Raw genomic sequence first — 143,197 nt, 5'->3', positions numbered from 1 at the left:
ATATAAACATGAAGTTCCAATGAAAATCAGGAAGTGATAGGAACTTCCACCGACAGGCTATTGATGACAGAAAAGTTGCAGAAAATTCCAACTATGACCTTCAGTGACTACGGAACCACTAGTCTACACTATTTAACTGTTGTACACATTCTAATATTTTTCATGATGACATTTGTAGAGTAAGATATGAGTGAAACCACATTCCTTCTCTCACAGTGTTGTTTAAACAGTCTACCTTTCGATAGGCCTACACCATGAATGAAAATAATCTTGAATGGGGCTGTATTCAGCCAAATCACTATAGAAACCTCAAAGTTCCACACGGTGCAGGAAGTCTGTTTGTTTCCATGCCTACTGTTCATGTGAGCCTTAACTACCATAGAACTGAAATGGGGCAGATCTAGAATGGTCATTCTCATTAATTGAATGCAGTGTTCTGTGTGGAAGTTTATAATTCAGTATGTTTTTCAGTGCAAGAATGTAGTTGGCTGACATTTTGGTAGGTCTGTGTTAAATCAAGTGGAATTTGTAGCCATGTCTGTTTTACCTATTTCTAGCCTCACTCTTCTCTCTCACCCCTCTCATTTCTGGCCTCTTTCCAGACCTGCTAAAGACCTGCCAGAAGCACCCCTGGGAGATAGAACTTCTGTAAGTATAACGTTTTAAAAACTTTCTATTTAAAGGATAGTTCACCTCAGTGGTGCCAATCTTTCCCATTCATTTGAATCCTGAGACATTTAGGCCACATTTGAGGCCTGACAAACTTTGGCTTTGGAGAATGAACTATCCCTTTAACTGGAAGCCACATAGGCCGTCCTATGAGAGTAAGGGAGGGGTGTGGAGATTGCACAGTGCTGTCAACCAAAACGCTGTTTCGCAGCCTGACCAGAGACGGAAGAGAGACATCCCACTCCCAAATTGTTTCTGGTTCATATACAGTCAATGAACTAAGCAGACCCAGCTGCTGCCGTATTGGTGTCTATGGAGAGCCACCCCTTAAGCAGACTGGACTGTGACCATTTTTTTCAATGGTAAAGCCTGAGTAATACATCTTCTTTTATCCACAATCTTTGGCCTGACATGAAGTCTGGTAGGGACTGACAAAACTGGACTGTGCACTGACACAGAAAGCCCAAGCTTGGGGATTGTGACCTTATGACAGTTTTCTTTCCTTGTGTATGGATGTTGTGCACTGTCGTCTCAAGCGTCTTCCACTCCACAGACAGACTGGATGTGAAATGCCTACTTTGGTATTTTTTGTATTTTATTAGGATCCCCAATAGCTGTTGCAAAAGCAGCAGCTACTCTTCCTTTAGCAAGCTGGGTTCAATTGTAGTGTGCTCAGTCGGAGTGGGGAGTTATCAATTAAATGTTTTTGGTAGTAGACCGGTTTTCTGAACAGTAGGTAGCTTCGCTTCTTATTTCGATAAGTCTGGTTGCAGCTTTCGACAAACAGCCCTGTAGATAATGTAGCCTGCAGTAGATCTACATTTTCTTAGTTGTCAATGCTGCAGAAGTGGTTGCTCCTTTCACCATTTCTATGGCAGGTTCAGAGAAATCAGGAGTTCTCCTTCTCTTGGCCATGCCGTCAGAGGTGGGACTAGAGGTTCACCACTAGTGGGTGGATAAAAACCGTTTAGCTCCGTTCCCAACCCTCAAGCGTAGGATATTGGATTAGGCATTCCATAGCTACTTTTAAAAAAAACACCCACCCACAGGAGAGCATTGCTACTGTAAACTTTATACAGTGGGTTTGAATTAAATATACAGTGAGGGAAAAAAGTATTTGATCACCTGCTGATTTTGTACGTTTGCCCACTGACAAAGACATGATCAGTCTATAATTTTAATGTTAGGTTTATTTGAACAGTGAGAGACAGAATAACAACAGAAAAATCCAGAAAAACACATCAAAAATGTTATAAATTGATTTTCATTTTAATGAGGGAAATAAGTATTTGACCCCTCTGCAAAACATGACTTAGTACTTGGTGGCAAAACCCTTGTTGGCAATCACAGAGGTCAGACGTTTCTTGTAGTTGGCCACCAGGTTTGCACACATCTCAGGAGGGATTTTGTCCCACTCCTCTTTGCAGATCTTCTCCAAGTCATTAAGGTTTCGAGGCTGACGTTTGGCAACTCGAACCTTCAGCTCCCTCCACAGATTTTCTGTGGGATTAAGGTCTGGAGACTGGCTAGGCCACTCCAGGACCTTAATGTGCTTCTTCTTGAGCCACTCCTTTGTTGCCTTGGCCGTGTGTTTTGGGTCATTGTCATGCTGGAATACCCATCCACGACCCATTTTCAATGCCCTGGCTGAGAGAAGGAGGTTCTCACCCAAGATTTGACGGTACATGGCCCCGTCCATCGTCCCTTTGATGCAGTGAAGTTGTCCTGTCCCCTTAGCAGAAAAACACCCCCAAAGCATAATGTTTCCACCTCCAGGTTTGACGGTGGGGATGGTGTTCTTGGGGTCATAAGCAGCATTCCTCCTCCTCCAAACACAGCGAGTTGAGTTGATGCCAAAGAGCTCGATTTTGGTCTCATCTGACCACAACACTTTCACCCAGTTCTCCTCTGAATCATTCAGATGTCATTGGCAAACTTCAGACGGGCCTGTATATGTGCTTTCTTGAGCAGGGGGACCTGCAGGATTTCAGTCCTTCACGGCGTAGTGTGTTACCAATTGTTTTCTTGGTGACTATGGTCCCAGCTGCCTTGAGATCATTGACAAGATCCTCCCATGTAGTTCTGGGCTGATTCCTCACCGTTCTCATGATCATTGCAACTCCACGAGGTGAGATCTTGCATGGAGCCCCAGGCCGAGGGAGATTGACAGTTCTTTTGTGTTTCTTCCATTTGCGAATAATCGCACCAACTGTTGTCACCGTCCCACCAAGCTGCTTGGCGATGGGCTTGTAGCCCATTCCAGCCTTGTGTAGGTCTACAATCTTGTCCCTGACATCCTTGGAGAGCTCTTTGGTCTTGGCCATGGTGGAGAGTTTGGAATCTGATTGATTGATTGCTTCTGTGGACAGGTGTCTTTTATACAGGTAACAAGCTGAGATTATGAGCACTCCCTTTACCTGTATAAAATACACCTGGGAGCCAGAAATCTTTCTGATTGAGAGGGGGGGTCAAATACTTCTTTCCCTCATTAAAATGCAAATCAATTTATAACATTTTTGACATGCGTTTTTCTGGATTTTGTTGTTGTTATTCTGTCTCTCACTGTTCAAATAAACCTACCATTAAAATTATAGACTGATCATTTCTTTGTCAGTGGGCAAACGTACAAAATCAGCAGGGGATCAAATACTTTTTTCCCCTCACTGTACATATTAAGCCACAAGAATGTTATCAGCAGGGTTTTAATACTCAAGTGCTGCCAGTTGATAAGGCTTGCCTTGTGCTACTGATAGAAGTTTGTTCCCATAAGCTGGATGAAGGTTGCTCTGACACAGGCTTGCTAGTGTGTGTAGATAGTGTTTAATGTCAGGCAGTAGATGGATAACAAAGTGTGATGTGAATGGGTCAAAAGGTGACATGAAATATGGTCTACATACAGTACTACAATGAGTGAACAACTAGCAGTGTTAGTTGACTCCATAATGAAAGCAGTGCTCATGGTTTAAACTGAGTGAGGAAGTGGAGAGAATCTCCAGGAAGGATAGGAAAATAATGACCTGAAGATCTGTTGATGCTGTGCTTATTCTGGCAAGTCTCCAAGTTACTGAGCTCTGCTGTGCCAAAAAAATAAAAAAAAGTACAAGGAAACGTGCAAGCACACATGCGCACACACACAAACCATTGACACCAAAGTGGGAGCTGACTGAAAGTTTATTTATATTACTGTTAAAAACATGTATAAAATTGGTCCTGTTCCAGAAACAAGGCACACAATGTCAATGTCTTGGTTCATCATTGCGATCTCAGGGTTTTAGTATCAAGCATTCCCTATATAAAAACACATCCAAATTTTACAGAACTTAAAATTCCGAGCAGCAAGACAACCATGCAAGAACTTGAGCGATGCAAACTGGATGCTTTCTAGTAGTACGTCTCCCTCTCCACCCAACCTAAAACAGAGAAGATAGAAAACAGGATTCAGAGATCAATTACCTCTGGCAAACAGGTGGACTAAGGAAGGCTATATCGTACATAAACAATGACCATGTTAACTATCAGTGTGTGGTTCAGATGATCACTGAGGAAGATAGTCAAGTGACCGACATCTTTAACATCAACTTCGTCTCTGATAGCATACCGGTTTAATCACACCAAATGCATTTTATAAAGCCCTTTTTACGTCAGCAATTGTCACTGGAGTGGATTAGACTCCCAAACTTGTCCGTGTCCACTGTCTTGCACTGACTAGTGCATCGGAAAATTAAGCTGCTGCTTAAAGATTTAGACTTTGCTTGTTTGCCAGATAGGCTACCTAAATCTGCAGCCTTACTATCTTCCTGAGAACAAGGGAAAAGCTTGTGGTTTTGAGAGCCAAACTGAGGACCTTAGGACTTGTATGAACAAGTACGGCAGATAGTCACAGTAATAACTAAAGGGATTTAGCCTCACCTCCTGGGCTGCGTCGGATGATCAGTTTTCGGATTTCATCATAAATAAAGATGAGGAGAGAGTATGGGAAGGCGCAGAACCACCAGCTGGGTCTAAGGAGAAAAGAAAAACACAACATAAAACAAAAATAACAGATCAGAAATGACTCCAGACCGGAATACACCAAGAACAGATGTTAGTATTTTAAGCAACACATAGATAAGCTTAATAGAAGTCCTCCTAGGGTTTAGTCTTTATTGGAAAAATTGTTTTTGGTTGTACAAAAAAAACAAAAAGAGATGAAGTGTACCCAACTGAAGGGTCTTTACTTACTTGAGTGGGTACATTCTGAGAGCGATGCCCATTCCAGGACAGTAGGACAGGAAGGCGGCCAGGGCTGTCTCCTCAAACAGGCCAAAGATGAGAATCTTGTTCCTGAGGTGGACAGAAGCAGCATTTAAATCGTCCTTTCTTTGACAACAAAAACGAACAACAGCCGATGCTCTTCAAAATGGCCACTGAACTCACCTCATTCCCTGTTGGAAGACTGAGTTCCTCCTGGTCTTACAGATGATCAAGTCGGCCCACTGTACAACCACGATACTGGCGAAGAATGCTGTGTGGCAGGTGAACTCCACAATCTTTCTCTGTTCATAAGTCTGAGGGAAAGAAAGTCAGCAACAGAGGGAGAAACAGTCAAAACAGTCAGCTAATCATCTAGAAATCAGACCAATCAACTAGGCTTGTGAAAACCACATTGTTGTCTGCATACTCACCCACTGCTGGCCATAGCTATCCTCCAGGTCGTTGCAAAATTTGTTGTCCCAGTCCACACGGATACCTAGCAGTCTGGAGGGTAAGAACCCGTTCTCAGCAAGGATCACAAAGTATGTGAAGAACCCAGCCAAGGCCTGGATCATACCTGTGGAGAGATGGGGAGACAGGATCAGATGGGTGCATTTGTATCAGATTCTATCCATGTCATTCTGTCTGTTGGTTTTTCCATGTTGCACCAATCTCCATAATTTTTTTAAAATAATTGATTGTCAGATACACCGGATAGGTGCAGTAGAATGTGATGTTTTACAGGGTCAGCCATAGTAGTACGGCGCCCCTAGAGCTAATTAGGGTTAACTGCCTTGCTCAAGGGTACGTCGACAGATTTTTCACCCTTGTCGGCTCAGGTATTCGAACCAGCGACCTTTCAGTTACTGGCCCAACACTACAGTGATTACCAAGGAGTATCACATTGGTGGGAGACGTTCGCGACCCATGATATGATGCAACAGCAGTATGTGAATGCTGTCCATATCAGTGTTTCCTCTTAAGGAAAGTCCTGCTCACATGGAAACCTCTGAGTTAAACCTATTTTTGTCTCCATCAGCAAAGTGGGAAACTCTTTGAGCCAGAGACATCCCATCATCACTCAGAGACCCCTTCTCTTATCACCAGGGAGGTGATTTCTGACGCATACCCCACTCCCAGCTAATCCCAAAAACACCGTCAACTTAGAGTCTATAATCCAGTTTGAGGTGTATGAGATGTTCATCTAAGAATGAAAATACTTTGTTTTGCGCAAGTCAGGCTTTGTGAAAAGGGGTCTTACCAATTTGACCATAGGCTATGCTGATAAGTCTTTCGTTCACCAGTTTGTCTGTTTTGGAGTTTCTGGGCTGTCTCTTCATGATGTCGCTCTCGGCAGCTTCGTAGGCCAGAGAGATAGCGGGACCTGGAAAGTTGAGGAGGATTTTAAGAATTAGAATAAAGCAGAACGGTAAACAAAGAATTAGAAAAAAATTTTTTCAAAATTTACAAAATCCTCACCATGTCAGTTCCCAAGTCGATACAGAGGATGGTGACGGTTCCTAGGGGCAGTGGAATGTTGGCGATGATGAAGAAGAGGAAGGGTGTGATTTCTGGAATGTTACTGGTCAGGGTGTAGGCGATGGACTTCTTCAAGTTGTCAAAGATCAGACGACCTAGGAAAGGTACAGAACGTTAGTGAAAATAATGCATAATAGACGGAACCCCAAAAATTCTAAATCCACTGAAATGCTGCGTCTACCTTCTTCGACACCAGTCACGATGGAGGCAAAGTTGTCATCTAGGAGGATCATGTCGGCAGCCTGCTTGGAGACATCCGATCCAGAGATACCCATAGCAACACCGATGTCAGCCTTCTTCAGAGCAGGAGAATCGTTCACACCGTCACCTGTCACAGCCACAATAGCGCCCTGTTGATAAGGAGGAAAGGTGTTTGAGTCTAAGGAGAGACAGGAGTCTAGAGAGAGAAAACTGGTAAACACATTTGTAATTTTAAAGGAATTTATCTACGCTACATTCACTCTGTTTACTTCTCTTGTGAGATAGGCCTAGTGTCTTTAAGTTGAGCTGAATATTACCTGGCGCTGGCAGCCCTCCACGATAATAAGCTTCTGCTGAGGAGAGGTTCTGGCAAACACAATCTCTGTGTGATATTTGAGGATGTCGTCCAACTGTTCAGCGCTCAGGTCCTTGAGGTCACCGCCATGGACCACACAGGCCTTGGCATCCCTGAGAAGAATTGACCCTTTATTTATGGGAAATCCCATTGAAATGAAGACATTTCTATAATGTCTATAAGAGCTCATGAGAAGGCCTTCAAAACGGAAAAATGTTGCGAAACTTTCCAACAACAGAACTTAAATACTTTTTTTGTATTACCTGGGGTCAACTTCGTTGACTGGAATGTTCAGACGAGCAGCAATGTCCTCAACAGTCTCGTTTCCTTCAGAGATGATGCCCACACCCTTGGCAATGGCCTTAGCAGTGATGGGATGATCACCAGTGACCATGATAACCTAAGGGAAGGAAGGGAAGAGGAGTGGGTCTGATCACAGTGGCTGCTATGTGTATTGACTGAAGAGTCTTGTGTCAAGTATTACATTACCATACCTTGATTCCAGCACTCCTGCACTTGCCCACAGCGTCAGGCACAGCAGCACGGGGAGGGTCAATCATGGACATTAGGCCAACGAAGCACAGATTCTCAGTTGGGAAGTTCACCTCTTCACAGTCAAACTGGAAGCCCTCAGCAAACTGGTCATCAGGGAGCTGGAAATGACAGAAACCTAGAAGGATACAAAATGGTAAAAATGTGAATTGAAAAAAGGAGCAAAAGCACAATTGTACAGCTCACATTGGATCATTTCACAACACAGATGGAATAACAAAAAATACAGTAGTATTGACTAGTGATGACTGAAATCAATGACTATTACCCAGCACTCGCTCTCCCAGACCACCCAGTTCCATGTAGGCGTTCTGGAAAGAGTCTTTCAACTCATCATCCAGAGGCTGTTCTTTGCCCTGGATCAAAATGGTGGAGCAGCGGTCCAGGATCCTCTCAGGGGCTCCCTTCATCACCAGCAGGTGCTTGGACTCACCCTCATTCTTGTTTAGGTGAACGGAGAGCTAAGGGATAAAATTATAGGGGCAGCCATTTTGAAAACAGATTACCAGAATAGGGATAACCATTTTGATCTCTTTGCCAAAAGGAAGGGTTAAAGACTTACAGTGAAACATATATCCTTATTTAGTGTGGCAGGTTGCTACCCTGCCATTGACCTACCTGATATTTGTTGGTGGAGTTGAATGGGATCTCAGCGACCTTGGTGTACTGGTCTCTCATGCCTTGCACAGACCCACAGCACAGCTCGATACACTTCAGCAGGGCAGACTCTGAGGCATCACCAGCCACATCTCTCTGCAAGGGGGAAACAAGTAGGAAGATGAAGGGACATGGTATGCTGCTGGTGCACACTCTCTTTCACACACTAGCACCTCCGAGGACCCGAAGTATCCTTCCATGCCCCAAGACATTAAAACGCTCTCCATCAATTTAAACAGATTTTATAAGAAGGACATCTTTGTAGATTGAGCCTGGTAGAAGAAGACAAAGACGGTGACAAAGAGAAACTGAAAGCAAGGGGTGGAATTAAGTGTGATAATCACAGCTAGTCCAAGGCGAGATGATTAACGGAGAGTGGAAATGAGAGGTTATATTCCAGGGGATTGCAAGGGCTGAGGCGATACGAGGCACTCAGGCGACACGGGGGACCCAAGGGACAGGGGAGGAATTACATAAGGTGAAAGACAACCCTGTTGTGCCTTTTCAGCAGCTTTACATGATGAACTCCTTTCGATAGCTCCATGTGTATACTGTTGTCAATTCACTCTGGGGAAATGGAACATTAAAAAAAGACTCACTTTAAGGATAGGAATACCGCTCTGTTCTGCCAGGAAGACGGCACGGTTACACAGGCCAGCGACTCTAGCCAGGGCAGCCCAGGTGGCAGAGCTCCTGTCGAAGGAGGTACCGCTCTGGTTCTCTGTGGTGTCAGCCTCATGGATCTGGTTGTCGAACCACATGTGAGCCACGGTCATTCTGTTCTGGGTCAGGGTTCCGGTCTTGTCAGAGCAAATGGTGGAAGTGGAGCCCAGGGTCTCCACAGCTTCAAGATTCTTCACAAGGCAGTTCTTCTTGGCCATACGCTTGGCAGTCAGAGTTAGACACACCTACAGAGAAAGGCAAAAGTCACTTAACATGACTGTCAAATAAAATTGGCAATGTACTGGTTTTTGGAGCCATATGTGAAGTGTTTGAAAAAAGCACTCCCGAAAGACAGTACTCACAGTTACAGTGGCCAGGAGACCCTCAGGCACGTTAGCGACAATGATTCCGATGAGGAAGATGACAGCCTCCAGCCAAGAGTATCCAAGGATGAGGGACAGGACGAAGAAAGACATGCCCAGGAAGACGGCCACACCAGTGATTATGTGGATGAAGTGCTCAATTTCAATGGAGATTGGGGTACGTCCGACTTCCAGGCCAGAGGCGAGGGTAGCAATACGACCCATAACAGTGCGGTCACCAGTGTTGATGACAATACCTCTGGCAGTTCCTGCAGGAAATAACATGCAGATTTAATTTAACAATCATATTTACTACTGTTGAACAGCACAGCTGACAGTAATTCAACCTCAGAAATAGTTGAAAATCTGTATACAGCTACAGGACTTCATCAAAGCTGGCCCAGTCATGGTTTGTTTTCTTTTATTTATTTGTCAGGGACCATGTACAACATGCCCTTGCACCAGATGTAGCTAGATAGCTAATTTTCAACTGTAGTCCCTGGGAAGAAAACATTTTATTTGGTTTGTTTCTCATCTGAGCAACTCTGCTCTGTTAAAGTACCTTCAACACAGTTGGTAGAGAAGAAGGCAATGTTCCTCGTCTCCAAGGGGTTGTCATTGGAGAAATCCGGAGTACGTGTCTGGGGCTCAGATTCACCAGTGAGGGAGGAGTTGTCCACCTGAGTGGGGAGAGAGAATAAGATTAATACAATAATGAATGGCACAGACGTGGGCGGAATGTGACGTATTTGAAGCAAGGGGATTTTAAAGTACCCACTTTGCAGCCGCTGGCAGAGATGATTCGCAAATCAGCGGGAATCCTGTCTCCACCTTTCACCTCCACCAGATCTCCAACCACCACTTGTTGAGCGTTGATGTTCATCTTCTCACCGTCACGGACAACCAGGGCTTGCTACAAGGCAGAGGATAACAAGATTCATCTTTAGATTTAACAATAAGAAAAAAATACGTAAACATAAGTGTTTCTAAAAACAGGTAGTACCTGTGGGACCAGGTTCTTGAAGGAGTCCATGATCTTTGAGCTCTTGGCCTCTTGGTAGTAGGAGAAACATCCAGTGACAATAACGACAGCAGAGAGTACAACACCCAGGTACAACTGTGTGGGACAAAGATGCAGAACGTGTTAAAATTAAGTAAACTCCCCACACAAACACCAGTACAAAAGTTCTACAAAACCCAAGCATCATCTGCTTCCAATTCCATCAATGTCAATTAAAATCAACATTCTTCATCTTAGATTCTTACGTTATCATTGGCCGGCTCATCCTCCATGGCTGCCTGGATTCCGTAGGCCAGGAAGCAGAGGAGAGCGCCAGTCCACAGCAGCATGGAGAACCCGCCAAACATCTGCTTGCAGAACTTCACCCACTCAGGGGTAGTGGGAGGAGGGGTCAGGGAATTGGGGCCATCACGGGCAAGGTTCTCAGCAGCCTTAGCACTGGATAACCCCTGAGGAAAAACAACATTGTTTGTGTTACGTTACATGTTGAGGCCTCAAATTAGGATGCTGTAGGATGACTTTATTTTAAAGGAATGGGTGCTCCCCTCCCACCCAATCCTTTAAGGTGATACCATTATTGACCCTTGCTATAGTCAGGCATATCTAGCCCCCCCTTCTTGAGATTCTCTTTTGTGCCACATGATAAAGGAGAGGAATCAAATTGTCAACAATAATATCTCTCAGTGGTAGACAGACACTACAGGGCCAAGTCATAACTCTAATTTCACATAAGGCAGAGAACAGAGAAACAAGTCAATGGGGCTCTGGAGAGAGTCGAGGTGCTGGCAGTTGCCAGGCAACTCGCTGCAAACAATGAAAACAGGGCCATCTCCTCTGCTGGGTTTGAGCGCATCCTAAATCTGGGCTGAGGTGTTACGAGCCTGCTGCTTGTGAATTATTCAAAAGGACCGCTCGGCTGCTAAGCTGTGCTACCAAGTTTGGAGGCGGTAAGCTACTATTCAAGAGTTCATTTGCATGGATGTAAAAGGGGGATAGTATTGCCTCCCCTCTGATCGCCTTGGATGTTTTTCACGTCCAATTCTATGATAAACCGTGGAAGAAGGGGGTTAACAATTGGAAGAGATCCCAAGAGTCCGAAACCCATAACTTGAGCAGAACTTTTCAATGCAACTCATTTGTTAACAGAAAACAGTGCAGGGGAGATGAATGAATCGTCAACTGAAATGAAAATGAGTAATGAGTGAAGCGCCAGACTTACCCTACTAAGGTCGGTGCCGTATTTGCGGTTGAGCTCATCCAGGGTCAGTTTATGGTCATCCTATTGGACGGAGATTAGGAACATGTCACTGACAATCGTATTGCACTGAACCTCTGCACTCTGAATGCGTTCGGACACTTAACGCCAAGGTTTTCATGTTTACTCAAGATTGCTATCAAGATAAACATACAGTAGATTACGTGCGTCTCCAATCTTGACACCAACACATGAGTTACCAAGACTCAGTTCCTGAAAGACAGGATGAAAGTGAGAGAAGCCGACTCACCAGATCGACTTCCTTTTTCAACTCATCCATGTCCCTCTCCTTCTTCATGGCCTTGGCATTCTTCTTCTTGCCTCCCTGCTCAGAGGTCGCCGCCAGCTCATACTGTTCCCGTCCTTCCTACAGAGAGAGGGCGAGAAGAGATTGTTAGGAGAGAACATCAAAAAATATATATATAATACAAACAAAAAAAAAGGTAGAAAGAGGCCATTTAGAGCTCTGCCTGAGAAAATAAAATCAACTCATGCTAAAGCCACTGATGCAGAATCAGTTTTCATAGTAATGTATAGTTTTCCATAGTGCTTCCGAGGCATGCATAAAACCCAAGTCTGGGGGCCCACTCTTGAAAGGTAACTCATTGAGTCAATATGAGAGACTCACACATTTGAATAAAGGATAAAATGCTACTTTGTTTACAAATGACTTACCAGAAGTCACCCAACGACTTGTGGGATATTGACGTAGCATTGTTCTACTGAACGTAACCCCAGTTAACATTTACAAAACAAACGTGACCTAGACAGGTATGGTGCAACAGGTGCAAAGATAGTCCAAAGGGACAACGGCCACAACTATCACCTGGTAGGCTTTCACCTTTTAGCGTCTATGACCTGTGATAGATAGCCCAATTACTTTCACTACTCAGCAGAAGAAAGTCAGACGTTTTAAAATGGCATCTGTCTGAAGATCATGAGGAATGCTTAATGAACAATCATGTCACAGAATGTCACTTTGCTCAACTGCATCAATAAGAAGACCTGTGGGAGGGGTGGGGCTGAGGGTCATTTCAACATATTCCACTGTAATCCGGGAATGTCAGACTATTAGGCTCTATGTCACAATACCTTGTCCAAAATAGGGGTAAAATGAACTCTCCAGAGGGGAAAAGATGCACACCATTGGCTCTGTTGTCTTGAGTACACACAGAACTTTCTTCTGGAGTCATCTCATTGTGAAAGTCCAAAATAACCCTGGCGCCTCACCTTCTGCAAACAACACATTGTTCATTCACTCTTTTCCCTTTCTCCATTATCAACCTGTCACTTTTGCGGAAGAGGACAAAGACCTGTTGAAGAATGCTCGTCGGCTAGACAACTGAAAAGGGGAGGGCGTTGTGACACTGCACCAGCCAGGTGCGGCAACAGGATAATGCACAGTACCAGATAAACGTCGGTCAGGCAGTTAGCGATCATAAATTATTCAGGTTATACTGGTGTTCAGAAGTGTTTTGGCTGTGGAGGAAAGAGCTCTACATGCTTTTCTTGATTTGACCCTATGGGGTTACACAAAAGCTGCTTGACTGTAAGGAAGACAGTTCCTGGTTCAGAATGTGATCCCCAAGTCACAGGGGCATGACTGATTATCAAACTTTGTTTGGTTACAACTGAATCCAACATAAGGGGTCCTACTAGTTTTTTTTGCTGTTGGAACACTAAAGGGTAGAGGTGGAACGACAAGTCCTGCTGGCGTCTTCCGGGCCCCCTCAAGGAATCTGTTGTCGCAGTCCCCTGTGGTCTTTCTATTAGTTGACAGGCACATTGACTTGCCCTTCTTGGAAAAGCACCCCCCCTTCCTACTAATACTATTTAGAAATATCCCTTTTACTTTCCCAATATTGTACAGATCAGTTATTACCACAATGAAGCGAGGCTGCTGCTTTGAAAGTATTACTCAGCTGTCTTTCAAACTTAACAGGAGGCTACTGCACTGAAAACAGGAAAGAAGCGTGGATTTCAGCAATGGTGTTGAATCTCTCACAATACCGATCACGCAAACAACAGGTCCCGCTACAAGCCTGAGAACAATGAGGCTTTGTACCTCTGTTTAGGATGAAAAACGGGGCAGAGAAATATCTTTAGAGTGACTTTATTCTGGACACAAACTGTACAGTCACAGAATTTATTCAGACCCCGTTAGCAAAACACTTAAGATACCAGTCTTACCGCATTCTTACGTGGGATTACTGTAATGATTTGATCTGGGAGTGGGAGCAACACCACTGTGGTAAACAGGCCTTGGGTCTGCATGGCATTTTCCCCATAGTTCAGAGTAGTATATTCAACTGCGTAGTCGTTGTTCTCATTAACGTTGCATATGGGAGTGAGTGAGTGTAATAAGTCAGGGAGAAAAAAAAAAAAAGAATGGTGTGTGAAAGAGAGAGAAAGTACGTAGGGTGGGTGGAGAAGGGGGTGAAGCCGGCAAGACTTCCCTTTCAAAGAGGACAGAACGAACCCGTTTGAAAGAACGACAACCGTCCTCATAAAAACAACGGCGATAGACAGAACAGAGCCTCAGTGAGACGAGGGGCCTCTCACTTTTACGCTAAAACAACACCACCGCCAGCTCAACAAAAGTTCATAAGAGACGGTCGAACGGGTGCATATTTTACAGCCAGGGTCGAATTCCTGTGAACACCATTCCTGGTTCTGTTCCTGTACGTGTGCCAAATACAAAAGCTGCTCACTCAAGCATATTGGCTCCTCCTCGCCCTGGGACTTTGCCCCGTTGCTACAGGCGACATAACCACACCTCTCAGATATCTGAATGGACAGAGTCACGTGTTACTCTCCTCCCCCTTTTCTCTCCCTCTTCAGTTTAGAAAAAAGTACATTTATTCACAAGAAACATGTTTAAAACTCCCACCACGTCCTCTGGAAGAGTCACTGTTCCCAAACAGAACAAAAGATGGTGAATGCCAGTGTTTCTCCTTAAGACCCCAGGAACCACAGTTAAAAGCATAATACGAATCAATGGGATGCAACTTCCTCTATTGCGTTGTGAAATGTAGGTTAGAACAGAACGCACGTGGCTATTGCGAAATGCCGATTGTGAGTAGGCCTATGTGACAAATTTTTTAACAAAAGTATTTTTTTAAAATTCCTCGGCAGTTGGAACAATCGAAATTACCGTGGAGGAAACTGAACGTGTAATATTCTCCATAATGTTTAGGCAGCTAAGCTAAACCGGGAGAGAGAGTCTCTGTCACAGAGATGGGGTGGCGGGTGACAAAAGGGATGCCTAATACATAGTGACCGCTGAGCGGAAAGAATGTTAAATCCTCAGGGGAGAGAGAAAGAGAGAGCGCAAAATAGAGGAGAGAGAGGATGAGCAACCAAAAATAAGAAGAGCGCTAGGGAGCGAGAGATCGCAGGTCTCTTGGTTCCACAGTGGACCCCTGGGGGGAAAGAATGGTCAGCTGAGGCCACAACCTGATAGCAGCTCAGAGGTGGAACACCGGAGAGAAATAAAGAATTCCCCAATTACACCGCCAAATAAAAAGGCCTTGTTTTGGACATATTCTAGACCTCATTTGTTTACAGTGGAGATTTTCCACAAGCCACTTTCCATCGCACTCAGTGGTGGAATTTTTAAAACAATGACCCCCCCCCTTGATGAAAAATGTTCGAGAAAATAAGTGGAAAAACAAAGAAAGAATGCCCCCTAATAACGTTACAGGAAAACGGCCTTGTTTTCAGATCATCACAGTTTATTTATGGAAACAATAGCCATAGTATTCAATTTCGGGAAGGAACTTTTGTGCGTTCCAATTTGTTGACAGTGAGCAGTTGTATCCCATCATGCCTCTTGCTTTTCCATTTCATTACAGAAAAGTGAGAATAAAGCTGCATTTTTACTCGATTCAATCAGTTCAGAAAAATTCAGCCAGCTCCCCTCTGAACTGGAACCTATGAATGATGACAATGCAGCAACTGGTGCCTCCCATCTTCACAGCAGTCTCCCTTCCTTCCAAATACCTCACCACTCTCTTACCACCCCTTGCTCCCTCCATCCCTATACCACCCTCATTCTCTCCCTGTACCCCTCACTCCCCCCTCTCTCAGGCCTCTCTGTGGACTCCTGGAAATCATTAGTCCGGCTGTTCGAGCATCTGTGCCTATTGCGCGTGTACTGGACCGGAGAGAAGGGGTGGGCTCAGAGTGTTCACCACCATACAGGGAAAGAATCAAAAACAACACTTGGAGGTTTGCTGCTCTGCATTCACATCATACAACACATCTGTCTCTCTAGCCACCCCTCTCTTACTGTAGCTGTGAATGCATAATTGAACACTGTGCCTGTATAATCAGCTGCCCAGAAGGGAGCGGCGAGCCTTTTATATGATGCGATTACCCTCCCCGATATCCCACCAGTCTGCCATACAGTAGTCAATACAGTACCCAAATATAGGAGTCACAGGTAGCTGTAAAAACTACTAAATAATAATAAAACATTTATAAAAAATAAAAATCACTCCAATAATTGATACATTTTCCATCACCATAAATTGCAGGTAGTTATTTTGACAGGTGTGATGACAAAAACTATATTGCCTTCAAGAGAGAGGAATATACAAAAAAAATCTAGTGTATTGAACATCATTGGAGCAACTGGGTGATTTGATTTGTCTTGGACCGATTTGTATCAAATTTAATACAAACAATTGTATTTTTTTAAACCAATCGCTTTCATTAATAAATAAGGGGGCTGTAGTTTATGTAGGTATTCCCAAAGACACTTTGTAGGCCTATCTTTCTGAAAAGTTAACATTCACAGACTGTAGGCTAGGCTACACAAGAAATGTCATACACAACCATATGCCAAATCCTTATGCGACCATGTAGCCTTCAGGAGGAATACTTTATTTTTTAAAGAGATTTTGTAGGAGCTCAAATGTTATGAAGGGACGGTTCGGTATTTTTCCCCCAGAGTCAGATGACCTCGTGGATACCATTGTTAGGTCTCTGCGTCCAGTATTACGAAAGTTAGAGGTAGTTTCGTGAGCCAATGCTAACTAGTGTTCGCATATCATTCATTCATTCAGTCATTGCGCTAACGCTAGCAATTTCCTTCAAACTGAACACAGACATAAAAATGGTATCCACGAGTTCATCTGACTCTGGGGAAGTAGATGAGGACTTCGTGCTAAAAATCCAGAACTATCCCTTTAAGCAGCCACGGTGACTTATTCCAACGTAGGCCAGCTACAAAAATAAACAACTACATTCGTTCAACGACCATGAAAAAAAACTTCGGCGCATGAATGATATTGTGACAGTAGGCTGGACTACGGTTATTATTCAAAACAGAGACTTTCGCAATAACCTACAGTCGCAACTACATTTAACCAATTGATTAGGAATCTGAATATTACCTATATTTCTCATTGATTAACATACAATTCAGTCAAGCGGGTTACAAGTCACTATGAAAGACTCATTGAAACAAAGACCACTTCTATTTAGAAGTGTGCTACAGGCTCTGGATGACCGTGTATCTCAAAGCAACAAGTCACAAGATAGCATGTCTGACCCCACTTCCCGCAACTCGAATTTAAACAGGCCACGCTACATTTGTAGCCACCTTTGTGGCAGTTTACTTCGATGAAAAGAAACATTGTATCAATCTTCAAACTTTTCTTACACCGCCAATTCTATCATCGCAGCGTTTACAAGCTTTTCTCAATGGCGACTAGATCCAACCTAACCAACCTGTGGATCTTCAGTATCAATGTAAAAAGAACACGTTTTTAACCCTAATTGACACTCGATCAAGACACTGTATGAAAGCAACTTTTGTTCAGCCTACAAAATGCGGAAGTCACTTTCCCATCGCAGGCATTTTGAAAAAATGCGGCCATCTACGTACATGTGATAATTTGAAAACAACTTCGTTTTGTTTTCAACAACCCCCTGTATTATAATAATAAAAACTCCATACCACTTTAGTAGCCTACAATTAAGAATAGCGTAAATTAGGCTACAGTAGCATTTCATGGAGGAGCTGGAATGTGAAGATGGAAAGAAAAAGCGCACTTACTCCACGTCCCATGTTTGCAGTTTTGTGGAGGAAAAAAACGTATTGAACAATCAAATCCCAATTTACTTAATACGATTTGAAAAATGTATTGCCCCAGGATGTGCCCTTATCCACACGTGTCACTCCTCCCGGACACGCATCCAAGCTCCCCGTCTCATTAAAACGTCCAATACTTATATACAGTGTTCCTTCGATCGTGACGTCTGCACTTTTTGCCATGGTAACATAGAATGGAGGGGCGGAGTCCCCATTATTGAACGTTTTACGATTATCGGCCTTCATAAAGTACGATTGAATCCATGGCGTGACAATGGACTTTAGTCTCTGTAACTTCAAATATTTCTGAAGGAAAGTCACTTGTTTTCTTCTGTGCAGGCTTATTCATATCAGGATGAAATCTCTGTCAATATCTCTCACCACTCCTATTCATAATGGGTACTAGCCTATCCTCAATCCTCTTTAAGAATATCTCTAAATTTTTTGTTTGTCCCTTTTCTCTTAATTTCCCCATAGATTTAAGAATGAACATTATTTAAACACACGCACACACACTCACTCACTCTTTCTCTCTCAATCGCTCTCTCTCTCTCTCTCCCTTCATTCAATTTATTTTAACCTCATTTATGGAAAGCGATAATTTCAATTTAAACTCCATCACTGGTCTTTAGGAAGTTTAAACTAGAACGAACCAGGCCGTTAAACCCCGGAGGATGTAAACTTCCCTCCTGACCCTGTCATGAACACTTCGTGGACAATGTGACCTTGTCAGAAGAGTAATGGAAGCCTGGAAGATGACAGGTTGTTGCATCTACAAATTATTAACTCTTTAACTGTGGCATCCTAACCATTAACCCCGTCTCAAGGTCCTGTTTTATGTCTTAACTTCACCCTTCAGTTCGGACTCCAGTAGGAGTGCTAATCTAGGATCAGTTAACCTTTTAGATCATAGTGAATAATATTATATGGACAGATCCTAGATCAGCACTCCTAGTCTGAGTTGCTTTGTGGATACAGGCCCAGGTATTTCACGGCAGAACCGGACAGAGGCAGATTCAACCACATGTCTATAGCTCACTGTAATTAGTGTAGCATTCTACTTGTGTGAGGTAGAATAGAATAGAAGAACACATATGTATTGTCCACCCAAATATCAACCTTTCCCTTTGGCTTCACCCTACAATAAGACAATCTACATTTTTTAAAATAATGAGCATTACATACAAACTCTAATGAAAACACATTCACTCAGACACTGACATTTCCACCACCAGTGACAGGTCAACTAAAGTCGAAGAAAAACTATTCAAAATGCTAATTATATTGAATTTAATATTTTTATACACAAGACTTTGCTTCATGATTTATGCCGATGTACAGTATCATCTAGGGCTTGTTGTACCCAAGAAGCTGCTTGAAAGCATTAGCATGAATTCTACTTGGAGAGACTTGATGGACAGATGGACAGACAGCAGCACACTCAGGCACAGTGTGTGTGTGTGTGCATGTTCAAAGACAGAACTAAAAATATCTCAAATTGTATATACAAGCTGTGAGCCCGATCCTATAAATGAGTTGCCATGGAAACTATCACGTTCCTGTCGCTGCCGAGCGAGCGAGAGGACGCGCCTCTCTCTTTATCTGCATAAAGCCCCCTAGTGGGGAAGAAATACCAGTCAACACGTTGGTCTCAGAGTAGGATGAAGCTGTCCCTAGTAGGCCTATAGACTGATCTAAGTCAGCTTTGCATTTGACCCATACACAAATCCAAACAAATCCAGGCTTTCTTTCATATAACAACACCATTGTTTTGGTTTAAGTTGCTCCCTTTTCACTGTATGCATCAAACAGCAGGTTATAATATGTTATTTTTCAGTCGGTACTTTCGGTACAACACAACTATGGGGAGTAGCACTCTCGCGACTTCGATTGAAGAAATAAAATCACGGCTGACAAGGCCAATGAAATCCGCGCCTCGCTGGAAGCCTCGGCTTCCACAGGTAATAAGCCAGAGGTTCAGATTAATTCCTTCAATTCTTCCGCTCTTCACCTCGATGTGAGCAGGAACGATTCACGCAACTAAAAACAAACATTTTTGGAACACAAGACAATCTGACTTTGTGGTAGAGTGTGCTCACACCCTGGACATTGTGTGCTGGAGTTTGTATTTGTTCTCCTAGCTTCTTGTAGCAATGAGATTAAGATGGCTAACAAGCTGGGTTCGGGTCACAACAATGCCTGAATGAATAAAAATATAGTAATGTTTGTTGTCTTGTATGTCTCGGCTCGGTGCATGCTCGGACGGTGTCAGTTACAGTTGCTTGCCCGCTTCCCCTAGTCCACGGCGCCGGTTCTCTTGACAATCGTATAGCATTCTTGAGGGGGCTTGGTCTTTCCGATAGTGACTTCCTCTCCTGGGTGCCCGTACCTCGGCTGAGTCTGAGTCGCGGGATGCGGAAATGGATTGGGTCTTTGGTCGGAGCAAACGTCTTATCTGTACATCAAGCGATGGGGGGAGACTCAGTCTCTTCCTCTTAATCTTGGGGCTCGCTCCCTATTGCTGGGGAGAAGTGCGTGCACATGCACTCTCTTAGGGCAACGCATGTCCCCGGTTGCCTCAACTCAGGTGCAGATCTTCTATCCAGGTGGGGCCCTCTCTCTCAGTAGTGGAGGCTACACCCCTGGCTGGTTTCCCGAATATGGGAAATGTTGGGCAAGGCCGACGTAGATCTTTGCGCGTCACGAGAAAATGTGCATTGTCGTCTCTTTATCCGTATAAGTGGCAGGCGTTGGGGCTTTTGTGCAAAATAAAGGAATTGTTTGTTTTCAGAGTGCACATGGGGACATTTTAATGTCCCTACATGAGCTTTTTAAGCAGGGTTGGACATTCTCCACTTTGAAAGTGTTCATGGCGGCTATTTCAGCGTGTCATGTGGGAATTGATGGCGCCACTAGCCCTTGCGGTGTGGTTCCTAAAAGGTGTGTGCCGTCTCATACGGGTTTCTAAACCTATTTTGCCCATTTGGGATTTAGGTTTGGTTTTGGATGCTATGTTTGAGGCCCCCTTTTGAACCACTGGAGTCTGTGGATCTGAAGATCCTCTCCTACAAATCCTCCTTGCTCGTGGCCCCTGGCGACTCTAAGGTGACGTTGCATCCTAATGGCGCCTTCGCCCCAAAGGTCATGATTATGCCCTACAGGTCTCTAGCTTTGAGCTATTTCCCTTTTCGCCTCCTCCATTTGTTCTGAGAAGCAACTGCAGTTACATGCCTTGTGTCCAGTACAATCTTTGCGCACGTACATTGAGCGGACCCGGGATATCCGGTTATGTGACCAGCTTTTTGTCTGTTTTGCTAATCCAGCTCAAGGCTCTCTAAGCAGCGTCTCTCCCATTGGATTGTGGAGGCTATCTCCCTGGCATATGGCAGCAAGGGGCAACAGTTACCTAGCGGTGTACACACCCACTCCACTAGAGGTCTTGGCAGCATCTTAGGCATTATTTAAAGGGTTGACTGTGGGGGATATTTGTGCTGCGTGAGTTGGGCATCACCACACACTTGGTGGTTACAGCTGGGACAGGAAAGGGTATGCACAATACATGTGGTAGAGAGGTCAATGGAACTTGACCAAAACAATGGAAATGTAATGGAAACGTGTGGGGGAAAGATGCTGTGAGGGAAAGATCCTGAATCTCCTCATTGCCCCCCAGCAAAATTAGCCTACATTTAGGCTATTGTTTAAATGTGTATTTCTCACTATTTTGAGGTAAAAATCAGAGTACAATCTTGTTTGGATGTCAACCCCGATACATGTTCATGTCATTGTCACCAATCCACTGCATTACAGTTAAAAACGACTTTGGCTATTCCACTGATTTCTCTATGCTAGCTATGCTACCAGATTATACGAATGGGAGTTAGCATTTAGCAGTCACGTCTTCTAAACCTGAAAATGGACGACTCATAAATGTTATGCAGCGAAAACAGCCCAATATATCCAAACTGGCCTGTTACAATACATCAATCATGACAGATTTGATGAGTATCCTAGCCTAGCAGTTAAGCTCGTTGGGCCAGTAACTGAAAGGTTGTTGATTCGAATCCCTGAGATGTCTAGGTGAAAAATCTGCCGATGAGCCCTTGAGCAAGGCACTTAACCCTAGTTGCTCTGTATAAGAGCATCTGCTAAATTACTAAAAAGTAATGTAAATGTTGAATGTGTGCCAATCCCCCATGGTCTGCGTTCCATTGTCCTCTTTACCGGATCTATACCCAGACTACTGCATCTTGCTGGGTGGTCTGCCATGGGCCATTTCATTTGGTATCCGTTGGTATAAAAGTTCTACCTGTTTATGTCATAAATAGTTGGTTTTCAAACACTATGAGATTTGCGGTGATGTGGAGAACAAGAACATACCCTTCCTCTGTCTAGAAACTTGTTGCAGGTTTTGAAAATCACTGTAAAAAAAATAAAAAATAAGTTTAATCATGGGTTTGAACCGGTTCAGGGAACAGAACAGAAAACCGGAAAAAAAACTAAATTTTTCGAGGAACATCTATACTGTTCTGGAACAGAACCGTTATTTTAAAAGCATGGTAACCAGTTAATAACGTTATTTTACGTTCCGGGCATTTTCAGTCCCACAAAAAATGCAACAAAGCGCCTATGCAAAGCCCTCACTCTGTCACTCAGAAACTTATTTCAGTGTCTGCCTGCCAGCTGAAAATCTTTGCCAGTGTGTGTGTGTGTGTGTGTGTAGGATACCTGCCCCTCCCCCTCCAAAGTATAGGTTACTGTAGCCTACTGACATTACAAGCGTGATTCAGAATTAGGGAGAGAGATTTTTAATTAACTTTTTCAATGCTAGTTAAGGATACTATAGTTATCACGTTTCACATTGGATTTATTAACTACAAAATTGTATTTCTGGTGCCGCTCTGCACACACAAGCTTGTTGGCTAGCTAGCTAGCTAGCTCTGGTCCAACGTTAAGCCAACTCTCGGAAGTTCAAAGACATTAAAAGTTCCTTCATAGAAGCCGCTCCTCCGTAGGTATAATATGTGGTCCTGATTCAGATAATGCATGTCAAAACAAGATGCCCAGCGCTTCAAGCCAAGCCTCCTCCTCCACCCTCAATTTCTCTCTCTCCACCCGCAAAATTTCAGTCGCATCTCGCGCCCTACACTTGTCTGTCCAATGCATGTAAATAACTATAGCTTGCCTGCTCCATAGCAAGCTGCTCTATCCACACTGATTGGTGAAGTCATTTAATGTTGAGCTAAATGTTTTTAAAAATCTATTTCCGACGTTTAGAAAGGAACAGAAAGGAACAATGTAAACCGTTACTTATTTTTGCTTCGAACTGGTTCAGAACTTTATTTTGCTGGTCGGAAACAGTGTAACAGAACAGGAAACATTTTTTTCTTTTCAGAACCAAACGATTGGAAAATAATTTTGGTTCCAACCCCTGCTTTTAATCCTACCCTGTGATGTCACAGAGCATTTCCTTAGAACCTTTCTTCTTATATTTTTAACCGCAGATCATAGAAACGTGCCGTTTTCACATACAGTATGTAGACACTGGTATGGTGCTGGAGATAATGAATATGAGGTTGGAAAGTTGCGGCCCTGTAATAAAGCACTACACTTTCCATGAACCCATGTCTCATTCAGAACTGGATAATAAAGCCTGTATCCAGTTTGGAGCTTTCCTCGTCAACAATGGACCTCTCTCCTTTTCCTTTGTATCCATTTGTACTGTCCATCCCTCCTGTATCATTCAAGGCCTCAACTGAGACCACTGATTCTCTGGTCTTTGTAGACTTAGTGGTGACCATCATCTCACCCTCTCTTAGTTCTAGCCCCCCCAAACCCCCAATATCTGACCCCCATTGTCCAAGACAGTGTAAAATAGTTGCCAGTGACTGGGTGTACTTTACAGGAAAGTAAACAATGTAGAGATAGCACAAGAGAGCGGGCCCAGTTTATTATCACTAAAGCCCAAGGTTGTGTTAGTGTGGTCAATAGTGAATACTATTCAGTCAGACAGGCCCTTAAGATAATTGAGGATAGGGGCTCAAACAGAGGAGAGAGGGTAATCAAATACGGCCAGATGGAATCCTTGATTAATAGCTTTAGCATACCAATACCTTTACACCATTGTGTGCATGTGTTCCGTATGACTCGTATGATTTTGAAGCCGTATTTGGCTTGACTTGAATGGATTTCACATGTTTGTTTGCAATGTTTTCATATTTCCACCCTCTCATTGTTTGTCTGGCCTAGTAATCATATGTAAAAATGGTCAGCTAACAGATACCATTACCGAAAACAACCTATATTTACTTAACATACCCTCAACCTTGCTGTTGTCAGCATCAAAACAAAGCAATAATAATAAGCCATTTAGCAGACGCTTTTATCCAAAGCGACTTACAGTCATGTGTGCATACATTTTTACGTATGGGTGGTCCCGGGGATCGAACCCACTACCCTGGCATTACAAGCGCCATGCTCTACCAATTGAGCTACAGAGGACCACTGAATCTGTGTCACAGGCCTTGTGTTTTCTATCTATAACCATATGGAGGGAGTTTTAGAATGTTATTTTAGGTGTTTTGGAATCCTACAGTTCAATGAGGGTAACAGTGTTCAGAATTTCAACAGAGAATAACATGTGCAATACCAAATTCTCAAGGGTTTAAAGGCCCAGTGCAGTCAAACACTCGATTTTCCTATCTTTTATATATTTTTCCACACTATGAAGTTGGAATAAAACTGTGAATTTATGAAATAATGATAATGCCATTTTAGTGTAAGAGCTGTTTGAAAAGACTGCCTGAAATTTCAGCCTGTTTTGGTGGGATAGAGTTTTGGCCTGCCTGGTGACATTACCAGGTGGGAAATTAGTTAATAGACCAATAAGAAAGTAAATAACAGCAAGTTTTCAGTTTTCCCCACTCAGACCACTCCCAGACAGTCCTAGCAAAATTCTTGGTTGAAGCTATTAGTTTCTTTTTGACCATGTTCATTGAAAACTATCACAGTAAGGTACTTTAATTGTTACCCAAAAATAATTTGATATTGAGATAAAAACGTCTGTGTTGGACCTTAAAAGTAACTGTGAAGTTAAAATCTAACTTTTAAAAGTTAATATTCTATTAACTCACACCCAAATAATCTTGTTGACTAGTTGTATACTCACTCATATCTGTGGCCAAAGCATAAATTAGAGAAGAAAAATACACAACTACCCCCCACCTCAAACAGACGGTTTAAAAGATGCTTGCTATTTCCTCACATACCATGACATCACGTTGGCATATTGGCTGAGCTGGCCAATCAGTGTAAGGGTTGGGGTGAGGAGTGACCCAGGTGCGGTGCAGGATATACAGTAGGCAGTAGGCAGAGATGGTGAAACAAGGATCTTTACTGGTGGTCCCGAAGCCAAAATACAACATAACGGACTTATCAAGATAAAAGAAAGGCGGAGCAAATAAGTCAAAATATGAAATACTACCTAAGACTGAAACAAATAACGAAACAGGGAGAACACTTCTCAAGTACCTGTACATAGATCTCCGATCAGACACTGAGTAGTACTGCTGGACATAGAGAAGCTAGCAGAGAAAACTGAGCAAGGGAACACAGGGAAGTGAGGGCATAAATACACAGGTGAACCGATAGACACAGGTGACACCAATAGGATGATGATTAGTCCCGACTGTGAGTGAGGAGGTGCCTAAGGTTGTCGGAGGATGACACCTAGTGGGTCACTCCGGAACTGCGACCCCCTCCTGTAACAGTGCCCCCCGACGAACCGCCCCAGCCGTTCACCTCGGCGCCTCCGGGTGGAGCGGTCCTGGGTGTCCCTCCTGGGCACCCAGGACCGCTCCTCCGGCCCATAACCCTCCCAGTCCAACAGAAATTGGAGACCCCTCCCCATCTACCGGCAGTCCAGGATCCGGTCCACAGTAAAAGCCAGCTGCCCTCCGACGAGGCGCAGCTTGAGGAGGGAAACATGGAATGTGGGATGCACCCGCATGGTGGGGGGAAGTTGCAGGCGGTAGGCCACTGGGTTGACTCGCTGGACCACTCTGAATGGCCCGATGAACCGGGGGGACAGCTTCCTGGACTCCACGCGGAGGGGAACATCCCGCGTGGAGAGCCACACCCTCTTTGTCCCGGGCGAAAGACCTGGGCCGGGCGATGCCTTCGGTTGGCCTGATGTTGAGACCTGACCGAGGCCCATTAAGTGCCGCCCGACGCGCAGCGTGGGCCCACTGAACCCTGATGGGGAGAAAAGTCCAGGAGTCTCTGGAGTTGGGGTTTTGGTTCCGGCTCGCTAGCACCCCTCCCGATACTAGCGAGCCCTCCCGTTTCCCGGCTTCTCCGGGCATGAGTCGCAGTGGTGACCTGCCTGGCCGCAGTACAGGCAACGTCCCTGGCGCAGACACCTCTGCCTCTCCATCCTGGACAAGCGCGCAGCCCCCAGCTGCATAGCCTCCTCCTGAGGTGTCTCCTCCCTGAATCGGCGGAAAGCCTCCAGGTTGATAGGGGGACGCGAAGGCGCGCCTTGCATCATCCCTCTCTCATGCGCCCTCTCACAACGACGGTTATCTTCCCACACAGAGAGTTCGACGAGGTCATCCAGTCGCTCAGGCAGCTCCCTGAAGAAGAGTTTGTCCTTCATCCCCTCCGATAGCCCCTGGGCGTAAAGGACGACCAGGGCGGCCTCCTCATATCCTGCCTCTCGAGCCCGGGTCCGGAACTCCACGTAGTAGTCCGCCACCGAACGGTCACCCTGCCGATAGGCCATGAGCCACCTCCCAGCCTAGTGCCCCGACACCACTCGAAAGGTGTCGAACACCTTGCGTAGCTCCCGGGTGAATTGGTAGGAGTCGGAGCACGCCAGAGTTTGGCTCTCCCACTCCGCGGTAGCCCAGGAAAGGGCCCGACCCGTCAACAGAGTGATGATGTAGGCTACCTGGCCCTGCTCCATCGGGAAGGAGGAGGGTTGTAGGCTGAATACCAGGGAACACTGGGTGAGGAATTCCCTGCAGCCCTCTGGGCGTCCGTCATACCTCTCCGGAGATGGTAGTCGGGGTTCCCGCAATGTCGCAGGCGAGCCTGAAGACGCCGCTGCCGCGGCTTCCGCTCCACCGGCTGCTGGGGCTGGTTGTGTGTCCACCCGGCCCTGCACGGCGGTCGTCAGCTGGCGGAGATTCTCGGTGGTCTGCTGCAGGCTGCGGTCGTGTTGGTTCAGCAAAGCTCTCTGTGTTGCCAATGCACTCTGATACTGTGCTGCCTCCGCTGGGTCCAAATTGGTTCAGTTTTCTGTAAGGGTTGGGGTGAGGTGTGACCTAGGTGCGGTGCAGGATATACAGTAGGCAGTAGGCAGAGATGGTGAAACAAGGATCTTTACTGGTGGTCCCGAAGCCAAAAAACTAAATAACGGACTTATCACGATAAAAGAAAGGCGGAGCAAATAAGTCTCCAAAAACCGTCTGACAGCCAAAATATGAAATACTACCTAAGACTGAAACAAATAACGAAACAGGGAGAACATTTCTCAAGTACCTGTACATAGATCTCCGATCAGACACTGAGCAGTACCGCTGGACATAGAGAATCTAGCAGAGAAAACTGAGCAAGGGAACACAGGGAAGTGAGGGCATAAATACACAGGTGAACCGATAGACACAGGTGACAACAATAGGATGATGATTAGTCCCGACTGTGAGTGATGAGGTGCCTAAGGTTGTCGGAGGATGACACCTAGTGGGTCGCTCCGGAACTGCGACCCCCTCCTGTAACAAATCAGCTATTTAATATTTTCTGTTGTTGGAGTACGCCCACACCATTCAAACACAGAAAAGCTGCCTTTTAATATACTTAAATACAATTTCTTGGAAGGAAAAACTATTTCACTCATATCGTAATTAATTATAAGTCATATTTCATAGAACTATACAAACACTGGCCAGTTACTTTAAACAAATAATATGCAACTATACTAGGTTATTTCTCCCATAGATGAAACACAATCTAAGCTTACATGTCTTACATTAAATCCAACACATAACCAAATAATTCAGACAACAAAAAATGAATACAGTCTTAAGCATTAGTGCTGAAGTGATGTTTATTCCAAATTGCATTATCACAATCAAGAACTCCTCAATGTAGCTCAGTGCATCATCGCAGTGTTCATTGAATGAAATGGTAATGTAGCAGATTGAAATGTAGTGTAATGTTGTTGGTTGAGATGCAGCAGCAGAGTGACATTGAGTGATCCTGGGGATAGCCTCTTTGTGTCAGTAGTAGGTCTCCTGTTCCACCCAACCTTAAAGAAGAGAACATTCAGAGAGAAGAACAACATTTGTTAGATTTCATCTCGCCACTGAAAATCTCCATGAGACAAATTAAATAATTCGGCATTCCCAATCCTACATGCCATTGTCATGTTATTACACAATAATTAACTTTGATGTAAAATTTTTGACGTTATCTTAACAGCTTGTTTTCGTCCATAGTCTCTGAGCACTTACCTCCTGGGTTTCGTCGCAAGAGGTATCTCCTACCCTCATCATAGAGGAAGATGAGGAGAGAGTAGGGTAAGGCACAGAACCACCAGCAAGGCCTGAGGAAAGAGAGAAGAGAGAAGGAAGGAGAGAAGGAAAGAGAGAAGGGAAAGAGAGAAGGAAAGAGAGAAGGAAAGAGAGAAGGAAAGAGAGAAGGGAAAGAGAGAAGGAAAGAGAGAAGGAAAGAGAGAAGGGAAAGAGAGAAGGGAAAGAGAGAAGGGAAAGAGAGAAGGAAAGAGAGAAGGGAAAGAGAGAAGGAAAGAGAGAAAGAAAGAGAGAAGGAAAGAGAGAAGGGAAATAATAAAGAGATTAAGTTGAGCGTAAAACAGGGCGGTAATGCGCCTACAGGGCCCCTAAATGTCAAATGGTGTTTCCTCTCTTGGTTGGGCAGTAAACCCCATTACACTTCAGCTAACTAGTGAACCCCAACTGATCCTGAGGCCACAGTAGTCTCCGCCCATTGTAATATACATCCATTTTACCACTCATCTTTTAAAACAGTGGTGACCTTTGTTCCAAGCTGATATACAGAAGAGAATCTGATGGGTCTACTCACTTGAGTGGGTACATTCTGAGGGCGACATCCATTCCAGGGCAGTAGGACAGGAAGACAGCCAGGGCGGTTTCCTCAAACAGTCCGAAGATGAGAATACGGTTCCTGAGGTGGGAGGAAAAACAAAATAATAATAGTGGTTAAATTGCTGGCTTGACAGTCGCTGGACCCGGGTTTGAGTCCTGGTTCTCTACAATATAGTTATACTGTACATTTGTATATCCTCTCTGTAAATTAACTCTTACTCTTCAGTTTTATGCGCACTTTATCAATTTTGTGAAATTGCTCTGTCTGTATTCGGTCTCTAATGCTGTCTATTGCTAACAGCACCATATCACTAAGTACAATGCTGAGTATGTGTAAATGTACTTGACGAATAAAGCTGATTCTGATTCTGGTGATGTGAGCAGAGGTCAAGTCAAAAGCAGAGTAGTGAAGATCAATCCTAAGAAAAAACCTCTTAGACCCAGACCTAGACCAAGACCACAAAGATAGATGTGTGTACTCACTTCATTCCCTGCTGAAGGATAGAGTTCCTCCTGGTCTTACAGATGATCAAATCGGCCCACTGTACAATTACGATACTGGCAAAGAATGCTGTGTGGCAGGTGAACTCCACAATCTTTCTGCGCTCATATGTCTGAAGGATGGATTGTAGACCATAGAAAGAGAGAGTGTGTAGAGAGACATATGGATAAAAACAAGAGAGAGAGGACATCATTATTACATTGTTACATTACAGTAGTGACGATTGCTGACTACTCTGTTACCAAATATGCGGTGAGCCTGTGCGCCAGCGGCAGTAGTGGCATCCACAAGAGGGTGCTGCACAAATGGTAGTTCTGGAGGACTAGTAGCAAGCTATCTATGAAGACCAAAGCACGGAGAAGACGTTAGGGACTGTGAGGTGCACTGCTGAGGCTACGGACCTGTCTGTCTGAATCCCTAGCAGTGACTGAGATGCTCTGTCTTTCTCAAGACCATCGATATTTCCTCTGCTGACTATCTGAAATGCAAGCTGTGCAACAACCCTGATCCGTGATCCCATCCATGACTTCTCAGCTTTCTTGATACTGTATCACATTTATTGATTTATTTTGTTATCTTGAATGGCCTTATTTATGCTTTTAGCTGCCATGTATACTGTAATAAACTAAACCACAAAATTGGGAGAGAGATTGAAAAAGCTCTCATCGAGAACTTATGACATCAAAACAAGGCCAATGCTAATCCGTTAGTACAGCAAAAAGCAGAGCGGTGTTTGTGTACTGACCCACTGCTGGCCGTAGCTGTCCTCCAAGTCGTTCATTAACTTGTTGTCCCAGTCCACACGTATACCCAGCAGATCCATGGGCAAGAACCCGTTCTCAGCCAGGATCACAAAGTATGTGAAGAAACCGGCTGTGGCCTGCATCATACCTGTGGAGAGTAAAAATGAGGAGAGTATTTTTGTCAATGAAGAGACATTGATCAGATTGTTAATGTGCTATGAAACTGACTGGTCAACATACAACGCAACAAGACCCGGTAAAGGTAGGCAAAACAGAAGCAGTGCCAAATTAACGCCTTACCGATTTGACCGTAGGCTATGCTAATGAGCCTCTCGTTCACCAGTTTGTCAGTTTTGGGGTTTCTGGGCTGTCTCTTCATGATGTCGTTCTCAGCTTCTTCATAGGCCAGGGAGATAGCTGGGACCTTGAAGGTAATGATGGGAAAGATCATCCAAATTAGAAACATTTTGTTGGTAACTTTGATTTTAGTTCAAAGACCTTCCAAACAACCTCTAAAAAAATTCATTGTTCTTCATAATGCACCAGAACACAAGATCAGATTGTTTACAAAGGAGGAGTATCCACATCTGAAAGACCCACCATATCAGTTCCCAGGTCAATACAGAGGATGGTGACAGTTCCTAGGGGCAGTGGAATGTTGGCGAGGATGAAGAGGAGGAAGGGTGAGATTTCTGGAATATTACTGGTCAGTGTGTAGGCTATGGACTTCTTCAAGTTGTCAAAGATCAGACGGCCTGAGGGGAAATAGAGGATGGGGGGACGGGATAGTCAGGGTGATGAGAGAAGGATGGAAAAACCCAGCAGATTGATGGTCATCGCCAGAGCTTCTCTTACCCTCTTCAACACCAGTCACAATGGAGGCAAAGTTGTCATCCAGGAGGATCATGTCTGCAGCCTGCTTGGAGACGTCAGATCCAGAGATACCCATAGCAACACCAATGTCAGCCTTCTTCAGAGCCGGAGAATCGTTCACACCATCTCCTGTCACAGCCACAATAGCACCCTGTGGATAAATAAGAGAGGTTTTTACAGATGTTAGAAATTCCAAAAGTAAGATGCAATCATCCTGACTGACTCATGAGCATGCATTAATTAAATAAAATAGTACCTGACGCTGGCAACCCTCCACAATGATCAGCTTCTGCTGAGGAGAAGTTCTGGCAAACACAATCTCAGTGTGATTAGCCAAAATGTCGTCCAACTGTTCGCCGGAAAGGTCCTTCAGCTCTCCACCGTGTACAACACAGGCCTTGGCATCTCTAGAGGGTACAAAGATGGAAAATAAAAAATACAAGCTAAATATAGGGGCTTGTATTGGTCTGTTCTGATGATGCCCCCAAAAGGCTAAATAAATGTTTCTGTCACTCCTCTTTAAGTGTAGATAGTATGATGACATACACTGAAATGATCCCAAACAAACTGCAACATACCTTGGATTGACCTCAGAAACTGGGATTTTCAGACGAGCAGAAATGTCCTCAACAGTCTCGTTTCCTTCAGAGATGATGCCCACACCCTTGGCAATGGCCTTAGCAGTGATGGGATGATCACCAGTGACCATGATAACCTAAGGGAAGGAAGGGAAGAGGAGTGGTCTGATCACAGTGGCTGCTATGTGGATTGACTGAAGAGTCTTGTGTTTAGTGTGATAATGCCATACCTTGATTCCAGCACTCCTGCACTTTCCCACAGCGTCAGGCACAGCAGCACGGGGGGGGTCAATCATGGACATTAGGCCGACGAAGCACAGATTCTCAGTGGGGAAGTTCACCTCTTCGCAGTCAAAGTCAAAGCCTACGGCAAACTGGTCATCAGGGAGCTGGAAATGGCAGAAACCTGAAAAGGACACAGAGTCAGTGACACGCTAGAACCAATCCTGCATGTTCTAGACCAGTCAGGGTCGAACTGCATTGCGGTCGCAAATAAATAAAGAGTACAGATTATTGTATGGGACAATATACAAACGGTTTTGAGAAAGATCATTTTAATATATTGTTTATTTATGGAGTAAATATATTTATTGGTTTCTTTTCATTTTGAAAATGTAATTAATTGAAGGTTAGTTGTTGATGTAAAAATAGACATTTACCCATTTTAAAGCGGCAATCAGCAGTTGAAACAATAACAAAGCGGTCTCCACACCCCTGGTTCGGTAAAAAGCTGAGGGATGGGGCTGGAGAAATGATACCTCTCATAGACAGAGCTATAGATGCAAGGATTGACCATCCATGATATCAAAATGATAGTTTAACCATGTTTTGACGCTATATAGTGTTTGTTTACATTTACTTTGTTTACAAACATTGGAGTAAAACAAGCTTATATTTTGGGTTATGATGGTCTACGACAGCTCATGAGGCATTTATTCAGTTATATTCTTCAAGAATCAATGGGTACTTATCAATAATTTACAAGTCAAAAAATGGATGTAGCAACTCGAAATTGCCACTTTAAGGTTATGTCATTAGATTTGGGGTGGGGTCACAATCAATTCTGGTGGAAAAAATGGGGTCCCCGCTGAAAAAGTTTAAATACCACTGTTCTAGTCTGTTCATTCAGTCCAAAACCTTTGAATGCATATTATCCCATATTGGCGTGTGCCCTGTTACCGAGCACTCTCTCTCCCAGCCCTCCCAGCTCTTCGTAGGCATTCTGGAAGGCTTCCTTCAACTCGTCATCCAGAGGCTGTTCTTTGCCCTGGATCAAAATGGTGGAGCAGCGGTCCAGAATCCTCTCAGGGGCGCCCTTCATCACCAGCAGGTGCTTGGACTCTCCGGCCAGGATGTTCTTATGAATGGAGAGCTAGGGGCGAAATGAATTGGTTTTTGATCAGATGACACCATGAAGAGAGTTAAAATTTAAATTAGCAGGCAATGACCAGTGAGTAGCCTACAGTGCCTGGTAAACTAAAGTTCTGGCAACTTATTGGATGTCTATACAAAGTGGCATTTCCAAGCTGATTGAGAAAAGCCATCCATCCTGATTTTAAGTCACACCACCTTCTACAACTCAGTTTAACCCTTTGTTAACCCACAGATACTACAAAGAGTGCATGTGGTTACCTGGTATTTGTTGGTCGAGTTGAAGGGAATCTCAGCGATCTTGCTGTACTTTTCTCTCATGTCTTTGACAGATCCGCAACACAGCTCGATACACTTCAGCAGGGCAGACTCTGAAGCATCACCAGCCACATCTCTCTTGAGGATTGGTACGTTGTTCTGTTCTGCCAAGAAGACGGCGCGGTTGCACAGGCCAGCGACTCTAGCCAGGGCAGCCCAGGTGGCAGAGCTTTTGTCGAAGGAGGTACCGCTCTGGTTCTCTGTGGTGTCAGCCTCATGGATCTGGTTGTCGAACCACATGTGAGCCACGGTCATTCTGTTCTGAGTCAGGGTTCCAGTCTTGTCGGAACAGATGGTGGAGGTGGAGCCCAGGGTCTCAACAGCTTCGAGATTCTTCACCAGGCAGTTCTTCTTGGCCATACGCTTGGCAGTCAGAGTTAGACACACCTACGATAGAAAGCCATAGCAGACAGTTAAAAAATCAACAATGAGACAAAATAAGTTTTGTTGTTAGGACTAAAGTTTTTGTTAAACATGACTCTTCATCGGTACTCACAGTTACAGTAGCCAGGAGACCCTCTGGCACATTAGCGACGATGATTCCAATGAGGAAGATGACAGCTTCCAGCCAACCATATCCCAGAATGAGGGATAGGACAAAGAAAGACACGCCCAGGAAGACGGCCACACCGGTGATGATGTGGATAAAGTGCTCAATCTCTTTGGCTATAGGCGTCTTCCCACCCTCCAGACTCGTGGCCAAGGTGGCGATACGACCCATTACAGTGTGGTCACCAGTGTTGATGACGATACCTCTGGCAGTTCCTGACAAAACATGGAGAATATGGTTTAGAATAACAAAATGGCTTAGCGATACATTGAAAGTTATTTGAACTTTTCAATCACTACGGCTAGTTACAGAAGTTATTTACCTTCAACACAGTTGGTAGAGAAGAAGGCAATGTTCCTCGTCTCCAGGGGGTTGTCATTGGAGAAATCCGGAGTACGTGTCTGGGGCTCAGATTCACCAGTGAGGGAGGAGTTGTCCACCTGAGTGGGAAAAGAGAATTGCATCAATACAACATTGAATGACACTAAAGGTGTCCGCATGCTTCCCATCTGAAACAGTTCAGAACAGCTTGTCATATATTATGACGACATTTTGAGGCATTTTTATTCATTTTGGTCTTTGGCAAGTTTTTTGGGGGCTGTTCGTGCACACAACATTTTTCTCGAGGCCAGCCGAAGTTCGGGAGCCGATGTCTACGCCCCTTCGTCGGTCATTGGTCAACAGTAGGAATTCCTCAATGAAGTGTTTGTTGTTGTTCAACGATAGACATAATAATAATAATATGCCATTTAGCAGACGCTTTTATCCAAAGCGACTTACAGTCATGCGTGCATACATTTTTTGTGTATGGGTGGTCCCGGGGATCGAACCCACTACCTTGGCGTTACAAATGCCGTGCTCTACCAGCTGAGCTACAGAGGACCACGACTCGTTTTCATGCACATTTTTTAACTTGAGAAATACTGCACAAAACAGCTTAGTTAGATTGTGCGACTAAGATCTCCTTAGCAAAAACTACAAAATTTCAGACAGATTTCTTGAATTATCTTACATTAATTCTGGCTATTTTGAGAAAGTGTATACTGCCTACGGCGTCTCAACATGGACAAACAGTACTATTGGTCTTTTAGGTCTTTTAAGGGAGTATGCGAGCACACTCGTTCGGTTCGCCTAACTGAGTTCGGACCGAAGTTTTTGGAAGGCTACGTGTGTGACACATGATCTTGGATTTTAAAGTACCCACCTTGCAGCCGCTGGCAGAGACGATACGCAAATCAGCTGGGATCCTGTCTCCACCTTTCACCTCCACCAGATCTCCAACTACCACTTCTTCAGCGTTGATGTTCTTCTTCTCACCGTCACGGACAACCAGGGCTTGCTACAAGGCAGGTGACAGGATTACAATCCGTAGACATGACAGTATAATCAAGTTCTTCTCAGAGGTGTTTGAAAAGGCAGAAGTCTAACCTGTGGGACCAGGTTCTTGAAGGAGTCCATGATCTTTGAGCTCTTGGCCTCTTGGTAGTAGGAGAAACAGCCAGTGACAATCACGACAACAGAGAGTACAACACCCAGGTACAACTGTGAGGGACAGAAACGAAGAGGCAGAAAGACTATGAGACTATTACGTTACGGTTAAGTGAGAAAACCCTTTCAGGCACTGGAGGCATCGTAGTTTTTGTTAAGTCTAAAATGATCTCAGAATTCTATGATTCTCACATTATCATTGGCCGGCTCATCCTCGGAGGCGGCCTGGATTCCGTAGGCCAGGAAGCAGAGCATAGCTCCGATCCACAGCAGCATGGAGAACCCGCCAAAGAGCTGCCTGCAGAACTTCACCCACTCAGGGGTAGTGGGAGGAGGGGTCAGGGTGTTGGGGCCATCGCGAAGAAGGATCTCCTTAGCCCGAGCTGAGGTTAGACCCTGGGTGGGGGAGGGATGAGAGAAAAGGAGAGAGGGAAAAGGTAGAGTGAAGGGAAAGGAGGAGGGAGGGAAGAGGGAAGAGCAACAGGTAGAGTAAGAGGTAGTAGAGTGATTACCTATGGAACTCAAAACTTCCTCCTCCCCTTGTGTCAGCAAGAGCACATAGTGCTTTCAATGTTCCCGTGTGAATGTGGCCCTTGTAGTGGAAATTCTGCTTAATCCCTGGATCAAATATCAACAGATCATTATCTATGCTCCATCACCAAAATAGTGTTTAACTGTTATCCTTTCCACACAAAATAATGTTTAGGCCTGTCCTAATTGTACACCACACAAAGCTGAAGATATTGCACCAATTGTGTGCCCTGCATTAGGCCTATCCAATGGCTTGTTTAAAATGGTTCATGTGTATCTGACTTGTTGTCACACATATGGGAAAAGTCTCATCCATATGCACTATGCACCGTTTTAACTTGTGTTTTTATGTTGTGTTTTATGTTGTATTTACTATGTATGCCACTTTCCTGGCCAGGGCTCACTTGTAAAAGAGACATAAATCTCAATGTGACCTCTGGTTAAATAAAGGATTAAATAATAATAATAATAATAATAATAATAATAATAATAATAATAATGTGAAGGGAGTCACACTATCGGAAAATATATATTTGACTCCAAACTCTGTGTAAACTTTAGGAAGATATAGATATGTTTCATATGCAAAGATTCAGTGGTAGATAGTTCTACCTACGATATGACCTCGTGCCGTAACCTCCATGACCTCAATACTCTTCAAATTACAGTCAGCAATAATCCTTAGGAGCAACAGATCCAACTGGTTGTCAGTTTAAAAGGCACACATGCACACACACACATATACACTCACTCACCCTGGCTAAGTCTGTGCCGTATTTCCTGTGAAGTTCATCCAAGGTCAACTTGTGGTCATCCTAAATCAGAGAGAGAGAGAGAGATAGAGAGAGAGAGAGAGAGAGAGAGAGAAAGAGAAAGAGAGAGAGAGAGAGAGAGAGAGAGAGAATGAAAGAAAGAAAGAAAGAAAGTTGCTTGTTGAACTAGGGAGTTCTCTCAACTTTTCCCCATGGCGAAAGTATATGCAGAACATTCATAGTTATGAAACACATTCCTCAAACAATTTGAAATGATCCTAGGCATGATAAGGACATGCTGCATCGAATTTTAATATAAACCATAGATAAGTCATGCGTTTCTGTATGACGGATGGAATTGTTTGGTTCACATTCCTTCCCTGAAAGAGTACTGCACAGTGCACACGTACGTTTTTATTCTCCTGCATGTTTAAAAACAAGTTGTTTCCAAAGATAGGCTACTGTTCCTCTAAAGTTTAAACGCAGGCTATTGGGGTTTTAAAACGGCCTCCAAGACTCACTGCAGAGTAATAGCAAGGAAATTCAAATGCAGATGAGTACCCAAATACAAATCTAGAAACAAAAGAGCTTGATGCACATTTGAAAGGTTGTATGCTGCATCTTTTCTGGTCCACAGAGAATAATAGGCTTCCTGTTTACCTTAGTCTTTTCTGGTCCACAGAGACTAATAGGCTTCCTGTTTACTTAAGTATTTTCTTGCAGAAAATAATGACATTTTTTATGCTATATCATACTATTTAAATAATCTCTGGGACTACGGATTAAAATAATTTTTGCAGCCAACTCAAGTGCTTTGATGTGAAAATTGCATATGGATTAATGTGCATTGTTCATGTCTACTAAATTCGATTAATTGAATTAGTAAATTAATACATAACCAGTTTTCCTCACCAGGTCAACTTCCTTTTTCAGATCGTCCATGTCCTTCTTCTCCTTTGCTTTCTTCACCTCCTTTTTACTCTTTTTATTTCCATTGTCCTCTGAGGTCGCCGCCAGCTTATAATCATCTTTCCCCTTCTGTATGTCAAAAGGTACGTTAATGATGAGAAAGTGTAAACTATCAATGTGCCTCTTTCCTAATCAGGGTTTAGATAAGGAGTACATTTAGAACTTCATAAAATGTAGAACTTTATAAAACAAACTAAGAAGCAGCCATGAACCGAGGGCTAAACGTTTAATATGAACTGCAAAAAAACAACATATTTTTTAAAGTTGAAAGAACACAATATAAGTAAATCCAAATCCTGATACTCAAAAGTGTAATCCAGACTTACTCCAAGCCCCATACTTGCACTGCTGTCCTAGGACTCTCAATCCCAGTGGTTTGTAAAGAGAATATACTTGCTCCTTATCCTGAGAAACTCCACCTGTTACACGTCTACGTCTCTCTCTCGCTTTCTCGACGTCTCGAGGCACCCCAGAGCTCCCTGGATAGCTAACTCAGGTTTGAATATATTTATATACCCGACTGGTTTACCTGCCCAAGGGGAGGTACACAGGAGGAATGAGCAGGTGAGTGGAGAGGGGGCTGAGGATGGGAGGGGTTGGGGAGAAGGAGGGGGATCTGTGAAATGTAATTTATTTATTTATTCAACCTTCACCTATACAGCTTGGTCATTTTGACGACAAGGCCCCTGAAAGAAAGAATCTGTCTGAACTTGACAGTAATAACATTGTGTAGTGGAATGGAAAATAAGTTGACAGTAATAACAGTGTGGAGTGGAATGGAAAAGAACAAGAACAATGAACGAATAAAGATAATTTTCTTTCTCTCTGCTGTACTTACTTTCTCACTTGTTGGTTGATTGAAAGAAATCCTGCACCTTTGAAGCTAAATAATATCACGAAAAGCTGTTGAAGTGCGCATAGAGAACTGTGTTTGTACATTCATTCTCACACATGAAACATAAGTTGCCAGTATAGAAACCAAGGCCATGAGCCTTTGTGCGGTGGCGTGTTGGTTGTTGCAATTATAACAAACAATACTGACTTTGACCCAGAGGCCATCTTATCCGCCTTCCAACTGGACAGCGTCACAGCACATTAATTCCTTGACCTTTGGTGTCACATGTAAATCCACAGGTTAAGATGGAGGCTGTGGGGAACTGTGCATACCCTTGACACACAGGGAGCGGTTGTCCTTCTGGAGGCAGGGTGGAGGGCCGTGGGTGTCTATTTAGTAAACGTCTGGCTGTTTGTGGTTGTCAGTCTGTGGGTAGAGGCGGGCGGTAAGAGAGGTGGGGGGGGGTGTAGATTTCACATTTACATTTTAATCATTTAGCAGACGCTCTAATCCAGAGCGATTTACAGTTAGTGCATAAATTTTTTTTTTCATACTAGATGTATAACACCAGTTAATTAAAACAATAGCAACATCAAAACTTTTATGCTTTATTAAAAACACAACATTATCAGATAGACTCTATTCATTTTACAAAGTTAAAAGTGCATACCTTTAAAGTTGGTAAGCCATACTCTCTCCTAGCTATACATTAAATCGGCAATATGATAATTATTCCATAGTAGCCGTTATACCTTGTGGATGGAAATATAGAGAAAGAAATAATTACATGATAGATGAATAGACGGAAAAAGAGAGAGAGTTTGTGAAAGAGTGTGTGTGTGCGTATTTTAGAGATATGTCAACTGTACTGCGCCACCTTTTTTATACACGAGGGGAGGTCCTCGGGACAAGTTAAGTACAGGGTTGTCAAATGATTGAGATGAACAATAGTTAACCAAAGTGCCAAGGTTTATTAACATAGAGGGCACACACAATGGATTAGCAGCAGGGCAAGAAATACTACCAAGTTTTCAAGGCTCAATCCTTGCATGTAAAACGCTTCGAGGAGAATATCATGCAAACTTAGATAAAGTATATTCACAATCGTTTTAAGATAATACACTTGTGATAAAAAAAATCGTGTTTCACACGTGATGAAACATTCTTTGTAAGATAGCATACTCAAGATGAAACACTCTTTGAAAGATAACACACTTGTGATAATTAGCATGCTAAAGCACACACATGAATTCATAAGAGTTGCCACTGCTCTCTAACCAAAATAGCCCCCCAAAAGACAACCAGCCCTGGAGGGTTCTGGGGAAGTGGTGACAAAATAAGACAAATATACAAAAAAAACATATAACAAAGACAGTTGAACTAGTCCGACTGCCAAAGCAACCCCAAATATTTTGCCTGAATACCAGCTTCTCAACAAAAAAATGAAATCCTACCTACCTAATGGAAGGGACACAAACTAACATTAAGTAACGTTTTGCTAATACTTTCTTCATTCTCGATTCAGAAGAAAAGCGTATCTTATAAATGTCTGTTCAGTTGCAGGTGGTTCTCCCAAAACCAGAGAATATTTTAAAAAGTTTATAAAATCCACGTTTTGCACGTTTTCCACCGAGTGAGGAGTTCCCTCGCCATTTTAGCTGCCAGACATCTAGCATTTCCCAACATCTTTGCAGGAACTAGTCATTTCTATGCGACGCGTCCATGGCCACGTGTAAAAGTTGATGACACCGCATCACACAGTGCGACCAAAACAAAGATTTAAACACATGCATGAGGCATTTCTCTCTCGATACAAAACGTGGATTTTTACTATCTTTCTGAATATTCTCTGGTTTTTGGAGAACCACCTTCAACTGAACACAGACATTTATAAGATACACTCTTCTTCCTGAAGCGAGAACGAAGAAAGTATCGGCAAGAACAGGTCCTCGTTTCCCAGTTGCGATGTAACTTAAGCGTTACGATGATCGTACCAGATGCATCATTATTTACACTATTTATTAGCCAACTTTTTAAGTGTTTCCTCAAACAAGCACGTAGAGAGAACGTTCGCTAAGTGCGTCGTTAGACAATGTGTCGATACTGATAGGATCGAAAGACAGGCAGCGCTGCTCTCGGGTCAGCTTTCTCCATTCAAATATTACCTTAACATTATAATTATTCCACAATACTGATGACGGATCAGCTCCTAGAGAGAGATTACCACCTATGGCTACAAATAGGCTAATGAGATGGCTTACTATGCTTACCCAATAATAATGCACTAAATCACAGGTTGGGCCCATCATTGTGCACGTTTTCACACATCAGGAAACACATTGAGGCAAAAATTTCAGACAGTAGCCTAGTCGCAAAATAGAACTCAATTGATTGACCATAAAATAGATTTCAATATGATTGAAATAGCCTATATAGGCCCATGTAGCCTATGTATCTTTTAATGCAGTCATCTCAGTTTTCATTTGAAGCATTAATTTATCCTTCACTTGTTTGTAACTATTGCAAATACTTTGGACACTTTGTATTTGTAGTCAACTTCGTTCTGAAGTTATCAGCAGTCACAGTCAGATAGATAGAATCAAGATGTTTAGGCTATGTTTCGCGGAGATCTTCTATGAATAAAGTGACGCGGAACGGCAAAAAAGCATCTAACGAAGCACTTTGGCTGCTCTACGTGTGGTCTGGATCACTCGTAGATGTACAAAGGTTTTTAAGAGCCACTTTACTAATGAAGGCTATCGGAAACACCTCGGCGACTAAAGATACATCGTAAGAAGGTTCTAACGATGATCTTAACTCTACAAAGGCTCTGGGCAACAAGGCCCTGGTTAGTTGAAAATCTGCTTCCAACCCTTTCTACTAGCCAAGGTATAACGGCAACTATGGCAGAATTCACATATCGCTAACTCTCTCCAGGCATACGCAACCAACAAAACGGTGTCAATGCTGCATCTCGCAGACAACGTTGATCCCGTCTCAAAACAGCGGCGAACACGTCACTGAAACACAAATCATCGTTTTACATGGCTGTCGTATACTTTAGCAAGCGGTAAAACATTCACAGACCAACAAACAAAAGTTAGCTTACCCAAAGTTCGACTAACTTTGACAAACACAGCCAGCATGGGTGAACAGTGATGTGCACCGTCCCTTGTCCTCCGGAGCGGAAACAAAGCTCCCAAACAAAGGTATTTATGGCATTGCTCACCTCATCTCATACCAGCCCCTAGGTGTGACTGACTACAGAGACAAGGGAGGGGAGAAAGACAGAGAGAAACTGTGTGTGTCAAAGAGAGACCTGTTCCATATTTAGAGCAAACATGATCAGTGTGTACACTTCTTAGAGGTGACCCCTCCCTGCATTGTGGACAAACAAACACAAAATTGAACTGGCACCTGTATTTGAAATGCTTGAGCCACATCCGCTCTCACCGTTTCATTTGTTGCTACCCAGATAACTGCAAAAGAGGAAAGTTCTTGGAAAACTGACATTCAAAGCTGATGTTTATGATTCTGAGACATTAGCATTAGCACAGGGGCCTGTTTTCATATGTTTAAGACTCCAACCGTGAATAGTTTCTGTAATGATCCCTCAACACCTGTGGAATTCCAACACCCACTGACTAGAGAGAAAGGGGGAGAGAGAGGGGAAACACACAACTGCTCATAACTTCACACACACATCACTGTGGATGAGAACAGTGGGCCCTGGATAGTCCTGCTCTTCTCCATCTTACTTTGACATGGCTTTGTCCTCTACCCAGACCTGGACACAGAGAGATGGGGAGAAAGAGGAACGGGGGGGGTGAGGATGGAGGATGGAGGGATTCAGGACAGAGAGAGCAGGGGAAGAAAGACAATTGTAGAAGGAAGGAAAGAGGAAGAGCGGTTAAGAGCTCATCACAGTGTAATAAAACCTTATTGCTCTGAGGCTTACACACACACACACATACACACACATGCACCCTAAACAGCCTCTTTGATTATGTGGGATTATTGTGGATTACACAAGGTTAGACCACTATGCATTTGTACCAGTGTGAAGGACCTAAACCAGGGGGGATTCATATCCGGGCCTAGAGGTCTGAGCAATCAACCCGTCGGCCATTCACAATTTCTCCATTCCTAATCCCACAGGGATACACATCTGGCCAATCCAGCCACAGTTTACTGTCTTGATTAGAAGCGAGTGAGGGAGAGGAGGGGAAATTAAAGGATGTGGAGAGACATGCATTAGGGAAAACATGAGAGGAATTGAGAGAGACCCAGGTGTGAGAGAAAGAGAGTGAGACGGAAGAAAGAGATGGAGACAGAGAAATAGGGGTGGAGAAAACAAATAGAGAAAGGCGGTAAGAGAGAAAAAAGGAGAAAGAGAGAAAGAATGTCTACTGGTCTCTGGTGAGTGTCCCTGTCTCCTAGTGAAGCTGTCATGTGACCAAGCTCAGCGTCTCTCACGTTTCTCTACCGCAGGATCACATCCATCATCACAAAGGGAGGGAAATAACTAAAGAAAGTTTGAAAGAGAGAACGGAAGAAGCGAAAGGTGGAAAAAAAATCAAGAAGGGAAGTAAACAGAAAGAGAGCAAGCGAGAAATACTGAAAGTTTAGTAGATAAAGTAAAAAACTAAATAATGAAATAAAGGAGAGAGAGCAGCAGGGCTCTGCCAGTACCAGCCTCCTCGCCTGAGCTGAGACTTGGCACCACAAACAAAGAGCCTCTGTCCAAACCCAGAGAGGGCACACACACAAACACACACACAGTCACACACACACACTTGGTGGCCTGCTGAGAGTGTATGGAACAGCAGGGGAACACTCTGGGGATGTCATGGGGAGTCAGACACCAGAAGTCTTTCTCTTCACTCATCACTGAGTCCTGAGTAACATTGAGAGCTCACACACACACACCTACTTTTGAAAAACTAGATGATTACTTCTTGGATTACTTTTAAATTCAGAAACAACTGTAGCAGAGATTTCTGGTACATCTTTCAATTGGGTTCACACACGATTTAGAACTTAATGTTTGTTATTGTGCATGGTTAGTTTGAATGGAGATATTCAAAGTGTAACATTTGACCGATTTTGAAGAAATATATCATTGTTTCATAAAACATTTTGGGGGATTAAAACAACAGCAATACAATACAAAAACAATATGAATGGCCGCTACCATCAGAGGGTGCACTCACCCCCACCCTCCCCGAAATGCCGTCAGAGCGAAGCCCCCGCCCACGGCCTAAAGGGATTTTCCAAGGGCGGGAAGGACATAGTTAAACCAAAACAACAAACATACATAACTAAACACAAAACATCCCCACCCTCACTCCTGATTGGAGGACCTCAAACCTTAACTTTATGCTGTGCATGTGTGTATGTATTTACAACCCCCATTAATTCCAACCTTCAGATCAACCCATCTTTCCCAGTAAATCATAATTCTACCATTTCCTCTTGCAATACATCCCTCCATTCTACCATGGTCTCACTAGGGACTTGAACCTCCCCATCTCCAAAACGAAACATTTTACCCAAGAGCACAATGATATTTCCTATTGACTGACGGTCGGTGGTCCTTCAAATCCCCCAACAAAACAGTTTGCAGATCCAACCACGCCCTGATATTATTACATAACAACCATTCCTGGACCTGACTCCAAAAGCGAGCCACCGATGGACAGTACCAAAAGGGATGCTCTATTGATTCTGTTTCCACGTGGCAGAGTCTGCACCGGTCTCACTGTTCAATGCCCTATAAAATTCTTTTTGTAATGAGAATTTTTGTATAATAGCTTAAATTGAAAAGAATGGATTGAGCATCAATTGTTGTTTTGTATATCAGTTCATAAACCTGATGCCATGGTATTGGGACCACGAAGATCTGTTCTCAACTATCTTTAATTTTATGCGCCATAGTTGTCAAACCTCTTGACTGTAAGTGAAACTGATACATTTTACTATTTATATTGGTCATTTAAATGTTTTATTGGTTGCAGACAAACTAATTCATTCCTTTCTCTTTTAAGTAATTGCCTCTTCCATTGTTATGGCGGCGCTGCAATGAGTTGGTTATAATTTTGTATTGAACATACATCTCCATACAACTTGATTAATTGCTTGTATGACATAATTTTACCATCGTTGTATACAATGTCATTCATAAACATGATACCCATATGCATTCTCTCTGGTTTATCCTCTATCAGTACATTAGGAGTTTAGCCATATTATTATTTGCTGTAATATATATTCTGCCTCTTCTGGAGGATGTGGAATTGGAATTGAAGCCAACTCTGTAAGGCTATATTTAAGAAGGAGGATACTTTAAACAGGGTTCCATTGTCAATCCACCGGAAATTGATAGTTTTAATCTGTATAACAGCAAAGAGCCCCTTTTTAAACATTGGAATTGCCTCTCTTAGTAGCCTACTGGAAAACCAGTTTACATTTAGATACAGTTTCAGTATAATAGAACCTTTAAGAGAAAGGTTTAATGCTTTGATATTTAATCGTTTTAGCCCTCCAAACTCATATTGATTATATAATTATACCCGTTTAACTTTTATAAAAGTGTCCTCTGTAGTTATGTGCCTTTCTTTGTTTACAACCACTCACTGTTTCCTTGTTGAGATTCAATTGGCACAGTTGCCATCTTAGAGCAACAGCAATGAGAAAACAGTCTGGTTGTATTTGATTAACATTAATTGAAAAGTATGGATTAGAGCAAACAAAGAAAGGCACACAACTACAGAGGACAAACAGGTACAAGTTAGGTGTTTCATAATTTACATTTTGTAAGTATTGACCTTGGGGGAATCGATGTAGTCGGAGCTAGATTCCACAAAAGTCTGGTCTCTGCTTCACTCTTTTGGTGGAGTCATCAGAAACTAACTTCACCATGGAGTGGAGTTTAGTCCGCTAGTTAAGCCCAACGTTAGCTGGCTGACAGTGACACTAAGTTAGCTAGCTAACTAGCTAGCAAGCTTTACGTTAAGGTTAGCTGGCTGACAGTATATATACAGTGGGGGAAAAAAGTATTTAGTCAGCCACCAATTGTGCAAGTTCTTCCACTTAAAAAGATGAGAGAGGCCTGTAATTTTCATCATAGGTACACGTCAACTATGACAGACAAATTGAGAAAAAAAATCCAGAAAATCACATTGTAGGATTTTTAATGAATTTATTTGCAAATTATGGTGGAAAATAAGTATTTGGTCACCTACAAACAAGCAAGATTTCTGGCTCTCACAGACCTGTAACTTCTTCTTTAAGAGGCTCCTCTGTCCTCCACTCGTTACCTGTATTAATGGCACCTGTTTGAACTTGTTATCAGTATAAAAGACACTTGTCCACAACCTCAAACAGTCACACTCCAAACTCCACTATGGCCAAGACCAAAGAGCTGTCAAAGGACACCAGAAACAAAATTGTAGACCTGCACCAGGCTGGGAAGACTGAATCTGCAATAGGTAAGCAGCTTGGTTTGAAGAAATCAACTGTGGGAGCAATTATTAGGAAATGGAAGACATACAAGACCACTGATAATCTCCCTCGATCTGGGGCTCCACGCAAGATCTCACCCCGTGGGGTCAAAATGATCACAAGAACGGTGAGCAAAAATCCCAGAACCACACGGGGGGACCTAGTGATTGACCTGCATAGAGCTGGGACCAAAGTAACAAAGCCTACCATCAGTAACACACTTCGCCGCCAGGGACTCAAATCCTGCAGTGCAAGACGTGTCCCCCTGCTTAAGCCAGTACATGTCCAGGCCCGTCTGAAGTTTGCTAGAGTGCATTTGGATGATACAGAAGAGGATTGGGAGAATGTCATATGGTCAGATGAAACCAAAATAGAACTTTTTGGTAAAAACTCAACTCGTCGTGTTTGGAGGACAAAGAATGCTGAGTTGCATCCAAAGAACACCATACCTACTGTGAAGCATGGGGGTGGAAACATCATGCTTTGGGGCTGTTTTTCTGCAAAGGGACCAGGACGACTGATCCGTGTAAAGGAAAGAATGAATGGGGCCATGTATCGTGAGATTTTGAGTGAAAACCTCCTTCCATCAGCAAGGGCATTGAAGATGAAACGTGGCTGGGTCTTTCAGCATGACAATGATCCCAAACACACCGCCCGGGCAACGAAGGAGTGGCTTCGTAAGAAGCATTTCAAGGTCCTGGAGTGGCCTAGCCAGTCTCCAGATCTCAACCCCATAGAAAATCTTTGGAGGGAGTTGAAAGTCCGTGTTGCCCAGCGACAGCCCCAAAACATCACTGCTCTAGAGGAGATCTGCATGGAGGAATGGGCCAAAATACCAGCAACAGTGTGTGAAAACCTTGTGAAGACTTACAGAAAACGTTTGACCTGTGTCATTGCCAACAAAGGGTATATAACAAAGTATTGAGACACTTTTGTTATTGACTAAATACTTATTTTCCACCATAATTTGCAAATAAATTCATAAAAAATCCTACAATGTGATTTTCTGGATATTTTTTTCTCAATTTGTCTGTCATAGTTGACGTGTACCTATGATGAAAATTACAGGCCTCTCTCATCTTTTTAAGTGGGAGAACATGCACAATTGGTGGCTGACTAAATACTTTTTTCCCCCACTGTATACACTGAGTGTCCAAAATATTAGGAACACCTGCTCTATCCATGACAAAGACTGTCCAGGTGAATCCAGGTGAAAGCTATGATCCCTTATTGATGTCACTTCTTAAATCCACTTCAGTCAGTGTAGATGAAGGGGAGGAGACAGGTTAAAGAAGGATTTTTAAGCCTTGAGACAATTCAAATCAAATCAAATCAAATGTTGTTTGTCACATGCGCCGAATACAACAGGTGTAGACGTTATAGTGAAATGCTTACTTACAAGCCCTTAACCAACAATGCAGTTTTAAGAAAGAATACCACAAAAAATCACACAAAAAAAATACAAAATAAAAAAATACGAAATAAAGGTAACAAATAATTAAAGAGCAGCAGTAAAAATAACAATAGAGAGGCTATATACAGGGTGTACTGGTACCGAATCAATGTGCGGGGACACCGGTTAGTCAAGGTAATTGAGGTAATATGTACATGTAGGTAGAGTTATTAAAGTGACTATGCATAGATAATAAACAGAGAGTAGCAGCAGCGTAAAAGAGTGGGTGGAGGATGCAAATAGTCTGGGTAGCCATTTAATTAGATGTTCAGGAGTCTTATGGCTTGGGGGTAGAAATAATGAAAATAATGATTTGTAATAATGAAAATAATGATTTGTAATAGAAATAATAATTGTGCGTCACGCCCTGACGTATGGAACTCTTGTATGTTGAGTCAGGGTGTGGAGATCTATGTGATGCATTCTATGTATGTGATCTAGGTGTTGTGTTTCTATGTTTGCAGGGTGTGATTCCCAATCAGAGACAGCTGTTGCTCATTGTCTCTGATTGGGGATCATACTTAGGTAGCCCAGTTGCCTACTATGTTTGTGGGATCTTGTTCCTGTGTTAGGCTTGTATTGTGTATAGCCTTGGACTTCACGGTATGTTGGTTTGTTTATTATTTAATAAACATGTTCTCATCGCACGCTGCACCTTGGACTGACCCGTCTCTCAACGATCGGGACATTGTGTCCTTCAAACTTTGCTTTCGTCAAAGAATCCTCCATTTGCAGCAATTACAGCCTTGCAGACCTTTGGCATTCTAGTTGTCAATTTGTTGAGTAATCTGAAGAGATTTCACCCCATGCTTCCTGAAGCACCTCCCACAAGTTGGATTGGCTTGATGGGCACTTCTTACGTACCATACGGTCAAGCTGCTCCCACAACAGCTCAATAGGGTTGAGATCCGGTGACTGTGCTGACCACTCCATTATAGACAGAATACCAGCTGACTGCTTCTTCCCTAAATAGTTATTGCATAGTTGAGCTGTGCTTTGGGTCATTGTCCTGTTGTAGGAGGGAATTGGCTCCAATCAAATGCCGTCCACAGGGTATGGCATGGCGTTTCAAAATGGAGTGATAGCCTTCCTTCTTCAAGATCCCTTTTACCCTGTACAAATCTCCCACTTTACCACCACTAAAGCACCCCCAGACCAATATATTGCCTCCACCATGCTTGACAGATTACATCTTTACATTTTAGTCATTTAGCAGACGCTCTTATCCAGAGCGACTTACAGTTAGTGAGTGCATACATTTTCATACTGATGGCATCAAGCACTCCTCTAGCATCTTTTCATTTGGTCTGCGTCTCACAAATGTTCTTCTTTACGATCCGAACACCTCAAACTTCGATTAGTCTGTCCATAACACTTTTTTCCAATCTTCCTCTGTCCATTGTCTGTGTTCTTTTGCCCATCTTCATCTTTTCTTTTTATTGGCCAGTCTGAGATATGGCTTTTTCTTTGCAACTCTGCCTAGAAGGTCAGCATCCCGGAGTCGCCTCTTCACTGTTGACGTTGAGACTGGTGTTTTGCGGGTACTATTTAATGAAGCTACCAGTTGAGGACCTGTGAGGCGTCTGTTTTTGAAACTAGACACTCTAATGTATTTGTCCTCTTGCTCAGTTGTGCACCGGGGCCTCCCACTCCTCTTTCTATTCTGGTTAGAGCCAGTTTGCGCTGTTCTGTGAAGGGAGTAGTACACAGTGTTGTACGAGATTTTCAGTTTCTTGGCAGTTTCTCGCAGCTGTGCTAACATAATTGCAAAAGTGTTTTCTAATGATCAATTAGCCACTTAAAATGATAAACTTGGATTAGCAAACACAACGTGCCATTGGAACACAGGACTGATGTTTTCTGATAATGGGCCTCTGTGCGCCTATGTAGATATTCCATTAAAAATCAGCCGTTTCCAGCTACAATAGCCATTTACAACATTAACAATGTCTACACTGTATTTCTGATCAATTTGATGTTATTTTAATGGACAAAAAAATGCTTTTCTTTAGAAAACAAGGACATTTCTAAGTGACCCCATACCTTTGAACGGTAGTGTATATAGTGAACATAGCTAGCTAATTAGACAGTAAGCTCCATTAATTTAATAATAGCCATTCTTTGTTGTGTTGAACATTTCCCTTATCCATAAGCTACTGTAGCTAGCTAGCCACCCTAGTCTGACCTCAGGTTAGCTGACATAGCTAGCTAGCGAGCAGAAGATGCATTTTTTGAATTTTTACATTGTAATTTCAGAAAATGTCCATAATATATCTGCAGTAATACTGGAATGATAGTGTTTCACAGTAATACTTCAGTGTTGTGATTGGCTGTGATATTCGCCTATTGATTTCTCCCACCGGGCAGGCAAAATAAGCTGTTTTGGCTTTGTGGCTGTGATTAATCTAGTGGAAACTGGGGCAAGGGCCAATGTAGGGCAAGCGGCCAATGTAAGAATCAACACTGTTCTCTCAATTTCTGTTTATGTGAGAAAACAAGCACTGAATAGTGTAGGGAATCACTGTACTAAACTGTCTAAATCACTGTGAAATATATTTTCAATAACAATATGGTGTTTATAGCTGTTTGAAGCTGGTGGACCACAACCGAAAGTAAAAGGCTCAAGCGCATGTCTCTGCCATGTTAGAGGGGAGGGGGAGATTTGTTTTGAATGCAACCTTGTGCTGTTGCAATTCAACCAGATTCCACATAGTGGAGAAATTCAGAGAATTTCTATGTATAGCACCTTTAACATAATCAGTCATGCACATGCTGTCTACGCTGTTTATCTCTGGATACATCGCTGCTTGTGTTTTTCCGTGTGTCCACTTTACTCACTCCTGTCTTTCGGTCTGTCTTTCTGTTTGTCTTTCAGGAACATGAATCGGAGGGAGGCAGAACCCCACTGATGAATGCAGTCAGAGTACTGTACAGTACCTAATCAGCAAAGGTGTGCCTCTGCTACCCCCCCTGTATAACACCACACAAAATCACACAGGAGACATCTGACACATTGCATTAGTGATCTAATATTATCACTTCTGTTGACAAAGAGGGAATGTTAAACAAGAAATGGAATAGTAGGGAAGAACCACCCAGAGCATTGTTTATCAGTTCCTCTTGTCCACACCTGGACATGGTGCACTTCCTGTTAGAAGCTGGGGCTGACAAGATGCACACAGCACTCATGGAGGCTTGTATGGTGAGTACACACACAGACAAACACACAGGCTGCTGTTGGACAGCGGGGCACAGGTCAACATACCTGTTGACTCTTTTGAGTCTCCGCTGACGCCGGCATTCTGTAGGGGACATGTAAAGCTGGCTGCCCTGCTGATGGAGAGGGGTGCCAACCTGGAGGAGGTCAACGATGAGGGATACACTCCACTCATGGAGGTTGCACAAGAGGGCCAAGAGGAGATGGTGGCGCTGCTTTTGGCAAGAGGTATGGGCTTCTCTCTCTCTCTCTCTCTGGGTTTGAATTAAACCAGTGCTTTTGTTTAGAGATTTTACATACCATATTGACCATCCAAGCTCAGTGTTGAGGCAAAATATGAAACCCTGCATATGCGTTATAAAGGTTTTGTATAATTTCAGCCAGTATTTTTGAAGGTAGCGCTTATGAGCCAAAAGGGGTCCCAGAAAATGGTGCACAATTGTGTATAACGTAATCCATTTTCTATGGTATGTTACTTCCTGTATAAAATGTGTATGTGCTTAAGATCCCGTTCAATCTCTTTAAGTATCATTTTATGTCTCATTGTAGAGCACTTGGGAGCATAACTCGAGGAGAAAGGGCTTTTTCAACTGTTCTTGTTTTTCACATCAATACATCTAGCTACAGCATTCTCAAATGTTATAGAACTTAGTCTTATGTACAGAGTGGCGGTCACACTCTCCTCAAGTCGTGTCATTACAGACTGAAAACGTTCCAAGATTTTAACCCCTGCAATTAGGAGGAAAAAAGTTGAACATGAGGGAAACTAAGCTTCCTCCTCGCTGGCCCTGAACTTTCAAACAGCCAATTTGGTCGGCAGTATGTCAAGCCCAAATTCGGGTATTTTACAGTCCAATTTCAGGAGCAACGTATCATTCTGAGGGTCTGGTTATTTGAGCATGCCAATCATTTCCAGATTTGATCATGACATTAAAAGCTCGTAGAAGAACAGAAAGTGCCATGACATTTTAGGCGTCAGGTTGCTCATGTGGAATGGAATAAAGTTGAGTAGTACAAGTAGTTTACAACTCATGTGTGCTTGTACAGGGAATGTGTGCGTTTCTATGGGTGTGTCTGTGTGTCAGTGTTCATTTCGTCAACAATAACTATGACTAGAAATATGTGTCAATTACCTATTTTTCCTGACGAAAACGAATGAGGATAATGAAGAAAATGACATGGGAAAAAAACGATAACTGCAACGAATTAGTTTTCAATTTAGTTGACGAAAATGTGACGAGACGAGAATTCCAGGTGAGACTAATGGACATTAACTTTGACATGAAGCTTATTTTCATCTGTTTTGTCCAATCATAAGCATGCATGCAGAATATGTCAAGCAATCCTCTTATTGGCAGAATGAACTTCTTCCAGTTGGCTGTCTGGGGCGGTCACTTCAGTCGCTCATCAATTTTTTAACTGATGCGCAGCAAGCCAGGACACTTAAATTGTAACTAACTTACACTAGATATATGAGGGGTTGGTAGGCTTAGTTCGACAAGGCTATCTTAATGTGCACATGATGGAAGCTAAAGGTAAATATGAATTATCTAATGGAGAGAAAAAAATGCACTGGCTAATATGTGACTAAAATGACTGTGACTTAAACTAGAGTAAAATAATCCAGAGTTTTAGTCGACTGATAATAACTAAAACTAAGAAGGATGAAATTACTCAGATGTGACTAAGATTAAAACTAAATCTAAAAATAGCTTTGTGTGTGTGTGTGTGTGTGTGTGTGTGTGTGTGTGTGTAGTCATACTGTACCATCAGTTTGTATTGTGTATGTGGGTGAATGTGGGTGAATGTGTGTTTGGAATAGGTTTGTATGAATACGTCACAGCTCCCCATACACACAAGCCTGCTCATCATTGGGGAAAGGCCGACTCTGTTGTTGGTGGACAAACAGAGAGAGAGAAAGAGAGAGATCTGAAGCGCTTCTGAATTATTTAATAAAAGTATACAGAACTGAAAGAGCACACACACACACACACACACACACACTGAATTAACTGAATGGGGAAACAGTGTGAATAGACTAGGCTGTCTGACACATACAGCCATCAATACCCTAGTCCAGTGAGTAATGTCTGAGTGGTGGGAGGCATGTTAGTATTGCTGCTGCAGCAGGAAGGTCAATGAGGAATGTCAAAGGCTCAGAGTTTACTGCAATTACAATATAGCAAACAAAATGTTCAGAATCAAAGATTTAACTCTGGAGAACTTAATTGATATACCCCTATGGAAAACAAAGCTAAGCATGAGAGATGTGTTGGAAGTTTGTCTGCTGTCCTGGATGTCAGGATAGTTGAGAAATTGTTGGGCATTGTTTTGTTTTCGGTAAAATAAGGGCCAAATCAGTGAAAATGATGTAGTGAAATGTGTTTATAAACCCATTATACAGTAGACTATCTATAGACCAGTGAATTATAGACCAGTGACAAGGCTGGTCACATGGAGGAAGGAGAGAGAAAGATTAAAAGAGAGAGAGAGAGGAGAGAGAAAGAGTGTGAAAGAGAGAGTGAGAGGAGAGAGAATTGAAAGGAGAGGCTGAAAGGAGTGAGGAGACTAGAGGAATAAAGAAGGAGAGGAAAATGAATGGGGAGAAGGAGAGAAAAAAAAGAGGAGTGGAAAAGTTTGAAGGGGAGGAGGGAGGGGGCTGGCCTTCTCTGGTCACATGACCTGTCTGTCCTTGAGGAGGTCATTGCTGTCCCTTACAATCACTCTTTTTGTCTTTCTTTAACCGTCTTTCTTCCCCCCACCACCCCCTGTCTATCTTTGTTCCTCACCAGAACAAACTGAAAGGGACCTCTGTTCTCCTCACCTCTCTCTTCTCTCTCTCTCTCTCTCTCTCTCTCTCTCTCTCTCTCTCTCTCTCTCTCTCTCTCTCTCTCTCTCTCTCTCTCTCTCTCTCTCTCTCTCTCTCTCTCTCTTTCTCTCTCTCTCCTGTCCCTCTCTCTCTCTTCTCTCTCACTCTCTCTTTCTCTGGCTGTTGGCAGAACTGAATGGAGGGACTCCGGTGTTACGCAATACTGCTTTCTGTAGTGCCCCCACTCTCCTCTGTCAGTGACACTAACTCACTCAATTTCCCAATAGGCAGGTGTATTATAAGCCCTGCCCCCTCTTCCCAAATTCCATTCTTTGCCTCTTCTCTCCTCCCCTCCTCTCTGTGACTGGAGGGATGGTCCTTCCCTTGGGGCCCTGGTGTTCCCTCATGGAAAAATACTAGAAAAACGGAACACTGTGAACTAAGACACGCATGCATGCACGCACGCACGCACGCACACACACAAACATACACACACACACACACACACACACACACACACACACACACTGTGACCTCTGTCTTATTACCGGACAGGGACAGGACATCACAGAAAGGGTTGTGGTGAATAGTGAGAAAGAGAGAGAGAGAGAGAGAACAAAAAAACTAAAAAGAACAGGGAGAGTTTTTTAACCTCCACAGTGATGTCCCCCTGAGTGACATCTGCTCATGTGATCACTTCATCGCTGTTTGTCGTGTGTGTGTGTGTATATGTTTTATCCTGTGATGATACGCCTTTGGGGGGAGGGGAGGGGAGTTGGGGGGTGGACACACACAAAATGCACACTTGGGTTCAATAACACTCAGGACAACAGACAGTAGCAACAGTATGCTACAACATCCTGCTGTACAGAGTCCTTAAGAGGTGTTGTTGATAGACATACACAGGGCTAAATCCTGCTGTACAGTATAGTTCTTAAGAGGTGTTGTTGATAGACATACACAGGGCTAAATCCTGCTGTACAGTATAGTTCTTAAGAGGTGTTGTTGATAGACATACACAGGGCTAAATCCTACTGTACAGAGTTCTTAAGAGGTGTTGTTGATAGACATACACAGGGCTAAATCCTGCTGTACAGTATAGTTCTTAAGAGGTGTTGTTGATAGACATACACAGGGCTAAATCCTGCTGTACAGTATAGTTCTTAAGAGGTGTTGTTGATAGACATACACAGGGGTAAATCCTACTGTACAGAGTTCTTAAGAGGTGTTGTTGATAGACATACACAGGGCTAAATCCTGCTGTACAGTATAGTTCTTAAGAGGTGTTGTTGATAGACATACACAGGGCTAAATCCTACTGTAAAGTATAGTGCTTAAGAGGTGTTGTTGATAGACATACACAGGGATAAATCCTGCTGTACAGTATAGTTCTTAAGAGGTGTTGTTGATAGACATACACAGGGCTAAATCCTGCTGTACAGTATAGTTCTTAAGAGGTGTTGTTGATAGACATACACATGGCTAAATCCTGCTGTACAGTAGAATCCTTAAGAGGTGTTGTTGATAGACATACACATGGCTAAATCCTGCTGTACAGTAGAATCCTTAAGAGGTGTTGTTGATAGACATACACAGGGCTAAATCCTGCTGTACAGTAGAATCCTTAAGAGGTGTTGTTGATAGACATACACAGGGCTAAATCCTGCTGTACAGTATAGTTCTTAAGAGGTGTTGTTGATAGACATACACAGGGCTAAATCCTGCTGTACAGTATAGTTCTTAAGAGGTGTTGTTGATAGACATACACAGGGCTAAATCCTGCTGTACAGTATAGTTCTTAAGAGGTGTTGTTGATAGACATACACAGGGGTAAATCCTACTGTACAGAGTTCTTAAGAGGTGTTGTTGATAGACATACACAGGGCTAAATCCTGCTGTACAGTATAGTTCTTAAGAGGTGTTGTTGATAGACATACACAGGGCTAAATCCTACTGTAAAGTATAGTGCTTAAGAGGTGTTGTTGATAGACATACACAGGGCTAAATCCTGCTGTACAGTATAGTTCTTAAGAGGTGTTGTTGATAGACATACACAGGGCTAAATCCTGCTGTACAGTATAGTTCTTAAGAGGTGCTGTTGATAGACATACACAGGGCTAAATCCTGCTGTACAGTATAGTTCTTAAGAGGTGTTGTTGATAGACATACACAGAGCTAAATCCTGCTGTACAGTATAGTTCTTAAGAGGTGTTGTTGATAGACATACACATGGCTAAATCCTGCTGTACAGTAGAATCCTTAAGAGGTGTTGTTGATAGACATACACAGGGCTAAATCCTGCTGTACAGTAGAGTCCTTAAGAGGTGTTGTTGATAGACATACACAGGGCTAAATCCTGCTGTACAGTAGAATCCTTAAGAGGTGTTGTTGATAGACATACATAGGGCAAAATCCTGCTCATACACTCCATGGCTGAGAACAGCAGACATTGCAAACGTCTGCTCTCTCTCTCTCTCTCTATATATATATATATATACAGTTGAAGTCGGAAGTTTACATACACCTTAGCCAAATATATTTAAACTCAGTTTTTCTTACAATTCCTGACATTTAATCCTAGTAAAAATTCCCTGTCTTAGGTCAGTTAGGATCACCACTTTATTTTAAGAATGTGAAATATCAGATTAATAGTAGAGAGAATTATTTATTTCAGCTTTTATTTCTTTCATCACATTCCCAGTGGGTCAGAAGTTTACATACACTCAATTAGTATTTGGTAGCATTGCCTTTAAATTGTTTAACTTGGGACAAACGTTTCGGGTAGCCTTCCACAAGCTTCCCACAATAAGTTGGGTGAATTTTGTCCCATTCCTCCTGACAGAGCTGGTGTAACTGAGTCAGGTTTGTAGGCCTCCTTGCTCGCACACGCTTTTTCAGTTCTGCCCACACATTTTCTATAGGATTGAGGTCAGGGCTTTGTGATGGCCACTCCAATATCTTGATTTTGTTGTCCTTAAGCCATTTTGCCACAACTTTGGAAGAATGCTTGGGGTCATTGTCCATTTGGAAGACACATTTGCGACCAATCTTTAACTTCCTGACTGATGTTTTGAGATGTTGCTTCAATATATCCACATAATTTTCCTTCCTCATGATGCCATCTATTTTGTGAAGTGCACCAGTCCCTCCTGCAGCAAAGCACCCCCACAGCATGATGCTGCCACCCCCGTGCTTCACGGTTGGGATGGTGTTCTTCGGCTTGCAAGCGCCCCCCTTTTTCCTCCAAACATAACGATGGTCATTATGGCCAAACAGTTCTATTTTTGTTTCATCAGACCAGAGGACATTTCTCCAAAAAGTACGATCTTTGTCCCCATGTGCAGTTGCAAACGTAGTCTGGCTTTTTTATGGCGGTTTTGGAGCAGTGACTTCTTCATTGCTGAGCGGCCTTTCAGGTTATGTCGATATAGGACTAGTTTTACTGTGGATATAGATACTTTTGTACCTGTTTCCTCCAGCATCTTCACAAGGCCCTTCGCTGTTGTTCTGGGATTGATTTGCACTTTTCGTACCAAAGTACGTTCATCTCTAGGAGACAGAACGCATCTCCTTCCTGAGCGGTATGACGGCTGCGTGGTCCCATGGTGTTTATACTTGCATACTATTGTTTGTACAGATGAACGTGGTACCTTCAGGCGTTTGGAAATTGCTCCCAAGGATGAACCAGACTTGTGGAGGTCTACAATTTCTTTTCTGAGGTCTTGGCTGATTTCTTTTGATTTTCCCATGATGTCAAGCAAAGAGGTACTGAGTTTGAAGGTAGGCCTTGAAATACATCCACAGGTACACCTCCAATTGACTCAAATGATGTCAATTAGCCTATCAGAAGATTCTAAAGCCATGACATCATTTTCTGGAATTTTCCAAGCTGTTTAAAGGCACAGTCAACTTAGTGTATGTAAACGTCTGACCCACTGGAATTGTGATACAGTGAATAAGTGAAATAATCTGTCTGTAAACAATTGTTGGAAAAATTACTTGTGTCATGCACAAAGTAGATGTCCTAACCGACTTGCCAAAACTATAGTTTGTTAACAATAAATTTGTGGTGGTTGAAAAACGAGTTTTAATATCTCCAACCTAAGTGTATGTAAACTTCAGACTTCAACTGTATATACTGTATTCTATTCTACTGTATTTAGTCAATGACACTCCGACATTGCTCGTCCTAATATTTATATATTTCTTAATTCCATTCTTTTACTTTTAGATGTGTGTATTGTTGTGAATTGTTAGATATACTGCACTGTTGGAGCTAGGAACACAAGCATTTCGCTACACCCACAATAACATCTGCTAAATATGTGTATGTGACCAATACATGTTATGTTATGTTATTTAACATGCACAGAACCAGTACCCCCTCTCCATTCTATACATAAACACACACATATGCAAGCAAGAATGCACATACATACGCTCCACTTACACATCGTAAGATATTTGCTACCGCTGTGCATTCCAGACCATAATCTCTAAAGCAGGGGCTTTCGGCATGGGCGGAGGTTGCCTAGCAACAGTGAACGGTTGGTCAGGGTTGGATGGGCTAGCTTAGATTCTTCTCTCTAACCCCTCAGGTCGATTTTTGGTGGGGATATAGAAATATACACACACACACACACACACACACACACACACACAAACACATGAAGGAAAGGAGACCAAGCGAGGAGGAATCCATTATTTCAGACCGCTGAGATGCTCCCTCAGTGAAGTCCTCAGGGAAAGGACAGATGGGATTGTAACGTATTGGAACATGGCCGTACTGTCTAGTGAGAAAGCCCTATAGGGACCAATTCGAGGCAGAAATGAAGACAATCATATTTAATGGGAGTTTTCCTGGGGCCTATTTTAACATTAGTGTGCAGAGATGAGTTGAGAGGATCGGCCTGTCTTCTATATCACTGGGGGCTGAAGGTTATTCTGTGGGCCGTAGCACTAGCATTGACACATCTCACTGGAAATCAATGAGTTCATCTGTCTGCCTACTGCAGACACTTCTCTACTAATCACCTCTCCTTTCTCTCTCCATTTCTATCTATCTTTCTTGCATATTCCTCTCTTCATCATCTTTTTCTCTCATCTCCATTCTCCTGCTGCCTGTCCCTAGGGTCTCCTTCCTGCTGCCTGTCCCTAGGGTTCTCCTTCCTGCTGCCTGTCCCTAGGGTTCTCCTTCCTGCTGCCTGTCCCTAGGGTTCTCCTTCCTGTTGCCTGTCCCTAGGGTTCTCCTTCCTGCTGCCTGTCCCTAGGGTTCTCCTTCCTGCTGCCTGTCCCTAGGGTTCTCCTTCCTGCTGCCTGGCCCTAGGGCTCTCCTTCCTGCTGCCTGTCCCTAGGGTTCTCCTTCCTGCTGCCTGTCCCTAGGGTTCTCCTTCCTGCTGCCTGTCCCTAGGGCTCTCCTTCCTGCTGCCTGTCCCTAGGGTTCTCCTTCCTGCTGCCTGTCCCTAGGGTTCTCCTTCTCATCAATCTACCGTTGCCATTTAGTCTGTCTCGCCACCATGGTCTTCTAATACCCTCATATACTGTACCCCCTGGCCCACTGTTTCTCATGTGTAGACACACACATATACACAAACACACGCACACGCACACACACACACTGGTCATTTCACTACACCCTCAGGCCCACTGTTTCTGTTGTGGGGAGAATAGGTTACAAGTCTCATTCGTCACTGACTTTGTTTTAAAGCTCAAACACGCACACACACACACACACACATGCTGTTCCGCTGTTCACTCGCCCCCCATCTTAACCCTCCATTTCTATGTGGTACCCATAGTAACCAACTTCACCACATCCCTCAGGTCCCATTCCTTCACTGAAACCCCCCGCCCCCCCTACCCACACACACATACAGACCCCACTCAACAGGCACTGCACAGATCCACTAATCTCTGCATCATATGGATGTGCTAATCCAATGACTCACTGAGCTGAGAGGAGATTGAGGTGATTTAAAGAGCAGAGGTTTGAGAGCGACATCGGTGAACAAGCAGATATGTGCTCTCTTACAGCACAACACAGCAGTCGGGGTTAGGTTAGGAGGACGCCAGAGCAATCAATGTCTTCTTATTCACTGCTGCGGCTCACTGGTTCACACACACACATCCTTGCAGGCACCATGTGAATTGAACATCCTTGCAGGCACCATGGGAATTGAACATCCTTGCAGGCACCATGTGAATTGAATGTGTGAGGTGTTGGTTACAAGCAGGGAGGCAACTAACCTTTTCCTAACTGACTGAAAACCAGCAGTCTGACAGTGGATGTATGACAGGAACAAGGAGTGGTTGTTTGAACTATGGGTAGCCTAACCAGAGATATAAACACTTGTGTTGGCTCCCTGAGCCTTTGGCTCAATGGGATAACAGTCTGGGGTTCAAATCCTGTGGGTCCCATATATAGCTACACTGTTCCTTCTCATCTGTAAGAATAGAATAATAAGAAGAAGAGTGTGTATATTAAGAAGAAGAGTGTGTGGGAGAGACACCTGGTGATAGAGATGAAAGGATCCTCACAGGGAGAAGGCAGGTTTTGGCGTTTCCACGGAGATGAGAGAGGAGGGACACCAGGTGTTGGGGAGAATCTGCCTAATGAGTAGAGAGCTCAATCTCCTCCTCTCTCCTATACTCTCTCTGACTCCTCTCCTCTCTCCTATCTTTGTACCTCTTCACTAGTCTCCTCTCTTTTTCTCTCCCTATCCCCTCTGCTCTCTGTCAGTAGCTTCTGCCTACTGTAAATACCATCGCTAGTTAGTGAGCAGACTTCCACCTCAGCTAACGCCAACCGCCGACACATCCATGTCATTATATTACAGCTAGTGCACTGTGGCTAATGAAAGCTAGCATGTTGTCTCACACAGCTAACAATGCTACTAACTACTAAGATAACACACAGCATCAACAGCCTTATCTCTCCCACTGGTACTCAGTGAGCTAAGAGGCCAGGTGTATTAATAATGTGGCACAAAGAAGCAAGTATGAGGCTGTGTGTGTGTGTGTGGCTATAACATAACAAAATGTGGAAAAAGTGAAGGGGTATGAATACTTTACGAATATACTGTATAAAAAAAGGCCTCTGAAATGGAAAAGCTCTCCATTCTATCCCCTTCTTCCTGTCGTTCTATGGTAAAATAACCACATCTCCATGCTTCTCTGTATGAACAACATCCTAACACCCCTAAACAAATACCCCGCTATAGCCGTTACCATGGAAACTAGAGCCTCAGAGTCCGACCGTGGATCACAACGTCCCCCCTGTAATTCTCTCTCACTCTCTCCCAATCTCTCTCTGTTTCTTTCTTTCTTTCGCTCCTTATTTATTTTATCTTTCTCTCTCTCAATTCAATTATCTCACTCTCTCTCAAACAGAATGATCCTCCAGAAGCTGATAGAACTCAGGTTGTCAAAGTCCCGAGTGGCGCAGTGGTCTAAGGCACTGCATCGCAGTGCTAGCTGTGCCACTAGAGATCCTGGTTTGTATCTAGGCTCTGTCGTAGCCGGCCGCGACCGGGAGACCCATGGGGCGGCGCGCACAATTGGCCCAGCGTCGTCCAGGGTAGGGGAGGGAATGGCCGGCAGGGGATGTAGCTCAGTTGGTAGAGCATGGCGTTTGCAACGCCAGGGTTGTGGGTTCGATAAAAAAATAATGTATGCACTAACTGTAAGTCGCTCTGGATAAGAGTGTCTGCTAAATGACTAAAATGTAAAAATGTAAAGTACCAATGTCACACATCCATCTCCTGCCCTCCTTTTATTCAAGTCTTTATTCACATATTCTCAGATGTAGCTTACAGCACTCTCTGAGGCAGATACTATGGTCCATATTCTCAGATGTAGCTTACAGCACTCTCTGAGGTAGATACTATGGTCCATATTCTCAGATGTAGCTTACAGCACTCTCTGAGGCAGATACTATGGTCCATATTCTCAGATGTAGCTTACAGCACTCTCTGAGCCAGATACTATGGTCCATATTCTCAAATGAAGCTTACAGCACTCTCTGAGGCAGATACTATGGTCCATATTCTCAGATGTAGCTTACAGCACTGTCTTTTGTCAGATACTGTGGTCCATATTCTCAGATGTAGCTTACAGCACTGTCTTTTGTCAGATACTGTGGTCCATATTCTCAGATGTAGCTTACAGCACTGTCTGAGGCAGATACTATGGTCCATATTCTCAGATGTAGCTTACAGCACTCTCTGAGGTAGATACTATGGTCCATATTCTCAGATGTAGCTTACAGCACTCTCTGAGGCAGATACAATGGTCCATATTCTCAGATGTAGCTTACAGCACTCTGAGCCAGATACTATGGTCCATATTCTCAAATGTAGCTTACAGCACTCTCTGAGGCAGATACTATGGTCCATATTCTCAGATGTAGCTTACAGCACTGTCTTTTGTCAGATACTGTGGTCCATATTCTCAGATTTAGCTTACAGCACTGTCTTTTGTCAGATACTGTGGTCCATATTCTCAGATGTAGCTTACAGCACTGTCTGAGGCAGATACCGTGGTCCATATTCTCAGACGTAGCTTACAGCACTCTCTGAGGCAGATACTGTGGTCCATATTCTCAGACGTAACTTACAGCACTCTCTGAGGCAGATACTATGGTCCATATTCTCAAATGTAGCTTACAGCACTCTCTGAGGCAGATACTATGGTCCATATTCTCAGATGTAGCTTACAGCACTCTCTGAGCCAGATACTATGGTCCATATTCTCAAATGTAGCTTACAGCACTCTCTGAGGCAGATACTATGGTCCATATTCTCAGATGTAGCTTACAGCACTGTCTTTTGTCAGATACTGTGGTCCATATTCTCAGACGTAGCTTACAGCACTGTCTTTTGTCAGATACTGTGGTCCATATTCTCAGATGTAGCTTACAGCACTGTCTGAGGCAGATACCGTGGTCCATATTCTCAGATGTAGCTTACAGCACTCTCTGAGGCAGATACCGTGGTCCATATTCTCAGATCGAGCTTACAGCACTGTTTGAGGCAGATACTGTGGTCCATATTCTCAGATATAGCTTACAGCACTCTCTGAGGCAGATACTATGGTCCATATTCTCAGATGTAGCTTACAGCACTCTCTGAGGCAGATACCGTGGTCCATATTCTCAGACGTAGCTTACAGCACTGTCTGAGGCAGATACCGTGGTCCATATTCTCAGATCGAGCTTACAGCACTGTCTGAGGCAGATACCGTGGTCCATATTCTCAGATCGAGCTTACAGCACTGTTTGAGGCAGATACTGTGGTCCATATTCTCAGATGTAGCTTACAGCACTTTCTGAGGCAGATACTGTGGTCCATATTGTCCTGCTGGACCATACAGATGACAAAAACAGTGCAGACATAAACAATGGTTTTTAACCTCTCTCCAAATATGATCACTCATATGAACCAATGAAACAGTGAAAATAAGTTTGTGCTTGTTTTTACACTTCATTTCCGTGTGACTTTAAGCAAGAAATGTAATGATGCATTACTGCCTATTGACACAAACACACACACAGACACACACACACACACAGACACACACACACACACACACATGCACACACACACACACACACACACACAGCTGTTAAACAAGGTCAGTTTCTTATTTAGGTGAGTGAGAAAGTTACAGACGCACAAATATCATACCCCCCCATAAAAATGCTAACCTCCCCTGTGATGGTGTAATGGTCAGATGTTAGTATGTCTTGGGGGTATGACATTTGTGTGTCTGTAACTTTCTCACTCATCATTATTGACGATTCATTCAGGATTATCTGTAATCATGGTAGCATCCACATTCATGTAGAATGTCACAGATTCTGCCGAGACTGCCCTTCCTTCTGGCTCGGGCAGGCTTCGGCGTTCGTCGTCACCGGAGTACTAGCTACTGCCGCTCTATGTTATATGTTTCTATGTTCTCTCTCTCTCTCAATTCAATTATCTCACTCTCTCTCAAACAGATACTGTGGTCCATATTCTCAGATGTAGCTTACAGCACTGTCTGAGGCAGATACTGTGGTCCATATTCTCAGATGTAGCTTACAGCACTTTCTGAGGCAGATACTGTGGTCCATATTGTCCTGCTGGACCATACAGATGACAAAAACAGTGCAGACATAAACAATGGTTTTTAACCTCTCTCCAAATATGATCACTCATATGCAACCAATGAAACAGTGAAAATAAGTTTGTGCTTGTTTTTACACTTCATTTCCGTGTGACTTTAAGCAAGAAATGTAATGATGCATTGCATTACTGCCTATTGACACAAACACACACACAGACACACGCACACACACACACACACACACACACAGACACGCACACACACACGCACACACACACACAGCTGTTAAACAAGGTCAGTTTCTTATTTAGGTGAGTGAGAAAGTTACAGACGCACAAATATTATACCCCCCCCATAAAAATGCTAACCTCCCCTGTTATGGTGTAATGGTCAGATGTTAGTATGTCTTGGGGGTATGACATTTGTGTGTCTGTAACTTTCTCACTCATCATTATTGACGGTTCATTCAGGATTATCTGTAATCATGGTAGCATCCACATTCATGTAGAATGTCACGGATTCTGCCGAGACTGCCCTTCCTTCTGGCTCGGCAGGCTTCGGCGTTCGTCGTCACCGGAGTACTAGCTGCTGCCGCTCTATGTTATATGTTTCTATGTTCACTTGATTGTTGTCTGTTCTTGCACACCTGTTCCCCATTATGTTAGTTTGTCTGCCTATTTAACCTGTTCACGTTCACTGTTTGGTGTGCGTGTTTATTGTATGGTACGAGTGTCATTTTGTGAGCGGGTTTTGCTCCGCCTTTGTTGTTTGGAGGGTTTTCTTGTATTTCTTTACTACTCAGTAAAGTGGTTCTTCATCTCATTCTGTGTCCTGCGCTTGACTCTGGCCTACCGTATTCCACCGACATTCGTGACAGAAACACGCACCACTATGGAGTCAGCAGGAGCAGCCGGAGTAACCGAGACGATGGAGGAACGAGTCCAACGTCAGGAAATAATGATTCAGACTCTCGGGGTCACTATGGAACGAGTATTCCAGACAATGGAACGATGGGAGAGAGGTGGTATCCCGTCACCATCTCCAACCACTCAACCACCTACAACACTGGTCACCGCTTCGCCATCTGGGTCCAGTGGGATTCGGCTCTCGCTCCCGAGGGCATATGACGGAACACCTGCCGGGTGCCAGGGATTTCTCCTCCAGGTCGAGCTGTACCTGGCCACCATTCACCCGGCGCCCTCGGGATACAAGAGCGTGTCCGCCCTCATCTCCTGTCTATCGGGGAAGGCGCTGGAATGGGCCAACGCCGAGTGAGGAGGAATAGACGCAAGTACTGTCCCCTACGAGGATTTCACCCGCCGCTTCCGGGCAGTATTCGATCATCCACCAGAGGGAAGGGCGGCGGGTGAACGTCTGTTCCACCTACGACAGGAGATGAGGAGCGCGCAGGAGTTCGCGCTGGAGTTCAGAACTTTAGCAGCCAGCGCGGGATGGAATGAGAGGGCCCTGATCGACCATTATCGCTGCAGCTTAAGGGAGGACGTCCGTCGGGAGCTGGCCTGCAGGGACACCGATCTCACCCTGGACCAACTGGTGGACATGTCCATCAGGTTGGATAACCTGTTGGCAGCCCGCGGATGTTCTGATCGGGGGCCGTCCATTCCATCCCCCAGCACCTCCGAGTCTACCCCCATGGAGCTCGGAGGTGCTGCGGTTAGGGAGACGGGGAGAGGGACCGACCCCTGCACCAACTGTGGCCGCAGAGGACACACTGCTGGTCGGTGCTGGGGAGGGTCCTCAGGAGGTCGAGGCAGCAGGCAGGGCACTGGTCGACCGTCTCAGGTGAGTAGGCACCCGACTCCCCCAGAGCCTCCTGTTGCTAATTTGTGTATAGATATTTTTTTCCAGAAGTTTCCCTCCATTCCCAGCATAAGACGCTAGTAGATTCAGGCGCGGCTGGGAATTTTATTGATCACCAGTATGCTTGTAGTTTAGGGATTCCTACTGTGTCTGTTGATAAACCTTTCCCTGTGCACGCCTTAGATAGTCGCCCGTTAGGGTCAGGCATAATCAGGGAGGTCACCACCCCACTGCTGATGAGGATGTAGGGGGGTCATGAGGAGAGGATTAGCCTCTATCTGATTGATTCTCCTGCGTATCCTGTGGTGTTGGGACTTCCCTGGTTAACCATTCATGACCCCACGATTTCATGGCAACAGAGGGCTCTTAAGGGATGGTCCGGTCAGTGTTCAGGGAGGTGTGTAGGGGTTTCCTTGGGGGCAACTACGGTGGAGAGTCCAAACCAGGTTTCCACTATGCACATTCCTGCCGAGTATGCCGATTTGGCTATCGCCTTCAGTAAAAAGAGGGCGACTAAATTAGCACCTCATCGTCCGGGGGATTGCGCGATAAATCTCCAGGTAGGAGCTGCACTTCCCCGGAGTCACGTGTATCCTTTGTCTCAGGAGGAGAGGGCGGCTATGGAGACATATGTCACCGAGTCTCTAAGACAGGGATACATTCGGCCATCCACTTCACCTGTCTCCTCAAGTTTATTTTTTGTGAAGAAGGATGGTGGTTTACGCCCGTGCATTGATTACCATGTCTTAAATCAGATTACCATCAAGTACAGCTATCCATTACCCCTGATAGCTAGTATGACGGAATCATTGCACGGGGCACGCTTCTTCACAAAATTGGATCTCAGGAGCGCGTACAACCTAGTGCGTATCCGGGAGGGAGATGAGTGGAAGACGGCATTTAGTACCACCTCTGGACATTATGAGTATATTGTCATGCCATATGGTTAATGAATGCTCCATCAGTCTTCCAATCATTTGTGGATGAGATTTTCAGGGACCTGCACGGACAAAGGGTAATGGTGTATATTGATGACATACTTATATACTCCACTACAAGGGCCGAGCATGTGTCCCTGGTGCGTAAAGTGCTTCAAAGACTGTTAGAGCATGACCTGTACGCTAAGGCAGAGAAATGGCTGTTCTTTCAGGAGTCCATCTCCTTCATAGGGTACCACATGTCCGCGTCTGGGGTGAAGATGGAGAGTGACCGCGTTTCGGCCGTGCGTAATTGGGCGACTCCAACCACGGTAAAGGAGGTGCAGCGTTTCTTGGGGTTTGCCAACTACTACTGGAGGTTTATCCGGGGCTTTGGTCAAGTAGCGGCTCCCATTACCTCGTTGCTGAAGGGGGGACCGGTGCGTCTGCGGAGGTCAGCTGAGGCGGACAGGGCTTTTAGTCGCCTGAAGGAGCTGTTTACCTCGGCTCCAGTGCTGGCTCATCCGGATCCCTCCTTGGCCTTCACGGTTAAGGTGGACGCATCCGAGGCTGGGATAGGCGCTGTACTTTCTCAGTGCTCGGGCACGCCACCCAAGCTCCGCCCCTGTGCTTTCTTTTCGAAGAAGCTCAGCCCGGCGGAGCGCAACTATGATGTGGGGGACCGGGAGTTGTTGGCGGTGGTCAAAGCCCTGAAGGCGTGGAGACATTGGCTTGAGGGGGCTAAACACCCTTTTCTCATTTTGACTGACCACCGCAATCTGGAGTACATCCGAGCGGCGAAGAGGTTAAACCCTCGCCAGGCAAGGTGGTCCATGTTTCTAACCCATTTTGTTTTCACCCTTTCTTACAGGCCGGGCTCCCAGAATGCTAAGGCAGATGCTCTGTCCCAACTGTATGACACGGAGGAGAGTTCCGTGGAGCCCACTCCCATACTTCCGGCGTCGTGTCTGGTGGCACCGGTGGTGTGGGAGGTTGACGCGGACATCGAGCGGGCGTTACGTAGCGAACCCTCTCCTCCCCAGTGTCCAGAGGGTCATAAGTACGTACCGCTAGAGGTCCGCGATCGTTTGATCTATTGGGCTCACACGTCACCCTCCTCTGTTCATCCTGGCATCGGTCGGACAGTGACCTGTCTTAGTGGGAAGTACTGGTGGCCCACCTTAGCCAAGGACGTGAGGGTTTATGTTTCCTCCTGCTCGGTGTGCGCCCAGTGTAAGGCTCCTAGACACCTGCCTAGAGGGAAATTACAACCCCTACCCATTCCACAACGACGTGGTCCCACCTATCAGTGGATTTTATGACTGATCTTCCTCCCTCAAGGGGGAACACAACCATCCTGGTCGTTGTGGATCGGTTTTCTAAGTCCTGTTGCCTCCTTCCTCTGTCCGGACTCCCTACGGCCCTACAAACTGCCGAGGCCCTGTTTACACACGTCTTCCGGCACTACGGGTGCCTGAGGATATAGTGTCTGATCGGGGTCCCCAGTTCACCTCAAGGGTGTGGAGGGCGTTCATGGAACGGTTGGGGATCTCGGTTAGCCTTACCTCATACCCCGAGAGTAACGGGCAGGTGGAGAGAATTAACCAGGAGGTGGGTAGGTTTCTGAGATCGTATTGCCACGACCGGCGAGGGGAGTGGTTGGTTTTCCTACCCTGGGCAGAGATGGCTATAAACTCCAACCGCCACTCCTCAACTGACCTCACGCCATTCTAGTGTGTGTTAGGTTATCAGCCGGCCCTGGCACCGTGGCATCAGAGCCAGATCGAGGTACCTGCGGTGGACGAGTGGGTTCGGCGCTCACAGGAGACCTGGGACGCTACACATGAACGCCTGCAGCGGGCCAGCAGGCGTCAGAAGGCGAGCTCCGACCGCTACCGCAGTGAAGCTCCGGTGTATGCACCGGGGGACCGGGTCTGGCTCTCGACCCAAAACCTGCCCCTTCGCCTGCCCTGCCGGAAGTTGGGTAGGCGGTTTGTGGGCCCATTTAAAGTCCTGAGGAGATTGAGCGAGGTAGGTTATAGGTTACAACTTCCTGTTAATTATCGTATTAACCCCTCGTTCCATGTGTGTCTCCTCAGGCCGGTGGTAGCTGGTCCACTCCAGGAATCTGAGATACGGGAGGTTCCTCCGCCCCCATCGAGGGGGCACCGGCGTACTCGGTCCGTTCCATCCTGGATTCGAGGCGTCGGGTGGGGGGCCTGCAGTATCTCGTGGAGTGGGAGGAGTACGGTCCGGAGGAGCGGTGCTGGGTTCCTAGGAGGGATATCCTCGATCCCTCCTTGTTGAGAGAATTCCATCAGAACCATCCCACTCGACCCGCGCCGCGTCCTCCTGGCCGTCCCCAAGGCCGGTGTCGACGCACGGCTGGAGCCGCGCGTCGGGGGGGTACTGTCACGGATTCTGCCAAGACTGCCCTTCCTTCTGGCTCGGGCAGGCTTCGGCGTTCGTCGTCACCGGAGTACTAGCTGCTGCCGCTCTATGTTATATGTTTCTATGTTCACTTGATTGTTGTCTGTTCTTGCACACCTGTTCCCCATTATGTTAGTTTGTCTGCCTATTTAACCTGTTCACGTCCACTGTTTGGTGTGCGTGTTTATTGTATGGTACGAGTGTCATTTTGTGAGCGGGTTTTGCTCCGCCTTTGTTGTTTGGAGGGTTTTCTTGTATTTCTTTACTACTCAGTAAAGTGGTTCTTCATCTCATTCTGTGTCCTGTGCTTGACTCTGGCCTACCGCATTCCACCGACATTCGTGACATAGAAGTCTTTAGAAACATATTATATTCTTATTTACAAACAAAATTACTCCAAAATGACAGAATACATTATTTACCATTTATTTCTATTGGGCACAAAATAATCAGCAAATGCATCCAACAAATTTGTAGAGTCACAAGCTTGATGTAGTCATTGCGTGCTATGAATATGGGAACAAATACTACACTTTTTACTTCTTTAATACACATAAATGAATTTGTCCCAATACTTTTACTCCTGTAAAATGGGGGGACTATATACAAAAAGTGCTATAATTTCTAAACGGTTCACCCAATATTCACCCTCAAATTAAAGCTGACAGTCGGTACTTTAACCTCATAGTCATTGTTTGATTTCAAATCCAAACGTTTGGAGTGTAGAGACAAAATAATAAAAAATGCTTCACTGTCCCAATAATGAAGGAGGGCACTATACATCACAAATATATGGCCAACAAAACCAGATTTCCGGCTGTTTTTGTAATTATTTAATAATATTTATTAATTATGAAATTATGAAAAATATGAAAAACATTCCACCCATGAGGCCACTAGTCATTTGACTGCAGGAAAGAGCTACAGTCACCTAACTACCAGGGTGTGTGTGTTTGTCCACTCACATGCACGCATTCATGTATGTGTGATTGTGAGCATGTTTGCCATGATGCTGTAAAGATAAATGCACACATACACACATCACCATACATGGAGTTGGCTTGACACTGATGGTAGATTTCACACTCCTGTGGTTTAGCTGACGGTAGGTCAGAGTAAATAACTGGCTGCCAAATGGGCGTCATATCACTGTTCTGTCTCTGGCATATCATGTTGCCAAGTACATTGCTAGTGAATGACCAGTCCTTTAGAATACTGGTAGGGAGCGACATGGAATCCTGGGTAGGGAGCCATGTTTGGCTGAATCTCTTTAACATTTACAAGAGCCATGATGATGCTATCTCATGACTAGTGGAAGCAGTTACCTTTGACCTTACAGCTGAGCACAGTTCATGGGGGATTGCCTGTCAGCGTGGAACATACTTGACACCAGGTGTACACATGCCTGTGTGTGTGTGTGTGTGTGTGTGTGTGTGTGTGTGTGTGTGTGTGTGTGTGTGTGTGTGTGTGTGTGTGTGTGTGAGGATATCCATCCTCCTCCATCAGCTGTGTGTCCTCAGCAGGGAAGTGTTTCTCTCTTCAGACGACAAGAAAGCAAACAAAAACTTTCAGATCTCAAAGAAAAAACATCTTTAAACAAATAAAATATCTTTGATACCCAGAAATTCTACTCTACAAAGACACAGACACAGGTGGTGTTTTCATTAAGAAGAAAAGCCCTCCCTCTGCTTTTCCCAGAATCCTGTGTTGTTTCTCCCAGCAGGCTCTGTCAGCCCATTGGGTGGTGAGGCCTGGGGAGGGATGGAAGGAGGCGGAGGAAGGGGTCAGAGGTCACAATACTATTAAAAAATGTTCCCACCTGTCTAGTTATTTTCAGATCAGTGCAGATGTGGAAAGTCTGAGGGCGATACATTGGCCGTGTTCGAGAGCATCAAACTAACTGCAGGCTACTGCCAACTGACTGATCTACAAATCACCTTGCATCAGAAATAACTGCTCATTATTATTTGTATATCAGTCAGTCAGTCACAATTTACCCATGATACATTGCGGTTTTGATTCTCTCGAACACAGCCATTCCAAATGCACACACGCACACACACACACACACACGTGTGTCCTCCTGCTGGTGTACGTGCACATACAAGAGTTGAGAGAGAGGGTGTGTTCAAGCGGTAAGCCTAATCAAATCAAATCAAATCAAATCAAATCAAATTGTATTGGTCACATGCGCCGAATACAACAGGTGCAGACATTACAGTGAAATGCTTACTTACAGCCCTTAACCAACAGTGCAATAAAACAACAACAAAAAAAATTATTGAGAAAAAAAGAGCAGAAGTAAAATAAAATAACAGTAGGGAGGCTATATATACAGGGGGGTACCGTTGTAGAGTCAATGTGCTAGTTAGTTGAGGTAGCACCGGCTAGTTGAGGTAATATGTACATGTGGGTAGAGTTAAAGTGACTATGCATAAATCATTAACAGAGTAGCAGCAGCGTAAAAAGGATGGGGTGGGGGGGGCAGTGCAAATAGTCAGGGTAGCCATGATTAGCTGTTCAGGAGTCTTATGGCTTGGGGGTAGAAGCTGTTGAGAAGTCTTTTGGACCTAGACTTGGCACTCCGGTACCGCTTGCCGTGCGGTAGCAGAGAGAACAGTCTATGACTAGGGTGGCTGGAGTCTTTGACAATTTTGAGGGCCTTCCTCTGACACCGCCTGGTATAGAGGTCCTGGATGGCAGGAAGCTTGGCCCCAGTGATGTACTGGGCCGTACGCACTACCCTCTGTAGTGCCTTGCGGTCGGAGGCCAAGCAGTTGCCATACTAGGCGGTGATGCAACCAGTCAGGATGCTCTCGATGGTGCAGCTGTAGAATTTTTTTGAGGATCTGAGGACCCATGCCAAATCTTTTCAGTCTCCTGAGGGGGAATAAGCTTTGTCGTGCCCTCTTCACGACTGTCTTGGTGTGTTTGGACCATGATAGTTCGTTGGTGATGTGGACACCAAGGAACTTGAAGCTCTCAACCTGTTCCACTACAGCCCCGTCGATGAGAATGGGGGCGTGCTCAGTCCTCTTTTTTTTTCCTGTAGTCCACAATCATCTCCTTTGTCTTGGTCACGTTGAGGGAGAGGTTGTTGTCCTGGCACCACACGGCCAGGTCTCTGACCTCCTCCCTATAGGCTGTCTCATCGTTGTCGGTGATCAGGCCTACCACTGTTGTGTCGTCAGCAAACTTAATGATGGTGTTATGAAGCCGACTGTAGACGAAAGTTGGAGAGTGAAGTCGGGGGAGGTCCACCTACGACAGCCGGTCATACAGTGTAGGGGTTTTCCAACAGCAAGGCTCATATCAATATGGCAGTGTCGACATAGCTGCTATTGTTTCTTTTATGTATAAATGTCGAAATAAACGTTTCTATCCCTAAGCCATATCACACACACTCATAAACTGAAAACATAACGTGTACAATTCATTAGTTACAGAGAGGTCTCAAATATCACTTTCATTTGAATCCCCTGTAGCTTTAGAATCCTGACAAAGTTGGTTCCTGTTTCAGCCACTTCTTTGGCCATGTTTGCGTGGGTCAAACAAAAACACCCTAATGATTGGTTGACAAATAGCGCTTCCCACAATGCACGTGATGGCTGCATGGTGCAGTTGGTGAGAAGCAACTGTAGCAACTTCATAAAAAACTGCATGACCCAAGGTCACATGATTTTTGTAAAATTAGTTCAGTGGACATGTAGTCGCAAGTCTTTTTATAACCATAATGCAACACACTTTGAAAGGCGGTGACCAACGATGATCACCGACCTAACAAAAGTGATCTGCTCCAACGCGCCCCTTGTATTCTTCAGTATCTCTAACAGCGCCCAGACACTGATCTAAGGTCAGTTTGGTGTTTTGGCCTTAATAGTTAAGGATGTGATTTTGGATGGATGAGTTGATTCTAGATCTGTGCCTAGGATCATACACTCCCTACACAACAGACTGATGGAGAAGTCATTTGCCGCCCTCTAGAGGATACTAAACAATACTACTCTGTTTATTATCTATGCATAGTCACTTTAACTCTACCTACTTGTACAGTACCAGTCAAAGGTTTGGACACACCTACTCATTCCAGGGTTTTTCTTTTTTTTAAACCATTTTCTACATTGTAGAATAATAGTGAAGACATCAAAACTATGAAATAACACATATGGAATCATGTAGTAACCAAACATTTTTTCAACAAATAAAAATATATGATATATTTCAGATTCTTCAAATAACCACCCTTTGCCTTGATGACAGCTTTGCACACTCTTGGCATTCTCTCAACCGGCTTCACCTGGAATGCTTTTCCAACAGTCTTGAAGGAGTTCCCACATATGCTGAGCACTTGTTGGCTCCTTTTCCTTCACTCTGCGGTCCGACTCATCCCAAACCATCTCAATTGGGTTGAGGTCGGGTGATTGTGGAGGCCAGGTCATCTGATGCAGCACTCCATCACTCTCCTTCTTGGTAAAATAGCCCTTACACAGCCTGGAGGTGTGTTGGGTCATTGTCCTGTTGAAAAACAAATGATAGTCCCACTAAGCCCAAACCAGATGGGATGGCGTATCACTGCAGAATGCTGTGGTAGCCTTGCTGGTTAAGTGTGCCTTGAATTCTAAATAAATCACAGACAGTGTCACCAGCAAAGCACCCCCACACCATAACACCTCCTCCTCCATGCTTTACGGTGGGAAATACATATGCGGAGATCATCCGTTCACCCGTCTCACAAAGCCATGGCGGTTGGAACCAAAAATCTCCAATTTGGAGACCAGACCAAAGGACAAATTTCCACCGGTCTAATGTCCATTGCTCGTGTTTCTTGGCCCAAGCAAGTCTCTTCTTATTATTGGTGTCCTTTAGTAGTGGTTTCTTTGCAGCAATTCGACCATGAAAGCCTGATTCACACAGTCTCCTCTGAACAGTTGATGTTGAGATGTCTGTTACTTGAACTCTGTGAAGCATTTATTTGGGCTGCAATTTCAGAGGCTGGTAACTCTAATGAACTTATCCTCTGCAGCAGAGGTAACTCTGTGTCTTCCATTCCTGTGGCGGTCCTCATGAGAGCCAGTTTCATCATTGCGCTTGATGGTTTTTGCGACTGCACTTGAAGAAACTTTCAAAGTTCTTGAAATGTTCCGTATTGACTGACCTTCATGTCTTAAAGTAATGATGGACTGTTGTTTCTCTTTTCTTATTTGAGCTGTTCTTGCCATAATATGGACTTGGTCTTTTACCAAATAGGGCTATCTTCTTTATAGGCCTTAGCGGTGGTACTGTATATTGGCCATAGGCCTGTACCACAAACCCCTGAGGTGCCTTATTCATATTATAAACTGGTTACCAACATAAATAACAAGTATTATTGTGTCATACCCGTGGTATATTGTCTGATATACACACAGCTGAAATGCTGTTTCAGCCAATCGGCATCCAGGTCCCAAACTACCCGGTTTATAATAGGCTATAAATATCATTTGAACTGTATGGCTGTGTTGTTGGCTAGAAGTGCAACAAAGTGTGTGAAACTCGAATGGTGAAGTCCATAATTGCTGATGGAGTAGGTCTACATTTCATCTGATTCAGCAATAATAGGACGGCTAATCACATTAAATGTAGGCCTACAGCAAACCCTGTTACAAGGCTGTAATCTTATAGTAAGAAGTAAGAACATCTCTGGAGTCACTTCTAGACGGTTCTTTTCCATTCGTCATTACATGTTTCTTGTGAAACTCTCAGTGCCCATTCATTGGCTAACCTACCGGTTTGTTCTGAGACTCTTAGATGACGATTGGTCCAAATAATGTACATCAAACAAAATGTGCATTCCTATTGGTAAAATGTCTTACGCCCCGCCCTTAGAAGTAATACATAATCCAATACCTCCTCCCCGAGCAGTGCCACTTATATTTGTGCTAGGGGAAACTTCACCCACAGACACTTTCTTTACACAGTTCCGTCCCACGTCACATTACAGCAGACATGGACCACATGATCAACTGGAAGGTAAGTCAGATATATTAATAACAGTCTATTAATTAGTAACAATTAACATGCTGAGCATATAAATCGTCCCTTATCTCGCTACGAGGTCGTTGTCCTCTTGCAAGCTGTCCATCCTCTCCAATGTTGTTGTGACTTGATAGTGACACTTGCGATTTACATGGACAGTGCAGTGTTACATTTTAAGATATTTTGTTTCTCTTATTGTTGGTTAGCTACATTGTTATAAGTGCTTCATACAGTGATGCATATGCAACGTTTTGAGGATAGTCTTGCCATAAATACTGTAGCCTACGCAGCACCGTCTGTGTGGTCTAGTTCACGAGGGTCGTCTTGAGCAAGCGCTGCGCAGAGAAGCAGCTCTAAAAGTCAGCTCATTTTACAAGTAACTGAACGAACAGGTTCTAATTATAGAAGTATCAGCTAATTTGTGTTGAGATCTGTGATTGCATCATGCTGCTTGCCGTGTGTGTGTGAGTGACATTGACAGAAGACAGGCCTGGTATATGAATGCTTGCAGCTGTCCTGACAACTATGGTGACTGTGTGGGTGTCAGCTGTTCAAGACTTCTAGTCTTGGGACTTTTTGGTGTGGGGGTTGAGGAGTTATCGGGGGACGGTGTAGTAGTTTGGTCCCTTGTGGAATTCTAGTGCAGTGGTTCCCAACCAGGGGTACTAGAACCCCTGGGGGCACTCGGGCCATCCACTGGGGGTACTTGAGTAGACTCATGAGACCATAGGCTTACTGGTAAAATGCACATGAGGGGTTACTCCGGGCAGAGCCAAATTCTGTTGGTGGTTCAGTAACGGAAAAAAAAGGTTGGGAACCACTGTTCTAGAGTGTTCCTTCCTTGAGGGATGTTAAGGGGGGCTGGTGGAGAGTGACTTGGTCTTCTACTTGGTCCGCCGTGCAATTGAGCATGACAGAGGATTATATTAAGTAGGCCGACTTTGTTGATCAACCAAGCAAGCACTCATTTTCTTTCAATCTAGTTTGACACAGAATAGCTGATTTTATATTTGTTCTATAGTGAATTAACCTATACATTACCAACCTTCATGAGACTTGGTTGGCACTGTAACTTTTTCTTGTAGACCTAAACACACTCTCTCTTTCTCTCTGTCTCTCTTTCTCTCTCTCTCTCTCTTTTTCTCTCTCTCTCGCTCTCTCATCTCTCTCTCTTTCTTTCTCTGTCTCTCTCATAACCCTGCTCCTTTCTCTCTCTTCCTTCCTCCAGGCGTTGGACAATGTCCCTCTGCTCTTCTACATCCTGGCATTGAAGACCCTGGTCTTGTGCCTGGGCTTCGCTGGAGTGAAGATCTATCAGGCTAAGAAGGAAGAGGCCAAGCTGAAGATACAGAGGGCAGAGCAGAGGAGGATCGCAGAGCAGGTGCAGGAGCTCTTGGATAATGAGCTCCTGGACAACAAGAAGGATGACTGACCCGGAGGAACGAGGGAGACTGTGAAGAGAGGAGAAGAAAGGTGAGTGAATACAATACAGATGCCTTGGCCAAAATTAGTCCATTTGGAAATCAGTCAGCAATAGATAGACTGGGAGAGAACAATGGGTGTTTCAAAGCTGCTTCAAGGGGTTTGATGCCTTAAAGTACAGTAGTTATTGGTCAGTTTGAACTAAACATCTCCCCTCTTTCTTCCCAGGAACTATGTCACCTGAGCAGACTGGGGACCTACATGCTCCAAGGATGGGGCGGAGCTCTGATTGGCTGGTCTGGGGAGGAAGCGTTGATTATGTATAGTGTCTGTTGGACAGTACCTACTCAGAACAGACCTGGGGTCCAGACCATTGCTGCCGGTGTGTCAGATTCTTTTTTTACACAAACTTTTAACTTAAGATCCACCTGATGTTTTGTAAATAAAGACTGTTTTTGTACTTCTGTTTGGAGCTGTCTTTATTTTGGTCACATTTGATGTATAGAGCTGAATGTTGGAGACAATGGTGTGATGGAGAGGTGGGCAGTCTATTGACCACACATTAGTTGACATTTAATTTGTCCTGATTGATGATGAGGAAGCCACTATCGCACTAGTCTTATCATGTTTACTGTTTTCCCTGGTTAGTCTGTCCTGATGTTTAGTTACTTTTTGTACTTGCTTATTTTAATGTGATTTTATTGCTTAAAAAAAAAACTTGCTGATTATCTCCATGAAGTGAAAAGCGCTTAAAATAAAAAATGTATTTTATATTAGACGATTGAGACAGGTCTTAGTGGCTTGATTACTGTACATTGCTCAGTTCCCTGCACATTGTACATTTGGTATTGGCACTGACCCTGTACATAGCTTGCTCTTATTATTTCTCATGTTTTTCTTAAACAACTATTAGTTATATTTTGATATTGATCACTGCACTGTTGGATAGAGCTTGCAAGTTAAGCATTTCACTGTACTTGTGCATGTGACAATAAAACTTGAACTTGTAGAGGTCATAGTATGAAAGGGTGCACATCAAAATGTCACCATAGGGAGGCAGCGAAGTTTCACCAAATGGCCAGAATGTGAAGTGGCTCCAGACAGTACTTGCCTATGTTGAACATTTGATAAATAAAACACCTCATAATTAAAACAAACCACACATTAACATGACTTTAGAGGTGAAGTCTTTATTACATGATAACTCACAAGATTATTATTCAAGGTATAATAATGAATCTCAATAGTTCAGAGTACAAAAGTAGCTAAATCGGCTAATGAAACCCCAAACCGCTAGGGTTGATAATGTCATTCCAAATGTGCTGTGATGGCGCATGCATTAAACATTCACAGTGCATCTACACAAGCTTCCAACAACAACCTATGAAAAACAACCCCCCTCTCTGACTGCAGCGCACACAACCAAACCTCCTACAGTAACTGTACAGTTCAGAGCCCTAATGCCCCCCAGTCGGCCCCAAAATAGCGGCGTAATTCAAGTGAGACAAGCCATACTGGCCAGGAAGATGCGCAGCAAAAATGTACAGTAAGCTATGAAGACCCATGCAGGAGGCCATCCCTGCCCTGTGTGATCACCATGATATGGCAGCCATTTCTGTTAATCAAAGGAGGATGAACTAGGAGGGGAGTTTGTATTAACATACAGTAACATATCTCAATGCTATGAAAGCAGATGTGTCATTTTTGGAGACACATTATTGAATGATAAGTCCCTTCCATAGCAAATTAACATGTCAAGGAGTGAATTCTAAGAAAGTTACTCTGAAGTGTTCTTTTTACAGATGTTAGGCCTAGAGTAAAGGCCATTAGGAATTAGAATATTAATGAATAATAGGTATATTGTGATGTCATTAAATAGAATGTAATTTGTACTCCTTGATGAGTGAAACATTGTAAATCACTGAGCTAGTGACGGCTGCATACCACAGGAGGTTGGTGGCACCTTAATTGGGGAGGATGGGCTCGTGGTAATGACTGGAGCGGAATAGGTGGAATGGTATCAAACACATAGTTTGATGACATTCGCGCAGTTTCAGCCATTATTATGAGCCGTCCTCCTTTCAGCTGCCTCCACTGCAGCATGCGCAGACATCTTATAGACAAGAAAATGATGGATCCAGTACACAGTATGAAATGAGTCTATAGACAGGGTTTGTTACGGGGTCCTGAATTACAAGTCACAATGAATCCAAAGAAAGTTGATCCCCCCCCATGTCTCTCTAGAGAGGACTACCACATCACTCTCTCACACTACCATGCCTGACCATGAACATATACAATGGTTCCAAAGCAAATGAGGACATTAAAAAGAAAACTGCAAAAAAAGATATTCAAAACATCCCTTTCTCTTTATTCTCTATCTACTTATCTTTTTCTCAAGAGTCTAATTTCGTTCAAAATGGAGGACGAAAGAGAAATGAAAACTTGTGTGAAATGATAAGAGATGAATATGTCTCCTCGCTCTCTTTTCCTCTTTCTTTCTCTCCATGAAAAGGCAGGGCTTTGAGAGGTGTCTCCCCCTAGTGTTAGAGAGGATGTATCACATGTTCCAAGCAGCACCCTCTCAGGGCCAAGCTGTCGTCGACTTCTCAGAGGCAGATGTAGGAGACATGCTTTGTGGATGTTATGATGTTAGAGCGCCCCCTCTCTGCCGCTCACTGCATGATGCCGGGGGTGATGTCCGGACGTCGTGTCTGGATGATTTTGGGGCGAGGGGGGCGGTTGCTGCTGCTGGTGCTTCCCTCTGCGTCGTCTTCGCCCCCCGAGCTGTCCTGCTCGTTCTCACACACGTGGACCACTACGCTGGGGGTGGTGGGGGTGCCGCTGTGGAGCTCGTACTTCTCACCTAATTTAGACAGGGAGAGAGGACCATTAACACTGTAGGACTGGCCACAATCTAACTGATGGCAATACAAAGGATAGCTACTGTAATTCCATCACATTGAATTAGAATCAATTCTTTTCTAGGTTCCCATCCTCATTGTAGCGAGTGTGTGTGTGACACACCTGGCCCTAGTTTGGAGATGGCACAGAGAAGGTCGTAGTTTATGACGGGCACAGCATCCGGGGCCTGCTGCCACCCCACCGGTGGCGAGGCTGGGGGGGAGATCAGGAACTGTTTGTCCGGTTTGGGGGGCTCCAGGCGGGGACTGCCTATGAGGACGGACTGCAGGGCAGACAGGGGGGAAGGGGAAAAGCGAGACACGAGAGGCTCAATGTAGATCAATGGAAACAATCAGTGCCAACACTGCTGCTTGCTAAACCAAATAGTGACTAACACGTTTAATTTGTAATGTATATTTCCACTACCAACAGATCTAAGTTAATGAAAGTAAAGGGTTATTGGGTGATGTACAGTAGGCGTCTCTACCTGTGCGAAGTAGAGGCGCATCTCTTTGCCGTTGAAGTCGCTCTTGTGCAGTCGGAGCCGCGCCTCAGCGGCGGCCAGTGCATCGCTGAAGTTGATTCTCACACGCCGGAAACTCTTAAAGAACTGGAAGTTTACGTCCGGATCGAAGGAGCGGAACAGAGACTCAAAACTGGCCTATAGGAGTAGAGAGAGAGGGCGAGAGAGAAGGGCGAGAGAGCGCAAGAGAGAGGGCGAGAGAGAGGGCGCGAGAGAGGGTGAGAGAGCGAGAGAGAGGGCGAGAGAGAGAGAGGGCGAGAGAGGACGCGAGAGAGGGTGAGAGAGCGAGAGAGAGGGCGAGAGAGAGAGAGAGAGGGCGAGAGAGGACGCGAGAGAGAGGGCGAGAGAGCGAGAGAGAGGGCGAGAGAGGACGCGAGAGAGAGAAAGGGCGAGCGAGAGAGAGGGTGAGATAGAGAGAGAGAGAGAGAGAGGGTGAGAGATAGAGGAGGTACAGTATGAGTGAGTTGGATAGTGATGTTGCCACACAGTGTTATGATGTAATACATTAAATACATAATTGTATGTTTACCCAGAAATGGGCTATGCTTCTCAAAACTGCTCAGTCACCATGATCACACAGATAATAATAGTATAACAAACATTAACTACAGTTATGGGACTGTGGCCTGGGAGAGAACCAGCAATGGGCGAGGATCCCAACAAAAAGCCCAAGACCAGTCCAGGCACAATGACACAATACAACCAAACCCTAAAAAGGCCAAATGCATTGTGATTTGAAAGGCAAATTTGTCGAGTGCATGTCAAGTGTATGAAGACTTGTAAGTGCCTTTTCCTGTCCCAACCTTGTTTAATATTTTTAGGCCTTTCAGGCCTAACGTTACTCCCCGCCCTTCAAAAAATAACTGCTGCTGCAAAATGCTTGACTAAACTGCCCCTTTAAAAAAAGGAACACCGCCCGGTTGTCATGGCAACCCTGCTCAACGTGTGTGCGTGCGTGCCTGGCCTTGGTAAGTGTCGGGTCCATCGCTAAAGAAAGACCCAGTGTGACAGTGGTCTGATAGGAGCTCAGCTCAGACCATGAGGACCGCTACATCTCATTGGTCTAAAGCTGGAACTATTAGTTCAGTGAGAATGGATCACAAGCTGCAGACAAGCACAGATCTAGGAACAGATTACCTAACCATTACAACCATTGGGAAATAGGCCTCAAAGGCCACAGAATCTGACCTTAGATCAGTTTTAGGAGACAGATCAGAGGCGACATATAAAGCCTTCTTACCCGGGACTCAGGCCTGTCAAACACTTCCTGGTTGGTCACCGAGGCAACCAGGCAGAAGGCGTTACACTTGGTGGTCTTGAGGTGCATGATGGGAAGGGCAGGGAGGCAGAGGCCTTTCCACCTGATAATGCGGGAGGTCAGAGTTTGCGAGGAGGGGCGGGGATGAAGATGACAGGTGTGGGGGGGTTGCACCGCCTTCCCCAGCGTGAGGGTTGAGGGAGATCTCGTTCCCACAAAAAAAAAAAAAAAATCCTTCCTTTTCCTGTTTCCCTTACTTCCTCCTCTCCAGAATCTTCCTCTTCTTTTATTCCTCTCTTCAAATTCCCCTTTTCTCTTCTCTATCTCTCTCTGTTTGTACAGTCCACACCCCACTAAGAGAGCTGCAAAAGCCTGCAGTCCTGGCCAAATGAAGAACCCCCCAAAAAAACGTCCAGTGACGTCCAAGCCGGAACCAGTTAGCTACTGAGCAGCTAGCCCAGATCCAGAGGTAGCAACGTTAGCGATAGCTCTCAGGTTCTACCCTTGGCAGTGAGGTCCGTAGGACAGAGACAGGCAGCTACACGACAGCTGAAAACAGTCCTCCGTCTAGGCTACAGAGCGTTCCAACGAGACTATGGGCTGCATTTGTACAAGCCCTCTTTCTGTCTGTCTGTCTGTCTGTCTGGTCTCTCGCTGCCTCTCTGCAGCCGCTTATATGAGAGTCACAACTACTGACGCACTCCACAGCCCCTCCCCCTCCCTTTCTCTCCTTCCTTCGTTCCATGGTTCATTCACTCCCAGCCAACCCGCTGACAAAGGGGGTGTGTCCCTCCTTTCTTCCCTCTCTCCTTCACTCAGACATGGTCCCTCCCTCTCTCCTTTGCTGACTAATTAGAGAGGCAGTGAGACAGAGATTGATAATGACATCAATCCTTAGCAGACTGATCTCTCTCTCTCTCTCTCTCTCTCTCTCTCTCCAATTTCAATTCAATTTAAGGGCTTTATTGGCATGGGAAACGTGTGTTAACATTGCCAAAGCAAGTGAAGTAGATAGTAAACAAAAGTGAAATAAACAATAAATATTAACAGTAAACATTACACTCAACTCTCTGAGTTGTGAATGGAAAATATGTGCAAATCAGAAACTGGGTCCATGACTCTGACACAATAAAACCACACACACGGAATCAGCTTATCGGGCCCTTGACTCTGGCCTGCTGAGCGTCGGTCGTGGAAAACACACGTCATTCTGGGTATTAATACGCCTGAGAGCTTCACTACAGAGAGACACAGACGAGAGAGAGAGATGGACTGAAAGAGAGAGAGAGAGAGAGGTGGCAGAAACACAGAGTACATGAGAGAAAGGGAGACAGGCTGAAAAATAGAGAGGTCTGTGTGGAGTGTAAGGGAAGAAGAGAGAGAGATGAAGGAGAAGTGGTTCTTATGGAAAGTATGCAGCTGGAGGCTTGATAACACAGAAGCTTTTATGAGAGTGGTATTAATAGCACTGAGGTGCTGTGAGACTGCAAGGAAAAATGTCAGAGAGAGTGTGAGAGAGAGAGAGAGTCAAGAGACTAAAGTAAAGGCTAACCATGTGTGAGTATAATGTATGTGCTAAATGTAGTATACACTTGTTACTGTGTTGGTAGTGAAGTGCTAATACTCTCTGTGTCTGTCTGTCTGTCTGTCTGTTTGTCTGTCTGTGTGTGTCTGTGTGTGTGCTAGAAAGCAAATGTTCCAGTGAGGGAATGGAAAATAGGAATATGAAACCAAAACAGAGGGGACGGAAAAAATGCAGGGCTGAGAACACACACACACACACACACACACACACACACACACACACACGATGAGTGTTATGCAAAGTGGCTCTGTATCTCTTTCAGTCTCACGCACACCCACACTAAGTAACAGGGTAGGACAAAGGTCTGAAGATGATTAACACACGTTCGCCGTCACACACACACACACGGTGGGACAGAGGTTGAGATGGTTAACAACAACAACAGCAAACACTCACATTAAACCTCAGCTGCTCTGCAGGGAGGAAGAGGAGGGAGGCACATTTTTCCATACAACACCCACACACTTAAACTAGCCTGCACATCCATTTTCTCAAGACTACACCCACAGGCCTACATGCAAGTTAACAGTACAGCGGTATTGTGTCTTGACCCGCGACTGACACTTTTTGACAACACTACCTGTAAGCTGCATGCAGAGAGCATCAACTCTCGTCTGAGACGTTGTCTCCAGCTGCTGCTACATGAAATGTAGTGAGTAACAAATCAGACTAGCTGTTTCCTGTGAGTGACAAGCCAGTCGGCTAGAAACCAGAACAGCAGTGTGACCTCAGACAGCGACAGGTGGAAACCTCAGAACTGGTTCTATATTCTAGAACACTCCACCATTGTCTGATCTGAGTGGCAGAAACAGCAGGAAAGACCAAAGTGTCACTGATAGTTATAATGAGCACCAGAAACCAGACAGCCCTGATGCATGCACTACACACACCTTTACATCAAAGACATAACAAAGAGATTCTGTCCCCCCAGCAGATCTTAAAAGAGAGACACAGGTGCACAGAGTTTGTAAGCAGACAGAGTACTTATAGGTGCAATATGCAGAAATCTCTCCGCCATTTCCTGGTTGCAAAAATTCTAATAGTTCGCCTAATTTCCATTTATGTAACAAAACAAGTGTAGAGAATCATTGTACCATCGAAACCATTGTGAAATATATTTTCTATAACCAAAAATATTGTATTTTCAGCTGTTTGAAGCTGGGGACAAACACCGAAAGTAAAAGATGCAAAAACTAAACTTAAGAACGGGAAGAATAGAAATAGCACACATAGAACAGATCTACTGCTTCTTAGACTTGATTTCAATGAGAATGACAGATGTATAACTCACATTTATATGCGAATTTGGTCGGATTGTCCAAAAAGTTACATAATGTAGCTTTAAGCCTACCAGCTGCCGTCTGGTACTAGCGTGCAAACAAACACACAGACTTCCTGCTCTGTTCTCGCTCTGGGCCTGAGGCTTTTGAACCAAATATCTCTGCCATGCAAATACATTACATTTTACATTTGAGTCATTTAGCAGATGCTCTTATCCAGCGTGACTTACAGTAGTGAGTGCATACATTTTTTTTTTCACCCTGGCATTGCAAGCGCCATGCTCTACCAACTGAGCTACACGGGATTGTCACAGACAGGTCACAGTTTCCATTAGGTAACATCTGATTTGTCACATGTGGCCAGTCACTGGTGGTGACCTGTTTTAAATGACCTGTTGTAATAATGTGTGACCCTTACTGCAGGAGGGAGGCCATTTTGATTTGGACAGGACAGTTTACCTGATTAAGTGCATGGGATGGGTTGGGTCTTAAAACTAGATGAATATCTGAATAGGGTGGAAACTTTGTGTGTCTTTGTCAAACATTCCTAAAGGAGAACACAGTGTTGTTGCACACAGCGGAATATTCCATCACATGATCTCTCAGCTGACTCAAAGCTCCTTAAAGGACGTGACCCTCTGAAAAGAAAAACACTTTTATTCCAAACAGTCAAGTTTTTATGACCTTTACCCTGTTTCACTTCCTTCTAAGCCCCATTGATTATTCATTCATTTATCTGTGTGTGTGTGTGTGTGGCTTGACCAGCTGTTTTGGTTTGAGCACCTGTCTCACTGTTTCCGCTCCCACCCTTCCATGGAAGAGCAGGCCATTTTAGCTGAATCTGACACTATTCACCAATGTCACCACACCAGCTAGACAAATGAGTAAATTCCATACAGCATTGGCTTCTGTTTTCCGTTTCTCACAACAGTACTGTTGTATGCCCCACAGTAGTCTGTAGACCTACAGTATGGCGAGTTGACACTTAGTCCTCATTTAAAAAATCAACAGTGTGTGTTGTAGGGCTGACCCCAATTAGTCGACTGGTTGATTGTTTGGTCGATAGGCTGTTGGTCGACTCAGATTATTTTTTGTCAAGCAGTAGCAAATATATATATATATATATATTTTTTTTTTTATGGCACACAACACACCTTTCTTAAAGGCAATTTATACTTGATTGGAAAATGTGGTCACAGGCTCCAGAGAGCACAACCTATTCTACACTTGTGAGAAACAAGTTTTGGTTTATTTCATTCCATTTATGAGTTTTGTCAATTTAGTCATTGTCTTTTGTTTGGAGCGCTTCTGTCAATGTTGAGTAAGGACGCGCACCTGATTATGCATTGAAGTAGGCCTATATGATACCTGGCCTACGTGCAAATGTAGGCATATAAATGTACCCATTTGGGGATCTGATAGTATTTCTGATTGGCTTAACACCACCACCACTAATGAGCTTTGGACCTTCTCAAAGTAATGTTTTCTTCACCTAAAACAGTAAGCAAACTAATTCTGTTTTTACATTAATTGAGAATGACTATAGTTCCTTAATGTATTAGATCTTTACAGCTCTCTCCCTTTCGATAACCATTCCTTCCAGTTCTCTGCTGCCAATGACTGGAACGAACTGCAAAAATTTCTGAAGCTGGAGACTCTTATCTCCCTCACTAACTTTAAGCATAAATTGTCAGAGCAGCTTACCGATCACTGCACCTGTACACAGCCCATCTGTAATTATCCCACCCAACTACCTCATCCCCATATTGTTATTTATTTTGCTAATTTGCACCCCAGTATCTCTATTGGCACATCATATTTTGGACATCTATCACTCCAGTGTTAATACTAAATTGTAATGATTTTGCACTATGGCCTATTTATTGCCTTACCTCCATAACTTACTACATTTGCACACACTGTATATAGATTTTCTATTGTGTTATTGACTGTACGTTTTTGTTTATCCCATATGCAACTCTGTGTTGTTGTTTTTAAATCGCACTGCTTTGCTTTATCTTGGCCAGGTTGCCGTTGTAAATGAGAACTTGTTCTCAACTGGCTTACCTGGTTAAATAAAGGTTAAATAGAAATAAATAAATAAATAACCACTCAGCGTGAAAGGTAAAAATGTCACGCTCTTATCCAGTGGAAACGTCATAAAATAGACCTACCGGATTACTTCTTATCCCTCACGCAAATAGCCTACAGCTGTGTCTGTCCTGAGCTCACTGGTGCAGGAAACTGTGGGCCCAGAATATTTTATACAATGTTGTAAGTTTGCTAGTGTGAGCTGGGCCAGACCCAAGTTAATAGTTGATACAATGTTTCAAGTTCGTTGCAGACAGGCTATGCGTAACCAATGTGATTTATAGGATATTTATTTTTAATCAGGATATTTTCTACCTGCAGGGTGCAATGTTTTTATTTGTTGGCTTTATGTAGGCTATTTTTACATAGTTGGCAAGTTGCTTTTTAGGTTTGTATAATTTTAATTTAGATTTGGATAGAATTTTGATTAACCACATGAATGAGACACAAATATGTTATTATAAATGAAATGAAACTGTTCCACGAAAACATGCATATGAAAACCATAACTGGCACACAAATCTGTAGAAATTGTAAGATAAATTGGCATTGCTCATGAGAAAGGTTGTGGACTCCTCGTGTAGCCTATTACCGGCAACTTCAGGAGGGGCAGAATCTGCGAAAGCCAGCAGGAGCGGGAGAAGGATGGTCGGGTCAAGTTGAGGTTTTTTTCTTCTGGTTATCTTGTTCTCTGGCTCCCTCTTGAGTCATTTGTGTCTTTTTTCATCAAACAGTGTGCTTAAAGCATCAGACAAGCTCAATGCATATAGTTGATTTTATTAAAACAAATAGGGTGTGACTATATAAGGAAAAATACACGTTTACAAATTTAGACCAATCGATTGGTTGACATTTTTTTACGTGTTTGTTTTCTCGATATGTAGACACACCCTATTTGTTTAAATAAAATCAACTACATGCAGAACTGATGACCTTCGGTCAACCAAGATATTTGTTATTTTCGGAGACAGCCCTAGTGTGTGGATTTATTCTATTTGCTTTAAACTTTTAGCTCAAAGCAACAAATTGCAAGGCATAGGGTCTAGTATTTGGATGTGGGAATACTAAGTAGAACAAAGTCTCTAATTCCTCATCTCTTCCTGCTTATGACTGCTGTCCTTCCTGTTCCTTAATTCCTGTCAGCTCCAATGGAAACACTCTATAAATCAAAGACTAGCCAACACAGTGCGGAAGAATGTTGTGTACACAGAAAAATGCATTAGTCAGATTTCCAACGCGAAAAATCAGCCCCTGTGACACATTCACCTGACCTCAGGAAGGCTAGATGTTATCAGAGACTGAGATAGTGGGAGTGTATACCAGATATTAATTTTTACTAAAGATAACAATCTTTGTTTATGATTTAGGCTATATCGTCAAAGTCCAGAAATGGTTTTGATTGAATAGGGCCCCCGCTTGCCAATTCTCTCCCTGCTGTTGCTCAGGAGGACCTCCTGAATGACATGTGGCCTAGTTAGAGAACACACACACACACACACACACACACACTTTTCCATTGTTCTGATTACAGTGTGTTATTACATAGCCTACTTCCAGTGGCCTTCATTTGACTGACAAAGAGGTCACAGCCTCCTCGGCCAAAACCCCTGACAAGAGATAGGTGAGAGGAGCAGAGAAGACTAGACATGTTTGCAACATATCACTTTCACTTATTGGCTAGCTAAGCAGTCATGAAGGAAAGGAGACAAGGAAAGGAAGCAGTAAAAAAACATTATTAGGACCTCTGCCTGTGTGCCTATGTCCTTGGCTAAGCTCTCCCAGTTAGGACAGAATCTCAGTTTTTCCAAGCTTCCTGTATTCCTGTCTTGTTATGGGAAAAATCTAGGAATGTTCTTGCTGATGGAACTGTTCCAACCCCTATGGAATCACGCAGGGGATGGAAGTGAACCGTTTCCAGGTGTGTGACGGTGGAGCAGAACTACACAACTAGGAGCCTAAGACTCATCTTTAGAAAGACAGCAATTCTTTGGGGGAGTGGAATCTAATACTATAGAAAGACAGCAATTCTTTGGGGGAGTGGAATCTAATACTATATTTGGATTGAACATGAGTACACACACAGAGAGAGAAAGAGAGAGAGAGGTTTAAGTTGTTTAGTAGGGAACCATTGTAATGTAATGCAAGCTTGCTTTGGTTGAATGCTTTGATCCACCATAACACACATCCTTACCTTCAGAGTTTGGTCATTGAAAACATCTTCAGTTACTTTGCATGCGATAAGGGCGTTGGGTAGGTCGGTAAACTGCACATCGACCGTCGCCTCAGCACCATCGCTCTTCTCTGATTTCTGCATCTTCGCCAGGTTAGTTGTTTCAACTTGCAGTTCGGACCTAGCAGAGCTGTCACTGTAGCTAAATATATTGTGGTCCTCGGTTAGCTTTCAGCTAGCTAGCTAGCAGAAGCGCTTAGCTACTATCTCATCGCAAGCTCCTTAGATTCGTCATTAATTAATGAGCAAAAGTACAATAATTAATGTAGCTATGTTGTTTTAGGGCCAAATATTTCTCAGTAAATTAAATTCAAAAAGCATATTACACTGAAAACTGAAAGTCCTGTTTTAGAGCTGGTGGCCCATCGGATAAAGGAGATGACGTCAAGGGGACAGCTGATGCGATTTTCCGGTTTAGAACTGTCGCAACGCAGCTTCACTGATCACTACAATTCTAGATTGTCCAAGAGATTAAATGAGAATGAGTTTGACCCATACAATCTGTTTTTAGATCAGTGATGTCTACGCAGCGCTTTGCCCTCATTGCAAATTATTGCAACGCTCTGAAGGTGATGGTACATTAGCTGTCACTGTCGGTGTTGAGTTTTAGGACCTTGATTGTGTTATTCGGAGTCGTACACTGTAATTTTGCCCTGAACTGTTCGTCGCAAATGTGATGCTTATGTCTACTGAAGTGAAGTCTATTTATTTATATGTAAATTACCTGCAATTTTATAATATTCAAAACCAACGCCATGCAGGTTGTACCATTATAGGCAAAGCAATGCTGCCCTCTAATGTTGAAAAACGTAATAAGACCGATATTATACAAGTCAGTAGTAGATGATGATGTGACTCTTCTTTATCTGAAGAGGATGATGGATGCATGATGCATCATCAATATGTTTAGATCAAATAATTAAATAAAAAAGATACATCATTACAAAGGTTATTCATCCTTTTGTAATCACCCAAATTCTCTTGTGTGAATAATTCAATTTGGTCATCAATGCAATCCTTTTCCTGCCAGTGCCTCTGCCTGTACACCTACCTCTGACTGTCAGGCAGTGGTTATATAGGTCTACTTTGCTTAAAGCCTGAAAGAGGATAAGGGATTGTACTAGGACAACTGTGGTTTACTGAAAGGCTAACTCGGGGCATCCTCACTGACTTCAGCAGAGGCTCAGCCTATGGGTTATGCTAAAGGAGAACTGAAAACTGAAAAGGGGTCAGAGGGGGGTTAAAGATGGTTTGGGGTTGGGGAAAGTGTGGCGGGTTGGATGTGTTTTTGGATGGGGGGGTTCAGGCAGGTATGGAGGCAGCCATTGGGAGGAGGAGATTGTTAGGGAGGTGGTTGAATGGATGGGGGTTGGAGTGGAGTAGAGGGGCCATGCTGGGCTAGGCATGGTTGTGGGGGTATAGGCTTTGGAGCTGGGCTGGGCTGGGCTGAGGGGATATAGGCTCTGGGCGGATTTAAAGGAGGCAGGCTGGTCATGTGGGGATCAACTTCTGAAACTCAGCCTAATCCTCTGGAGAAGGAGGGAGAGGGAGAGGGAGAGGGAGAGAGAGAGAGAGGAAGAGATTGTACTTTGACCAACTGTACACAGGCACTAGTTACAGATTGGAGCCCCAGGCAGCGACAACTAGAAGCTGTGCGTGCGTCTGTGGAACCTACAAACACACACTTACCCAACTTCCTCAAATTCGGCTGGAATTCCTGGACACACACTTACCCAACTTCCTCAAATTCGGCTTGAATTCCTGGACACATACTTGTTGGAACCTTGGACACACTCCTTCCCAGTGTGTGTTGGTCTTCCAGTAACCATGGCCCAGTCTGAAGCTAATGGCCTCAGCCCGGACCTCTCCAACGGAGCCATCATCCACAGCCCTATAGGAACCTGTACCGACCCGGATACACAGAGACAACGAGATGAAGAGGAGGAGGAGGAGGAGGAGGATGTAGAACTTGCAGAGGAGGTGTTGGAACTGGGGGAGGAGGTGGGCGAGGACATGGATGACATTGGGCTGGCAGGTGAGGGTAAGGGAGGTGCAGCTGATCATTTCGAAGTGATGGTGCAAGCTAATGGGAGTGGAGGAGAGGAGGGAGAGGAGGGGGAGAGGGGGATTGAAGAGAAGGAGGTTAGTTTCCAGGAAAAGAGAGAGGGAGGTAAACGAGAGAGGGAGCTGACCGTGCCAGTTGTTGTAATTGAAGAGGAGCAGGAGAAATCTGTAGAGGCTGTAGAAGAAGAGAAGTCTGCTGAGAGAGAGGAGGAGTCAGCAGGGGCGGACAAAGGGAGAGAAATAGAGGAGAGCGAACCTCCTCTCCCCCCACCACCCCCTAGTTTACCTGACCAACCTGTTCAGACCACTGAGATAGCTACAGAACACTCACACGAGAAGGAGGGAGGAGAGAGGGAAGAGGAGGGAGGAGAGAGGGAAGAGGAGGGAGGAGAGAGGGAAGAAGAGAAGGAGTCAGTCACTCTGTGTGTGGAGGAGGGAGAGGTGAAGGAGACAGCGGGGAGAGAAACTGAATCCATTAATGATGAGGTAGAGAGGAAAAATGAAGAGACATCTCCAGAGGCAGAAAAGGCACAAATAGTTTTGCCTGTTGATAAGACAGAGGACGATGTCGATTTGACGACAACAGAACCGCCAGTCCCGTCCACTGATGATGAGGTGGAGAGTAAAGAAGGGCTGTGTACAGAGAGTCAAAAGCCAGAAACTAAATCCACTACAGATGAGTTAGCGAAGGAAGAGCAGAGTGGCGGTGAGGACCCAGAGATGCCCATCAGCCAGGCGACTAATGATGATGGCATGGCAAGAGTGAGTGATGAAAGCAGGAGTCAAGTGACTGAGGACTGTCAAACTGTGTCCACTAGCGATGAGGTCAGAGAGACACGGCAGGAGGAAGGACAGGAAGAGGATCCTAAACATCAGCCAGCCAATGACAATGAAGGAGAGAGTGAGGAAAGTAAGAATGTAGTGTCAGAGAATCAACAGGTTGCACAAGAAGAGAGGGATGAGAAGCAGCAGGGAAGTGAGAACAGTACAGAGAAAAAAGAGGAGGAGGTTACAAGCCCTGTTACAGAGGGACAGACCACTAAAGAAGACGTTTTAGAGAAAGAAGAGGAGGGGCATCAAGCGACAGAGCACCAGCCCCCGTTGTTCGTTACTGATGAGGTCATAGAGACCGGAGTTGTCAAGAGTCAGGCAACCACGGCTCAACAGCCACAGGATGTTGTCACTCCACCTGTTGAGGTAGAGGGAGGGAGCAAGAGCAAGGAACAGCCACTGATACAGCCCGATGAGAGTCAGGGGGGTGAGAATGGAGCTAAAGAGGAGGGAGGTTTACAACAGACAGAACAGCAGCTACAGGTCGAAGAGGGTGACAGTGAAAGGGCAGTGGAAGGAGGTGGTGGGGAAAAGGAAGAGCCACAACAGGTTAGGGATGATGCGGTGGCGGGGATGGACACAGGAGGCAGCAAAGTAGAGGAGGAGCAAAAGAAGGAGGATAATGTAGAGATAGCAGAGGAAGAGAGAAGAGGTGGAGGTATGGAGGAACAGACGGAAAAGGCTTTGGAGCCTGATAATGCTGCCAGACAAGAGGAGGAAGAGAAAGAAGTTAAAGTTGTAGCTCAGCCACAGGTACAGATACTCAAGGGTTCAGCAGGAGACACACAGGAGGAGGATTTAGAGCATGTCGAGGAGGCTTTCGAGCTTGAGGAGGGAGGAGACATGGAGAAAGAACAGCCAGGAGAGGTCATTCTGGATGAGCCCAGAGCTACAGAGGTGGGAGGGGCTGAAGAGATGGAACATCAGGCTCCGGTCTCAGAGATAGGGACGGGAGGATCAGAGGGAAGGGGTGAGTTGGAGGAACAGCCAGTGACAAACATTGACGATAATCTAGACTCCCAATCAGAGGGAGCGATTGAGATGGCGGAAGAGCCAGAGGATCTCATTGAGGATGAGTCTAAACCTGCATTAGAGGGAGGCAGCGAGAGTGTAGAACAGCCAGGGCCTGTCACTAAGAATGAGCCAGTAAAGGTAGGGAAGGAAGACACAGCGAAGGAAAGAAGGAAAGAGAAGGAAGAAGAGGTGGAGCTAGGGGTCAAAGGTCGCAAAGCCAGGATAGAGAATGGGTTCCCTGGAACAGAGGAGGTGAAACGACAACTGCTGAATGAGATGCTGCTATCTCCCACACGGCTGAAACAAGGAGAAATGAAAGAAGAGGTGACAGTAAAAAGAGATAGGGTCACGCCCCGCAGAAGGAGCGACGACTGGATCAAGAAGGCGGCCCCAGAGGAGGTGCAGACCCGCAGAGGGAGCGACGACTGGATCAATAAGGCGTCCCCAGAGGAGGTGCAGACCCGCAGAGGGAGCGACGACTGGATCAAGAAGGCGTCCCCAGAGGAGGTGCAGACCCGCAGAGGGAGTGACGACTGGATCAAGAAGGCGGCCCCAGAGGAGGTGCAGACCCGCAGAGGGAGCAACGACTGGATCAAGAAGGCGGCCCCAGAGGAGGTGCAGACCCGCAGAGGGAGCGACGACTGGATCAAGAAGGCGTCCCCAGAGGAGGTGCAGACCCGCAGAGGGAGCAACGACTGGATCAAGAAGGCGGCCCCAGAGGAGGTGCAGACCCGCAGAGGGAGCGACGACTGGATCAAGAAGGCGGCCACAGAGGAGGTGCAGACCCCCGGGAGGAGGGAGGACTGGGCCAAGAAGGAGGCCCCAGAGGAGGCGCAGACCCGCAGAAGGAGCGACGACTGGATCAAGAAGGAGGCCCCAGAGGAGGGGCAGACTCCTGGGAGGAGGGAAGACTGGATCAAGAAGGAGGCCCCAGAGGAGGCGCAGACCCGCAGAAGGAGCGACGACTGGATCAAGAAGGAGGCCCCAGAGGAGGCGCAGACCCCCGGGAGGAGGGAGGACTGTATTAAGGAGGCCCCAGAGGAGGCGCAGAACCCTGGGCGGAAGGAGGACTGGATTAAGAAGTTGTCACCAGAGGAGGCGCAGACCTATGGGAGGAGGGAGGACTGGATGAAGGAGCTGAAGTCGGTGATCAAAGAGGAGGTGCGTTCCCCGAAGAGGAGAGAGGAGCCGGTGAAGAAGAAGAAGGTGGTGCTCATGGAGGAGGTGCCCACGTTCATGCACCAGAGGAAAGAGGTGAAAATAGAGGTGAAGAAAGAGGAGGCAGCGCAGGGGGAGGGGGAGGTGAAGACGGTGAAGAAGTCTGTGAGGCTGCAGAGCCCAACTCCTCACGAGGAACGCAGCGACAGTCCGGACCCCCAGGAGTACGAGATCTCCCTCTATGTCAAGGTACAGTAGCACCAAGGGTTAACTATGGGTTAACTATGACGTTCAGAACGTTGCAGATAGACATGTAATGAATAGAGCTGACACAATTCCATTTTTTAGATGACAGGCAATCATATACAGTTGAAGTCGGAAGTTTACATACACCTTAGCCAAATACATTTAAACTCAGTTTTTCACAATTCCTGACATTTAATCCTAGTAAAAGTTCCCTGTCTTAGGTCAGTTAGGATCACCACTTTATTTTAAGAATGTGAAATGTCAGAATAATAGTAGAGATAATTATTTCTTTCAGCTTTTATTTCTTTCATCACATTCCCAGTGGGTCAGAAGTTTACTTACACTCAATTAGTATTTGGTAGCATTGCCTTTAAATTGTTTAACTTGGGTCAAACGTTTCGGGTAGACTTCCACAAGCTTCCCACAATAAGTTTGGTGAATTTTGGCCCATTCCTCCTGACAGAGCTGGTGTAACTGAGTCAGGTTTGTAGGCCTCCTTGCTCGCACACGCTTTTTCAGTTCTGCCCACAAATTGTCTATAGGATTGAGGTCAGGGCTTTGTAATGGCCACTCCAATACCTTGACTTGTTGAACCTTAAGCCATCTTACCACAACTTTGGAAGTATGCTTGGGGTCATTGTCCATTTGGAAGACCCATTTGCGACCAAGCTTTAACTTCCTGACTGGTGTCTTGAGATGTTGCTTCAATATATCCACATAATTTTCCTTCCTCATGATGCCATCTATTTTGTGAAGTGCACCAGTCCCTCCAGCAGCAAAGCACCCCCACAGCATGATGCTGCCACCCCGTGCTTCACGGTTGGGATGGTGTTCTTCGGCTTGCAAGCAGACCCCTTTTTCCTCCAAACATAACGATGGTCGTTATGGCCAAACAGTTCTATTTTTGTTTCATCAGACCAGAGTACATTTCTCCAAAAAGTACGATCTTTGTCCCCATGTGCAGTTGCAAACCGTAGTTTGGCTTTTTTATGGCGGTTGTGGAGCAGTGGTTTCTTCCTTGCTGAGCGGCCTTTCAGGTTATGTCGATATAGGACTCGTTTTACTGTGGATATAGATACTTTTGTACCTGTTTCCTCCAGCATCTTCACAAGGTCCTTTGTTGTTATTCTGGGATTGATTTGCACTTTTCGCACCAAAGTACGTTCATCTATAGGAGACAGAACGCGTCTCCTTCCTGAGCGGTATGATGGCTGCGTGGTCCCATGGTGTTTATACTTGCGTACTATTGTTTGTTCAGATGAAAGTGGTACCTTCAGGTGTTTGGAAATTGCTCCCAAGGATGAACCAGACTTGTGGAGGTCTACAATTTTTTTTAAATAATAATAATAATAAATAATATGCCATTTAGCAGACGCTTTTATCCAAAGCGACTTACAGTCATGTGTGCATACATTTTTGTGTATGGGTGGTCCCGGGGATCGAACCCACTACCTTGGCGTTACAAGTGCCGTGCTCTACCAGCTGAGCTACAGAGGTCTTGGCTGATAGCTACAGAGGTCTTGGCTGATTTCTTTTGATTTTCCCATGATGTCAAGCAAAGAGGCACTGAGTATGAAGGTAGGCCTTGAAATACATCCACAGGTACACCTCCAATTGACTCAAATGATGTCAATTAGCCTATCAGAAGCTTCTAAAGCCATGACATCATTTTCTGGAATTTTCCAAGCTGTTTAAAGGCACAGTCAACTGGAATTGTGATACAGTGAATTATAAGTGGAATAATCTGTCTGTAAACAATTGTTGGAAAAATTACTTGTGTCATGGACAAAGTAGATGTCCTAACCGACTTGCCAAAACTATAGTTTGTTAACAAGACATTTGTGGAGTGGTTGAAAAAAGAGTTTTAATGACTCCAACCTAAGTGTACGTAAACTTCCGACTTCAACTGTATGTTCTATCTACAATACACACTGTGTAGTACACAGTACATTTATATCTGAAAGTTCTGTTATGTTGCATCTTCCTGAAAAGGCCCCAGTGCTTCCTGGTCCTGGAGAGCTACAGGCTATATCAATCAGCTGATTACCTGAATCAGGTGTGTTAGCCTGCACATCCTGTGGGTGCTCAGGACCAGGACTGAAGAACACTGAGGGGTGTGGTCTCTGCCATTGTCTCCGTGTATTGCCAACTCCACTTGTGGCAGAATATAGTTTAGCATGTGTTTAAAGTCAAGTGTAGCTTCTATTCAGGTAACGGCTAAAGGATTTATCTGTCCACATGTCACAACAATACAGACCCACCCCTTCTCTTAGAAGAGCTTTAATAGTGGACAATCTCCTTCTTTCTTTCTCGCTCTCTATCTGTCTCCCTCTCTCATATTGTACTCAAATCAGTGTTTCAGAATCCTAGAGAATTATCTACTTAGCTCGTAATGGAACTTTCCTGTCATCTTGTTCTATAGATTACAAATAGGGCTACATGTAGCGTGCTAGCTAGCATCATAGGAAAACCCATGCCAGTCCTTAGCCACTAGACCTAGCCTGCCTTTTAGCTTATTTTAGCTACTTAGTGTCTGGTCTCTGGTCATGTTCAGTTGGTCATAAAGGCTAGCTCAGACACTGTCCGGTCAAAGCCCCAGGCATTGTTCTGTTGTGGTGGTTGCTTCTCCTCTGGCTGGTTTAAAGTAACACGATTTGACAACTTAAAATGGCCGCCTGTCGGGATTCGTTGAGAGTGAGAGGCCGTTGTTATCATTAGCCTACTTTCTGTGGCCTGTTCTTCTTTACTACCGAGTGTAGCGACATGGCAACATACCATGAAACTGGCTTCGCTTCAGATCTTTGCCTGGTAAATATACTGTAAGGTAGTAGTTAGCAGGTAACTTAAATTACGTTGTAATAAAGACACTGTTTGGCCCTTCAGGTCAGAAGTTGTGTAGTTAGGAGAGGACAGGATCGGAAGCTGTGTGTCTGGCCAGTGAAGTATTAGCCTGCTGGACTTTAATCATAAACACACCGCCATTTTGAAAATCTGTTGCTAAGGAAACATCAAGCATGCTTGCGGTTTGGGTGTGAGGCATGTTGTGTAATATTGCCTGTGTTATGATTGCATGTGAAGTGTTTTGTTGGGGTTGTGTGTGATTGTGTGTAATGTCTGAAAAAATGTATGCACTCACTAACTGTAAGTCACTCTGGATAAGAGCGTCTGCTAAATGACTAAAAATGTAAAATGTCTGTTGGCATGCTTGAGTCATGTCGTTTGGTTGAGTGTGATCCCACTGTGATCCCCTTATCTCATCCCATTAAGAGAGTGATATCCTACTGTAATCCTACCCCTCTTTAGCTGATTGCAAACCCCCCCCGCCCCCCCCGCCACACACAGACTTGACGGCCCCATTGTCCCATGTGTGCCTGTGTGTGAGGGGCATTCCAGTAGTGTTGTTGGTGAGTGTTCTGGCGCAAAATGGCTGCCGTGGCATCACCTGTGGCCCACTATCAATGTAAAGTGCTTTGAGAACTCGATGGAGAGCACTACGTTGAGGCAATCCATCATTACGCTCCATTCCAGCCGCGACTGTATTGCTTTGAGCCATGCCTCTCTGGTCAGTTGTCTATAAAAAGCCTGTTATTAAAAAGTTACCTGACATGGTACCTCATTTGGCTCAATTGGTTGGAGTGTGGCTCTCTATAACAACCCCAGGCTTGTGGATTTGACTCCCACATGTGCTACATAATATATGTGCTAACCGTCAGTCGCTTAGATAAAACCTCCTGCTAAAAACGTTGTAAGTCTGGAGTGCTGCATGCCATGGGCCCAGGACGTGACCAACACAACAAAGGCACATTCCAGTGTTTGATGAAGGTGCCCTGGCGCCCAGCTAAAGGATTAAGCCTGGGGGAAAATGTCCTAATATCCTGCCCTGTTCTCCCAGGGCGCCTGCTCACATAATACAATAGACACCTTTATCTTGCTCCTGGTGTGAGAGCAACCGGAGGTATGCTCCATGGCCAAGCAAGCTCCAACTGTGGCTTTCACCGGAGTTAGAGACTCAAGGAAATTGCATTCTCTCTCTCTCTCTCTCTCTCTCTCTCTCTCTCTCTCTCTCTCTCTCTCTCTCTCTCTCTCTCTCTCTCTCTCTCTCTCGTTCTCTCTCTCTCTCTCTCTCTCTCTCTCTCTCTCTCTCTCTCTCTCTCTCTCTCTCTCTCTCTCTCTCTCTCTCTCTCTCACATAGAACACTAGAATGGTCACTCATTGCTTTGGGGTCGGAGTTCAAGTGTGATGAATCGCTGTTGGTTGGGTTTGTAATGATCTCAGTAGAAATATATACGATCAAACAATCCTCTTTATGTTGTTGACAGCTTTCTACCCAATGAGGTACTTCTATGATATGTACAGTAAGGTTGGTTGCCTACGAGGAGTATGTTTTCAGTGTGTGTGTATGTGCATGCGTATGTGTGTGCATGTGTGTGTGTGTGTGTATGTGTGTGTGTGTGCGTGTGAAACACATTGCCCTTTTCCATCAGGGTCAGAACAGGGCTGAGGATTCCATGAACTCCCACACACTGACCCCAGAAAAGGCCTCACACTGTTCCACCAGCCCACACAGACACCATACCCACAGAGACTGACTCTGGGTCAGTCAGTTGGGGCCTATTGTTGCTGTTTTTTGAGGATTGATTAAAATGTATCCTGGTGCACCAAAGGAGGCTGAGTTTCTGCATTGTAGGTTATTAGGCCAGTGAATGAGATCATCTAACTGGAAACATAAGCTGAGGCTTTTGCATCAGGGATAAATTATTGTAGAGGGGCACATGGACCTGATTACGTATCTAAAAAAGTTTACACGTTGTTCTCTGTTTGGCATGGGCTATTATTCATTCATCAGTACCTGTAGCTGAAACCAACACATCAGAACTACAATCTATCAAAGTAAATGAAAGACGCCCCACCAGACAGGGAAAACACCCAGACACTGTTTCTATTATGCTAGCCGTGTGTTGCTAACAAAGAGGGAGTGTGCTGTGCAAAACGTCTCACTGTCCTGCTCTGCATATCTTAACCCACCTTCCCTCCATCTTACCACCCCAACCATGGTCGCCCACAGCTACAGAACCTGACGACCCAGTCCGGTCTCAGCCAGCCCAGACAGAGCTCAATAGGCAGGGAGACAGTAACTTTCACGAGTTTCGCTGACAGAACCGGACTGATTGGAGGCAGATTGATTTACGGATCGGGCTGTGTCTTTGGACCTCTAGGTTATGAGTCAATAAACTGAAACCTTGACTTGTGTTGTCACCATGGCCTGGTTTGACATAGCAGCCAAAAAGCTGGGTTTCCCAACTATCGAGCTGTTTGTCAAGGTAAGAGTTGAGCTTAAAGTATGGAGGAATTTGATGCTGGTAATGCTGGTGGTACTGTTGTTGCTGCTGCTGGTGCTGGTGCTGCTGGTGGTGCTGTTGTTGCTGCTGCTGGTGCTGGTGCTGCTGGTGGTGCTGTTGTTGCTGCTGCTGGTGCTGGTGCTGCTCGTGGTACTGTTGTTGCTGCTGCTGGTGCTGGTGCTGCTGGTGGTGCTGTTGTTGCAGCTGATGGTGCTGGTGCTGCTGGTGGTGATGTTGTTGCTGCTGATGGTGCTGGTGCTGCTGGTGGTGCTGTTGTTGCTGCTGCTGGTTCTGCTGCTGGTGCTGTTTTTGTTGTTGATCTCTCAGGTTTGTTGAGGACCCCTAGTGGCAAGAGAACATCAGGGCCGAATCAGCTTGTGTGGGAGTGTGTTTTACCAGACAGGGAACAATGACCAGGGCATTTGTGATTGGGGCCTGTTGTATGTGTGTATTTGAACTGTGTGTATATGAGTTGGACTGAACCCTTTGTGTGTCTCCTACTTAGGCTGGCAGTGATGGTGAGAGCATCGGGAACTGTCCGTTCTCCCAGCGCCTCTTCATGATCCTGTGGCTGAAGGGAGTCATCTTCAACGTTACCACAGTCGATCTCAAAAGGTATGGATCATCGCATCGGCAAATACATCCATCAATCAATCAATTGTGTTCTATATCAAGATCAAGTCGATTTGACGTACTTTCTAAAGACATTCAACCATTAATGCTGTCATGAGCCCTCTCACTCCACCGGGTTACCACCTTAATTGGTTTCCACTATCTTCCACTCTGCTCACCTCCCTCTCTCTACTCAGCCTAACTAGCTCCACCTGTCCCTGCTCTGCTCGGCTCTTATTACTCTGCCAGCTGCGCTGCATTACCCACTAACCTCTCCCAGTATTTAAGGCCCTGTCTTTCAGCTCTCCGGTGTCAGATCGTCTGCAAAGCTCACACCCGGAACCTGTTTGCTCGCGCTTCTGGCTCACCCTGGTTTTGTGACCCCCGGGACCTGCCTGTTTATTGGATACTCTTCTGCCTTAGGAGATCCAGACCTGCTTCTGCCATTACGACTCCTGACTACTCTTCAATCCCGGTAACTCTGACCAGCCTTCTGCCTTGCTACTACGTATTTTGGATTCCCTTGAACTGTACTGCTGCCTGGTTTCATTCCGCCCTGTTGTGTCTGTGTCTCCCCCCAGGACTTCTGGACCACCCACCACCGGCTTCATAGGACGCATCGCTGCCACTGGGGGGGCACAGACCCAGCGCATTGGACGGGATCCCTGTTACCCCTGGAGCCTTCATTCACTCCCTACTTCCCTTTTCCCTTAAGTTTAATAAACTTTCTGGTGTGACGCAATTGTGGTCCTCTGGTCGTCTGTCTGAATCGTGACAGTACGATCTGACCATTATGGACTCAGCGCACACTTTCCCCGACATGGAAACCGATGAGCATGAGCAGCAGTTCCAGCAGCAGCAACAACAACTCGCCATGCTCATTCAACTCCTCACCAACCTTACCCCAGCCAGTCTGCCCACCAGCCCAGCCCCGAGTTACCTGCCCCGGTCATTGCAGCCGCTGCTCCGGAACCCAAGATTGGAAACCCCGAGCGGTTCAACGGCGATTCAACCCAGGTCCGGCCATTCCTGACTAGCTGCCGACTTCAGTTCTCCTTGCAGCCAAGGACCTTCGCCACGGAGGGGGCTAAAGTTGGGTATGCCATCACTCACCTGACGGGCCGAGCTCGACTCTGGGGAACAGCAGAGTTCGAACGTCAAACCCCCGCATGTGCAACCTTCGACCTGTTTGCTGAGGAGATGCTGAAGGTGTTTGACCTGGATTCTCCCACCGCAGAGGCGTCTCGTGAACTGTTTAGTATTCGACAAGGCAGACGTACAGTCGCAGACCATTCCATCGACTTCCGAACCCTGGCTAGACGAAGTTCTTGGAACACACCACCGTTGGTGGACGCGTTCTTCCATAGTTTGGCTGACTATATCAAGGACGAGTTGGTCTCCCATGAACTGCCTTCCACTCTTGATGAAGCCATCGCACTGACTGTCAGGATCGACAGAAGGATACAGACCCGTCAGCCGTGAGAGGGGGCGCCAAGGTCCACCTACTACCGGCATTCGGAGAGATCCGACTGGGCTCCTGTCATCTACTGCCACTCACCCAGGTCAGCTTGATCAGTCTGAGCCTATGGAGATTGGGCGAGCCTCCCTCACTCCTGCAGAGCGCCAGCGCCGCTTCACCTCAAACCTCTGCCTCTATTGTGGAGGTGATGGACATCGTGTGGTAACCTGCCCTTTAAAGGGCCGAAGCTCACCGGGCGTAGGGGGAGTCCGGGTCGAGTTCAATGACCATCCAGTCCTCCGACCGCAAACCCCTGCTGCAAGTTCACCTCCGCCTCTTGACTCAACTCACACCCTGGCTGCTCTGGTGGATTCTGGCGCCGAAGCCAACATAATGGACGTCAAGCTGGCACGCCAACTGGGACTGGAGAACCTCCGTTTGACACCTCCTATTCCTGCCCGGGCACTGGACGGACACTTACTCGGATCGGTCACTCATGTCACGGCCCCGGTCTCGATGGGTCTGTCCGGAAACCATCAAGAAACTATCCAGTTTCACCTGCTCCCCTCTCCAGGCCAACCCCTCATCCTGGGTTACCCATGGCTCCGCCCGGCACAACCCTCAGCTCGACTGGGTGACCGGGGTGATCAGGGAGTGGGGAGAGGACTGCCACCGAACCTGCCTGCTTGCTGCCGCACTACCCCCTCGGCCAGTACCTACTAACTCCGCTCCGGACCTCTCCAATGTCCCAGAATGCTACCATGGTCTCAGAGAGGTGTTTAACAAAGCAAGAGCCACATCTCTGCCCCCTCACCGACCGTACGACTGTGCCATCGACCTCCTCCCTGGAACAGCTCCTCCAAGGGGTCGTCTTTATTCGTTGTCTGCTCCTGAAAGAAAGTCCATGGAGGACTACATCAATGGCTCTCTGTCCGCAGGATTAATCCGTTCATCTTCATCTCCTGCTGGTGCTGGCTTCTTCTTTGTGGGGAAGAAGGACGGATCTCTTCGCCCCTGCATCGACTACAGGGGACTCAACGACATCACAGTGAAAAACCGTTACCCTCTGCCTCTGCTCACCTCTGCTTTTGAGTTGCTCCAGGGAGCCACTGTTTTTACCAAGTTGGATCTCAGAAACGCTTACCACCTAGTGCGGATCCGGGAGGGAGATGAATGGAAAACCGCATTCAATACACCAACAGGCCACTACGAGTATCTGGTTATGCCTTTTGGCCTCACCAATGCTCCTGCTGTGTTCCAGGCTCTAGTGAATGATGTACTGCGGGACATGTTAAACAAGTTTGTCTTCGTTTACCTGGATGACATCTTAATTTACTCCAGAAACCTGTCTGAACACACCCGCCATGTCCAGCAAGTCCTTCATCGTCTTCTGGAGAATTCCCTCTACGCCAAGGCAGAGAAATGTGAGTTTCACGTCAAGACAGTGGCCTTCCTGGGGTACATAGTGGCAGAAGGAAGTATCCAAATGGATCCTGCCAAAGTATCAGCAGTCACTTCGTGGCCAGTTCCGGAGAACAGAAAGAAGCTGCAACAGTTTCTGGGGTTTGCTAACTTCTATAGGAAGTTTATCCGGAACTACAGTACCGTTGCTGCCCCTCTCACTGCTCTAACCAGCACCAAGCAACCCTTCACCTGGACCCCAGCAGCCGACAAAGCCTTCAGTACCCTCAAGGTGAGGTTCACCTCCGCTCCCATCCTCCAGATGCCTGATGTGGACCGGCAATTCATTGTGGAGGTGGACGCTCGGATGTGGGAGTTGGTGCTGTGATTTCTCAGTGGGCTGCGGAGGATAGGAAGCTCCATCCCTGTGCCTTTTTCTCACGTCGGTTGTCCCCTCTGAGTGCAATTACGACATAGGGAACCGTGAGCTGCTGGCTGTGAAGCTTGCCTTGGAGGAGTGGCGTCACTGGCTGGAGGGGTCCACCATTCCATTTCTCGTTTGGACCGATCATAAGAACTTGGAGTACATCCGCACGGCCAAACGGTTGAACTCCAGGCAGTCCCGCTGGGCCCTGTTCTTCACCAGGTTTAATTTCACTCTGTCATACCGGCCTGGATCACGCAACACCAAGCCAGACGCCCTCTCCCGTCAATTCCAGAAGGATGACACCCCCTCCAAGGACCCTGTGTCGATTCTGCCAAGTCCCTGCATCGTTGCAGCTCTGACCTGGGCTGTTGAGGAACAGGTGCTGGAGGCTCTCCGTAACCAGCCAGGTCCCAGCACTTGCCCAGCTGACCGCCTTTTGTCCCCCGAAGACCTGAGGTCCCAGGTCATTCAGTGGGGACATGACTCCCGCCTAGCTTGTCACCCTGGCTCCACCCGCACTTACAACCTGCTCGCCCAGAGGTTCTGGTGGCCCTCTCTGAGGAAGGATGTACGGGAATTCGTCCAAGCCTGCCCCATCTGCAACCAACACAAGTCGTCCTGCCAGCCCCCAGCCGGATTGCTGCAGCCCCTGCCTGTGCCCAGACGTCCCTGGTCTCACATCGCCCTTGACTTTGTCACGGGGCTGCCCCCTTCAAGTGGCATGACCGTCATTCTCACCATCGTTGACCGTTTCAGCAAGATGGCACACTTCATTCCCCTCCCCAAGCTCCCAACCGCCAAGGAGACCGCCCAGGTGGTCCTGGAACACGTCTTCCGGATCCACGGACTGCCAAGGGATGTTGTTTCTGACCGTGGTCCACAATTCTCCTCCGCTTTTTGGAAGGAGTTCTGTCACCTGCTGGGAGCCACAGTCAGTCTGACTTCCGGATTCCATCCCCAATCCAATGGGCAGTCAGAGCGGGCTAATCAGGAGCTCGAGAAGGCACTGCGATGCATGACTTCACGCAACCCCCACTCCTGGTCGCAGCAATTGACATGGGTGGAGTACGCACACAATTCTCTGACCTGCTCTGCCATCGGTATGTCCCCTTTCCAATGTGTTTATGGATACCAGCCTCCTCTATTTGCCAGCCAGGAGGAGGAGGTTACTTGCCCATCTGCACTTGCTTTTGCCCGTCGATGTCGCCGCACCTGGTCACAAGCCCGAGCCACACTCCTCAGGTCCGTTGCCAGCTACACTACCGGGGCCAACCGTCGGAGAATTCCTGCTCCCACCTACCATGTTGGTCAAAGGGTGTGGTTGTCATCGAAGAACCTGCCACTCAGGGTGGAGTCGCAGAAGCTGGCACCTCGGTTCATTGGCCCATTCCCTATCATAAGAGTGATTAGCCCAACTGCTGTCCGGCTCCAACTGCCTAATTCCCTGAGGGTGCACCCCACTTTCCATGTGTCTAAGATTAAGCCCATCCATGAGAGTCCGCTGGTCCCTGCTGCGCCTGGTCCTCCTCCTCCACGGCTCGTCGATGGTGGTCTGGTTTACACCGTCCGCCGCCTGCTTCGGTCCAGACGGAGGGGTAGGGGTCTCCAGTACCTCATTGACTGGGAGGGCTATGGACCTGAGGAAAGGACCTGGGTGCCAGCTAGTCGGATTGTGGATAGGACTCTCATCACCGCTTTCCACCAACGGCATCCTGATCAACCTGCAATCCGTAGGGGCCGCCCCAGAGGGGTCCCCTAACCGTCCGGCCCGCTCGGCTTCCTGTCCTGTGCCTGATCCTGTCTCGGGACCTGTCCCATCTCCCGACCACGGCCCTCCGGCTTCCTCCGAGGATGAGGACGTTCACTCGGACCGTTCGGAGGAGTTCTAGCCCTCCTCCGGCTCCCCTCCTCCCGCCCGGCGTGGTGTTGCTCTTGGGACTTCTGGGGCCGTCCCTTGGGGGGGGGGTTCTGTCATGAGCCCTCTCACTCCACCGGGTTACCACCTTAATTGGTTTCCACTATCTTCCACTCTGCTCACCTCCCTCTCTCTACTCAGCCTAACTAGCTCCACCTGTCCCTGCTCTGCTCGGCTCTTATTACTCTGCCAGCTGCGCTGCATTACCCACTAACCTCTCCCAGTATTTAAGGCCCTGTCTTTCAGCTCTCCGGTGTCAGATCGTCTGCAAAGCTCACACCCGGAACCTGTTTGCTCGCGCTTCTGGCTCACCCTGGTTTTGTGACCCCGGACCTGCCTGTTTATTGGATACTCTTCTGCCTTAGGAGATCCAGACCTGCTTCTGCCATTACGACTCCTGACTACTCTTCAATCCCGGTAACTCTGACCAGCCTTCTGCCTTGCTACTACGTATTTTGGATTCCCTTGAACTGTACTGCTGCCTGGTTTCATTCCGCCCTGTTGTGTCTGTGTCTCCCCCAGGACTTCTGGACCACCCACCACCGGCTTCATAGGACGCATCGCTGCCACTGGGGGGCACAGACCCAGCGCATTGGACGGGATCCCTGTTACCCCTGGAGCCTTCATTCACTCCCTACTTCCCTTTTCCCTTAAGTTTAATAAACTTTCTGGTGTGACGCAATTGTGGTCCTCTGGTCGTCTGTCTGAATCGTGACAAATGCTGGATGATGCTAATGGAAGTACCCTGACCCAGGAACCTTGTAATAACCCTGTAAGTACCCTGCAATAATGTGTTACCCAGGAAACCGTCGGACCTGCAGGACCTGGCCCCGGGGACCAACCCTCCGTTCGTCACGTTTAACGGGGAGGTGAAGGTCGACGTCAACAAGATAGAAGAGTTCCTGGAGGAAAAACTCACGCCACCACGGTACACACCCACCACTTCCTGTCTATTGCCTGTCAATCAAACTACCACTTCCTGGATTCAACTGACCAATCCTGATGTCTGATATATCTTCCTCTTTCTCAGGTACCCCAAGTTGGCGACTAAACACCCAGAGTCAAACACTGCAGGTATAGATGTGTTCTCCAAGTTCTCTGCCTACATCAAGAACCCCCGCAAAGATACCAACGACGGTAAGGCTTGTGTTTGTGTGTGTGTTTGTGTGTGCGTGTGTGCATGTTTGTGTGTACTGCGTGTCTCTGACTGTGATTACAATGTATGTCTGTGTGTGTGCATCTCTGTCTGTCTGTCTGTGTTCACTCACTGCATACTGTGTGTGTGTGTGTGTGTGTGTGTGTGTGTGTGTGTGTGTGTGTGTGTGTGTGTGTGTGTGTGTGTGTGTGTGTGTGTGTGTGTGTGTGTGTGTGTGTGTGTGTAGGCCTGGAGAAGGCCCTGTTGAAGTCTCTGAGGCGGTTGGATGAATTTCTGAGGACCCCCCTGCCGGAGGAGATCGATGCCAACAGCATAGACGACCCTCAGGAGTCCACACGCTGCTTCCTGGACGGACCTGACCTCACTCTGGCAGACTGCAACCTGCTGCCCAAACTACACATTATAAAGGTACTGCTGCCCAAACTACACATTATAAAGGTACTGCTGCCCAAACTACACATTATAAAGGTACTGCTGCCCAAACTACACATTATAAAGGTACTGCTGCCCAAACTACACATTATAAAGGTACTGCTGCCCAAACTACACATTATAAAGATACTACTACCAATAATACCACCCTGCTGCCCAAACTACACATTATAAAGGTACTGCTGCCAATACTACCCACCCTGTTGCCCAAACTACACATTATAAAGATACTACTACCAATAATACCACCCTGCTGCCCAAATTACACATTATAAAGGTACTGCTGCCCAAACTACACATTATAAGGGTACTGCTGCCCAAACTACACATTATAAAGGTACTGCTGCCAATACTACCCACCCTGCTGCCCAAACTACACATTATAAAGATACTACTACCAATAATACCACCCTGCTGCCCAAACTACACATTATAAAGGTACTGCTGCCCAAACTACACATTATAAAGGTACTGCTGCCCAAACTACACATTATAAAGGTACTGCTGCCCAAACTACACATTATAAAGATACTACTACCAATAATACCACCCTGCTGCCCAAACTACACATTATAAAGGTACTGCTGCCAATACTACCCACCCTGTTGCCCAAACTACACATTATAAAGATACTACTACCAATAATACCACCCTGCTGCCCAAATTACACATTATAAAGGTACTGCTGCCCAAACTACACATTATAAAGGTACTGCTGCCAATACTACCCACCCTGCTGCCCAAACTACACATTATAAAGATACTACTACCAATAATACCACCCTGCTGCCCAAACTACACATTATAAAGGTACTGCTGCCCAAACTACACATTATAAAGGTACTGCTGCCAATACTACCACCCTGCTGCCCAAACTACACATTATAAAGATACTACTACCAATAATACCACCCTGCTGCCCAAATTACACATTATAAAGGTACTGCTGCCCAAACTACACATTATAAAGGTACTGCTGCCCAAACTACACATTATAAAGGTACTGCTGCCCAAACTACACATTATAAAGGTACTGCTGCCCAAACTACACATTATAAAGGTACTGCTGCCCAAACTACACATTATAAAGGTACAGCTGCCCAAACTACACATTATAAAGATACTACTACCAATAATACCACCCTGCTGCCCAAATTACACATTATAAAGGTACTGCTGCCCAAACTACACATTATAAAGGTACTGCTGCCCAAACTACACATTATAAAGGTACTACTTTAATTACTTATATCCTCTAAATCCTCACATCAACACTGACCTCTATCACTGATCCATATGAGTTCTGCTTTGTTTCTCTCAAAGTGATTCCCATGTTTAGGCTACTTCCTGGTCTGTTTCATGACATCACCTGTGTCTCTGTCCTGTCCCAGGTGGTGGCCAGGAAGTACCGTGGCTTTGAGATCCCGGCGGAGATGGCGGGGGTGTGGCGCTATCTGAACCACGCCTACAAGAGGGAAGAGTTTACCAACACCTGTCCTGTCGAGCGTGAGATCGAATTCGCCTACATAGATGTGGCCAAACGAATCAAATAGCAAGAGACTGAGAAGGCCCAATCCCAAATTGCATGTGTGTGTGTGTGTGTGTGTCTTTGTGCACTCCCCGGTTGGGTTGCACGGCGCTCATATGTATTGTCATGCCTGCTGTGAATCTAAGACCACTAGACAGAGAGGTCTGCATCCATTTCACATCCAGTCCTTTGGACCAAAGCCCTCTGTAGTGCACTATAATATAGGGTGTCATTTAAGACACAAACACTGTTAGAAACCTAGAGTACTAACTCTAACAACACATAGTACTATCTACTAACACTGCAACATTGTAAAACTGTCCTAAAGCAGCCATAAGCATTCATTAGATTGTTATAACCTCTGTGTCTCGGAGGTATAGCAGAGCACAGGTAGACACGCCATACTTATTATATGAATATGCAACACTTTGGCCTTGACCACAGTATTAACCTATATATAGAAATGAACATACATATATTTTATAAATTCACTTTTCTTTAGTTTCTCCTCTGTCTAATTTTGGCTATCTATGGGTGAATAATAATCAATAGTAAAAAAGGTCTGACTGTTTTCTACTTGTATGCTTTGTAAAAGCAAAATGTATGTGTACTCACGGCATGTTGTTACCAATGAAAAATAACATTATTTTAATCTCATAAATCTGCATTGATATCGTTTTATATATAATTCTATTGACCATAGGATGATTGTGGGTGGGGCTTTCTGTTGAGAAGCTCCCCTGATTGGGCCTTCCTGAACATACAGGTTGAATCGGAAGCCATTTTGATTGTGGCGGAAGTGTGTACTGTATCTCTCTATGCAGCAAACAAATTCTGACACAACCCTGTGCACTCGCCTTATAATCCTCACCAGAGGAGACATTATTAAACTGATTTCAGAACAGTGATTTGTCTTTGATATGTTTGCTACCTTGTTTTGTGTATATTTTGATGTATGACAACTTCTGACAGACTTTTGAATTTGGGATGAACTTCCCCTTTAAACCTCAATAACCCAGTCACCCACAGTCACCAAGGCAACGATACAAATGACTCTTCTGTGGAACCCGAAACTTAAAAGCCCTAATATCAACAAGTGCAGTTTACAGTGCCACCATGGGTTACCATGGGGACATCCTCTCCAGGAATTCTAGAGTTTTGCAAGAAGTGTGTAAATCTCTTATGTAAATCTCTACCACCAATATAAGCGGTCCAGTAACATCACATTATACAACCAATGTGTACATAGCCTTTGAGGCAATAGTCTGAGCTTTGCGATGATGCCACGAACCCTTTCAAATTATCTTGTGAGCGACTCAAAAAACAGCAACAAATCTGCCCTCAACCTCGTCTTTAGCAGCCAACTGCACACAGTTCCAGTCATTTTGGTAATTTTGGACATATTGGTCATTTCATAATGAACAACTGAGAGAGCGAGAGAGAGAGGGATCTGTAGAAAAATAAACGTGTCTTTATTGTCGTATAGTTTTATCATGTTTGGGTCGTCTTTATTAGAGATCACACACAGCGCTTTCTCTTCTATAAAGGGTTAACAGACTTTCGTGCACATAGGCACAAGTACACACGTCGATGGTGGGGCAATCTGATTGGTCAGTACTGTTATTGATGAGCCAATGAAAAGGTCAATGGTGGCGCCGGGCCTCCAATGCCTCGCCGCGTTGGTTGCCTAGTGCCCGGTGTAGGGTGGGGGTAGGATGGGGTGAACGTCGGTTTGGAGGGTACCATGGATGTTTACAGGGGTCTGTGGAGGATCAGTTTTGGGAGCAGTACTTCCAGAAACACACTGTTGGAGAGAAAGAGAATGATATTAGAAAGTTGAAATAACTTCAAATATGACAAGACAGGAAACCAGTGACAAACACTTCCTAATTGACTTTTGACCCCTTGCTGTCACCTCTCTTGTTGCTGGGCTTCTTGGGTTGCGGTGGCAGGGACTTCTTGAAGTTTCGGCCACTCAGGCTGCTGGGGTCTATTCCGTCAGTGCTGGGACGGGATGCAGTGACGTTACCTCCAACATCCACAGGAGGCACTGTGGTGGTTTTCACTGTATCTGCCGCAGCTACCTTCAGTACAGGAATAGATGAAGCCACACTTCAGTTTCAAGCAGGCAGGAGGATCCTTTCAAATGATGTAACACAGGTACAGTATTTAATACTTAATAAAGGAGAAGTTCAGGTTTACAACTTATTGTAAGATGGTTCCTCAACCTGAAAGTAGTCTACGGGCGAAGAGAAACTGCATTACAAACACCAGCTAACTTTAGCCAATCGCTAACTAGCGATCAATGGACGTAATGGGGCAACAGTGCAATGTAAAAAAATAAATAAAAGGGAGCCAAATCACCTTTAATGTAACATTTCATTGTTGAGTTGATTTGGTCATACAATTTTGAAAATGTAATGGTTGCCCCTATCACTCCCATTGATTTCAATACTTTCTAAAACACATTCTGGTGTGAAAGTAACTATTCTATCCCAAGGCAGGTAGGAATATCATAAACACAAACAGCATTGATTTACCGCTTTCTTCTTCTTTCCTGAATTTCTGCCGTTTGCTGACCCTCTGGGCATCATGGTCATCCGTGTGCTCCGGGTGCTGTTGATCGTCCTGCTGAGTTCCTCCAGCGCCGACAGCATCTTCAGGATCTGGGCTCGTCTACCTGGGCTGCTCGTCACTGGATTCATCTTCAATCGTCTATTCAGACTGCTGGTGGGTGTGGATGTCTTTTCTCGACCAACAGGGATGGTGGTCATCAGTATGGTCTTCAGTAGTTTAGAAGTGTTGACTGTTGATGGTTCCGCTCTCTCTTGCACAATTGAGTCGCCCATAGCTGGACCTGGTAGCTGTATGTCTCCTGAAAGACAACATTACAGACACACATGAACATTCTGTGGTCTGCAGCGCAGGAGGTTGGTGGCACCTTAATTGGGAAGGATGGGCTCGTGGTAATGGCTGGAGCGGAATTGGTGAAATGGTATCAAATATATGGTTTCTATGTGTTTGATGCCATTCCATTTGCTCCGTTCCAGCCATTATTATGAGCCGTCCTCCCATCAGCAGCCTCCACTGGTCTGCAGTGTCATATCCAACACCTGGCAGAATGCCATCCTCATTATATAATGCCTCTCATAATGATTCAGGATGATGACGCATTTCCCTTTCTCAGCTTTCTATCTGTCCCTGTCTTCAGAGGGTCACTCTGTCAGCTGAGCCGTATTGTTATGTGGCCACCAAAATACCCTCTGAACGTCATACACGCCCCTGACGTCACAACGGTCCCATAGCAACGCCATGGAATCCCCCAGTACCAATGTCAGCTAGTGTCGGAGTTGAGAGTGGACACCAGCGGCTTTGTGTGTGTGTGTGTGTGTGTGTGTGTGCTTGCTTGCTTGCATTTGTTTGTGTGTGTGTGTGTGTGTGCTTGCTTGCTTGCATTTGTTTGTGTGTGTGTGTACATACCCCACAGGATAATTCAGCATTGTGTGGGCGAGGAAAGTCTATTCTAGGCAGAGAGGAGTGTGAGCAACAAATTCTTCATCTATTCTCCCTGAATACTTTCATTCAGCCATCTTCATCCTTAACCATGATGTGTCCATCCTTCTCTTCCTTCACCTTCTCTGTCCCATCCCATCACTCTCTCCCTTCAGCCACTCAATCTCAGCATTCCTTCCTACTCCCTCCTTCCATTCTCTTCCATCCTTTCTCTCCATCATGTGTTCCCTCCATGTTCCCTTTATACCTCGACTCTGACCCATCTCCCTCCCTCCCTCCCTCCCTCCCTCCCTCCCTCCCTCCCTCCCTCCCTCCCTCCCTCCCTCCCTCCCTCCCTCCCTCTCTCCTTACCTCTGTCAGTGAGCAGGGTGGGGGCTGTGTCCACTCCAGCCCACAGAGTCACCAGCACCATCAGGACTCCCACCAACAGGACCACAGATACTTTCTGCATGACTGCACCTTCTTACCGGAACTTCTGACCGTTTCTGAACCAATTCTGACCACAGCTTCTGGGCTTCAACCACAAGTACTGGTCTGGTTCTAAAGCTTAGGTCTTCGGGTACCAACAAGGTCTCGTTTTAGTCTCAAAGAGCTGAGTTAGCTCTGTCGTCTCCTCGTCTTCTTTAGCTACACGTTGAGATAACCTGTATGTCTCCTGGTGGTCAGTGTTCAGACAATCGTTTGGGTGTCCGTTAGTCTTCTTGTCCAAGTCTGTTTCTTTATTTCTGTCTCTGAAGCCACTCGAACTCGTTTGTCGTACACACACTTGTCGTTCAGCACCGATGCGCCTCTGTGAAGAAGGCTTGTCGAGAGTGTGTGTGTGCAGAGGTGCGTGTGCGAATTTCGCTCTTGTCGTTTCTAACTGTAGACCTGTCCCATCCTCTCTTTATAAACCCAACGGTTCCTTCATGACGGGCCAAACCAACACCTCGCCATTGCCCAATGAGGGGGCTGCTAATTTCTTGTGATCCCGCCCGCTCCTTCCTTTAGCGGCGTGATGACATTTGGCGTGTTTGGCGTCAGGCTCGCCATTGTGTGTGTTTGCGAGTGTGTGTGTGTCAGCGCGTCGCCCCGCTGTATAAGCAGTGATAAGATTCCTCTTAATGTGTTTGCTCAGGGGCCCACAGAGAAAGGCCCTCTGACGCAGGAGGGCCAAAAGCCTGTCTCCAACACAAAGTTGGCCCAGGCCACACACACACACACACACAATGAAAACGTTGCAGACTCAGAAACACACACACACACACTGTTAATAATAGACATGAATTGATAAAGGCACACATGCTCGAAAATACTACACACTATTTGTTTGCAAAGGGCAGAGGTTAGCTTGAATCCGGCCAACAGACCCTCACGCACAAATAAACACTCACACACAGCATCACCAAACACACCCACACACACATATAATCATCAGATGCAGACAGACAGTGTTGTGTGATGCACCTCAAAGGGAGATGCAGTCAAAGAGAGTAATGTTCAGTCTATAAAATCGTTTTTTTTTCGGCCTGTCACTAAGCTTAATCACACAGGAAGATGACGGTGTACTGGACACACTGATTGTCCTACGCTGTGATGTCAGAAAGGCGTTTTGAAATGACGGGTGAGGAGAGAAGAGGGGGAGTTGAAAGAGGAGAGGAGGAGGGAGAGGGGGAGTTGAAAGAGGAGAGGAGATGGGAGAGGGGGAGTTGAAAAGGGAGAGGAGGAGGGAGAGGAGAGGAGAATGGATAGAGGAGAGGAAAAGGGTGAGTTGAAAGAGGAGAGGAGTGCGGAGAGGAGAAGGGAGATTGGAGAGGAGGAGTTGAAAGACATGGGCATGGGAATACTGGATGTTGTGGATGACACTGGTGACAGGGCTGAGGAGTGATGTTGTGGAGATGACACTGGTGACAGGGCTAAGGAGTGATGTTGTCGAGATGACACTGGTGACAGGGCTGAGGAGTGATGTTGCATTCGGAATGTATTCAGACCCCTTGACTTTTTCCACATTTTGTTACGTTACAGCTTTATTCTAAAACGGATTAAATTGTTTTTTTCCCTCATCAATCTACACACAATACCCCATAATGACAAAGCAAAACTGGATTTTAGAATTTTTTGCAGTATTCAGACCCTTTACTCAGTACTTTGTTGAAGCACCTTTGGCAGTGATTACAGCCTTGAGTCTTCTTGGGTATGACGCTACAAGCTTGGCATACCTGTATTTGGGGAGTTTCTCCCATTCTTCTCTGCAGATCTTCTCAAGCTCTGTCAGGTTGGATGGGGAGCGTCGCTGCACAGCTATTTTCAGGTCCCTCCAGAGATGTTAGATCGGGTTCAAGTCCGGGCTCTGGCTGGGCCACTCATGGACATTCAGAGACTTGTCCCGAAGCCACTCCTGCATTGTCTTGGCTGTGTGCTTAGGGTCGTTGTCCTGTTGGAAGGTGAACCTTCGCCCCAGTCTGAGGCCCTGAGCGCTTTGGAGCAGGTTTTCACCAAGGATCTCTCTGTACATTGCTCCGTTCATCTTTCCCTCGATCCTGACTAGTTTCCCAGTCCCTGCCGCTGAAACACATCCCCCACAGCATGATGCTGCCACCACCATGCTTCACCGTAGGGATGGTGCCAGGTTTCCTCCAGACATGACGCTTGGCATTCAGGCCAAACAGTTCAATCTTTGTTTCATCAGACCAGAGAATCTTGTTTCTCATGGTCTGAGAGTCTTTAGGTGCCTTTTGGTCAACTCCAAGCGGGCTGTCATGTGCCTTTTACTGAGGAGTGGCTTCCGTCTGGCCACTCTACCATAAAGGCCTGATTGGTGGAGTGCTGCAGAGATGGTTGTCCTTCTGGAAGGTTCTCCCATCTCCACAGAGGAACTCTGGAGCTCTTTAAGAGTGACCATCGGGTTCTTGGTCACCTCCCTGACCAAGGCCCTTCTCCCCCAATTGCTCAGTTTGGCCAGGCGGCCAGCTCTAGGAAGAATCTTGGTGGTTCCAAACTTCTTCCATTTAAGAATGATGGAGGCCACTGTGTTCTTGGGCACATTCAATGCTGCAGAAATGTTTTGGTACCCTTCCCCAGATCTGTGCCGCGACACAATCCTGTCTCGGAGCTCTACGGACAATTCCTTCGTTCTCATGGCTTGGTTTTTGCTCTGACGTGCACTGTCAACTGTGGGACCTTATATAGACAGGTGTGTGCCTTTCCAAATCATGTCCAATCAATTGAATTTACCACATTACTCTGCAATCAAGTTGTAGAAACATCTCAAGGATGATCAATGGAAACAGGATGGACCTGAGCTCAATTTCGAGTCTCATAGCAAAGGGTCTGAATACCTATGTAAAAAGGTATTTTTGTTTATTTGTTAAATTTTTATTTATTTTTTCTAAAAACCTGTTTTCGCTTTGTCATTATGGGGTATTTTGTGTAGATTGATGAGAAAAAAAATATTTAATCAATTTTAGAATAAGGCTGTAATGTAACAAAATGTGGAAAAAGTCAACGGGTCTGAATACTTTCCGAATGCACTGTGTGTGTGTGTGTGTGTGTGTGTGTGTGCTCATGTGTGCATGCGTGCGTTTGTTTGTTTGTGTGTGTGTGTGTGTGTGATTTGTGGTTTAGACTTGTTGCTGGGAGGAGAACATCCAAACTGAGAGCATCCAGCTATTCACTACTCTCTCTCTCTCTGTCTGAACGGAGTCTCTGGACCGAGACAGGGTATGTGTGTGTGCGCGTATGTGTGTGTGTGGTGAATGAGGGACGGTGTGTTCCTTTCCTATCCATTCATCATTCCTGATGGTCCTAAAAATCCAGTCTGTCTGTCTCTCTTTCTCTCTTTATATCTCTGTCCGTCTCTACGTCCGTCTGTGTGTCTTTCTTTCTCCCTGTGACGGTCTGTCTGTCCGTCTGTCTGTCTGTCTTCATCTCTCTCTGTCCCTCTCTGGCTCAGCCTCTTTATTTGTCAGTCTGGGTCAGAGCCTCTTCTAAAGGACTCAAATGTCAAATCTAATCGGTCTCTGGCTGGTTGTCAGAGGCAGTACTAATTACTGATGACTAATCTACCATGAGTAATGCGTTAACTCAAAATTTCCGCACCTCTCTCTCTCTTTTTGACGCCTATTTCCCCAGAAGACCAAAGATTCTTTAAATGCTGATAATATTCAATGGCAAATTGTTCTGTAACTTTTATGCACTTACCATTTCATTATATTCTAATTACTATATGAATCAGGGGCGCAACTTCCACTGGGGACGGGGTGACATGTCCCCCCCACATTCAGAAATAGCATTTTTGTCTCCCTCAGTTTTATTATTGGAATGTGATACAAAACGTGGCAACGGTGTGCTTTAGGACCATGCGTACGCCTCAGAGCGGTCGGGTAGGCTGTTTGGAATGTTCATCTGACTGGATAAAAAAAATATATATATATATACATATTATGTCCCCCCACTTCTAAAGCCAAAGTTGCGCCCCTGATATGAATATGGTGCTGTAAGGTAAAGCATAAGAAGGAGACCTTATAGTGGGATCTCTCTCTCTGCTGTTACACCCTGAGGCCACTGAGGGGCAGTGTTGCTCCTCCACAGGACGACAGCAGGTGCCTCCACTGCAGGGGGCTCCATCTCCGGTCCTGGAGAGCAACTGTGTGTCGAGTTGCGTTAGCTTCCCAAGATAATGCCTAGAGATTTAGCTCAGCAGGCTTATAAAAAAGAAAGATACAGAGTCATACTCTGTTTTAAGCCCCCAAAATAGGGACATTTTGTTTCAAAGTGAGCATAGCTGACAACATTTCCACCATTGCTTTTGCTCACTTTCTTTGTCAAGCTTCACTTGTAGGTGGTACAGAGATCTGTGTACAGCCTCTCTTTCTGCATTAGTGTTGAATCTAACATGTTCTAAAGTGTTACGAGGGGAATGATTAGAGAAATAGTGGACACCGAGGGGAAAATGAGAGGATGGAGTGAGTGACGGAGAGGAAGAAGAGAGGACCCGAGGGAACGAGGTGAGAGAGGAACTAGGGAGGGATAAAGGAGTGTAAGGGAAGAGACAGGATGGACAGATGAGGAGAGGGAGGTAGGGAAGGTCAGGACTGAGAAGAGAAGAGAGAAAAAGAAAAGAGCGATTTGTTTTCAGTGAAACGTGAGCGTTCTCCCCCACTTAGCAGCGCCGCAGCCCTACAGCGGAATCTATTACCATGTGTCAGGGTGAAACCAGAGACTGGGAAACACAATAAGGGCAAGACCTGAAGGTTTGTGTGTGTGTGTGTTCGTGTGTGTGTGTGTACACACGTGTACACACGTGTGCTGTGTGTGTGTTGAGTGTGCGCTGTGATTGAATGGACATTACTCTATGATCGTGTGTGTGTGACTCCTTGATTGTGTGTTTGTGTGTGTGTGTGTGTGTGTGTGTGTGTGTGTGTATACTATATGTTAATAGTGTGAGTGATAGAATCAGCTGTTCATACTGCAGGGATAAAAGCTTTTAGACTGATGGAAAGTGATGGAATGGAAAGCAAAGCAGTTTGGGACGATTTAGTCTGAGAGTGATGTGTGTATCATTATCTGAGTGTGTATGTGTGTGTGTGTGTGTGTGTGTGTGTGTGTGTGTGTGTGTGTGTGCTCTGAGGGCAGCCCAGTTGTCACTCTACACCCCGTGGATGCTGTGGCTCACCAGAGGCCAGTGTGGTTCACAGGGGTTTGGAAACCTCTAACCACAGTGTGTGTGTGTGTGTGTGTGTGTGTGTGTGTGTGTGTGTGTGTGTGTGTGTGTGTGTGTGTGTGTGTGTGTGTGTGTGTGTGTGTGTGTGTGTGTGTGTGTGTGTGTGTGTGTGTGTGTGTGCTGTGTGTGTGTCTGTGTGTGTGTGTCCAGTGTGGTTCGAATCACAGCCGCAGGCCACCGGCCTTCTCTGACACGGTGTAGGATGGAGCCAACAGACCAGGAACACCAGCCTGCCTGCCTTCTCCCTTGCCTACAGACAGCCACTGATATAGCTGTCTAGCATGGTTTGGGAAACTAGCTACTCCAGACTCCATGATAATGAAGGAAACTATCAGGGAAGAACAGAAGGATAATGAGAGCATATGAAAAGAGGTAAGACAGAGAAAATGTAAGAGATTGGAGGAGGAGAAGAGATAGAGATGAGTGGAGAGAGAAAAGTTGAGAAGAAGAGAGGAGAGATGAGAGGACAGATCGAGAGGAGGAGAGATAGAGAGAGGAGGAGAGATAGAGAGGACAGATCGAGAAGAGAGGAGAGATAGAGAGAGGAGGAGAGATGAGAGGACAGATAGATAGAGAGGTGGGGAGAGGACTCCCCTGACATGCAGCTAGCTTGGAGATGTGTCGTGTCCTGAAGGATACGGAAAGGGACAATCCTGTGATCGCTGTCTATTAGCAGACACTAATGGTGGGTCCATCGATGGGTTGGGTAACACAATCGCCTGCTTTTTATTGCTAACTGCTGCACTCCCGCTAGCACATCAATCATTCTCGCACTCTCACCATCGCCCCCCGACGCACAACTCTAAATATTTAATCACCCACCCCCGAAAAAAGAGAAAATAAAGGAAAACAGAATGAAATGAGATGGAGAGCGAGAGAAAAGAGATTACCTCAATTCATCCTCTCACACTGAACCACTTCTCTCTCTTTCTGTATCTCTAGTTTTCTCTTCCTGTTCTCTCACCATCTCATAGATACTGAAAGGGTGAAAAACTGTATGACCTTAAATTGGAGAAAGCAAACATTTATCTATTTGTATGTGTTCTGCTGAAAGTTAGAGTGCACAGCAAAATGTTGCACTATATCTGGTTCCATTATGAAACATGAAAGGATATCACGCACAGGCTTCAAATCTCCTCAAAATGAGTTGACTTTGACAAGCTCCCACCCACTTCACCCATCCACCCTCCTCTCCTCCTCTCCTCCTCCTCTCATACTATCCTCCTACTCTCCTCCTCTCCTCCTCTCCTCCTCCTCTCCTCCTCTCCTCCTCCTCTCCTCCTCTCCCCCTCTCTCCTCCTCCTCTCCTCCTCCTTCCCTCCTCTCCTCCTCCCCTCCTCTTCCCTCATCCTCCTCTCCTCCTCTCCTCCTTCCCTCCTCTCCCCTCCTCTGCCTCCTCTCGTGGTCAGCGGCTACCTGAGCTCTGGGTTCCAGTTGCAGCTGTAATTAAAGGGTATGTTACATCACACGGCGGGGTGTCGAATGTCAGGGGGGGTGAAACCCGACACACCTCCTTCCCCCTCCTGCTCCCCAGCAGAACCCTGCTACCCCATTAACACGGATGAATTATACATACACACCCCCACCGTAGGGGGAGAGAGGGAGGATGAGAGGACAGGTGGGTGGGAAAGAGAAAGAGGGAAAGGGTGAGAACACTAGAACCTAAAAGGGTTATTTGGCTGTCCCCATAGGAGAACCCATTGAAGAACCCTTTTTGGTTCCAGGTAGAACCCTTTTGGTTCCAGGTAGAATGCTTTTCAGTTCCATGTAGGACCCTTTCCACAGAGGGTTCTACATGGAACCCAAAAGAGTTCTACGTGGAACCAAAAAGGGTTCTCCCTGGAGCCAAAAAGGGTTCTCCTATGGGGACAGCCGAAGAACCCTTTTGGAACCCTTTTATCTAAGAGTGTAGAGGGAGAAAATAAAAGTTATGTGAGTGACACAGTCTATGGTGATGGGTAATGTACTCTAGCAGGGTGACAGGAGGGATAGGGAAAGAGAGATTGAGGGAGATAGAGGGGGAAGAGAACCCCTCTCTTCTTTTGCTCTCCATCCCATAATTATCTACAGGGTCGGAGGTCACAGCAAGACGGGTTACCATGACAATGACAGGCGATGTCTCGGGGTGATGATGTCACAGTGGGACAGATCTGGTGTATCGATCGCCTCAGAGTCCTGCTGCAAAAATGACATTATACCACCGCTGCTGACATCTCTCTCTCTCTCTCTCTCTCTCTCTCTCTCTCTCTCTCTCTCTTCTCTCTCTCTCTCTATCTCTCTCTCTCTCTCTCTATCTCTGTATCTCTCTCTCTCTCCCTCTCCCTCTCTCTATCTCTATCTCTCTCTATCTCTGTATCTATCTCTGTATCTATCTCTGTCTCTCTCTCTCTCTCTCTCTCTCTCTCTCTCTCTCTCTCTCTCTCTCTCTCTCTCTCTCTCTCTCTCTCTCTCTCTCTCTCTCCCCTCCTTCTCTCTTTTTCTCCATCTCTTCTCCTCTTTCCTTCTTTCCTTCTCCCCACAGTATGAGTGATGCTGTGGGTGGGACAGTAATACCACTGATTGACTCTATGGTTGATTGATGGGTGCTTTAGTGAACTGAGGTCTGGCTCATACAGAGCAACAGAGGACAGCAGTCACAGGGAAGAGACAAAGGCAGGGGGGCCTTCTACAGTCTCTGTAAATGCTATCAGTTATGCTTCATTTTACAAACCGCTATACCTGGTATTTTCCTAAAGACATACTAAAATGACAATTAATTGATGAACATGTACAATCTGGCAACAAATACATTAGTTACCAATTGAGTTGAATTTAAAATAACGAATAACCAAAGAATTAACAATAAATGCCTAAATGGTTTTAATAACTACTCTCATTATCATAAACATCTGCTATGTCGAACTTAAATGACCTTAGTGGATCAGGTCTTAGACTTGCTTCCTCCTAGCTATCTATTAATAGTGTATCTCCATGGTGATGTCAGAGGAGCAGTAATACCCAGGAAGTATGAGGTTACCTCCAGGCTCAGAACATAGATGATCCACCTGACAATACCTGTAGACATCACAGTGGCCAATGATCTATTCCCCTACAATACCTGTAGACATCACACTGGCCAATGATCTATTCCCCTACAATACCTGTAGACATCACACTGGCCAATGATCTATTCCCCTACAATACCTGTAGACATCACACTGGCCAATGATCTATTCCCCTACAATACCTGTAGACATCACACTGGCCAATGATCTATTCCCCTTACAATACCTGTAGACATCACAGTGGCCAATGATCTATTCCCCTACAATACCTGTAGACATCACACTGGCCAATGATCTATTCCCCTACAATACCTGTAGACATCACACTGGCCAATGATCTATTCCCCTACAATACCTGTAGACATCACACTGGCCAATGATATATTCCCCTACAATACCTGTAGACATCACAGTGGCCAATGATCTATTCCCCTACAATACCTGTAGACATCACACTGGCCAATGATCTATTCCCCTACAATACAGAGCCCTGCTAGGCACTAGACGGCCATGCTAGAGAGGACAATGGTGGTGATATTGTTAGAGCTGTTGACTAAGTAAATGTGTGTTCTGATTAGGGTTAAGGGTCATGTGTAAGGTTAGGGTTGGTGATTGAAATAGGATTTGTGGTTAGACAGCGTTATACTTCTGTCCTTGATGACCATAAAGTCACCTACCGTTAACTTCATCCCTCTCTCTATCTCTCCATCCCATTCCTCTCTTTATCTCTCTCTTCATCCCCCTGTCTCTCTGATGGGATATCAGGAAGAAATCTGTTTAGGGATGTTCATGTTTCCATGGTGATGGATGGCTGTATGGGACGGTGTGTGTGTGTATGTGTATGTGTGTGTGTGTTTGTGTGTGTTGTGTGTGTGTGATCAAGTGTGTGCGTGCATAAGGGTCAACATTAGCGACCCTGAGTCTGAAGAGAAAAAAATTCCAGAAAATAATACACTTTAGGCGGCCAGGTCTGAGAGAGAGACTGAGTGAGGAGACAGCGCTGGTATAATGCAACCGTAAAGGAATCAAAATCAGGCTGCTACAGCTAACTTACTCTAAAGACAAGCATGAGAGAGAAAGTTATGTCCTTGTGTCTCCAGATAGTCTTCTTTATACAATTAGAACTTACTGTAAGCTTTATTAAAGAGCAATCCTGGAACAATTATATGATTATTTGCTTCTATTATTAAAACATTCTCTCTCTCTACCTCTCTATCTCTCTTCACCCTCCCATCATCTCCCCCCTCTCTCTCCACCTCTCTATCTCTCTTCACCCTCCCATCATCTCCCCCCTCTCTCTCCACCTCTCTATCTCTCTTCACCCTCCCATCATCTCCCCCGTCTCTCTCTACCTCTCTATCTCTCTTCACCCTCCCATCATCTCCCCCTCTCTCTCCACCTCTCTATCTCTCTTCACCCCCCCCATCATCTCCCCCTCTCTCTCTACCTCTCTATCTCTCTTCACCCTCCCATCATCTCCCCCCTCTCTCCACCTCTCTATCTCTCTTCACCCTCCCATCATCTCCCCCCTCTCTCTCCACCTCTCTATCTCTCTTCACCCTCCCATCATCTCCCCCCTCTCTCTACCTCTCTATCTCTCTTCACACTCCCATCATCTCCCCCTCTCTCTCTACCTCTCTATCTCTCTTCACCCTCCCATCATCTCCCCCCTCTCTCTCTACCTCTCTATCTCTCTTCACCCACCCATCATCTCCCCCCTCTCTCTCCACCTCTCTTCACCCTCCCATCATCTCCCCCCTCTCTCTCCACCTCTCTATCTCTCTTCACCCTCCCATCATCTCCCCCTCTCTCTCCACCTCTCTATCTCTATTCACCCTCCCATCATCTCCCCCCTCTCTCTCCACCTCTCTATCTCTCTTCACACTCCCATCATCTCCCCCCTCTCTCTCTACCTCTCTATCTCTCTTCACCCTCCCATCATCTCCCCCTCTCTCTCTACCTCTCTATTTCTCTTCACCCTCCCATCATCTCCCCCCTCTCTCACCTCTCTATCTCTCTTCACCCTCCCATCATCTCCCCCTCTCTCTCCACCTCTCTATCTCTCTTCACCCTCCCATCATCTCCCCCTCTCTCTCTACCTCTCTATCTCTCTTCACCCTCCCATCATCTCCCCCCTCTCTCTCTACCTCTCTATCTCTCTTCACACTCCCATCATCTCCCCCTCTCTCTCCACCTCTCTATCTCTCTTCACCCTCCCATCATCTCCCCCCTCTCTCTCACCTCTCTATCTCTATTCACCCTCCCATCATCTCCCCCCTCTCTCTCTACCCCTCTATCTCTCTTCACCCTCCCATCATCTCCCCCTCTCTCTCCACCTCTCTATCTCTCTTCACCCTCCCATCATCTCCCCCCTCTCTCTCTACCTCTCTATCTCTCTTCACCCTCCCATCATCTCCCCCTCTCTCTCTACCTCTCTATCTCTCTTCACACTCCCATCATCTCCCCCCTCTCTCTCTACCTCTCTATCTCTCTTCACACTCCCATCATCTCCCCCTCTCTCTCTACCTCTCTATCTCTCTTCACACTCCCATCATCTCCCCCTCTCTCTCTACCTCTCTATCTCTCTTCACACTCCCATCATCTCCCCCCTCTCTCTCTACCTCTCTATTTCTCTTCACCCTCCCATCATCTCCCCCCTCTCTCTCTACCTCGCTATCTCTCTTCACCCTCCCATCATCTCCCCCCTCTCTCTCCACCTCTCTATCTCTCTTCACCCTCCCATCATCTCCCCCTCTCTCTCTACCTCTCTTCACCCTCCCATCATCTCCCCCTCTCTCTACCTCTCTATCTCTCTTCACCCTCCCATCATCACCCCCCTCTCTCTACCTCTCTTCACCCTCCCATCATCTCCCCCCTCTCTCTCCACCTCTATCTCTCTTCACCCTCCCATCATCTCCCCTCTCTCCACCTCTCTATCTCTCTTCACCCTCCCATCATCTCCCCTCTCTCCACCTCTCTATCTCTCTTCACCCTCCCATAATCACCCCTCTCGCTCTCCCTCTGTCTTTCTCTCCTCCTATAAGTGATTTCAGATTCCCAGTGACTTTCCAAATATCTGAAAAGGCAGATCTGTAATAGGCATCAGTAATATTGACCTTGTAGTTGTGGTTTTGGGAAGCAGGGCTGTGTTCAGCTCATGCTGTGCTTGAAGTGTACTGCTATCCAGGTCATTTAAGGGAAAGGGCTCCGGAGGGACTTAAAAAAAACACGCCAGATGACTACATAATATCATATCATATTCTCCCAACCAGTAATAAGAGCTGGAATCATTAACAGGGTCCACATACATCTCTCTGGAGCATTTCTCAAAACTCTTCTCATATTCATATCAGCACTTTGTTTTGTTTACTTAACCTTTAAGCATGTGTGTGTGTGTGTGTGTGTGTGTGTGTGTGTGTGTGTGTGTGTGTGTGTGTGTGTGTGTGTGTGTGTGTGTGTGTGTGTGTGTGTGTGTGTGTGTGCGTGTGTGTGTGTGCGTGTGTGTGTGTCGTTTTGGCATGTTTGTTTTTCCGGTCGTTCCGCCGCATCACACCCTTGTCGGTGTGTCACGGCCAAACGTCGACCGGCAAGTTAACGGGAGGTCTCACAGGACTGCTCCCGGGATCTGAGTGTGTTTGTGTGAGTGTGTGAATGTTGAGTGTGTGAATGTGTGATTGTGTTTGTGTATGTTGGGTGGGGGGGTGAGGGGGTAGTCTAGGACCGTTACCACGGGGACTGAACCGTGTGGTGTGTGTGTGTGTGTTTGTGTAGAGGTTCCCTGGGGTTCATAGTGCTGGAAGAAAGTGTCAGATAAGTAAACACCCCCCCATGAGAATTCTTCCTTCCACCCTCCCCATGCTTTAGCCCTGTCCTGGAACCAACAGGGTGAGACCAACAAAGGGCTGTGGGGGTGGGGGTCAGTGGTGATTCAATGTTGGATAAACACAATATTTATTTATTTCAGAGGCAGGACATGCATAAACACATACAGGAAAAATGCTATACCGTCTCCCAGCAAAACCTATACACATAGTCAATACTGTCTCCCTGCAAAACTTTTACACTGAGTCAAGCAATTCCTCACACAATCATAGTCTAGTTAGTAAAACAGACCACAGAAGTCAAGGAACATCTTCTCACATCTTTAATCAAATTAGATACAGTACATACATATCATAGTACAGGAGAAGTGTAAGCAGTAAAATATCAAATGAGTGTGTGTGTGTGTGTCTTTGTGTGTGTGTGTGTTAGAGATTGTGTGTGTGTGTGCATGTGTGTGCATGTGTGTGTGTGTGTGTGTGTGTGTGTGTGTGTGTGTGTGTGTGTGTGTGAGACAGAGTGTGTGTGTGTGAGCTCTCTGTACCCTCACCCCCAGTAACAGAGATTCCCTGCTAGTTCAGAATACAACAACAGGATGAATCCTTGTTACTGAAGGCGGGAGGTCAGAATCTCTTCCTCCAATCAAAAGCTCTCCTTCTCTAATCCCTCTAATCACCTTTATGTATCCGTCTTGTCCAACCAAGCAACTCTGGAGAGAACGGTCCCTTCCCTCGTCCATTAAAGAAAAATCTCCTCCAGGCTTTCTAGAAAGACAGACATACAGGCAGACAGGCAGAAGACAGACAGACAGACACGTCAGTGGGTGAGTCTTGACTCAACAGAACTTCAAGTACAACTCAAGTTCAAGTTGTACTTCAAGTTCAATTCAAAGATAAAAGACAAACCTTAAGGTGCAAAGTTCAAGCTTAGCGCAGTGAGGTCATGACTTGGGCTGGGGCTACTGAACAGCTATCCATATGAAATGGTTCCAGTTTTCATTGGTCAGTTTTTACAATAAGCATTTCCTAATGTCCCTGAATGGTGTCATTGTACCACACACATATATCTGTTGGTGCTAGCTCACACCCATCCATTACACTGTTCATTTAGACACTATCAAGTTTATTGATCAATGTTAAGTACATTAACTAATCTGTCATGGATTCTTGGGTATAGGCTTTTAACCCATCATATCCCCAACGGCCTTAATCTTTATCTACCACTGTCACTTTCATCCAACCCTAACCCTTAACCCTACCACTGTCACCTTCATCTAACCCTAACCCTTAACCCTACCACTGTCACCTTCATCTAACCCTAACCCTTAACCCTACCCCTGTCACCTTCATCTAACCCTTAACCCTACCACTGTCACCTTCATCTAACCCTAACCCTTAACCCTACCACTGTCACCTGCATCCAACCTCAACCCTGAACCCTACCACTGTCACTGTCACCTTCATCTAACCCTTAACCCTACCACTGTTACGTTACCTTCATCTAACCCTAACCCTTAACCCTACCACTGTCACCTTCATCTAACCCTAACCCTTAACCCTACCACTGTCACTGTCACCTTCATCTAACCCTTAACCCTAGCACTGTCACCTTCATCTAACCCTTAACCCTAGCACTGTCACCTTCATCTAACCCTAACCCTTAACCCTAGCACTGTCACCTCCATCAAACCCTGTGTGTGTGTGTGTGTGTGTGTGTGTGTGTGTGTGTGTGTGTGTGTGTGTGTGTGTGTGTGTGTACCTTCTGTGTGTGAGAGAGACTCTTTGACCTTAGAGTTGTTGGCCTTCTCCCCTCCCTTGTGTCTTTTTGTGTTGAAGGAAGGGAAACCTAAATCAGCAATTAACATGAATAATTAACAACCCTATCAGATTAATTATTTATTAGGTTGACGGGTAATTGCCTCCGCTTAAGACAGAGAGAGAGATAACACCTGCAAGAGTTAAGGGGAGGGAGGAGAGGAGGAGGAGCGGGGAGGTGAAAGAGGAGATGAATAGAAAGGAGAGAGTGGAGGAGAGTGGGAAATAGAGGGGAAAGAGAGGACAGGAGGGGAGAGAGGAGGATGAGAGGAGAAAAGCAAAGAGAGGACAAGTAAAAAGAGGTGGAAGGAGAAAGTGAGAGAGGAGAAGAAAGGATAATGTGAAGTAAAATATAGCAGAACCAGGTTACCCAGGTTACCATCCTTCTACCCCCTTTCTCTCCCTTTGCCACTTACTCTCTACCCTACCTCTCTTTACCCTACCACTCTCTACCCTACCTCTCTTTACCCTACCACTCTCTACCCTACCTCTCTTTACCCTACCACTCTCTACCCTACCTCTCTTTACCCTACCACTCTCTACCCTACCTCTCATTACCCTACCACTCTCTACCCTACCACTCTCTACCCTACCTCTCTTTACCCTACCACTCTCTACCCTACCTCTCATTACCCTACCACTCTCTACCCTACCACTCTCTACCCTACCTCTCTCTACCCTACCTCTCTCTACCCTACCTCTCTCTACCCTACCTCTCTCTACCCTACCCCTCTCTACCCTTACCTCTCTCTACCCTACCTCTCTCTACCCTACCTCTCTCTACCCTACTCTACCTCTCTCTACCCTACTCTACCTCTCTCTACCCTACCCTACCTCTCTCTACCCTACCTCTCTCTACCTTACCCTACCTCTCTCTACCCTACCTCTCTCTACCCTACCACTCTCTACCCTACCACTCCCTACCCTACCTCTCTCTACCCTACCTCTCTCTACCCTACCTCTCTCTACCCTACTCTACCTCTCTCTACCCTACCCTACCTCTCTCTACCCTACCCCTCTCTACCCTACCTCTCTCTACCCTACCTCTCTCTACCCTACTCTACCTCTCTCTACCCTACCCTACCTCTCTCTACCCTACCTCTCTCTACCTTACCCTACCTCTCTCTACCCTACCCCTCTCTACCCTACCTCTCTCTACCCTACCACTCTCTACCCTACCTCTCTCTACCCTACCTCCCTCTCTATCTCTCTTGTCCCCTCTTCTCTTTCTTTCACTCCCGCCTCCCTCTGTACTTAGTCAGTGTGTATCGGGTTGCCCAGACACAGCTTGTTAATTGCAGGGTAATTACTGTGTGTGTGTTTGTGTGTGTGTGTGTGATGTTGATTTCACAACCCTTTTAGTCTGTCAGCTCGCAGCATCAGACACTATTGGATTCAGATCAAGTACCTCAATTAACACCCAGCAACTCTCTAACTTACTCACTCACTCTCTGTCTGCGTCTGGACTGTATGTCTGACACATGCCCTGCAACAATGCACTACTACAACAATATACTGTACTCTATCATAGTGTCTGAAGTCGGTCTGTGAAAAGTTTGCGGCTGTTATTTTCAGAATGGAGTCAAAGGCATAAAAGAAAGCTAAAAAAACCTGACTGTCTCTCAGACCTAGACCCCTTCTCTGAACTGTCCTTGTCCCTTCCAACATATCTTGTATGTATAGCCTAATGGAATCCCTGTTGAAAATACGGTAACAGTTGCAATATGCACAAATGCAGCCTCTTAGTAACTGAGCCTGTCTATTGGTTGAAGGATGCCCCTTACTCCACTATGAGCTAAAAGGAATACGTCAAGTGAACATTGTTGAATAGGGTCCTATAAAACAGCTTACCTGGCCTCCTGTTGGCCGTCTATGTTGGCTGGGCAGCAGCAGACCGTTGGGTCCCGGACCGGACCGATGCTGCCTTCAGCTCCACCAGAACCAGAATGGTTGAACCCCCTGCCTATGCCAGCTAGGTCTTACCCTGCTATCACTAACCTCTGGACCGCAGAGGAACCTATGGACCACTGCTTATCTTTAGGACTGCTTTACGACCCATAACACAGCCCTGGCCTGCACAGAACACACTGATAGCAGAGGAGTGAGGTAATAGTTAACAGTCATTCATCCCTCCACTCCAAGTTTGCACCTTCCTCACTTCTAAGACCTGATAAAGTCAAGTAGAGAACGCTCTTAAAATATTTATGTGAGAAATGACTTTGGAAATAATAACTTTCTCTTTCTAGGTGATTTAAACATTATTGCATATTGCAAGTACATACTCTGAGCATTGGACGTGATCTCTCCTACGGCCCGGGGTTGTATGCTAGCTATTGATGCTTTGCTTTGACCTTTTGCTACAGATTAGGTACATGCAATGGTACATTAGATTAGCACATTTTAAAGGAACCTGTTGACTGTCTTTTAGCTAGGTCTTTTTCATTTTTCTAAATGTGCACTAAGAATTGCAACAGTATGGTAAACAGCGTTGTGTTGTGCTGAGTGTTGATAGTCACATTCACAGACCTCTCAGATCATTCTTAACCAGTGCATTAGCCATGGAACTGAAGCCCAACCAGACTGTGGTCTGTGGGTTGCTCTGGATGTGCTATCTCTCCGTCTCTCTCTCTCTCTCTCTCTCTCTCTCTCCGTCTCTCTCTCTCTCTCTCTCTCTCTCTCTCTCTCTCCGTCTCTCTCTCTCTCTCGCTCTCTCTCTCTCCGTCTCTCTCTCTCTCTCTCTCTCTCTCCGTCTCTCTCTCTCTCGCTCTCTCTCTCTCCGTCTCTCTCTCTCTCTCTCTCTCTCTCTCTCTCTCTCTCTCTCTCCGTCTCTCTCTCTCTCTCTCGCTCTCTCTCTCTCTCTCTCTCTCTCCGTCTCTCTCTCTCTCTCTCTCTCGCTCTCTCTCTCTCTGACTCTCGCTCTCTCTCTCTCTCTCTCTGACTCTCGCTCTCTCTCCCTCTGACTCTCTCTCTCTCTCTGTGATATCCTCTTGGCAGTGCGGAGGGACTTGTGGTTAGTTTGTTTCACACAGACACACACAGAAAGGAATATAACTGGAAATAAACACTGCATTACAATGAGGCCACTGTCCTCTCTCGGTAGACTCATATCACATCTTTAAAATATTTTTTAAAATTGAAACCATATTTTCTCTCTCACACAACTCTTTTTAACCATGCCCATGTTCCTTTAAACCATATACATGATACTGCATGTGTTGCTGTGTCAATGATGTACTTATGACTACATACTGTAATTGTGACTATATGAAGCATGTTGAGATTTGGCTGTAAATGAAAAAAGTCCCTCTACAACTTAAATACATTCAACTTCATTAGTGATCAGTGCTCAGGAAGGTTTAGTCAGGTCCTTAATAACTGTCCCAATGAGCCGTGTACAGTACAGTACCAGCCGGCTCCACTAACAAGGCAATTAAACAAGAGTTGGCAGGCATACAGATAACCACAGCCCCACACCACCACCTCGCTATCCCACCCAGCCCCTCAGCCCCATCTCTACACCCCCAACCCTCCCGTTCAACCCCCCACCCTGCCAATGCCAATGTCTAACAGGGCCTGGGGAGCTGCCCCCGACAAGACGCAATTGGATTGGAAGCCAATCAATCATGCTGAGTATTGACCTGTGATTGGATTTGGCCGGTGTGTCAGGGCCCCGGTTGATTTGAGCTCCAGCCCAATGAAGGTAGATGTGAAGCTTTATTGTACTGGACGTATGGGGCTTCTGTCAAACACACAGATACACATGGAGACATACACACACATTCATTTACTGGGGAGTTTGGATGGGATGGGTTATTGTTGTGGACTTACAGGATTGGTTCAGGGTTTGAAGTGCTGCCAGCAGAGATTGATGTGTACAGTGCAGCTCCTGTATCCATCCATCTGAGTTACTGTCACTCATAACCATCTCTCTCTCTCTCTCTCTCTCTCTCTCTCTCTCTCTCTCTCTCTCTCTCTCTCTCTCTCTCTCTCTCTCTCTCTCTCTCTCTCTCTCTCTCTCTCTCTCTCTCTCTCTCTCTCTCTGTCTCATGCTGTATCTCTCTTTCTGTCTCTCTCTCTCCCTCTCTCTGTCTCGCTCGCTCTTTTTCCTCTCCTCTCTTTCTTTCCTTCTCTCTCTCTCAGACAAATTGGATTCCACAAAGATGTTTCCCATTCCTACCTGATACATACTGTAGTAGGCCACATTCCTACCTGATACATACTGTAGTAGGCCACATTCCTACCTGATACATACTGTAGTAGGCCACATTCCTACCTGATACATACTGTAGTAGGCCACATTCCTACCTGATACATACTGTAGTAGGCCACATTCCTACCTGATACATACTGTAGTAGGCCACATTCCTACCTGACACATACTGTAGTAGGCCACATTCCTACCTGATACATACTGTAGTAGGCCACATTCCTACCTGATACATACTATAGTAGGCCACATTCCTACCTGATACATACTGTAGTAGGCCACATTCCTACCTGATACATACTGTAGTAGGCCACATTCCTACCTGATACATACTGTAGTAGGCCATACTGATGCATACGGGTCTGTGTGTGTGTGTGTGTCCATGTTCGTGAGAGAGAGAGAGAGAGAGTTACTGTAATGCACCAGAGTCCTTGAGCGTCTGTCCCCGTCGTTTATATCAGTAAAGTGAGATTAATTCTCCCTTTAAAGACCCCTGAAAAATGACAACGTGTCCCACACACACTCCATTGAAGAATGGTGACACTACACACATACACACACACACACACACACACACAGTGCTGATAAATGAACACACAGTCTAAGCCTGGAGTTATAGTGTTATTAGCTGCAGGGCAGACCAACTGTATGACAGTAATAATCATAAAGTAGCTATTAGACATCAGACTGATCAATAGCATGGGGAGGAGCAGGAAGGATGGGACGGGACAGAGGGCAGGTTAGCTAAAACATACTTAGGAATGGGACGGGAGATTCCATATGCCTTTAAAAATGTATCTGCTAGATGCACGAGAATGACTTGACTTTTGTGTTATCATGAGTTGATGTCAAAGGGATATTTGTGAGACAATTTGAGTTAGCCCCTACCTTCTCCCCCCCTTCTACCCCCCTTCTCGCCCTCCCCCCTCCCTCCGCCTTCTCCCTCCATCCCAGCTGGCCATTACCCCATTAGGCTCTAACAGTTATGACACCCACTGACTGGCCGGCCCATAGATAATACCATAAAGACCCTGCTCAATACTAATCCACTGGACTTAACCTGTTTACTGCCTGAAGCACATATATATCTCTACCTCTCCTGTGTAGTGTCAGACCAGGTCAGGCCCGCTGTGTGTGTGTGTGTGTGGTTGTTTGTCTGTGTATTTGTGTGTGTGTGTGTATATAACCCGTTTAGCGCTGGCCATACATATTTCTCTGGTGTAACGTGAGGCGCAGGGGAGCCAGATCAATAGGGATGTTTCTCTGTTAATAAAGATGTAACGTTGGACCAGTGTGTGTGTGTGTCTGTAGCCAGTGTGTGTGTGTGTGTGTCTGTGGCCAGTGTGGGTTTGTGAGCTGACCACACACACTTATGCGCGGTCGCTATAAATCTCCCACTGACCACTGCGGTCAGACGGAGCGGTCAACACAAACCACCAGGGGACCGCTTCTCATATCTCCCTTTTTGTGCATATCCCAACTCCCCCCTGAGACACCCTCAGAGAGTGGGGTCATGGCCAGGGTCAGCCATTATCAACGGCAACCCTGGAGCAATTAGGGTCAAGTGCCCTGATCAAGGGCACATCGACAGATTTTTCATCTTGTCAGCTCAGGGATTGTAACTAGCAACCTTTCCAATGCTCTAACCGCTAGGCTACCTGTCACCCTTAAGTGTGTAAGAGTGTGTGAACATGCATGACAGCATGTACAGTGGGGGAAAAAAAGTATTTAGTCAGCCACCAATTGTGCAAGTTCTCCCACTTAAAAAGATGAGAGAGGCCTGCAATTTTCATCATAGGTACACGTCAACTATGACAGACAAAATTAGATTTTTTTTCTCCAGAAAATCACATTGTAGGATTTTTAATGAATTTATTTGCAAGTGATGGTAGAAAATAAGTATTTGGTCAATTACAAAAGTTTCTCAATACTTGTTATATACCCTTTGTTGGCAATGACACAGGTCAAACGTTTTCTGTAAGTCTTCACAAGGTTTTCACACACTGTTGCTGGTATTTTGGCCCATTCCTCCATGCAGATCTCCTCTAGAGCAGTGATGTTTTGGGGCTGTCGCTGGGCAACACGGACTTTCAACTCCCTCCAAAGATTTTCTATGGGGTTGAGATCTGGAGACTGGCTAGGCCACTCCAGGACCTTGAAATGCTTCTTACGAAGCCACTCCTTCGTTGCCCGGGCAGTGTGTTTGGGATCATTGTCATGCTGAAAGACCCAGCCACGTTTCATCTTCAATGCCCTTGCTGATGGAAGGAGGTTTTCACTCAAAATCTCATGATACATGGCCCCATTCATTCTTTCCTTTACACGGATCAGTCGTCCTGGTCCCTTTGCAGAAAAACAGCCCCAAAGCATGATGTTTCCACCCCCATGCTTCACAGTAGGTATGGTGTTCTTTGGATGCAACTCAGCATTCTTTGTCCTCCAAACACGACGAGTTGAGTTTTTACCAAAAAGTTCTATTTTGGTTTCATCTGACCATATGACATTCTCCCAATCCTCTTCTGGATCATCCAAATGCACTCTAGCAAACTTCAGACGGGCCTGGACATGTACTGGCTTAAGCAGGGGGACACGTCTGGCACTGCAGGATTTGAGTCCCTGGCGGCGTAGTGTGTTACTGATGGTAGGCTTTGTTACTTTGGTCCCAGCTCTCTGCAGGTCATTCACTAGGTCCCCCGTGTGGTTCTGGGATTTTTGCTCACCGTTCTTGTGATCATTTTGACCCCACGGGGTGAGATCTTGCGTGGAGCCCCAGATCGAGGGAGATTATCAGTGGTCTTGTATGTCTTCCATTTCCTAATAATTGCTCCCACAGTTGATTTCTTCAAACCAAGCTGCTTACCTATTGCAGATTCAGTCTTCCCAGCCTGGTGCAGGTCTACAATTTTGTTTCTGGTGTCCTTTGACAGCTCTTTGGTCTTGGCCATAGTGGAGTTTGGAGTGTGACTGTTTGAGGTTGTGGACAGGTGTCTTTTATACTGATAACAAGTTCAAACAGGTGCCATTAATACAGGTAACGAGTGGAGGACAGAGGAGCCTCTTAAAGAAGAAGTTACAGGTCTGTGAGAGCGAGAAATCTTGCTTGTTTGTAGGTGACCAAATACTTATTTTCCACCATAATTTGCAAATAAATTCATAAAAAATCCTACAATGTGATTTTCTGGATTTTTTTCTTCTCAATTTGTCTGTCATAGTTGACGTGTACCTATGATGAAAATTACAGGCCTCTCTCATCTTTTTAAGTGGGAGAACATGCACAATTGGTGGCTGACTAAATACTTTTTTCCCCCACTGTATGTCCATGTCTGTGTGTGCTCTTCATGTGCATGTCCATGTGGTTGTCTATCTGTGTGTCTGTCTATCTGTGTGTTGGACTTTGCAGACAGAGAGCCAGAGACCCGGTACAGAGTGTGTTATAGCAGTGAGCTCTGTGATAAGACTGTGGGGTAGTAATAGTTAATTCAGTGATAAGGTTCTGGGGTAGTAATAGTTAGTTCAGTGATAAGGTTCTGGGGTAGTAATAGTTAGTTCAGTGATAAGGTTCTGGGGTAGTAATAGTTAGTTCAGTGATAAGGTTCTGGGGTAGTAATAGTTAGTTCAGTGATAAGGTTCTGGGGTAGTAATAGTTAGTTCAGTGATAAGGTTCTGGGGTAGTAATAGTTAGTTCAGTGATAAGGTTATTGGGTAGTAATAGTTAGTTCAGTGATAAGGTTCTGGGGTAGTAATAGTTAGTTCAGTGATAAGGTTCTTGGGTAGTAATAGTTAGTTCAGTGATAAGGTTATTGGGTAGTAATAGTTAGTTCAGTGATAAGGTTCCAGGGTAGTAATAGGTAGTTCAGTGATAAGGTTCTTGGGTAGTAATAGTTAGTTCAGTGATAAGGTTCTGGGGTAGTAATAGTTAGTTCAGTGATAAGGTTCTTGGGTAGTAATAGTTAGTTCAGTGATAAGGTTCTGGGGTGGTAATAGTTCATGGTTGTGTGTAGATTAGATGGAATATCTGGGCGGTGACATCACTGAGATGTGTAACAGAGTCAAGGGTTAAAGGTCAAGGGTTAGGGGTCAATGTCAGGATGCTTGCAGTTTTTCTGTGTGAGGAACATTCAGAAACGTGTGACCCAGATCAACCTCGACATGTACTCTGTGGTGTGGGTTCATTTGAGCCTTTTCAGCACCTAGAGTAATATGGAATATGATATTATTCTCATAGACTAAGATAGAATGAGTGAGAAAAGGAGTAGAATAGGATGGAGTGGAGGCCGTACAGAGAGAAAGAGAGAGTATGAGTAGAGAGTAGAGAGAGAGAGGGAGAGAGGGAGGGAGGATGCTGGCCGGTGATAAAGTGAGAGTGGTCAGCCACCCACCTCTCCCTCCCTCTCTCCGCTCCCCCTCTTCCCTCTCTCCCTCTCTCCCTCTCTCCCTCCCTCCCTCCTCCTCCTCATCCCTCCTCCTCCTCCCTGTATTTGTGACATGCATCAGTGCTTGTCGTGTGTGTAGCAGCGGGCATTGATCGCCTGTCATGCTGATCACATTACGAACCCCGCCGGTTAGATTTCCATTTTTAATTTCCCTCCTATGGAAAGAAAAAACTGGACATTGAGCGAGAGATGAAGGGATGGGATGAGAGGAGAATTTTTAGATGTATATGAATATCTAGATATATGAGGGAATCATGGATAAGGGAGAAGGGAGCAGGGATGGGGTCAGGGGAGGTCAGGAGGGAGGGAGTTTGCAGACGCACGGACAAACAAACCCCATAACCCTAAGATATAAAATGTTTGCCACTATTTCTATCTAGGGTACCTTCAAGTGCTAATGTGTGATTAGAACCCTGGTCTTAGTGTTGTAACGTGTGAGATCATCGCAGGTAACTCATAGACCTGCCTGATAATATCTCCCCACTCCCCTCCCCTTTACATGTAACTCACAGACCTGCCTGATAATATCTCCCCACTCCCCTCCCCTTTACAGGTAACTCATAGACCTGCCTGATAATATCTCCCCACTCCCCTCCCCTTTACAGGTAACTCATAGACCTGCCTGATAATATCTCCCCACTCCCCTCCCCCTTTACATGTAACTCATAGACCTGCCTGATAATATCTCCCCACTCCCCTCCCCTTTACAGGTAACTCATAGACCTGCCTGATAATATCTCCCCACTCCCCTCCCCTTTACATGTAACTCATAGACCTGCCTGATAATATCTCCCCACTCCCCTCCCCTTTACAGGTAACTCATAGACCTGCCTGATAATATCTCCCCACTCCCCTCCCCTTTACAGGTAACTCATAGACCTGCCTGATAATATCTCCCCACTCCCCTCCCCTTTACAGGTAACTCATAGACCTGCCTGATAATATCTCCCCACTCCCCTCCCCTTTACAGGTAACTCATAGACCTGCCTGATAATATCTCCCCACTCCCCCCCCCTTTACATGTAACTCATAGACCTGCCTGATAATATCTCCCCACTCCCCTCCCCTTTACATGTAACTCATAGACCTGCCTGATAATATCTCCCCACTCCCCTCCCCTTTACATGTAACTCATAGACCTGCCTGATAATATCTCCCCACTCTCTCCTTTACAGGTAACTCATAGACCTGCCTGATAATATCTCCCCACTCCCCTCCCCTTTACAGGTAACTCATAGACCTGCCTGATAATATCTCCCCACTCCCCTCCCCTTTACATGTAACTCATAGACCTGCCTGATAATATCTCCCCACTCCCCTCCCCTTTACATGTAACTCATAGACCTGCCTGATAATATCTCCCCACTCCCCCCCCCTTTACATGTAACTCATAGACCTGCCTGATAATATCTCCCCACTCCCCTCCCCTTTACAGGTAACTCATAGACCTGCCTGATAATATCTCCCCACTCTCTCCCCTTTACAGGTAACTCATAGACCTGCCTGATAATATCTCCCCACTCCCCTCCCCTTTACATGTAACTCATACACCTGCCTGATAATATCTCCCCACTCCCTTCCCCTTTACAGGTAACTCCTAGACCTGCCTGATAATATCTCCCCACTCCCCTCCCCTTTACAGGTAACTCCTAGACCTGCCTGATAATATCTCCCCACTCCCCTCCCCTTTACATGTAACTCATATACCTGCCTGATAATATCTCCCCACCCCCCTCCCCTTTACAGGTAACTCCTAGACCTGCCTGATAATATCTCCCCACTCCCCTCCCCTTTACATGTAACTCCTAGACCTGCCTGATAATATCTCCCCACTCCCCTCCCCTTTACATGTAACTCATATACCTGCCTGATAATATCTCCCCACTCCCCTCCCCTTTACAGGTAACTCCTAGACCTGCCTGATAATATCTCCCCACTCCCCTCCCCTTTACATGTAACTCCTAGACCTGCCTGATAATATCTCCCCACTCCCCTCCCCTTTACAGGTAACTCCTAGACCTGCCTGATAATATCTCCCCACTCCCCTCCCCTTTACATGTAACTCATATACCTGCCTGATAATATCTCCCCACTCCCCTCCCCTTTACAGGTAACTCATAGACCTGCCTGATAATATCTCCCCACTCCCTTCCCCTTTACAGGTAACTCATAGACCTGCCTGATAATATCTCCCCACTCCCCTCCCCTTTACAGGTAACTCCTAGACCTGCCTGATAATATCTCCCCACTCCCCTCCCCTTTACAGGTAACTCCTAGACCTGCCTGATAATATCTCCCCACTCCCCTCCCCTTTACAGGTAACTCAAGTGCAGTTCACTTTGGGTCCTGTATCGTGATCTGAAGGCATGACGCAGCAGAAAACACAATCTAGACAAACCTTTGGTCAACAGAGATAACCAATCACCAACACAGACGATCGATCAAGGCCACTGAGTTCTGAAGTACTTTTGCATATTCGTTTCGCTATCTATATTCTGCAAAGTACATGTATAAGAGATTGTGCACAGTGCTGTTCATGTTGTCCTGCTGTTGTGATTCTAATTTATCATTGAAATCCTGCATCGATGTGCTTCAATATGGTAAACAGAGAAAATACAGAGAAAACACTTGTTTTTGAGAGAGAGCGAGAGGAGAGAGAGAGAGCGAGAGGAGAGAGAGAGAGAGAGAGGAGAGAGAGAGAGAGAGAGAGAGAGAGAGAGAGAGAGAGAGAGAGAGAGAGAGAGAGAGAGAGAGAGAGAGAGAGAGAGAGAGAAAAGAGAGGGATTCTGCCGTAATGTGGTTAAAACCCAGGTCATGACCTCTAGTGGAGCGCGGTCATGGTGATTTATATAACTTGCTGTGTGTGCATGTGTGTATTTGAAAGCATTTCCAGAAGCCTGGGCAGTGTCATTGTACCCCCGACAGTTAGACCTCAGTAGACTGGACCTGGACTGGTCGGACCAGTCGGGCCAGTTGGGACCAGTGGAGCGGGTGAACACGGTCCCCGTGAGTGAGGCCATCGATTGGGAGCTGAAAGTGGAGCCGCCCCCCCTCTCTCCTGATGACAGGAGCGGCTGCAGCTGCCAGAGGAGAGGAGAGGCCTGAGAGGGGATCAATACCGAGGGAGGCTCGAGTCTGACAGTAGACCTACAGGCCCTCAAAGAACACACAGACATGGGACCTGGGAGGGAACACATAGTTCACATTCTTCCTACACACAAGATATGGGTGTAGAAGAGACATAGGGAACAGGGTCTGGGCACTGAAACTACACAGACTTAACTTAGAGGGATGGAGGGAGGGAGGGAGAGAGAGAGAGAGAGAGAGAGAGAGAGAGAGAGAGAGAGAGAGAGAGAGAGAGAGAGAGAGAGAGAGAGAGAGAGAGAGAGAGAGAGAGAGAGAGAGAGAGAGAGAGAGAGAGAGAGAGAGAGAGAGAGAGAGAGTGAGAGAGGGCTCTGTCTCCTTTCCTCTTCCTTATTTCTCCATCCGTTATGTCCTGACATCCCCATTAACTCATAAATCCAATACAGTGGAGCTCAACAGTATCTGTGTTCTGCCGAGATGGAGGAAGGAGGGAGGGATGGATGGGGGGAGAGGGGAGGAGGAGAAGAGCGAAGGATCAATCGGTCCCTGGACTGTCAATCCGCTCACTCGTTTTCACATCCATCTACCCATCGCACCTCTTCCCTCCCTCCCTTCCTCACTCACTCCGTCCCAATCTAGACACACACATTCAGTACTGCACTGCTCTGCCAGACTGCCAACCAACTGTGAGAGTGGCTTCACGACCACTAATAAAACCAAGACTATCTACATCAGGAATGACCAATCTGACTCTTGATGAATGCCATGAGAACATCATGAATGTGTGCACTAAACTGGAGCCTGCAGATATCCAGAACAAGTCACATGTATTTGAATAGGGACTGTTGAACTGCATGCACTTCTCAGAACTGATCAACAAATCCCCAGCCCCCATACTGCCCCCTAGAGGATCTTAGAGGAACAGCGAGTCTCAAGGGTATCACCCAGTACTACATGGGGTGGAGATTCAATGTTTACTGCAACCCAGGTGACCCAAATGTATGTGTACTAAATGTGTCCTCTACCAAAAACTACTTTCTTATACTTTTAGCTCAAAGAGAATCGATAATGTTCACCATCACACCATCTCTCTCTCTCTCTCCTCTCTCTCTCTCTCTCTCTCTCTCTCTCTCTCTCTCTCTCTCTCTCTCTCTCCCTAACCTCTCTCCTTCTCTCTCTCTCTCTGATTGTGTTTGTGTGTGTCCTCTTCTTGCTGTGGTGATCTCCGGTTTCCCTAATGGTTCCCAGGATGCATTGTGGCTTTGCGGGGGCGTTATGGGGCTGAGGGTGAGTGTGTGTGGCGTATGTGTGGTGTGTGTGGTGTGTGTGGCATGTGTGTGTGTGTGTGTGTGAGTGAGTGAGTGAGTGAGTGAGTGAGTGAGTGAGTGAGGGAGTGTGTGTGTGTGTGTGTGTGTGTGTGTGTGTGTGTGTGTGTGTGTGAGAGTGGTGGTGGTGGGGGGTGATGCGGTCATTTCGACACATGAGAAGTATCCCATCAGAGGATAGGGCCTAGCCACTTCAAAGGCACTTACACACACACACTTAGCACATTCACACTACACACACACACACACACACACACACACACACACTGACAGGGTAAATGTGTATGCATTGCATCTGCGTTAATTAAAGTGAGGCTGAGAAAGTGAAGGAGAAATTTTTTTCAGAAAGATGCTGGCAGAAAAAAAAAAAAAAATGTTCCACTCTTTCTTCCGTTCCTCGTTTAAAGTGTTTTATGATAATCATACTGCATCAGCATATTCACACTCAGTTCCTCGCAGATGTGTGTGTGTGTGTGTGTGTGTGGCTACTCAATATGTTTGTGCAAACTAATTAAACACACGTCATTGCTCCGGCCTACGATGGATGGCTTTTTAATGACGTCAGTCCAAGTGAATATGCAAACGCTTTTGAAGCGCTGCGACACTCCTATGGTAGATTACCCTATTGATTTGATCCAAAACATCATTAGATATGAATAAAAACTCACACATTAGGGAAGGGTGTGGGGGGGATGGATTGGGGAGAGGATGGAGGGGGTGAGGGTTGGGGGAGGGAAATGGGGTAGGGACGTTCAGGTGCAGGAGTTTGTGTATGTGTGTGTGTGTGTGTGTGTGTATGAATCTATTCCTTTTCCTCCTCAGACAAAGCGTCTCCACCTCTCCAACCCCTCAAATAAAACCGTCTCTCTTGTTTTTCCAGTATTCATCTACTGCAACAATCAAATATATTGACACAGATCAACTCACTGCAGCTCCTCCAGTCTGCTAGACACACACACACACACACACACACACACCCAAACCACATGCTGTGGTCACAAAGACAGTTGTTCTTGGTCCAAACACAGACACACACTCTGACTCCAGCTTGTCTCATCAACAAACGAATACACACAAACGTCCTGTAATATTTAACGTCATAGATTGTCCGGACCGTTTGGGTCGGTGTGTAACACTATCCAGTCCCAACGACCTGCAGTGGCTCCAGTCCTATTGGGACAGTCCCGGTGACACACACACACACACACCCTGACTCCAGGTCTGGCCCCATTGATCCCAGGTCTTGGTGCCACTGGGGGTAGGAGGGTAGGAGGAGGAGGATCCATCCCAGATGAGAGAGCAGGGCTGGGCCGGGCCGTCCCAACAGACAGCAGACAGCGTGACTCACTGGACTAGCAGACTCCTTCTGGTCCCCCTTACCTCTCCTGCCCTCTCTCACTCTATACCTCTCTTGTTATCCCTTTATCTGTGTCTCTGTTTTCTTGCATTCCCCATCTCCCTCTTTCTATGTACCACAAGTTTGTCTTTCTCTGTGTCTCTCTCGTTCTCTCTACCTCCGTGACTATCTTTCTCTTCTCTCTCCCTTTCTACTCTCTAATCAGATCAGCTGTGACAGTCCACCGCGTCTTCATGTCTAGAACACGTAGACCAAAACCCCTTGTCTTGTACTTTTCTTTATATTTAATTGTGGCCAGTCCGGGAAAACAAACTCATACTTTTGTAGTTTTTATTTTTTCTGTAATCATCCCTCTTTCTGACTGATTTGACTCCTCTCCTCTCCTCTCCTCTCCTCTCCTCTCCTCTCCTCTCCTCTCCTCTCCTCTCCTCTCCTCTCCTCTCCTCTCCTCTCCTCTCCTCTCCTCTCCTCTCCTCTCCTCTCCTCTCCTCTCCTCTCCCCTCTCTCCCCCTCCCTTCTCCTCTCCCTCCCCTCCTCTCCTCCCCTCCCTTCTACTCTCCCCTCCCTTCTCCTCTCCTCTCCCCTCCTCTCCTCCCCTTTCCTTTCCTTTCCTCTCCTCTCCTCTCCTCTCCCCTCCCTTCTCCTCTCCTCTCCCTTCCCCTCCTCTCCTCTCCCCTCCCTTCTCCTCTCCTCTCCCCTCCCTTCTCCTCTCCTCTCTCCTCCCTTCTCCTCTCCTCTCCTTTCCATCTCTTCCCAAGATGGTTGATGTAAATGTTACTCAGTCAACTGAAAGAGAAAAGTTTGAAATCAACTATTTAAAATCAACAGTGATTGATTTTGTCAGGTGTTAGTTGACTGTTATTACCCAAAACACCCTGCAGGAGGTGCAGAAGTCTCTTACTCTGTCTCAAGACACAGAAAGTGAGAAAGAGAGAGAGAGCGAGAGAAGAGAGAGAGAGAGAGAAAGAGAGAAGGAGGGAGAGAGAGAGAGCGTGAGAGAGAGAGAGAGAGAGAGAGAGGGGGGAGATGAGGGAGACAGAGGGTGATAGGGAGAAAGAGAGAGAGAGAAAGAGAGCGAGAGAGAGAGAGAGAGAGAGATGCCTCAGGGGAGAAGTGAAACCTTTTTAAGGCTTTTCTTTCTCTCTCTCTCTCTCTCTCTCTCTCTCTCTCTCTCTCTCTCTCTCTCTCTCTGTCTCTCTCTCTCTCCCTCCATCTCCCCCTTCTCTCTCCCTGCACATTGATACCCTATAAGGGAAGTTTGGCCCTGCAGTCGATAGGCCCATTAGTAAATAAGGGATGAATAATTTATTAAATATGCTTCAGATACATATTTCAGCGTCGGGTTACCAGGCAGATGTGGGGGAGCAGTGAGACCATAATTACACTCTGCAGGATGGGGTGTCTGCTGGTAACAACTGTCAGAGAGGAGGAGAGGAGAGGGGAGTGACAGGGAGGAGAGGACAGGAGAGGCAATGAAGGAGAGAAGGGGAGAGGAGAGGAAAGAACGGGAGAGGAGAGAAATAGATTTGAATAAAATATCAATTCTATTCACACACTTCCACACACAGACGTCATCTCAGAAGCTATATGGTCAGTCTGAGGAAAAGCAGAAGTTCAAGTCCAGAACAAGGAGAAGAGGAAGATGGCTTGACACGCAAAGCCTTCTTAGACCAACCACAAGACAGCCCAATAAAGACACACACGACCAAACACACACTCCTATGACTGCAGAGAGGAGGTCAAAGGGTAAATTCCCACAGACTGCTAGTGAAAGGATGAAAGAGACTGGACAGTGTGTGTGTGTGTGTGTGTGTGTGTGTCTGTGTTGTCTGTGTCTGTGTGTGTGTGTGTATTGTAAATAGCAGTAACCCTTCTTCCCATAAGCCTCTCTATAATAGAGGCGTGTGAAAGAGGAACAGGTGTTTTTGATTCGCCATCGACTGCTGCTGCTGCTCGACTCATACACACACTAACACACACTAACACACACTAACACACACTAACACACACTAACACACACTAACACACACTAACACACACTAACACACACTAACACACACATACACACACTAACACACACATACACACACTAACACACACAAACACACACTAACACACACTAACACACACTAACACACACATACACACACTAACACACACTAACACACACTAACACACACTAACACACACTAACACACACTAACACACACTAACACACACTAACACACACTAACACACACATACACACACTAACACACACTAACACACACATACACACACTAACACACACTAACACACACTAACACACACTAACACACACTAACACACAGCAACGCCACCAAACACATACACACACTAACACACACTAACACACAGCAACGCCACCAAACACATACACACACTAACACACACTAACACACACTACACACACACATACACACACTACCACACACACACTCAACCACCAAACACATACACACACTAGCACACACACACACACACCAAACACATACACACACTAACACACAGCAACACAGCCAAAACATACACACACTAGAACACACACACAGCAACACAGCCAAAAACATACACACAATAACACACACACACAGCAACGCAGCCAACACATACACACACTAACACACACACACACACACTAACACATACTAACACACACTAACACACACTAACACACACTAACACACACTAACACACACTAACACACACTAACACACACTAACACACACTAACACACACTAACACACACTAACACACACTAACACACACTAACACACACTAACACACACTAACACACACTAACACACACTAACACACACTAACACACACTAACACACACTAACACACACTAACACACACTAACACACACTAACACACACTAACACACACTAACACACACTAACACACACTAACACACACTAACACACACTAACACACACAAACACACACTAACACACACTAACACACACTAACACACACTAACACACACTAACACACACTAACACACACACACAGCAACGCCACCAAACACACAGCAACGCCACCAAACACATACACACACTAGCACACACTAACACACAGCAACGCCACCAAACACATACACACACTAGCACACACACACTGCAACGCCACCAAACACATACACACACTAGCACACACACACAGCAACGCCACCAAACACATACACACACTAGCACACACACACAGCAACGCCACCAAACACATACACACACTAACACACAGCAACGCAGCCAAAAACATACACACACTAGAACACACACACAGCAACACAGCCAAAAACATACACACAATAACACACACACACAGCAACGCAGCCAAACACATACACACACACAGCAACGCAGCCAAAACACATACACACACACTAGACACACACACACAGCAACACAGCCAAACACATACACACACTAACACACACACACAGCAACGCAGCCAAACACATACTGTACACACACTAACACACACACACACAGCAAC

General features: G+C 45.5%; 6 protein-coding genes across 13 annotated transcripts; 2 read left to right on the top strand and 4 right to left on the bottom strand.

Annotated features, from left to right (window-relative positions):
* Positions 1-3,822: 3,822 nt before the first annotated feature.
* On the bottom strand, positions 3,823-17,744 carry LOC121558098 (sodium/potassium-transporting ATPase subunit alpha-1). Of its 3 annotated transcripts, XM_045208781.1 has the most exons (22): positions 17,572-17,739; positions 11,758-11,874; positions 11,472-11,531; positions 10,498-10,701; positions 10,235-10,348; positions 10,010-10,144; positions 9,794-9,911; positions 9,232-9,500; positions 8,806-9,114; positions 8,168-8,302; positions 7,818-8,010; positions 7,492-7,667; positions 7,261-7,397; positions 6,960-7,110; positions 6,623-6,791; positions 6,380-6,536; positions 6,164-6,285; positions 5,334-5,479; positions 5,086-5,216; positions 4,891-4,992; positions 4,579-4,670; positions 3,823-4,079 (listed from the first exon to the last, which is right to left on the bottom strand). In XM_045208781.1, the coding sequence occupies exons 1-22, from the start codon at positions 17,581-17,583 to the stop codon at positions 4,051-4,053; spliced, it is 3,078 nt and encodes a 1,025-aa protein (XP_045064716.1). In that variant the 5' UTR covers positions 17,584-17,739; the 3' UTR covers positions 3,823-4,050. The 3 variants fall into 3 exon arrangements, with proteins under 3 accessions (XP_045064716.1, XP_045064715.1, XP_041727522.2); XM_041871588.2 differs by lacking the exons at positions 3,823-4,079; positions 4,579-4,670; positions 4,891-4,992; positions 5,086-5,216; positions 5,334-5,479 and having other exon boundaries at positions 6,215-6,286; positions 6,382-6,536; positions 17,572-17,744; XM_045208780.1 differs by lacking the exons at positions 6,623-6,791; positions 6,960-7,110; positions 7,261-7,397; ... (10 more) ...; positions 11,758-11,874; positions 17,572-17,739 and having other exon boundaries at positions 6,164-6,286; positions 6,382-6,474.
* Positions 17,745-27,694: 9,950 nt separating this feature from the next.
* LOC121559770 (sodium/potassium-transporting ATPase subunit alpha-1) lies at positions 27,695-37,981 on the bottom strand. The gene is made up of 21 exons (XM_041872861.2): positions 37,732-37,981; positions 37,349-37,474; positions 36,440-36,499; positions 35,346-35,549; positions 35,094-35,207; positions 34,870-35,004; positions 33,988-34,105; positions 33,612-33,880; positions 33,059-33,502; positions 32,606-32,798; positions 31,657-31,832; positions 31,427-31,563; positions 31,105-31,255; positions 30,831-30,999; positions 30,576-30,730; positions 30,276-30,399; positions 29,978-30,123; positions 29,214-29,344; positions 28,708-28,809; positions 28,119-28,210; positions 27,695-27,913 (listed from the first exon to the last, which is right to left on the bottom strand). The coding sequence occupies exons 1-21, from the start codon at positions 37,741-37,743 to the stop codon at positions 27,885-27,887; spliced, it is 3,087 nt and encodes a 1,028-aa protein (XP_041728795.1). The 5' UTR covers positions 37,744-37,981; the 3' UTR covers positions 27,695-27,884.
* Positions 37,982-74,396: 36,415 nt separating this feature from the next.
* Positions 74,397-76,391, top strand: LOC121542440 (small integral membrane protein 11A). The gene is made up of 3 exons (XM_041851834.2): positions 74,397-74,503; positions 75,738-75,982; positions 76,160-76,391. The coding sequence occupies exons 1-2, from the start codon at positions 74,480-74,482 to the stop codon at positions 75,939-75,941; spliced, it is 228 nt and encodes a 75-aa protein (XP_041707768.1). The 5' UTR covers positions 74,397-74,479; the 3' UTR covers positions 75,942-75,982; positions 76,160-76,391.
* Positions 76,392-77,101: 710 nt separating this feature from the next.
* On the bottom strand, positions 77,102-88,212 carry rcan1b (regulator of calcineurin 1b). Of its 2 annotated transcripts, none has more exons than XM_041853141.2 (4): positions 87,764-88,212; positions 79,323-79,496; positions 78,959-79,118; positions 77,102-78,797 (listed from the first exon to the last, which is right to left on the bottom strand). In XM_041853141.2, exons 1-4 carry the CDS (start codon positions 87,884-87,886, stop codon positions 78,607-78,609), a joined length of 648 nt encoding a protein of 215 aa, XP_041709075.1. In that variant the 5' UTR covers positions 87,887-88,212; the 3' UTR covers positions 77,102-78,606. The 2 variants fall into 2 exon arrangements, with proteins under 2 accessions (XP_041709075.1, XP_041709076.1); XM_041853142.2 differs by lacking the exon at positions 87,764-88,212 and adding an exon at positions 80,599-81,351.
* LOC121543333 (chloride intracellular channel protein 4) lies at positions 87,808-108,288 on the top strand. 5 transcript variants are annotated; one of them, XM_041853135.2, is made up of 7 exons: positions 89,174-92,365; positions 92,474-93,118; positions 98,960-99,069; positions 105,071-105,196; positions 105,299-105,405; positions 105,651-105,832; positions 107,248-108,288. In XM_041853135.2, exons 1-7 carry the CDS (start codon positions 89,630-89,632, stop codon positions 107,407-107,409), a joined length of 4,068 nt encoding a protein of 1,355 aa, XP_041709069.1. In that variant the 5' UTR covers positions 89,174-89,629; the 3' UTR covers positions 107,410-108,288. The 5 variants fall into 5 exon arrangements, with proteins under 5 accessions (XP_041709072.1, XP_041709069.1, XP_041709068.1 ...); XM_041853138.2 differs by lacking the exons at positions 89,174-92,365; positions 92,474-93,118 and adding an exon at positions 87,808-87,895; XM_041853134.2 differs by having other exon boundaries at positions 89,175-93,118.
* Positions 108,289-108,858: 570 nt separating this feature from the next.
* On the bottom strand, positions 108,859-111,739 carry urp2 (urotensin II-related peptide). Its single transcript, XM_041851833.1, has 4 exons — positions 111,249-111,739; positions 109,925-110,259; positions 109,300-109,468; positions 108,859-109,188 (listed from the first exon to the last, which is right to left on the bottom strand). The coding sequence occupies exons 1-4, from the start codon at positions 111,346-111,348 to the stop codon at positions 109,157-109,159; spliced, it is 636 nt and encodes a 211-aa protein (XP_041707767.1). The 5' UTR covers positions 111,349-111,739; the 3' UTR covers positions 108,859-109,156.
* Positions 111,740-143,197: the final 31,458 nt, after the last annotated feature.

The sequence above is a fragment of the Coregonus clupeaformis genome, chromosome 28 (genome assembly GCF_020615455.1).
Source record: "Coregonus clupeaformis isolate EN_2021a chromosome 28, ASM2061545v1, whole genome shotgun sequence".
Classification (NCBI taxonomy): Eukaryota; Metazoa; Chordata; class Actinopteri; order Salmoniformes; family Salmonidae; genus Coregonus; species Coregonus clupeaformis.
Note: the sequence above shows the minus strand (reverse complement) of the source record. Positions and strands in the feature narration are given on the sequence as shown.

Coding starts and splice junctions, on each gene's coding strand:
- LOC121558098 (XM_045208781.1), bottom strand. Junction 7,398..7,491: donor GCAGGAGTGCTGGAATCAAG/GTATGGTAATGT, acceptor TCCTTCCCTTAG/GTTATCATGGTCACTGGTGA. Junction 4,080..4,578: donor CATCCGACGCAGCCCAGGAG/GTGAGGCTAAAT, acceptor TCTCTGTTTTAG/GTTGGGTGGAGAGGGAGACG.
- LOC121559770 (XM_041872861.2), bottom strand. Junction 35,550..36,439: donor ACGGCACAGACTTAGCCAGG/GTGAGTGAGTGT, acceptor TCCCCCACCCAG/GGTCTAACCTCAGCTCGGGC. Junction 34,106..34,869: donor TCTCTGCCAGCGGCTGCAAG/GTGGGTACTTTA, acceptor TTTCCCACTCAG/GTGGACAACTCCTCCCTCAC.
- LOC121542440 (XM_041851834.2), top strand. CDS start 74,480: ATGGACCACATGATCAACTGGAAG. Junction 74,504..75,737: donor ACCACATGATCAACTGGAAG/GTAAGTCAGATA, acceptor TCCTTCCTCCAG/GCGTTGGACAATGTCCCTCT.
- rcan1b (XM_041853141.2), bottom strand. CDS start 87,886: ATGCAGAAATCAGAGAAGAGCGATGGTGCTGAGGCGACGGTCGATGTG. Junction 79,119..79,322: donor TGCGCCTCTACTTCGCACAG/GTAGAGACGCCT, acceptor TCTGCCCTGCAG/TCCGTCCTCATAGGCAGTCC. Junction 78,798..78,958: donor CATCTCCAAACTAGGGCCAG/GTGTGTCACACA, acceptor TGTCTAAATTAG/GTGAGAAGTACGAGCTCCAC.
- LOC121543333 (XM_041853134.2), top strand. CDS start 89,630: ATGGCCCAGTCTGAAGCTAATGGCCTCAGCCCGGACCTCTCCAACGGA. Junction 93,119..98,959: donor AGATCTCCCTCTATGTCAAG/GTACAGTAGCAC, acceptor TCTCCTACTTAG/GCTGGCAGTGATGGTGAGAG. Junction 105,406..105,650: donor CCGCAAAGATACCAACGACG/GTAAGGCTTGTG, acceptor GTGTGTGTGTAG/GCCTGGAGAAGGCCCTGTTG.
- urp2 (XM_041851833.1), bottom strand. CDS start 111,348: ATGCAGAAAGTATCTGTGGTCCTGTTGGTGGGAGTCCTGATGGTGCTG. Junction 109,469..109,924: donor CAGGAAAGAAGAAGAAAGCG/GTAAATCAATGC, acceptor CCTGTACTGAAG/GTAGCTGCGGCAGATACAGT. Junction 109,189..109,299: donor GAAGCCCAGCAACAAGAGAG/GTGACAGCAAGG, acceptor TCTCTCCAACAG/TGTGTTTCTGGAAGTACTGC.